This window comes from Salmo trutta, chromosome 21 (assembly GCF_901001165.1).
Source record: "Salmo trutta chromosome 21, fSalTru1.1, whole genome shotgun sequence".
NCBI lineage: Eukaryota > Metazoa > Chordata > Actinopteri > Salmoniformes > Salmonidae > Salmo > Salmo trutta.
In genome coordinates, this window is record NC_042977.1 from 8,797,720 (window position 1) to 8,919,681 (window position 121,962).

Consider the following 121,962-nt stretch of genomic DNA (forward strand, 5'->3'; position numbering starts at 1 on the left):
AAGGCGAAGGGGTAAAGTCCCCTTGGGCAGTGGTGGAAAAAGTACACAATTGTCATAGTTGAGTAAAAATAAAGATACCTTAATAGAAAATTACTCAAGTAAAAGTGAAAGTCACCCAGTAAAATAATTATTGAGTACAAGTCTATAAGCATTTGTTTTTTAATATACTTAAGATACATAAGTAAAAAGTATAAATTGTTTCAAAATTTCTTATACTGTATGAAACAAACCAGATTGTGCCATTTTTTGTTGTTTTTTTTATTTTATTTACTGATAGCGAGGAGCACACTCCAACATAATTTACAAATGAAGCATGTGTTTAGTGAGTCCGCCAGATCAGAAGCAGTAGGGATGACCAGGGATGTTCTCTTGATCAGTGTGTGAATTAAACCATTTTGCAGTACTTTTGGGTGTCAGGGAAAATGTATGGAGTAAAAAGTACATTATTTTCTTTAGGAAAGTAGTGAAGTAAAAGTTGTCAAAAATATAAATAGGAAAGTAAAGTACAGATACCCCGAAAAACTACTTAAGTAGTACTTTCAAGTATTTTTACTTAAGTACTTTACACCACTGTCCACGGGCGTACATAATGACATCACACGGTTTTCGTAGTAACAGGAACTGCAAGAAGTCAGCCATCATGGCGCAGAGATCCGGGTGCTCCGCCTTCAACTCCTCCTGTAACACACACGTCATGTCAGAAACTTGGGGGTTAGGGGTTTGAAAGTTAGGGGCTAGGCCAGGGTGAGAGTAGGGGTTAAAGGAAAGGGTGTAGGGAAAAACAATGTCACCTTTCTGTCCAAGAAATTGGAGTGCATCTGCATGTCCTCCTTCAACACCAGATGCCTCAACTCAAACACTGGTTTATAATCCCTCACCTATGACACACATAATCCTAAACATGGAAATAGGTGAACACTCCTAATAGTGTGTTTACCTTTGTATGTGTGTACCTGTGTGTATTTGGGGTGAGAACATCAAGAGCCTTATGTTGAAGGAGAGCCCACCTGCACTCAGCTGGCCATGTGCCTAAACAGGAACAGGATATGACATCACAAAGGGAGAAGGAGATGGCTGGAGCAGTGGTGACCTGTTTGTAAATATAATATATGAATCGAGCGAATTGTATAAGTAAAAGTGTTGTCCTCTTACCTGTCGGTAGGAAGTAGCAGTGCCAACCCCACCTCTTTAAGGAATACCTGGGATAGGATTAAGTAATCCTTCTAACCCCCCCCCCCCTTATAAGATTTAGATACACTATTGTAAAGTGGTTGTTCCACTGGATATCATAAGGTGAATGCAACAATTTGTAAGTCGCTCTGGATAAGAGCGTCTGCTAAATGACTTAAATGTAAATGTAATGCCAAAACTGCCAAGTGGCTGGGATGTGGGATGCTAGCCACTGCCAAGTGCCTAGCCTTCCCTGTGGCTCAGTTGGTAGAGCATGGTGTTTGCAACGCCAGCATGGTGTGTGCAACGCCATGGTTGTGGGTTTGATTCCCACGGGGGGCCAGTACACACACACAAAAAAAATGAAATGTATGCATTCACTACTGTAAGTCACTCTGGATAAGAGCGTCTGCTAAATGACTAAAATGTAAATGTAATGTCCTCCACTGAGTCCACTGTCCTCTCCATCCCAAACATCTCCAGATTCATAGACAGGTAGGCTGTTTGAAAACTGAAACAGTACACAGACTTAGAACGTCCAACTGTCAGACTCTCCCCCATCTCAAATGTCCTCCTCCACCTGCGCCTCTCGCCTCCCTTCCCCTATCTCATCTCCTTGGTGTTACCAGTGATGGCTCCCTGTACCACATGGAGTGTTGTGATAGGTCCAAGGCTGTGTGATTGCAGCAGTATGCTCCCTGCGGCTGGCCCTCTCCTCTCCACAGTCACCTTGAACTCTCCCAGCTCTCCACTCCCCTTGGACGCTGAAAGTCTTCAAACACACTACAGTGCTACGCCACCGCGGTCCCTACACAGAGCACAAACACTCAATTCAAGTAGCTATCAAGCAAAAACATCAGCTAGTAGCCAAGTAAATAGGCTGTGTATAAATGATTAGCTAGGCATCTTTTTCACAGTGACACACAATAGCAAGTAGCAAGCCCACTGGTACAGTAACATAACAGTAGTGTTAGCTAGCTAGTCAATATGATATGTTAACTATCTTTTCCACAGACACACAAACCCTTACTAACATTAGCTAGATAGCAAGTCTACTGGTGCAGTAACATTAATTAGCTAGCTAGCTAGCTTCAAATGCTAGCTAGAGTATTTTGTTGACTTGTGTTCCCAGCTGCTAGGGTAACGCTAGCTACCATTATCAAGCCACTCAACTAGCTAGTTTGTCTAGCCACAAACAGTTGTGATCATTTGGCCATGAACACAAATTACATTCACTGTGTGAGATGAGATCACTGTGCTATAATAAGAACGAGCAGGTCCCGGACGAGAGTGTGAGTGATTTCCATAGTTTTTCCTTCTGTGTGAGCATGTGACACACTCGTCCATGTAACAACATGAATTTAAATGTTAATAATTTCGGTCGCGTGATGGAGAAAAAAGTAAACTAAGAAAAATGAGGGAAAAAATTTCCTTGAAAGACAATTTATGTAAAATTGAAATGGATATATTTGGCACAAAGGTGATGCGTCTCTTTAGGAATTGTTTTTCTGGGATCGGCATCAATTAAACTACAGTACCTCCAGTCGAAACCCTGGTCCCTTAGTCTATGCTGCGAATCTGCATTGTAGTGGTGCATGGGTCAGCTGTTTATTCACCCGCACCCGCTCACAATTGCTGATAGTAATAACCCATCCTGATGCAGGAAGTACAGGTGCTGGAGGTGCTGCAGCACCCCCTGGTGGTGATGGTAAAACTGCAAGAATTTGTGCTGTTGGAAGAAATAAAAAATACTCAACTATTTTTATGTTGCATTATTGATATGATAATGGGATTGGTAGAGGAGAGAAAAATATATATGGGCCTCATTCTGCATTGAGAGCTCTCAGCTGTGTTTTGTAAGTGGTGTGCTCATGATATGCTCCTATCTATTCAGTTGTGGGGGTTTGGAGTTGGACTGCTGTATGATAGACAGTTTAGTTTGAGTTAAGTCACGTCTCTCTCTCTCCTATGTCCCTCTCCCCTTGTGGTGGATATCAAGTGCTCTGGAGCTTCTCTCGCAATCATTTTACACTATTTTGTTTTGTTTACAATTCTAAACCTGGAGAAAGGGGAGTGGAAACATGGCATTCTCTCGCCCTTGGCTCACAGGTCTGTCCTGCCCTTGTCAAACACTTAGGTGTTATCGCCCACTAGTCTTGCAAGCAACACAGCGCTGAGCGCGGCACAGCAAGTGGTGCTTCCGCCCGCTCGTGCTGGATCGAGGTGTGCGCTTTTGTCCGCGATGGATCGCATAGGAACAATCTAAGTTACAACCCCCTTCCCGTTATCGCTCGCTCTCACACGTTGTAGTTATGCAGTAGACCTACAAAGGAAAGTGCGCTCTGTTCACATCCGTCTATTCCTAGGTGGCGCTAGTTTCAATTTGTGAGTTTAAAGTTTGAGGAAGCTTACAATTTATCCTAACATTTCTACTGATCTGTGTGCCAGTTATGATTTTCATATGCGCATTTCAATAATACCGTCTCAAAATCATTGTCACGTGGTTAATACAAATCGGAATTAAAATGATAACAAATCTCAAAGTTAAAATGCCACTTATGCGAGAGCACCAGATTTTGCTATATGGACACTGATTGGACCGTGATCCATTGGCGGCTAAAGAAATGAGCGCATGGAACTAAGATATAGCCTAGGCCAATGTAGCAGTAGGTCTATAATTTCCATTGTCAACTAAGTCAAAATGCATAAAGCCGACAAATAAAAATCACAAAATATCCTTATAAATACAGGTTCTTTGGTGGTGAGTTAATTAAGACTATCAGACATCCCCTAATGGGCACTTTCCTACATTTGTAGGCAGCAGGCCAAGTACTTCTATGAGTGCTCAGGCGCGCAAGCTCCGTCAACATTAAGACAGAGAAACCTGCCACATGCTCATTGCTCACATGGAGCGCTCTAAACAAAACACAATGAAGAAATAGACAACTCGTAAATAACGGTACGAAATAAACTAAAACTTGTTTCTCACAAGTGTAGCAGATTATGAACTCTGCAAACAGCGTTTCCACGTCGAGAATGGGAACGATAAATGACTCTAGGCCTAATTAATCCATGCATTAACGTAAACAAATGACAAGGATTAACGGTAAATGTACTACTGGTGACATATGTAATGGGGAATTGATACAAACAATCAAAGGGAAAACAATTAATGCGCAAGACTTGGCAGGAGACAGCACATTCTGGAGACACGCCAATATCGCCACCACACACCCCTCCCCCTCTTCTCTCAACATTTCAAATTATCATCACATATATTTTAGATGCATTGCTTTTCACTGACAGCCGCATCTCAATGATCAGCTAGGCCCATTGCCATGGCACGCACAGCCCAAATTGCGGGCCTCCCAACTAGGCTTACACACTTGTGTGTCACTTTCGTCTTATGAAGGAGACCAAGGCGCAGCATGCATATCGTTCCACATCTTTATTTATATGTGAAACTATGCAAGACATACAATAAACTATAAGCAAAACATCAAACCGTGATGGAGAGGTGCAACATGCACTAACTCAAAAATAATCTCCCACAAACAAAAGTGGGAAAAACAACTGCTTAAATATGATCCCCAATTAGAGACAACGATGACCAGCTGCCTCTAATTGGGGATAATCCAAAAACCCCAACATAGAAAAACAGAAACTAGAACCAAACATAGGAAAAAAACTAGATAAACCCCCCCAGTCACGCCCTGACCTACTCTACCATAGAAAATAAGAGCTCTCTATGATCAGGATGTGACAGTACCCCCCCCCCCCTCCCTAAAAGGTGTGGACTCCGACCGCAAAACCTGCAACCAAAAGGGAGGGTTGGGGGGGTGTCTAGTGTTGGTGGCAGTTCTGGTGCAGGACGAAGAAACCTCTCATCCTGCGGATCCGCCAGCATAGGAGGCGGCTCTGGTGCAGGACGACGAACCCTCTCATCCTGCGAACCTGCCAGCATCGGTGGAGGCTCCGGACTGCGGGCCGTCGCCGGAGGCTCCGGACTGCGGGCCGTCGCCGGAGGTTCCGGACTGGGACCTGTCGCCGGAAGCTCCGGACTGGGAACTGTCGCCGGAAGCTCTGGACTGGGAACTGTCGCCGGAAGCTCTGGACTGGGAACTGTCGCCGGAAGCTCTGGACTGGGAACTGTCGCCGGAAGCTCTGGACTGGGAACTGTCGCCGGAAGCTCTGGACTGGGAACTGTCGCCGGAAGCTCTGGACTGGGAACTGTCGCCGGAAGCTCTGGACTGGGAACTGTCGCCGGAAGCTCTGGACTGGGAACTGTCGCCGGAAGCTCTGGACTGGGAACTGTCGCCGGAAGCTCTGGACTGGAAACTGTCGCCGGAAGCTCTGGACTGGAAACTGTCGCCGGAAGCTCTGGACTGGAAACTGTCGCTGGAAGCTCTGGACTGGAAACTGTCGCCGGAAGCGCTGGACTGGAAACTGTCGCCGGAAGCTCTGGAACGGGAAGGCGCACTGGAGGCCTGATGCGTGGGGTTGGCACAGGTGGTGCCAGACTGGTAACACGCACCTCAGGGCGAGTGCGGAGAGCAGGCACAGGACGCACCTGACTGGGCAGGCGCACTGGAGGCCTAGTGCGTGGAGCCGGGACAGGTGGCGCCAGACTGGTGACACGCACTTCAGGGCAAGTGTGAGGAGCAGGCACAGGACGCACTGGACTGAGGACACGCACTTCAGGGAGAGTGCGAGGAGGAGGCACAGGACGTACTGGGCTGTGGAGGTGCACTGGAGACCTGGTGCGTAGAACCGGTGCAGGATATACTGGACCGTGGAGGCGCACTGGAGGTCTGGAGCATTGAGCTGGCACAACCCGTCCTGGCTGAACGCTCACTTTAGCCCGACAAGTGCAGGGCGCTGGCACAGGACGAACTGGGCTGTGAATGCGCACTGGCGACACAGTGCGTAGAGCTGGCGCAGGATATCCTGGACCGAGGAGGCGTACTGGAGACCAGGAGCGCTGAGCCGGCACAACCCGTCCTGGCTGAATGCTCACTTTAGCCCGGCAAATGCGGGGCACAGGCACAGTGCGCACCGGGCTATGAATGCGCACTGGAGATCAACGCATAACACGGTGCCTGACTGGTCACACGCTCCCTACGGTAAGCACGGGGAGTTGGCTCAGGTCTAAACCCTGACTCTGCCAATCTCCCTGTGTGCCCCCCCCCCCCCCCCCATTTTGGGGGGGCACTGCCTCTCGGGCTTCCGTCGTTGCCGTGCTAATTCATCGTATCACCGCCGTTCCTCTCTCGCTGTCTCCGCTTGCTTCCATGGCAGGGTCTTGTCCCCTGCCATTACCTCCTCCCAGGTCTAGGATGTCCTCCACTCCCTTTTCTCCCGGGCCCAGGATCTCTACTCCTCCTGGGCACGCTGCTTGGTCCTTTGGTGGTGGGAGATTCTGTCACGTTCGTCGTATGAAGGAGACCAAGGCGCAGCGTGCGTATCGTTCCACATCTTTATGTGAAACTATGCAAGACATACAATAAACTATAAACAAAACAACAAACCGTGATGAAGAGGTGCAACATGCACTAACTCAAAAATAATCTCCCACAAACAAAGGTGGGAAAAACAACTACTTAAATATGATCCCCAATTAGAGACAACGATGACCAGCTGCCTCTAATTGGGGATCATCCAAAAAACCCAACATAGAAAAACAGAAACTAGAATCAAACAACATAGAAAAAATAAACTAGATAAACCCACCCAGTCACGCCTTGACCTACTCTACCATAGAAAATAACAGCTCTCTATGGTCAGGACGTGACATTGTGGTTTGAAACAATCCACAGCGTTAAAAAAAAGCTCAATGATTTTCTTTCTTTCTTCATAGACAGAACTAATTAGACCTATATAATTTGGCAAATGTATTTTAATTTACTTTAGGCTGCAGTGATACTGTTACCGAATATTGTCCTATGCATAGGCTACTTAGGCTTAGGAATTGTATTGTATGGTTAGCCTGCAAATACTTTATTAGGCTATAAAGGTGACTTTTCAACCCCTGCACTCAGCACCCCCTACTCAAAAAAATCTTCTTGCTGCTATGCAAGATAGGCCTGCCTACCATCTGTTGAGGTGTTATCTAACTGCACATTCAGCATTCTCTCAAGATGCTGAAAGAAATCATTTCTCCACTCCTGTTCCCAAATCAAAATGTTGCCTACATTTGGTGTAATATTAAGTCTACGTGAGAGGTTATAGTCAATAGTCAATATAGTCAATGTCCAGATTTCAGTTTACGTTTAACCCATCTGAACAGTAGGCTACAGTTCCCTTGACGTGCCATAGGCCTATCTGAAGTCCCCGTCTTGTCACTCTCGAATTTGTATAGCGCCTCACAATCATCACGCATAACCTGCACTGCCATCATACTCTTTTACCACCAAATATTTCCCAAACATTACTTTTCTGGCCTTCTCTTCATTTTTCAGCTCTCCATTTCGCAGCTTTTCCCTTTAAAATTAAACTCTGACATTGTCATTTTTGCCTCCGTGGACCTACGTTAATAACTTCCCAAAAACTTTGGGCATGTAGGCTATTTGAGTCAACCCGTGCAACACTACTGCATTGACCTATGATGACCACATAGTAGCCTGTAGCCTACAATGTCATTTTGGAGGCAGACTGCAGACAGCATCATATCACTAGAACCAACAAACTGAAGCAGAATATTTAAAAACAATTATGAAAAGGCTTATATGTTTATGTTGTCAAATGTCAAACTTCTCAAAATACACTTTCTTATAAAATAGTAGCTAATCTTACAGTTCTGGGCCCGGTTTCCCGATAGCAATGAATTTAGGTTTAGGGCTACTAGTGTTTCAATGATGCATCTTTCCTACAACTGCTGAAGATGTAGGCCTGGCCTCCCGAGTGGCGCAGCAGTGTAAACAGGCACTGTTTATCATCACGCACGTTAGGCTATACATGAAATAGCCTATATTGAGAGAAATTACAGACATTAACTTTATAGCCATTTCTACCTCATTGCTACATATTGTACATGTAGTACTTATGTTCTGTCTTCACAGGCTACATTTCTTAACATGTATCACATTTTTCATGTTATTCATCTTATTCGTGTGTAAACTCCTCCACATCCCAAATTAATAATATTATGTGTACATTTTGTAAAGGGAAATACCGCCACACTCACTACTTGCTATCATGTAGGCGGTCTTTGTAAATACGAATTTGATCTTAACTGACTTGTTAAATAAAGGTTAAATAAAATAAATAAATAAAGGACAACACCTTCTGCCGAAGCAAGCGCAGAAATATGGTTCATATCAGGTTTTCCCAACCCTATCCTCAAACTGGCACACCTGATACAATTCATCAAGCCTTTGACTAGTCAGGTGTGCCAGTTTAGGGTTAAAACTAAAATGTGTAACTTCTGCGGGGGCCTGGGGAGAGGCTTGGGTAACACGATACCATCTAGGATAGACGCCCCCCTCTTCACAACCTGGGTTCCTCCACAAATTCTAAATCCGACTGCGGTGAACTATGGTGAAGCTTCGACATATTTTACGAACCTTTTCAAACTTTTGCCGCACGTTTGAGACGTTTATAGGCGTCGAATCACGGTGAAGGTGAGTTCGAGGGTCGTTTGGCGCCTTTGCAGAGGACAATAGATGAGCTGACACCGCAGGTGACCAGCGGCACCGACGTACCTGTTGCTTGCCGCCCACATACCGTAGGTGTCGGCCCTGGTTTATTGTGTGTGGCACGAGGTAGAGGAGCGCGCGAAGTTGATGAATCCGAGAGCAGCGGGAAGATGAGGACAGCATTGCTTTGTTTCGTGTTCCTGGGGATGATGCTGCTGGGAATTGAGGCGAAGGATGTAAGCATCATACCATGTTCATGCTTTTTCACTGAATATTATTGAAAAAGAAAACTGTAAGGCAGTGTTTCCCAACTGGCCAGGCGCAGGTGATTTTTTTTTGGTCCACCCAAATCTTGGTTGGACATAAGACTAAAAACATCTGCAAATCAGCTCCAAGGGATTTTAATTTTAGAAATCTGTTCCAAAGTATTCCCACTCATAGTATACATGATGTGATTATATACACATGTCAGCAACATTTGAAGTGATTGTTTTAGTCAAACATTATATGCTTGGGCTTCTTGCTGTCAATTTGTAGTCTACAAATTAGACTATTTGCAATTATGTTCTGGCTCCCTGACCATCTGCTCAAGAAAAAAATCGTCCAGTGCCCCCACATATTGACTCTGTACCAGTACCCCTTGTATATAGCCTCTCTACTGTTATTTTACTGCTGCTCTTTAATAATTGCTTATTTTTACTGATCTACTTTTTACTTAACAGTTATTTTTCTTAAAACTGCATTGTTTGTTAATGGCTTGTGCCTCAGAGGAATTTGGAACTACAGTAATTGTTTTCCATGCCGAAACCGGATGACATGTCACTAAACAACAGGGACATACTAGACATTCATGGAAAGTAGGGCTGAGCCCCTTTTAGGGGAGTCTGGGCATACTCCCCCAGGATTTTTTTTAAAGCCCCCAAAACGTCTTTTCATCATGTATTTTTAGAGTAACAACGGGTGTAAAATCTATCAAAATAAGGTTATTTTTGATCAAGGATGGCTAAAAGTATACCTGTATCATAGTTTGTGTTAGACACGGATCTAATATGACTTAATTAAATTCTATCCAAATATAATTTTTTAAGTCCACTCTGTCCACATCCATCCAACAAAAGGCACAAAAATGAGAGAGAGAGAGAGAGAGAGAGAGAGAGAGAGAGAGAGAGAGAGAGAGAGAGAGAGAGAGAGAGAGAGAGAGAGAGAGAGAGAGAGGTGAGAAGACATGCAGGTCATATTATACCATTAGAAAAAATCTTTGTTAAGTTTCACCCTTTTGTTAATTGTTGCTCAAAATTAAACAAATAATTCAGACACATGGAACATTTTAATCAGTATCATCCACAATGGGGCAAAACTAAACTCAACTAATGAGCTAAATAAAATAAATGAAATAAAAATCAAATCAAATTTTATTAGTCACATGCGCCGAATACAACAGGTAGACCTTACAGTGAAATGCTTACTTACGAGCCCCTAACCAACAATGCAGATTCAAAAAAATATGGATAAGAATAAGTGATAAAAGAATTAAGAGCAGCAGTAAAATAACAATAGAGAGACTATATATAGGTGGGTACCGATACAGAGTCAATGTGAGGGGGCGCCAGTTAGTTGAGGTAGTATGTACATGTAGGTAGAGTTATTAAAGTGACTATGCATAGATGACAACAGAGAGTAGCCGTGGTGTAAAGAGGGGGTGGGGGGCACTGCATATAGTCTGGGTAGCTATTTGACTAGATGTTCAGGAGTCTTATGGCTTGTGGGTTGAAGCAGTTTAGAAGCCTCTTGGACCTAGACTTGGCACTCCGGTACCGCTTGCCGTAAGGTAGCAGAGAGAACAGTCTATGACTAGGGTGACTAGTGTCTTTGACAATTTTTAGGGCCTTCCTCTGACACCGCCTGGTATAGAGGTCCTGGTTGGCAGGAAGCTTGGCCCCAGTGATGTACTGGGCCGTTCGCACTACCCTCTGTAGTGCCTTGCGGTCAGAGGCCAAGCAGTTGCCATACCAGGCAGTGATGCAACCAGTCAGGATGCTCTCTATGGTGCAGCTGTAGAACCTTTTGAGGATCAGCACAGAAAAAAAATGTATGAAATGAAATGAAATGTATGCATTCACTACTGTAAGTCGCTCAGGATAAGAGCGTCTGCTAAATGACTAAAATGTAAATGTAAAATCTGAGGACCCATGCCAAATCTTTTCAGTCTCCTGAGGGGGAATAGGTTTTGTCGTGCCCTCTTCATGACTGTCTTGGTGTGCTTGGACCATGTTAGTTTGTTGGTGATGTGAACATCAAGGAACTTCAAGCTCTCAACCTGCTCCACTGCAGCCCCATTGATGAGAATGGGGCGTGCTCTGTCCTCTTTTTCCTGTAGTCCACAATCATCTCCTTTGTCTTGATCACGTTTAGAGAGAGAGGTTGTTGTCCAGGCACCACATGGCCAGGTCTCTGACCTCCTCCCTACAGGCTGTCTTGTCATTGTCGGTGATCAGGCCTACCACTGTTGTGTCATCGGCAGATTTAATGATGGTGTTGGAGTTGTATCTGGCCGTGCAGTCATGAGTGAACAGGGAGTACAGGGGGGACTGAGCCCTGAGGGGCCCCTGTGTTGAGGATCACCGAGGGGGATGTGTTGTTACCTACCCTTACCACCTGGAGGTGGCCTGTCAGGAAGTCCAGGATCCAGTTGCAAAGGGAGGTGTTTAGTCCCAGGGTCTTTTAGCTTATTGATGAGCTTTGAGGGCACTATGGTGTTGAATGCTGAGATGTAGTCAATGAATATCATTCTCACATAGGTGTTCCTTTTGTCCAGGTGAGAAAGGGCAGTGTGGAGTGCAACAGAGGTTGTATCATCTGTGGATCTGTTAGGGCGGTATGCAAATTGGAGTGTCTGTGTGTAGGGTGTCTGGGATGATGGTGTTGATGTGAGCCATGACCAGCCTTTCAAAGCACTTCATGGCTACAGACGTGAGTGCTACACGTCAGTAGTCATTTAGGCAGGTTACTTTAGTGTTCTTCGGCACAGGGGCTATGGTGGTCTGCTTAAAACATGTTGGTATTACAGACTCGGACAGGGAGAGGTTGAAAATGTCAGTGAAGACACTTTCCAGTTGGTCAGCGCATGCTCACAGTACACGTCCGTGTAATCCATCTGGCCCTGCGGCCTGGTGAATGTTGACCTGTTTAAAGGTCTTACTCACATCGGCTGCGGAGACCGTAATCACACAGTCTTCCAGAACAGCTGGTGCTCTCATGCATGTTTCAGTATTATTTGCCTCAAAGCGAGCATCAAAGTATTTTAGCTCGTCTGGTAGGCTCGTGTCACTGGGCAATTCTCGGCTGTGCTTCCCTTTGTAGTCCGTAATGGTTTGCAAGCCCTGCCACATCCGACGAGCGTCAGAGTTGGTGTAGTACGACTCGATCTTAGTCCTGTATTGATGCTTTTCCTGTTTTATGGTTCGTCGGAGGGCATAGCAGGATTTCTTGTAAGCTTCCGTTTTAGTGTCCCTCTCCTTGAAAGCAGCAGCTCTAGCCTTTAGCTCAGTGTGGATGCTGCTTGTAATCCATGGCTTCTGGTTGGGGTATGTATGTACGGTCACTGTGGTGACGACGTCATCGATGCACTTATTGATGAAGCCAATGACTGATGTGGTGTACTCCTCAATACCATCGGAGGAATCCCAGAACATATTCCAGTCTGTGCTAGCAAAACAGTCCTGTAGCTTAGCATCTGCTTCCTCTGACCACTTTTTATTGATCTAGTCACTGGTGCTTCCTGCTTTAATTTTTGCTTGTAAGTAGGAATCAGGAGGATAGCATTATGGTCAGATTTGCCAAATGGAGGGTGAGGGAGAGCTTTGTATGCATCTCTGTGTGTGGAGAATAGGTGGTCCAGAGTTCTTTTTCCTCTGGTTGCATATTTAACATTTAACACAAAACACACAAAACACAATCGTCTGGGTGCACATAAAACGTCTGCCTTCTTCTCCAGCGCCATCTTACTAAAACAATTGAAACATTTAATCTGATAAAGTAAGATCCCAAACAAATATTACAACCTATATCACAGAACTGCTCCTCCTGCTTCTCTCTTTTGATGCTTATTTTGTGGGTGGACGCATCAAAGTGTACCTCCTATTTTTAAAGGTGGCAAAGCAGTCAATGACACTATTGTGGCTTAATGGCCCAAGCACTCCACCCTCAATGGACATGGCTGCAAGACTTGCAAGCCTTTTCTGACCCATTGTCTTACGCAACCAGGAATGCAGCCGGCGCTGTGCTCTTCAGAAGGAAAGGAAACACATCATCCAGGAGGTTATGCACAGCAAGCATATTTTTGGGAGGACATCCAGCCTCTCTTTTCCAGGCAAGAACGTTTCTGGCCACCAATATCTCTTTTGTTTTAAAATCAATACTGTGGTGCTTGGCAAACTCAGTTAAGCATGATGTATCTAGGATGTTTTTGGAGTTGGGGCTACATGCCTGTATGCCTTTGAGCAGACCTGCATCTACAGTCGAGAATCACTGTGTCACGATCGTCGTAAGAACATTCAGACCAAAGCGCAGCGTGAAATCGGCAATAAACAATAATAAACAATAAAGAACAAACGAAACGTGACGTTCTGGAGTGCTCACAGGCAACTTCACAAAAACAAAACAAGATCCCACAAAACACAGTGGGGAAATGGCTGCCTAAATATGATCCCCAATCAGAGACAACGATAAACGGCTGTCTCTGATTGGGAACCATACCAGGCCAACATAGAAATAAAACAACCTTGACTACCCACCCTAGTCACACCCTGACCTAACCAACATAGAGAATAAAAGGCTCTCTATGGTCAAGGCGTGACACACTGGTCAAGCTCACAAACCACCTGTCCAAGCAGGGGAGCAACAACTCTGTTCTCATTGTTTGGGAACATGACAATTCTGTGCCTAAACCCAAGGAGGTCTCCACCACAAAATCTCCCGTTTTCCTTTGTTTACGCTTTCTTGCTGCATCTGCCTCTGGAATATTGTGAATTTCACAGAGTGCTTTGGTTCTGTCATAAAGTTCTGTGGCAAATGCATCTGTGCGTTTGCCTATCAGTGTGTCTCATACAGCTTGTTTGTCACGTTGGTATAAAGGGATCGGGAGACAGGCGCAGGAATGCGCAATATGGGTTTTTATTGACTCAAATTACAGTAAATGTAAAGGCACGGGGGACGAAGACCAAACAAACACATACATAAAACATAGGGTTGAATCCCAAACAAAAGAGTGAGGAGTACCTCAAATAAATAACACACGCACACAGGACGAGACCCGTAATCATCTGCGCAATCCACAATGGCACAAAAGCCAAAACACACAGCACAGGTACTCACACGCACCAACGGACATGGGAACAATAATGGAAAGCCCAATCGAAACCAAAGGGCACACTTATACAAGTACTAATCAGTGGAAATAGGGGACAGGTGTGCGTAATGAAAGCTTCTGCCAGGTCTACAGTCTCTTTCTGGAGGAACTTGTGCAGTCCCTCGGTTATAGAAAGAAGGGACTGATACATCAGTAGCAAATACACGGTGGAGAACTGATGAAGCTTTGCTCTCAGACCAACAACCATTGGGGATCCAATGGCAGATAGACAATCAAAAATAGCAGTTAAAGTGTCCAGGACTGCATTTATGGACCGTAGCTGGCATGCCCAGCAAGTGTTTGAGAGCTGTACAAGTTCAGCTGATGCTATTCCAAGTTTGGACTGAGCTTTTTTGAACTTGTGGTGGTTAACTAGGGATGTACTGAAAAACGAATACACGTTCTCCAAGAAACTGAAAAACTCAGCAGCCTCCGGAATAGCCCTGCATGTTTGACACAACACCAAATTAAGCTCATGAGCATAGCAATGTACATAAATTGCCCCCGGATGCAGCACTCTGAAATGTGCTTGTACAGTTCCTTTGGACCCACTCATGACAGCTGCACCATCATTGGTCTGTGCAACGCACTTTAGGCCTGCTACCCCTCTCATTTGGAGCTGCTGTTGCAACTCATTTGCTATCGATTGGGTATCAAATGGCTTGATATCTGTAGGGTGCTAGTAAACGCTCCTTAACTGTCCCCTCTGTCACATACCTAACACACAGAGCCAACTGTTCAGACTGCCCATCCCTCGCCTCATGCGCCATAATGGCATACATTCCAGGCTTTGACATCTCAGAGACTATGGTGTTCGTAATCTCTTGAGCACAGCATTCGATCATATCATTCTGAGATTCTGGAGAGTGATACGTCGCATTTGATGGAGTACTGTACCTTTGCAGGAAAGGGTCAAACTCCTTCAAAAGCTCCATACTTTCAAGAAAGTTCCCTCTATTTGTGCTTTCACTAGATTCACCATTGGCACGGAAAGAGAGTCCCTGTCACCCTAACACTGAGGTGACTGCAACAATTCTCCCCATACTCCTTTCTCTCTGCAATATCACTAGCATGGGCAGATGTTAAAATCTGAGCAATGTTCCCATGATTGTTAGTTGCCTGGTAGCTTTGCCATGCCACAACACTGTCTCTGTGTGTTTGTGCCATCTCATGTTTACCGAAGATAAACAAAGCTTTTTTTCACATTTTTGCAGCCATTACTGACAAAATAATCAAATGTAATGTTTTTGCCAAAAGCTCTACATGGAAAGCAAAAAGCTGTGTTTTTGTGGACAGAGTACTCTACCCAATTGTATTTCTCAAACCAGCAGTGCTAAAATGCCCTTTTCTGTGTACCAAACCTTTCGTATGGGTAACTTTTCAGCTTCACTTGTCTGGGCCCTGTGTCTTTGTCACCTAAACCACTCTCATTTCTGGAAGGAGTTGCTGCAGCGGCTTGATTACTTTCTTTCTCTGGATCTGTTTGTTGTCCCACTCGCTCTGGATCTGTTTCTTGTCCCTCCTTCTCTGGGCATGTTTGCTCTCTCTCCCTTATACAGCTCGCATGTTGATCTTTGCCTTGCACAGAAGCCTCTCTTTCTGCATGACCCTTTAAGATATCACGAACATCATTTATTATTGCCTAACAAAAGTAAGACATGCTGTACACATTTAACTGAAAGCTTAAACATCTACTCGCTTTTTTTATCACTAACCTTCATCAGACATGCTCCCTCAGCCCTGTCAGCCTTAATAGGTGATTAATCAGTTTAGGTTTGAATTTGTTTCTTTGATCTGGTAAAATCTTAATTTCTCAACGAATTGGCCTTCGGCAGAGCTGCTGGCACTGCCTCTCTTGAAGAATTTCTGTATGTCCATCTAACGTTAGTTGTTAGCTAGCCTACAGTTGAGAAATTGAGGATAATACAATGACATTGTGATCAACACTATGTCACCTTTTCTACACATCACCGACTGATAATTGTTTTGTAATGGCCTACTGAATGAAAGCAATTGAGTATGAAAAGATATGTGCATGATGTTATGTCATCTGTCTCATTTATAGCCTGGCACAGATAGCAAAACTACATTAAATACAACATGAATTACATATCATCGCCACATAACTTATGTCGAATTTAAAAGACAACGTTACCGTTAGCTAGCTCGCAACGTCTGTTACACTGTAGCCTACAGGCAGCCTCACATAAAAACGTATTGGTTAACATAGCTTTGATTATGACCAAAGTCTATAGTAGTGAATACTCTCTCTCTGTTCTAACTTACAACAAATTCACATCGTAGGCTATCTACATGAATCCGTCCTGTCAGAGCCTTTTCCTGTCCGTTTACTGTTAGTCTCAAGCCACAGAAGTAACTAACGTTAACCAAAATGTTAGCTACAAGTAGGCCTAACAGTCACTAGCGCATGCAGCAGCCTCCCCCAGGTCCTAGTGCCCACCCGGTAAGAAGTTTAAAATGCGATGGAACAGTTGCCGGGGGAAAAAAAATCACAGAGAAAATATATTGACTCATATATTGATTTATTCGGGGGGGTTAATGAATATTTCAGGGGGCTAGGTCTAGCGACATCCATGATAAGCAAACAACCAAAATATCAATAGCCACTACAATGTCAAAACATTTTTGTCATGAATTCAATACCAATTGCTTGATTTTGCGGACCCGCGACTATGATGTATCAACGTTAGTTAGCCAACATTAGCATGATAGCGATGCTAGTCAGCATAGGTTGCTACATGATAATCAGCTTGCGTTAGCTAGCGAGCTAGCCAGCCTAGCAAGCTCTAGTCCAAGCGAAACAGATGCAACCCTGCTGGCTAACGGCTACTTAAATGACCAGTAGTGACAGTGAGGTCTCTATGAGATTCAAGGCTTTAATAAGTGCCATTGTGCAGAAATGGCAAAGAAAATACTGGTTTATGAGCTAAGTTAGCTAGCAAGATAGCTATGACAGTTACCAGTGTGCATGCACAAATGCATGACTACACATTGCATCAAAGTCAAGAAGGCATGCAGAATGGACTGCCTCTCTGGGACTTGACTGCCCCATCTGGCTAGCTAGTAGAGGGGTACAAAAATGCTGGTGCACAGATGCATAGCTCATGCAATTATCTTCTGTTCTAGTCAATGACATTACATGTTGCTAAGTAAATACTTGCATAAAATCTCTCATTGCATGCTAGCGCATACAATCTCTAGTTGTATTTTTTTGCATAGGAAAAGGGACTCACCCAACAAATCCTTTGAAGGGGGATACACATTAATGATAGCTTGTGACTGAGGATGAAAAACCCGGTGACCACTAGATATCCTCGTATACCCATATTTAGATCAAATGCACTTGATTTTTAAATCAGTACTGTGTGAATGAGAAGACCAAACTATTTTGGGGTATCTATAAGTGTTTTTTATACTCAGCAGGTAGGGGCCTATATGGAAGCCCTAAAGCCCAAGACATAGACTCTTGCAATTATCTAGTTTGAAAGACTTAGTATCTTGTTTGAGCAGCTTTTTTCTAAGTTGTTCAAACAAGATACAATCTGTGCACAAGGCGAGACCCAAATGCAGACACAGGAGGCAGATGGTTGGAGTCTTACAATGTTTATTAATCCAAAGGGATAGGCAAGAGATTGGTCGTAGACAGGCAAAAAGGTCAAAACCAGATCAGAGTCCAGGAGGTACAGAGTGGCAGACAGGCTTGTGGTCAAGGCAGGCAGAATGGTCAGGCAGGCGGGTACAAAGTCCAGGAACAGGCAAGGGTCAAAACCGGGAGGACTAGAAAAAGGAGAATGCAAAAAGCAGGAGACCGGGAAAACCACTGGTGATTTGGAAACATACAAGACTAACTGGCACAGAGAGACAGGAAACACAGAGATAAATACACTGTGGAAAATAAGCGACACCTGGAGGGGGTGGAGACAATCACAAGGACAGGTGAAACAGATCAGGGCGTGACAGATACTTAGTTGTTTGAACAAGTTACCTTGTTCGAACAACTTAATTGTTATTTTGTCTTATTAGGCCTAATTTGTTATGCAGCTTGTTCGAACAACTTAATTGTTATTTTGTCTTATTAGGCCTAATTTGTTATGCAGCTTGTCAGACCTGTAGTGCTGGCTTGCTGCAGCCATTCATTCACTGATTCCATGCATTGACATGATTATTCATTGACAGTTCTTTGATAGCCTAAAGCAGGGCAGCTTTTGAGCATGTACTGTAAGTGGGCAAGTGTGGAGCGAGAAGTACAGCGTAGTTGAGCAGATTTTTAAAAAATGCCGTCTGCGTTGTCTTTTCACTCTGGTACTGCTTAGCCACATGCTCTGGGCATGCTCTGCCTTGCATTTTCCATTTCCTTTACCACTATTCTTTTAATTAGGCCTATTTGGTTGTAATAATTTAGCCTACCACACTCACAGTAGTCTATATCAAGTTTATATTCTACTTTCTAACATTAGGAAATGTTGCTATTTTAGCTTAATTAAATGTATTTATATTATGGTATTTGTATTCCAAATAAAATGTTTACATTTGGAGTCCATCAACAAAGAAACTACCATACTAATGTTAGAAAGTATAATATAAACTAGATATAGGCTACTGTGGGTGGGGTAGGCTAAATAATTACAACCGACCAGGCCTAATTAAAATGATAGTGATAAAGTAAATGAAAAATGCTAGGCAGAGCATGCCCAGAGCTTGTGGCTGAACAGTACCAGAACAAAATTGGAGCGGGAGAGAAGTCTGAGGACATTTTTTAAATATGCTTGAATTTTGCTCTGCTTGCTCCTAGCTCCAAACTTACATTCACATGCTCTGGCATTCAAAAGCAGCCCTGCTTTAGGCTAACGAAAGACTGCCAATGAATAATCATATCAATGGATGGAATCAGTTAATGAATGGCTGAAAAAAAGCCAGCAACCATTACAGGTCTGACAAGCTGCATAACAAATTAGGACTAATTAGACAAAAGAACAATTCAGTTGTTCGAACAACATAATAACTTGTTCAAACGTCTTAGTATCTCGGCGAACGGATGATCTCCACATGTGTGGTTCCCACCGTGAAGCATGGAGGAGGAGGTGTGGGGGTGCTTTGCTGGTGATACTGTCAGTGATTTATTTAGAATTCAATGTACACTTAACCAGCATGGCTACCACAGCATTCTGCAGCGATACACCATCCCATCTGGTTTGCACTTAGTGGGACTATCATTTGGTTTTCAACAGGGCAATGACCCAAAACACACCTCCAGGCTGTGTAAGGGCTATTTGCAGCCCCCACAAATAGGACTGCTATAAGCCCTTGGCAGTCCGCTTTTGGATCTCTGGCATTTAGCCTCCACTCAGAGGACTGCTATAAACCCTAAGCAAGCCATCTAGCCACAAGTTAATTTGAAAGACAATAGCAAGGAATTTATTTTCTCAAATTCAGCCTGCCACCTTCCAGCTAACCACAGGCAGCCAGAGGCTGCAAGCGGTTTTTGTTGTTTCTATAAATACCATACATTTGTTGTGATTTTAATTTGATTTGATTTATATGCCAATTTAAAAACAATACAACCACACATGCGGACATAATTCATTTAAAATCATTGAGGATGACACCAAAAGGGATACACCTAATAATTTACAGTACCTGTTGAGGACAGACGTTCCGCCAGAGGGACCCCTCGCCAACAGCCAATGGAATAGCAGGGCGCGAAATAAAAAACAACAAAAATCTCATAATTCAAATTTCTCAAACAATCAACTATTTTACACCATTTTAAAGATAAACTTCTCGTTAACCTCTCTAGGGTAGGTGGCACCAAATCGTCCCACCTACGTAACAGCCAGTGGAATCCTGTGGCGCGTTATTCAAATACCTTAGAAATGCTATTACTTCAATTTCTCAAACATATGACTATTTTACAGCATTTTAAAGACAAGACTCTCGTTAATCTAACCACACTGTCCGATTTCAAAAAGGCTTTACAACGAAAGCAAAACATTAGATTATGTCAGCAGAGTACCCAGCCAGAAATAATCAGACACCCATTTTTCAAGCTAGCATATAATGTCACAAAAACCCAGAAGACAGCTAAATGCAGCACTAACCTTTGATGATCTTCATCAGATGACACACCTAGGACATTATGTTATACAATACATGCATGTTTTGTTCAATCAAGTTCATATTTATATCAAAAACCAGCTTTTTACATTAGCATGTGACGTTCAGAACTAGCATACCCCCCGCAAACTTCCGGCGAATTTACTAACAATTTACTAAATTACTCACGATAAACGTTCACAAAAAGCATAACAATTATTTTAAGAATTATAGATACAGAACTCCTCTATGCACTCGATATGTCCGATTTTAAAATAGCTTTTTGGTGAAAGCACATTTTCCAATCTTCTAAGTAGATAGCCCGGCATCACAGGGCTAGCTATTTAGACACCCAGCAAGTTTAGCCTTCACCAAACTCCGATTTACTATTAGAAAAGTTTGATTACCTTTGGTGTTCTTCGTCAGAATGCACTCCCAGGACTTCTACTTCAATAACAAATGTTGGTTTGGTCCCAAATAATCCATAGTTATGTTCAAACAGCGGTGTTTTGTTCGTGCGTTCAAGACACTATCCGAATGGTAAATAAGGGTTACGAGCACGGCGCATTTCGTGACAAAAAAATTCTAAATATTCCATTACCGTACTTCGAAGCATGTCAACCGCTGTTTAAAATCAATTTTTATGCCATTTTTCTCGTAAAAAAGCGATAATATTCTGACCGGGAATCTGCGTTTAGGTAAATAGACGAAAGAAAATAAAGCACGGGATCGACTCGTGCACGCGCCTAAGCCCATTATCCTCTTATCGGCCACTTGCCAAAAGCGCAAATGTGTTTCAGCCTGGGGCTGGAATGACATCATTCAGCTTTTTCCCGGGCTCTGAGAGCCTATGGGAGCCGTAGGAAGTGTCACGTTACAGCAAAGATCCTCAGTCTTCAATAAACAGAGACAAGAAGAACAAGATCTTGTCAGAGAGGGCACTTCCTTTAAGGAATCTTCTCAGGTTTTTGCCTGCCATATGAGTTCTGTTATACTCACAGACACCATTCAAACAGTTTTAGAAACTTTAGGGTGTTTGCTATCCGAAGCCAATAATTATATGCATATTCTAGTTACTGGGTAGGAGTAGTAACCAGATTAAATCGGTACGTTTTTTATCCGGCCGTGTAAATACTGCCCCCTAGCCCTAACAGGTTAAAAACCACACAGCCACATTGTCCGATTTTAAAAAGGCTTTACTGCAAAAGCATAGCATTAGATTATGTTAGGACAGCACCAAAACAAGAAAAACCACACAGCCATTTTTCAAGCAAGGAGAGGCGTCACAAAAACCAGAAATACAGCTAAAATGAATCACTAACCTTTGACGATCTTCATCAGATGACACTCCCAGGACTCAATGTTACACAATACATGTATGTTTTGTTCGATAAAGTTCATATTTATATCCAATAAACCCATTTTACATTGGCGCGTGATGTTCAGAAAATGTTTTGCCTCCCAAAACCTCCGGTGAATGAGCACATCAATTTACAAAAATACTCATCATAAATGTTGATAAACTTTACAACAGTTATTGAAAGAATTATAGATACACTTCTCCTTAATGCAACCGCTGTGTCAGATTTCAAAATAGATTTACGGCGAAAGCACATTGTTCAATATTCTGAGTACAGAGCTCAGCCATCAAAGCAAGCTATACAGTTACCCGCCAAGTTCTGGAGTCAACAAAACTCAGAAATAGTATTATAAATCTTCACTTACCTTTGCTGATCTTTGTCGGAATGCACTCCCAGGACTCCCACTTCCACAAGAAATGTTCGTTTTGTTCGATAAAGTCCATAATTTATGTCCAAATACCTCCGTTTTGTTCGCGCGCTCAGAACACTATTCCAAAGGCACGATGCGCGAGCGCAAAACCCTAGACGAAAAGTAAAAAAGTTCCATTACCGTTCGTAGAAATATGTCAAACGATGTTTGCAATCAATCCTTAGGGTCTTTTTATCATAAATCTTCGATAATATTCCAACCGGACAATAGCGTATTCATTACAGAGGAAAAAGAAGGAACGGCGCGCCTGCGTGGGTGCGCCTGCGTGACCGCGTAGTAAACAACTCATTGGCCTCAGCCTAGTCCACTTGTTGAATCTCCTCTTATTCTCTCCCCATTCACAGTAGAAGCATGAAACAAGGTTCTAAAGACTGTTGACATCTAGTGGAAGCCTTAGGAAGTGCAAAATGACTCCACAGACACTGTAGTTTAGATAGGCAATCACTTGAAAAACTACAAACCTCAGATTTCCCGCTTCCTGGTTGGATTTGTCTCAGGTTTTTGCCTGCCATATGAGTTCTGTTATATTCACAGGCATCATTCAAACAGTTTTAGAAACGTCAGAGTGTTTACTATCCAAGTCTACTAATAATATGCAAATATTTGACTCTGGGCCCGAGTAGCAGGCAGTTTACTCTGGGCACGCTTTTCATCCGAGCGTGAAAATACTGCCCCCTGTCCCAAACAGTTTTTAAGTAGATTACTGCTATGTGACTTGTTTCAGGAATCTAGGCGTATGTTGCGCGTCACTAGTTCACAGGAGCTAGATTTGAACATAAACTTTTTTTTTAAATCAATATGCGTTTTTTGGCAGAAATGTCTTCTGGAACATGTGAATTTTCATGTGCCTTAATAACAAACTTGTATGCCATCTGTAAATACGAATACATTTTTTTAATTACGAGCCTAGTTGGTTTAGCTACAGAAAAAGTCAGCAACCTACCCACTAGCCATGATTGGCTGAGATAATGAGTGGTCTGGACATGCTGAGAGATGAGTTCAGATTGGTCTGCCATGTAGCACGCTTCTGTCCATAACATGAGATGGTCAGTATGTGTATGTAATGCTACTTTTTTTGATAGATGTCACATAGTAGAACTGCATAAGTGTTGCTCTACACTCTCTGGAGGACCAAGTTTTGAAATCAGTGGAATTAGAGTATGATAGCTAAGGAGATGGAGAAAACTCTGGTGTTTGATTGCAAATTTGCAGACGGAGTCAAAAAGAGGACACACAGAAGGCTGTTGTAATCCAGAGACAGGTGTTTTATATATCTTCAAACTAAGGGCAACCATGGCATCCGTGACAGAGGAAGAAGCATCCATCCATGTATACGGGTAACATAGTCTAGCTAGCTACATTTTCAGATATTACACGTTTCAAATTTTGTCAAAAAGTCAAAGTGTATTGTTAGCTGGCTGGCTGAGTGGCTGGCTAGCTAGCTAACGTTACGTGTATGATCTGTGTTGTAATATTATTCGTATCTCAGAGCCATTTGCATTGCTAGTTATAGCCTAATGTTAGCTAGCTAACATTGAACCTGCTTGGTTAGCTAACTGCAGATTCATGCAGGGTAGTAACATTATGATTTGGGATTGTGGTTCATTGTTTAGCTAGCTAGCTACATGTATAAATAAAGGACTCCACTATGCAAGTAACTATTTCAATAAAATGTTTATGTCACTGCGACAACTGTCGATAGATGTAGCTGGTAAATTCGCGCAGAATAACTGCCGAATTTACGACCGCTCAACACCTGTTGAATATGGCCGGTGTCAGTAAACGTTGGCAAAAGTGTAATTACATTGTTGGCAGCAGCACAATTGCAGTCACCAACACTCTGAATAACAGAAAAACAGCCTAACCAGCTCTGCTAGGAAGACTAAAATGGTCAGTGAGCTGTTCTTTCATTTGTGTCTGGAAGTAGCTAGCAGGCTAGCCATCGTTAGCCAGTTAGCTTGGGTGCTTGACTGCTGTTAGGCAGAACGCTCGGATCAACCCTACACCTCAGCCAGAGCGTTCAGTGTGCGCTCTGAATGCTCCAAGACCGAAACGCTCTAAATTTACAAACGGACAATCTGACAACGCTCCGAGTGTACGAACGCCCATAGCACACTCTAGTACTCCAGATTAAATTACGAACACACCCGTAGTATAAACCAGCCTTTAGTCTTGAAATCTTTGGTTGTTTAGTACATAGCCTCACGTGAATCCTCAGAGATGGGTGGGTCTAAAGCTTAAGAGGGTGTGAACAATGCTGAATCGGTGTAGACAAAGAAGAGCTCTCCAGTACATACCAAAACATTCAAGGGCCATTTTCCCCAAAATTTGGTTACAAGTTTATCAATTGTCAAAGCAGATTTACTTTCCCATTGTTCCTCAACTGTAGTGTATGATATAGTCTCTACTTGTATCCAATGTAAAAAAACACAATTTCAAATTTTGCTACATAAGATCGAGCCGGTCGGTCACATATATTGATTATGACCAAAAATAGCCTACATTTTGCCATTGATTTAATATACTATATTTTCGAGGCAATACAAATAGTTCCTTTCCAGCAATAAATATCACTCCCTAAACCGCCTGACAAACTTGAAGAAAAGTGTTGATCACTACGTACAGCAGAATCCAAAAAGCCTTCAACAGGAAGTTATCTTTGTGACCATTCTCCATTCTCCAGCTTTCACCAAATCATGCAGAAAAACAGTTAATTATTCAGAGCATTTAACACAATGCACATCAGTGACATCTGCTGGTCATCAATGAAAAGCAGCGGTTGATGTTTATATACGTTTTTTCACACTATTCATCAAATCTCTATGGCGCAGCGGTTATTTACAAGTCTTCTTAGCCTACAATAATTTACCATTGCAGGTTTGCACTTTCCTTAATGCTTCCCTTTTTTTCTGTGAATATTTTTTTTTTTGCTGTGTCACATAAAAATATTTTTAAAATAATATTACCTTCGCCGGGATTCGACCCTGTTGTCTGAGTGTTCTGGTCCCCGAGACCCCGACTCTATCTGCATCTACATGAAACAATCCTAACTACATTGTAAGTACGGTGTCCAGTAGAGGCTGGTGTTTCAAGGCAGCTTGGTATCAAAGAATGCACCGGAACTACAGCGAAATCAGTAGGATCTCGCATTTTGCAACACATGGTTTGAAAATGCAAAGTTTGTTTGCTCAAGTAAGTAACGTTACTGCTTTCCTTAATTTGTGTGTGTAGTTTTACATGTGTAACGTTAACATCAATGAGGACAATAACGCAAGCTACTGTAGCTAGCCAAGCTATTAACATTAATTGGCTAGCTTGCTAACATTAGATGGCTTGGTAACATTAGCTAGCTAGCTAAAAACACGAACTTGGCTGTTGCTTGCTAGCTAGCTAGTTAAATGATGATACTGTAAATGTTAAGTTGGCTAGTTTGCTATCTGATTATGACCTTGCTAGCCGAGTTACTTAGCTAGCTAGCTTGCTGACGTTAGATGGTTTGTTAACGACTAGCTAGCTAACAACATTAATGTTGTATGAACATTAAGAGGAGAAAAAAAGCGCCTTTTTATTAATGTAGCTAATCTGGTGTGTCTTTCAATTAGGGCAATGGCCAGCCCCAGCATTGTATTCACCACAACACCATGTGGATTAAGTCTCAAACTGAAGGTGGCATTCTGCCTTTTCCCTACAGTTCAGCGGTTAGCTTCGCCACAACTGGCTCATGTGAACTACAATCTCAACGCTGTGTTTTAACATTTTAGAAATGTCAATAATCATCGCTTGCGATATGGCTCTTGAAACATATGGCCCTTTTATCAGCGAGAAAGTATCCTTCAAATAAAAAGATAAACTTACTGTAGAAGTTTTGCACAGATCCATACAGCTATGGTTGACCCCATCCGACAAAACTACACTTCCGCTACACTTCCCGAGTTACGCTTACACAGAGGTGTTCAGCGCACGCTAGATAGCTAATTAGCACCGCTGGTTGCCTCTGTCTTCCGTCTGTTTTCCATAAACAAGCGCTGTAACATGGAGATATGGCCGTCTGGAAACACTAACCTTATAAAAGTGTGTATAAATTATTATTTCTTGTTGATATGAAAGATAAGGTCCTTATGCTTCCAAAACCGTACCACAAGCGATGTGTGTTAAATGTTCAGACCAAGCGTCGAGGCTCTTAACAAAACTCCCCCATACATACTGTAAGACGCCTTCATGAAATTGTATTGGTCACATACACATGTTTATTAGATATTATTGCGGGTGTAGCGAAATTCTAATGATTCTCATGTCTAATGGAACTGAGAGTCATGATCCAGGGCTGCATCTGGATGTTATAGCCAAGGAGGTACTGTACTGTCTGTAACGTTACATTCACTTAGCCCAGATTAGACTTTGTTCAATAATGCCCAGATTGGACTCTGTTCATTCTTGCACAGTATATACTTAATTTCAATGTAAATTTGTTTAAAACAGGGCCAGGAGTGGGACATTACAATGGGCCGAGGATGGCAAGTTTTGGCTGTAGACATGAAGATAAGAGCATACCTGCTTAAATGTAAATATTTATTGGAAATATCTGTCTTTACAGACTGAATGTATATATATACTGCTCAAAAAAATAAAGGGAACACTTAAACAACACATCCTAGATCTGAATGAAAGAAATAATCTTATTAAATACTTTTTTCTTTACATAGTTGAATGTGCTGACAACAAAATCACACAAAAAGAATCAATGGAAATCCAATTTATCAACCCATGGAGGTCTGGATTTGGAGTCACACTCAAAATTAAAGTGGAAAACCACACTACAGGCTGATCCAACTTTGATGTAATGTCCTTAAAACAAGTCAAAATGAGGCTCAGTAGTGTGTGTGGCCTCCACGTGCCTGTATGATCTCCCTACAACGCCTGGGCATGCTCCTGATGAGGTGGCGGATGGTCTCCTGAGGGATCTCCTCCCAGACCTGGACTAAAGCATCCGCCAACTCCTGGACAGTCTGTGGTGCAACGTGGCGTTGGTGGATGGAGCAAGACATGATGTCCCAGATGTGCTCAATTGGATTCAGGTCTGGGGAACGGGCGGGCCAGTCCATAGCATCAATGCCTTCCTCTTGCAGGAACTGCTGACACACTCCAGCCACATGAGGTCTAGCATTGTCTTGCATTAGGAGGAACCCAGGGCCAACCGCACCAGCATATGGTCTCACAAGGGGTCTGAGGATCTCATCTCGGTACCTAATGGCAGTCAGGCTACCTCTGGCGAGCACATGGAGGGCTGTGCGGCCCCCCAAAGAAATGCCACCCCACACCATGACTGACCCACCGCCAAACCGGTCATGCTGGAGGATGTGGCAGGCAGCAGAACGTTCTCCACGGCATCTCCAGACTCTGTCATGTCTGTCACGTGCTCAGTGTGAACCTGCTTTCATCTGTGAAGAGCACAAGGCGCCAGTGGCAAATTTGCCAATCTTGGTGTTCTCTGGCAAATGCCAAACGTCCTGCACGGTGTTGGGCTGTAAGCACAACCCCCACCTGTGGACGTTGGGCCCTCATACCACCCTCATGGAGTCTGTTTCTGACCGTTTGAGCAGACACATGCACATTTGTGGCCTGCTGGAGGTCATTTTGCAGGGCTCTGGTAGTGCTTCTCCTGCTCCTCCTTGCACAAAGGCGGAGGTAGCGGTCCTGCTGCTGGGTTGTTGCCCTCCTACGGCCTCCTCCACGTCTCCTGATGTACTGGCCTGTCTCCTGGTAGCGCCTCCATGCTCTGGACACTACGCTGACAGACACAGCAAACCTTCTTGCCACAGCTCGTATTGATGTGCCATCCTGGATGAGCTGCACTTCCTGAGCCACTTGTGTGGGTTGTAGACTCCGTCTCATGCTACCACTAGAGTGAAAGCATTCAAAAGTGACCAAAACATCAGCCAGGAAGCATAGGAACTGAGAAGTGGTCTGTGGTCCCCACCTGCAGAACCACTCCTTTATTGGGGGTGTATTCCTAATTGCCTATAATTTCCACCTGTTGTCTATTCCATTTGCACAACAGCATGTGAAATGTATTGTCAATCAGTGTTGCTTCCTAAGTGGACAGTTTGATTTCACAGAAGTGTGATTGACTTGGAGTTACATTGTGTTGTTTAAGTGTTCCCTTTATTTTTTTGAGCAGTGTATATATATATATATATATATATATATATATATATATATATATGGGGTGGGGGAAGCAAATATGTTATCATAGTGTGTCATTTGTAGTACTTATCTTGTATTTTGTAGCTTAAGTTTTTGGCTGTAAGGCCAAGGACCTGAAGTCGACAGTTTGCTACCTTACATTCTGTCAAACTGTCTTGCCATCACCACAACCTGGACTGGGGCAGGTTATAAGGCCTGTTTCAGGGACTTGTTTCTGAAGACCATTCTTCACAGTAAGTTTTGATATTATTACATGTGTTACACTTGTTTTCTTTAATTTTAGGTACATTCTTAAACTCGTGTAAGACCATGTGTGATTCAAATGTAACATTTTTCGTTGTGTATAGGAGCCATTCGGAAGAACCCTGCAACCCGGGATGCCAAAGTTGAGGGGATCCAGATTCAGGTCACCTATTACCTGAAAGGGGCCTCCGATTTTGAAGGCGGGAGGCGGCAGCGCACAGGGTAGATAGATCCTAATAATCCCCTTAGCCCTCCCCCTCGTTTTCGAGTGTCCCTCTGTGGGGGAGTGGCACTCGAAAACTAGTGCTAAGGTGAGCTCAATTAGGCCTAGGGAATGGGACATCACCACATCACTCACGCACATCAGAAACTACCAATGGATACAATACAATTAATTAACGACGAGCCTTGTGTTTTTCACAATGCCTGTACTGGCGGCAGTAATAGCTTTCCATATATTTGTCATGCAACGAATACGTTGTTGTGGAAATTCTTACACAGGGAAACTCGGAGTCAATCATAAATGAATCATTGTTTATTGTCAGCGTACTGAAGAGGTTCCAACAAACTTGCTGCACCATAGTGAATGTCTGTCAGGAGCTCTAATGGGGCAGTCCCGTTTAGTTCCCTTTATATACTGCAGAAAAGTCATATTTGCATGATTTAGCTTATTCAGAATTAATTAATCATTAACGTTTGCTTCATTCATGTAACCGACCAATACTGGGTCATGGATGTGACAGATCAATACCTCACAAGGCTTGAGCTGAGATCTTGAAATTGAAAGGTTCTGGGCGTACTGCCAAATTGCAGACACTGATAGTGAGGATTTTTTCAATCAGTCACTTGCATGAACACAGAAATTGGTTTATAGAAAAGCACAAACGGAGAACAAAGAAATTTATAAATAGAAAATCACCAACATAACATTTTCCGTCACAACATAATTACCATATGAGGAGGACTAGCTCGCTAAGCTAGCACACAGTGCCTCCTGAACATCTCCCCTTGCCGTTGTTAACAGAACTGCGGGAAAACAGTGGTTGACATGCAGGGGCGAAGGATACTCTACCGGTGTGTACTAGCAACCATTGTCGCTCCAACCTCTTCTGTGGAGTTTTATCAATGGTTGGCATCCAACGTTATGGTGCAATACCTCCATCTACTGTACCATCTAACTCTGCCTCTTGCCCATATACTGGAGTTATAGCTTAAAAAGTATGCAGGAATACCCACATCAAGGAAGACCCCCAATTTGGTGCTGCTAGAAAAGGCACTACCCCTCACTCAAAGTTGAATTGGAACACCACTCCAACTCGATGCGGCTCGCACAAAACAGAGGGAGAGGGCGAAAGGTGTCCATATAAATAGGTTTGGTTTCCTCCCAGCAGAACTTGGCTAGGCGCTGTGAACGTCTGTGCCCACATACTCCATTAAAATAACTTTACTTGAAAAACATGAAAAAAACTATTGAGCCTTCTTGAAATGCTGTGCGCAACAACAGTAACACTTCCTCAAAATAGTCAGAATCAATCTAAGATAATTCAAGAACTCTGTCATTAATTTTTACGTTTTTGCCAAGAAGGTCTTAGTCGCGCAATTTTACATCTAACTAAGATGTTTGGTACAGTATTTCTCAAGTGAAAAAATTATCATTTAAATTAGTTGTCTGTCTTTGAATGACAACACACCCTTCATTGAAAAATCCCTACTGTTGACCAATCACAGACAAAGGGGATTAGACTTTGGCTACCAAATTTCGACTTGCCTCAAGAAAATGTTTTGTGTACTCAAACACCTGGAAAAATACCTGCCGAACGCTGCCGAACACCAAAATAAAGAAAAAACCCCACAAAAGTTTGGTAAACTTTAGGGGGAGGGCTAAGGGGGTATTGGAATTTAACCTAAGTCTGGGACCACCTGTCTCAAAGCCAGTCTTTACCGCCAAGCCACAAGACGGTTTCAACAGCTGAACCATGGGCTGACTTCTGCACCCTAATACACTTAACTTTTATTTATATTCTGTACACACTGAACTTACTTTTCTCTACCAGACCAATGCAATAGTTATGTCACCTCACTGCACTACTAATGTATATACTTTCATATAATTCAATGCTGCTACTGTACTGTACCTTATTCCAATCACTATGCACATGGGCAAACACAGTCCATACTTTATCCCTATAATCTTATTTTCTTTTATCTGCATGCCTCTTGTACTTGATGTAGTTTATTTAGTATTTGTATTAGTATGTTATATTTACAATGTTTTTATTTGTATTAACCTTTATTTATTCGCCCAATTTGAGACTAGTGTCTAATTTTCAATGGTGCCCTGAGGACATTTTTTTTTTGTTCCCCTCACTAGCTCTGACTGCTGGTATCTACTTTATTGAGGAAAATGTTTATATGACTGTGAAAAGTGATTGTCCCACCTAGTTATCTTAGGTTGAATGCACTAACTGGAAGTCGCTCTGGACAAGAGCATCTGCTAAATGACAAAAATGTTAATTAAAGTCAATCAAAACAACTGCACTCCTCGGTGAACTCGATGGAGACCCAAGGAACCTAAGACATTAACCAACCCTGTGAATGGGTTTGGTATCTCATGTTTTTATACTTTAACGACAAAGTTAAGTAAGTCGGAAGCTTGAAAAGTAGAACTTTGTAAACAAAAAGGGACTAATAAAGTGATGTACGGGACTTTAATGAGGACCAGCCAACATTTTGATACGGGATGCAGTGGTGAGTATTAGAACTGTCACCTGTGATAAAGTGAAGGGTGTTATGGTAGACGGCATCCACATATGGAACGCCGTTTGGGTCTTTATGTGTCAAAAAAGATACGTCAAATAACACTATCTGACGTGTCAAATAAGCTTATTGACCAATCAGGACCTGAAAATGACTGCACGTCACATAATTTAACACCTTCATTAATTTTTGACGTTGTTATTACTCATTGATTACACTGTCACTCGTATTTCAAATGTCACAATGATTCACCGATGCGTATGCTATGATGCTGGTAAAGTTTGGTCTGGCGCCCGTGCCGCTGCCGCACGAGCGCAGACACACTTATCCAAGCTCTAGAGTAGACAGTGCTGGTCGTAAGAAAAGCTAGCTAGCTGATAGATTCAAACAATGTTCTTCCCTGACTTTCAAATAGGGACTTTTATTTTAAAGGCGAACCGCAAATTCCACTATTGTGGCTAATCCTTATTGTGGCTAGCTACACAACACATAACCCGGTCCGGTCAAGCCATAGAAGTCAGATGAAGCTAGCTGGCTGCTTATAACGCTAGTTTTGGGCAACAGGGTTAAGTAGCAGGCTAGCTAGTTATTTCATTATGAGAACAACAAGTGGCTAACTAGCTAATACTTACTCACATGGATTCCTAAATCATTGCTAAGAATATTGAAATCGACTGCAGTTTTTACTGTTCATTGTTTTCAGGCTGGTTGCATTGGCGCTAGCTAGGTACAGTGCCTTGCAAAAGTATTCATCCCCCTTGGCGTCTTTCCTATTTTGTTGCATTACAACCTGTAATTTAAATTTATTTTTATTTGGATTACACGTAATGGACATACACAAAATAGTCCAAATTGGTGAAGTAAAATATAAAAAATAACTTGTCTAAAAAATGGAAAAGTAGTACGTGCATATATATTCACCCCCTTTGCTATGAAGCCCCTAAATAAGATCTGGTGCAACCAATTACCTTCAGAAGTCACATAATTAGTTAGATTGCACACAGGTGGACTGTCACATGATCTCAGTATATATACACCTGTTCTGAAAGGCCCCAGAGTCTGCAAGGGGCACCATCAAGCAAGCGGCACCATGAAGACCAAGGCGCTCTCCAAACAGGTCAGGGACAAAGTTCTGGAGAAATACAGATCAGGGTTGGGTTAAAAATAAGCAAACATGTTTGGTGTTTGCCAAAAGGCATGTGGGAGACTCCCCAAACATATGGAAGAAGGTACTCAGATGAGTACTAAAATTGAGCTTTTTGGCCATCAAGGAAAATGCTATGTCTCGGGCAAACCCAACACCTCTCGTCACCCCGAGAATAACATGCCCACGATGTTTTTCATCGGCAGGGACTAGGAAACAGGCCAGAATTGAAGGAATGATGGATGGAACTAAATGCAGGGAAATTCTTGAGGGAAACCTGTTTGTCTTCCAGAGATTTGAGACTGGGACTGAGGTTCACCTTCCAGCAGGACAATGACCCTAAGCATGCTGCTAAAGCAACACTCGAATGGTTTAATGGGAACATTTAAATGTCTTGGAATGGCCTAGTCAAAGCCCAGACCTCAATCCAATTGAAAATCTGTGGTATGACCTAAAGATTGCTGTATACCAGCGGAACCCATCCAAATCGAAGGAGTTGGAGCAGTTTTGCCTTAAAGAATTGGGCAAAAATCCCAGTGGCTAGATGTGCCAAGCTTATAGAGACATACCCCAAGAGACTTGCAGCTGTAATTGCTGCAAAAGTTGGCTCTACAAAGTATTGACTTTGGGGGGGTGAATAGTTATGCACGCTCAAGTTTACTGTTTTTATGTCTTATTTCTTGTTTGTTTCACAATAAAAAATATTTTGCATCTTCAGTGTGGTAGGCATGTTGTATAAATCAAATGACACAAACCCCCCAAAAATCCATTTTAATTACAGATTGTAAGGCAACAAAATAGGAAAAATGTCAAGGGGGTGAATACTTTTGCAAGCCACTGTACCAATCTAAAGATAGCTAGTTACCCCAGAAGTTGCTGATAACATCTGTGTCAAATATATTTGCAAACATGTTTGATCCTGCTCGTTTGATCCAGATCTAATTTCAAATGCTCACACAGACGTTTTCACATTTGGTCGAACAAATAATATCTTATTACCATCGCGGTATTGTACAGCTTTGACAGTGATCGTAATGGTGGCGCCTGGCTTGCAAGTGCAAATTCAGCACACTCAACATTCTATAATGGAATTGTGTTATTTGACATGTCAAATCAAAAGCTTATTTGATGCGTCAAATAGGGTTCTTTGACACACAAACAGCGTTCCATATCCACAAGTTTAAGAGTAGTGGCTGCTGAAATCTGATAAATGGTGTCAAAGAACTGGTAGGAAAGTATTCAGGTGTTTGTCAATCAATTGCTCTCATTCTTATTTATGGATAGTACAACTCCTTCCAACAAAGTCAAATGATTTAGTGATAGATTTGAAATAGTCGTTTTACCATAGCTCTAGAAAAACATTTACAGTATAGAGGCTGGCAATGTTTGGACTGGATGTCTGATGTAACTGACTTTGCTTTACTCAGTAAATGTCCTTTCATGTAAAGTAAGTCTGTCTCACAAACATGCAATCTACTAAAAAGCTATTAAAGATGAACACGCTGTACTTGTCTTAATCTGGCCTACTTAGGGATGTTTGATACACCGGTGGTGGTTCAGTGTTTGCATTGATTTGCAAACAGCATCAATCATGTGGACGGGCCAGTAAACAGACGTGTGCGAGTCCCAATGTGTTTGTTTGTGGTGCCATAAGTGCATTAGGACTTGAGGGTTTACACCTTTCCGTACTAACTCAAGTTTGAGGGGGTCGACAAGTGCATTTTGGGGATGGAGGATGGTATGTGTGCGTGTGTGTTTAGTCTGAGTATAGGGACACTTAGGTTGTCAATTTGAAGGGATCAGGGAAACTCAGGACAGGAAAATAGGAGAGGAAATGAGTGAGGATAGCAAGTATAAGCTTAGTTGATGCACAATGCTGTTACTACCACACTGTAAAAAAAAGAGAAGAATTATCCTGTAATTGTCTTTCTAAATTACTGTATAATCAACAGTCACATACTGTATAAACCTAACACAGTTGATTACCATAAATGACATTGAATTGTGGGAAAAAATTGAACAGTCGGGAAATATTAGATGTATTTTAGACATTACTGTTAAAAGCTATGTAAAACACAGTAGCAGTTCACTTGTTGTATTTGTAAATATTCAAAATGATTGATTGATTAATCTTATGCTACACAAAGATAAATAACATGTTTCTAAACTAATCCAATCAGTTAGTTTGATTATGTTTTTTGTTTTTTTGCACCCAACACTGAAATGGTTGTTCCAGTTTAAATGGCTTAGGGAGTCACCTCACAAAGTGCCTGACCCTGGCAGTCATTCTGACTGCAGGTTGCAGGTGAGAATACATTCCAACTGTTGGATATGACTGGTTTCCAATAGGAATTACACATCACTTTGCAAGCCAGCATAATGTGACTTACAGGTAGGGTTGCAAAAGTGTGGTACCTTTCCCAAAATTCCCATGTTTTCCAGAATTCCAGTTGGAAGATTCCTCCAGGATTTCTGGGAATTTTGAGAAAGTTACCAGAATTTTGCAACCCTAAATCATGATTTTCAGGCCACTGTGTAAGAGTAAAACTAGGACCTCAAAATAAGGCCTTATGAATACATATTGTGTTATAAAATAAAAATGTTATGATAACATATTTGCTTAGGATCTTACTTGTTGAAGGCTACAGGACAGAACATGGATGAATACAACAACATCTCTCTTTCACTAACAAATACAGTCATGGGTGGTACTACTATTTATTCGAAAGGAAAGGCACTCTGGGAAATATGCAAATAAAGCTTTACAGTAAGAGTACAGTGGCTTGCGAAAGTATTCACCCCCTTGACATTTTTCCTATTTTGTTGCCTTACAACCTGTAATTAAAATTGATTTTCTGGGGGTTTGTATCATTTGGGGTGGCAGCGTAGCCTAGTGGTTAGAGTGTTGGACTAGTAACCGAAAGGTTGCAAGTTCAAATCCCCAAACAGACAAGGTACAAATCTGTTGTTCTGCCCCTGAACAAGGCAGTTAACCCTCTGTTCTTAGGCCATCATTGAAAATAAGAATTTGTTCTTAACTGACTTGCCTAGTTAAATAAAGGTAAAATAAAGTTGATATACACAACATGCCCACTTTGAAGATGCAAAATATTTTTTATTGAGAAACAAACAAGAAATAAGAAAAAAAACTGAACTTGAGCGTGCATACCAATTCACCCCCCCCCCCCCCCCCCCTTTTGGCAAACACCAAACATGTTTGCTTATTTTTTTCTTTAAGCAATGGCTTTTTCTGGCCACTCTTCCATAAAGCCCAGCTCTGGGAGTGTACGGCTTAAAGTGGTCCTATGAACAGATACTCCAATCTCCGCTGTGGAGCTTTGCAGCTCCTTCAGGGTTATCTTTGGTCTCTTTGTTGCCTTTCTGATTAATGCACTCCTTGCCTGGTCTGTGAGTTTTGGTGGGCGGCCCTCTCTTGGCGGGTTTGTTGTGGTGCCATATTCTTTCCATTTTCTAATAATGTATTTAATGGCGCTCCTCGGGATGTTCAAAGTTTCTGATCTTATTTTATAACCCAACTCTGATCTGTACTTCTCCACAACGTTGTCCCTGACCTGTTTGTAGAGCTCCTTGGTCTTCATGGTGCCACATGCTTGGTGGTGCTGCAGTCTGCAGGCCTTTCAGAACAGGTGTATATATACTGAAATTTCAGATTGTGTTACGTGAATTAAGTTATCAATGTTCTTAAACCGAACTTCAATTAAACTACTCAGTCTGCCCCCCCCAGAGAGTGTAAGATTCTGGTTGAATGAAGCAGACGGATAGCCAGCCTTCAAGGGTCAAAACGTTTATTTATGAGAGCTCTGAAATCCTTACAATGTACAAAGCCTTTTATATTAACACACACACACACACATAAACTTACATCAGTAGAGAACTCCACCCAGCTTTAGGCGGCTGTATTTTTCCACAGTACACATACATTCCTTATCAAACCTTGCCACCTGTCTTCTAATCTCCTGCCAACTAAGAAGTTCCCAGGTCGTTGTTTCTCTCCCTAACTTAGGGAGGCATCTTCTCCTGTTCCTTTCCCAAGGTTGTCTTATCAACTCTGCCCTGCTCATTTTGAAGTGGTAACAGTGTCTTAGTTTTAAACAGTCTACTCACCCACAGCCATAGCCTTTATAATTTGTAATACATTTCACCAGGTTATATGGTTTCTGAGTGAAATCATTTAGTCAAACTTTTAATCATATAATTTCCATTACAGATTGTACACAGGTGGACTTTATTTAACTAATTATGTGACTTCTGTAGGTAATTGGTTGCACCAGATCTTTTGAAACAAGTTATTTTTTGTATTTCACTTCACCAATTTGGGCTATTTTGTGTATGTCCATTACATGAAATCCAAATAAAAATCAATTTAAATTACAGGTTGTAATGCAACAAAATAGGAAAAACGCCAAGGGGGATGAATACTTTTGCAAGGCACTGTATGTTGCTGTAAAATGTCTACAGCATAATTATTGGTACTGTAAATCAATTTCAGTAGCAACAGTATTGGATAACTTAAAATATGGAATGGTAACATACTGTTCCTTTTTTACAGTAAAAACAAGAGGATTTGTTTTACAGTGTTGTGGTTTGGTTACACACACATACACTAAGCACAATTGTTGCTGTTTAGCAGCTGGGCCATTCCACCTAAAAAAAACAAGAGGATTTTGAGACCTACCATCTCATATTGTTCTGAAATTATTTATGTTAGAAATGGATAAGATTAGCATTCCTTCAACATTATTTTGTTGTTATAATTTGATCTCTGAGAAATAAGCTACTTGACTACACCTAAATTGGCAAATTGTAACTTTATTGATTTATTTTTTTCTCACTTTGATACTATTTTCACAAGTGTATGTCGTGAATTTTCAAAACTTTTAATACAAATCTCCAAGCTGGTAACGCTTGTAACGCAGCCGGTCTTACATTCAAAACCTTTCAGTGTACATTCATTTTGTTTGTAGACCTCTTCCACCATGCAACCATTGATCCAAAATACGTTTTCTGTGAAATGATTACATTGGTTTAATCACCAAAACACCACATAATATCTTCTCAATTTAGTTCTTCAAACAACCAATTCATCCAATGACAAAAAAATTAAGATACATGTTTACATTTTTCCCTTTGAATGTAGTATGCTAAAGGAGGGTGGTACCCTCATGGGGATGGCAATCATACATCTTCCACCTGGATTGTAAATGTGTATTGTATTTTATTGTACTTATGTATTGTAGTGGTCCTGTATGTGGCTCAGTTCAGAAGAGCATGTCACTTGCAACAGCAGAGTTATGGGTCTGAATGGCTGTCACATACCAAAATGTGTGGACTGTTGTCACTTTGGATAAAAGTGTCTGTACGTAAATGGTATACATTACGGTATTGGCCAATGCAATTTTAGTAAAGCAGGGTACCCCCCCCCAAAAAAATCCCCCTCCCCCAAACCAAAGGTTTAAGATATCATCAATTAAGAGCAGTCGGATTAAGTAATAGTAAAATGTCTTAACAAAAGAGAAGAGAATCATATAAAAAATAGTGTGAACTGCCTTTTTGATTATCTGTTTTGAGTTTTGTACTAAGAGTTGTGAAAATCTACCACATACTTGTTTCCCCTGTTCAATTTAGTAACTGAAGCTGTTGGGTTTACGTAGTCCTACATCATGATAGTACCAGGTTCTGACCACTAGATGGTGCTGTTCTTGCTATTAAGTGATTACATTTTTAGGAATCCCACCACCACCACCACCACACATTGTTAAAGGGATAGTTCACCAGTCTAAGCAGTCTATTGACCAGGTATGACAGCAACCCAAATGTAATTTTGTAATTTAGGTGAACTATCCCTTTAACAATGGGGGGGGGGGTATTTAAAAATAAATACAACTTAATAGCAGGTAAGAACCTGGTGATATCAGCATGTAAGATGGGAGGGAAACATCACCAAATTCACTGAGAATACATATTATCAAATTCATTTACTGTTTTCATTCTCAGAGATAATTTGAAGAGCTAACAAACAACTACATTTATGAGAAAAAGTTTTGGTTTATTGAATTCCATTTAAAAGTTTTCTGCTATTTTAAATGAGCACTCCATGTGTTCACGCGTCTGGTTTCTCTGTTCTGTTGCCTCAGCGCGATTAGAAATACGTGGCATGCGTGTGCCACGATTGGGAATCAGTAAGCTTCTATGAGTTGGAAGAACATTTTGTAAAGTGTTCAATTTAAGAACTGTGAATAAATACTGTGATTAGGTCTGCTTTAGATGAATGTAGGCTACCAATGTAGCAATGTACACTGAACACAAATATGAACGCGACATGCATCAATTTCTAAGATTTTACTGAGTTACAGTTCATATAAGGAAATCAGTCAATTGTGTGACAAAACTGCACATTTTAGACTTTTTATTGTCCCCAGCAAAGGTGCAGATGTGTAATGATCATGCTGTTTAATCAGCAACACCTGTCAGTTTGATGGATTATCTTGGTATAGGAAAACATGCTCACTAACAGGGATGTAAACAAATTTGTGCACAATTTGAGAGAAATAAGCTATTTGTGTGAATGGAACATTTCTGGGATCTTTTATTTCAGCTCTTGAAACATGGGACCCAACACTTTACATGTTGCTTATATATTTTTGTTTAGTGTATATGGACATTTACTGATTCAGAAGCTTTTCTTTTAGCTGTTGCCAGTGTATTGTTAGTGTACTACACTTATTTGATATTTGTAATTATATTATGTCTCACCGTTGGATCACCAAGAACTGTAAATATACACATTGAGCACTTCAACCTGCTTAATTTCCGCTGATTTCCAGCCTCTACGACCACTACAAGGCCCCTAGGCTATTTTACGTCAAAACTTGAGATAAACATACCAACCGAATCTTAACTTGACGTTGTAGGCTACACAAACGTGTTACATATACAAGAAATTGAGTACAGTGTTTCTGTGCTGGGCAACAAAATAAAAAGCCAGCTATAATGAGTGTGTGCTGTTTTTGTTCTAGTGTGCATGTACTGGGAAGTCGAGGTGTCACTGTGAAGGAGTCAAAGGCAATAAGGTAAGCAGGCCACCAGCCAAGGCAAGCACCCTTGGGAGTAACTGTTGCAATCTTTTTTCTCATCACACTATTCAATATTCTCTATTTCTGTTTTTATCTCCATCTCTCTCGCTCTCTTTCACTCACACACACAAACGCACACAGGGAGAAAAGGGTTACTCAGGAGAGACTGGTCCACCTGGGTCGGTTGGCTATCCGGGCTCAGAGGGTCACCCTGGAACAGTGGGACCAAAGGTACTTTCCTTACCTGCACTACAGTATGCTCCACATAAGAATTGCCATTAAATGGCAATATTATACATGGCCCGTATTCATAAAGCGTCTAAAATGAGTGCTGATCTAGGATTAGTTTGGCTTTTTATAAACTATTATATGGACAGAGGGAACCTGATCTTAGATTAGCACAGTTAGCTATTTAAACTCTTAAATTAACACATGACTGCCTTTGTAAAATATTGTGATACAGTTAGCAGTGTACTAGCCTTGAGAACCTAAGGTTGCACGTTTTCATACCTGCGAAAAGAAGCATACCTGAATCATGTCTTGATTGTCTTTCCCAGGGGGACGTGGGCCCTCATGGACCTCCAGGACAATATGGCAATCGGGTAACTTTCCACAATACATGTCAGAGTTTTTTTTTGCTGTATATTTTATATAATCCTGCAGTTCCTAAGACTACAATCCTTTTTATTTCTTCAGGGACCTGAGGGTAAAGAAGGATTTGCTGGGACACCAGGTCTACCGGTAAGTGTGTGTGTGTGTGTGTGTGTGTGTGTGTGTGTGTGTGTGTGTGTGTGTGCGTGTGTGTGTGTGTGTGTGTGTGTCTTCATCCAGTGTAATATTTGCCAAACTGTTACTCTAGGGCATCCCAGGCCTTCAAGGACCAATGGGCCAACAAGGTGCCCCAGGATGCAATGGAACAGAGGTGCAGTAACAGTGGCTATTGTCGCCATATTCTCTCTATGTGAACCTCTCTGACAAAAGGTAGCACACCAAGCTAGATATGTATGCTCTCTTTCAATGCAGATGTGGACAGATTCACAATTATAGTCACACACTTAAACTACTGTAGACAGCAGTATTAGTAGTGTGTATCACTACTGTTTATCATCATATAGTATCACAATCATGACATATAATGAGACATCCAAAGTGTGTTTCAAATGGCACCCTATTCCCTAAATAGTGCACTACGTTTAACCAGAGCCTTGAATTTCCTGGTCAGAGGTAGTGCAATAAATAGGGAATAGTGTGCCATTTTGGATGCAGTGCCACAGTCATTTTGCATGGCTACCCAGGCTCCTTCATGTAGTCAAACGCTACGCCACGCCAACGGATGTTATTTTATTCTCCGCAATGAGTCTGGATCTGAATATTGCCCCGACCCTTCACCGAATGCCAACACATTCGGGCCGTCTGATTGGACCAGAAACGAATGGTTTGGGCCAGAGCCAGAAAACACGTTGGTAAACCGGCGGTTTGACAATGTGTCATTAGCTTTGATACTGTAATTGGTTAGATACCATCCAATCGCTGATAGCTTTGTTTTGCACAACACATCTTGTTGCCCCTCGTCACCACAAACCATTTCAATTATGGCTGTCTCAGACTAAAGTATGTAGCGAACGACAGAGCAGCGGAATAATTGAGTGTGAGTCGTCAGGCTAACAGTCCTTCTAACTGGTGCTAACAATGTCTTTACAGGGGAACAGGGGTTCAACTGGTCCACCTGGACTCCACAGCAGTGACGGATTAAGAGTAAGATGGATACATGCACATCTTTACCTGTGTGTTTCACTACTGTCTGTCAAAATACGCTTTTACCGTAATGTTCCTATTCCTCTTTTATTGTACAGGGTTCACCTGGAGCGCCTGGACCAAAGGTAATTCCTCTTCCTCCTCCTCCTGCTCATACCTTCATCATCACCGTTATTATAATAATAATAATCCGCAGAATTAAAATGTCGTGTGTGCATGTGCAGGGTGAATCTCAAACAATTGGAAGTGGCCAACCTGGACCTAGAGGAAGAGACGGTGACCAGGTAACCAGCAGCACCCCATAATATAACATCACTCTCGTTGTTCTCCCTTCTCTCTGTCCCTCCTCAAACTCCAGTTCCATACTCTACTTCTCTTTCACCCTCCCATCTCCTCTCTATATCCTCTATATGTCTTCTTCTTCTGTATATATTCATCCTTTTCCTTCATCCAAAACGGACCCCCACATTCCTGCGCATGAGCCGCATCAAGGGGAAGTGGTATTCGCCAAGCAAGCAGTGTGTCGTCCTTTACATTAGCAATATGGATCCCCTTGCCTACTGATAGGCTAGATGTAATGTTTGCCATGCTTCCACTTATCAAATCCTCTGTCATCCACTAGTGCATATGGGTTATGGGCTTGTGGCATTTGGGACTGGGCATGTCTCTCTCCTCTTTATCAGAGATAGACATTAACCCAACTCTCTGTGGTGTCTTACAGGGTGTCCCTGGGTCACCAGGACCAACGGGACCATCAGGGGAAGCAGGACCTCGTGGGGTTGAGGTAAGTTAATTGTTTTGCCTGGATTGAGCTTGGTTATGCTACACATACCTTATGCTATATAAATGTAGCAAAATACTTGTATTCTTTATTAGGTTTTTCACAGATATGCCATTGGTTTGTATAATATTGAGGTGCAATAGATAATACTTATGTAAGGGTTGTAACATACTGTGTAAAGTTATGTCTTATTGTGCATTATTGTTACTCTCTCTATCAAGGGATTGATAGGCCTACCTGGAGCACCAGGATTAAAGGTAATAGGTTAGTGTGTGTGTGTGTGTGTGTGTGTGTGTGTGTGTGTGTGTGTGTGTGTGTGTGTGTGTGTGTGTGTGTTTGTTAACAGTAGGACATTGGGATATTTGAGGTCAATGGAAGGTGGCTCAGTTGTGCTGTAACTGTTGACCTTTTCTGTAGGGTCAAGAGGGACGCAGCTCTAGTATCCCTGGCCCTCGTGGTCTAAAGGTAAAGACAGTCCTTCATTGTAACTCATTATTTTTGCTTTATTCATCCTATGTATAACTCGCCTAAATCTCCTAGTCCTCAGATCTCTGAATCTCTCAAATGGAATACTTGAAATCATGCTTACGTTTAGTGCTTGATTATATCTCACCTTTGTTTCTCTTATGCTAAAACTCATAACCATAAATATAATTTGTACCTATACAGAATCCAATTACTTCAGTACCTTATAAATGGTTGCATTGAATGCCTTTTAGAGTAGGCTATGTTTTGTAGTTATTAAGACATGGCCTTCTTTGCACTGCCACCGTGTGGCCAGTCTGTGGAGCTGCACTTGAAATATGAAGGCGAGAACTCTGTGTTTTCTTGTTTGTGTGACATGTATACCATAATGTAAATGTGTGTTAATGTTTGTGATTACCGGTATCTGTTATACTAACCCTGCTGTCCTCTTGGACCAGGTTTCTCTCAATGACTAGCTCATCCTAGCATCCTAACATCATAATTTGCATGTATATGTAGCACATATACATGTGCTACATGTATATGTATATGTGTGAAACTACTCCTCAGCCTTAAGTGTCAAGCTTGCTTCGCCTCATTAGCTAGCTTTTGAGGTGGCACGATCAGCTAAGATGCTTTAGGGAGCACGGTCACATGTGTTTGTGAGGCAGAAGTCCAGAGTTCGCGCCAGGTATGGGCCGAATCAGGGGGAGGTGGTACTTGTTAAGCATGCAGTGTGATGTCCTTCACACATACAGGTGGATGAAATATGAATTCCATTCAATGTACAGGATATATGTGTGACTGGTTCCATTTCTCTTCTAGGGACACCAAGGGCCCCCTGGAATCCCGGGACCGAAAGGGATCAAACTATACGCCCACGCTCCCTTCGATATGAAGGTATAGTCAAGCCATGTCAGACCTGGGTTCAAACACTATTTGAAATCTTTAGCCTCTTAGTGACCCCTTAACACGCGAATCGATTTGACAACAGCCAGTGAAATAGCACAGCGCCAAATTCAAAAAACAAAAATCTCATAATTCATATTTCTCACACACAAGTATTATACATCATTTTAAAGATAAGATTCTCGTTAATCTACCCACAGTGGAAGCCTTAGGAAGTGCAACATGACCCCGTAAACACAACAAATTCAATAGAAATCCACTTGAAAAACTACAAGCCTCAGATTTCCCACTTCCTGGTTGGATTTTTATCAGGTTTTTGCCTGCCATATGAGTTCTGTTATACTCACAGACATCATTCAAACAGTTTTAGAAACTTCTGAGTGTTTTCTATTCAAATATAATAATAATAATAATATGCATATCCTACCTTCTGGGTCTGAGTACCAGGCATTTTACTCTGGTCACGTTTTTCATCCGGACGTGAAAATACTGCCCCCTATCCCTAAGAGGTTTAAACTACTTTGAGCATTTGCTTTAGCCTGCCTGGAGTGCGAAGTGGGTGTTTTTTAATTATTTTCTATTGGTTTCATTGCAACAGGCAAGTTCAATAGAGCACAGCTGACGTTTTACCATGATTTCGGTTAACCCAGATCTAAACTATTCCGTAATTGGTCAGATGCTCCATTAAATTCTGGGTCCATACATGTTATTAAGAGAAGAGATAAAACGAGGATCAGAGCTGGAACGAAGAGCTCCACCCTCTCTCTTTGCAAGTTACGGGCAAATCTATGTCTCCTCCCTTTCAGAATATCAAAAAATGCTAACTCCTGCAAAATCGTGATTTGTCCAACCACCGGACAGATCAACAGTACCATTTATGTTTACATAGTCTGTCCACGAGAGATTACCAATACCACAACATGACCTTTTAGTGCCCGCAATTCTGACCTGATAATAATCTTTTTAGTGATTAAGATGATCATTATTGTGATTATTCAAAAAATACTGTGATGTGTGTGGAGTAATATCTATCCTTTAAGAAATCTGTATGACAAATCAGAAAACCTCACTGATTGGTGTGATGGAGGTCAGCTGACCCTCGTCTTTTCTCTCTGCAGGGAGAGATAGGTGAACTGGGTGAGAAGGGCTGTAAGGGTTCACCTGTAAGTCATCTCCTTGTTTCTCACTCCTCATGCATATCTAGCTTTTAATCATCTACAGTATGTTTATGGGCAGAATCCAGTTACATTTTATTTGACAGGGTCATATGGAATACATATGACAGTGTCGTTTCACCATGACATTTTAGTCTACCATATGACACCCCATGACACAGGGAGGTTTCTGGCCACGGGTGTTATGTCAGTACAGTTGTAATGCCTCCCTCTGTCGTGACAATGGTCGCAAATGGACATGTTATAACGCCATCATGTTCATGTCATAGTGATGCTGTCATATAGTGTCTCCTGGAATCCCGGCTTTAGATTCAGAAGTTTAACAGTCAATTAGATGAACTGTCCTGTCTTGACTTGTCTGTTTGTTCAATCAATCTCTCTGTCTGCCCTCAGGGTTATGCTGGCCACATCCATTTTAAAGGAGCAAAAGGGGACCAAGGGGACCTTGGTAGTGAGGTATAACACTGACTCCACATATGGTATAAATGTAATTTGAGCATTATGCCATTATGTTGTATAAGTGACTGACCTACGGAATGACACGCGATACATGATGTTATGACTGATATGGTCATGATGATGAGAGTGATGGGAGGATTTCATGCCTCTGAGCAGTGTGATAGAATGAACATGTGATGCAGTGTAATAATGTGGTGGTGGTTTTGATGATTAGCTGTGAAACAGTACTAAGTGATAAGAGGACTGAAAGATATGCCTTCTCCTTTTGGAGGACTGACTATCATGAATTCCCTTTTAGGGAAGGCCAGGGAAGGATGGGGAACGAGGACTCGCTGGATATAAGGTATCTGTCTTATCAACTGACCAGGAAACCCAGGGGTTGTAGTACTATCCTCGTGGGTACCGGAAGTCCCCACAAGGATAGTAAAACAAGGAAAACTTCCCTTGTGGTGACATTTCCCAGGTCGCCAAAGGCTATTTTAAGTTTAGGGGTTGGGTTTAGAGTTACGATTAGAATTAGGAGATAAGATTTAGGGTTAGGGGTTAAGGTTTAGGTTAGGATTTTGAATGGAAATCAATTTTAAGTACCCACAAGGATAATAAAACGTGTGTGTGTGTGTGTGTGTGTGTGTGTGTGTGTGTGTGTGTGTGTGTGTGTGTGTGTGTGTGTGTGTGTGTGTGTGTGTGTTTTCATGCATGTTGTGTGACTGTACATATAACTATGTTCATTACACTATTTTATTATTTTCATGTATGATTTTTTTCATTTATTGGTCCATCCTCTTCAGAGGACAAAGATAACTTACAGTTTTTGCTGTTACATGTACATTCTACACACATTTTACATACATGGAACTTTTTTTTACACAGTAAAAAGGGAACGTAAAGACCAAGGGGGATACCTAGTCAGTTGCACAACTGATAGCATTCAAACAAAATGTGTCTTCCGCATTTAACCCATCAGTTATTTGACGTACATTACATCTGGATAGATAGTACTTAAACATATCCGGTATACATTTATTTATTTATAACTATATTATAGATAATGAGCTTTTAATCTCACCTCTCAGCCCATCCCACCTATCTCCATAAACCTCCCTCTTGTGATTTCCATGTGCCATACATTTTTCAACTGTGCTGGGATGTCTTAAATCAATTCTGAACCTTTCGAATCGCGTTGTATCTACAGATTGTTAAAGATGAATCTTTTTTAGTAATGACTATACTGTTGATTGATTGACTATGGCTTTCCACATCTCACAACAGAGTTATTTGTAAGGTTAGATTCATTATACCGTCTTGCCCTTCAGGGGAGAAAGGGGAATCACGGTTCAGCAGGTCCTGATGGAATCCCTGGACCATGGGTCAGTCATTACCACAATTATTTTCATGTTTATAATGTGTGTGTGTGTGTGTGTGTGTGTGTGTACACAGTGCATTCAGAAAGTATTCAGACCCCTTCACATTTTCCACATTTTGTTACTTTACAGCCCTATTCTAAAATAGATGTTTTTGTTTAAATCCCCTCATCAATCTATCGTTGTCCTGTTGGAAGGTGAATCTTCGCCCCAGGCTGAGGTCCTGAGTGCTCTGAAGCAGGTTTTCATCAAGGATCTCTCTGTACTTCACTCTGTTCATCTTTCCCTCGATCCTGACTAGTCTCCCAGTCCCTGCTACTGAAAAACATCCCCACAGCATGATGCTGCCACCACCATGCTTCACCATAAGGATGCTGCCAGGTTTCCTCCAGACGCTTGGCATTCAGACCAAAGAGTTCAATCTTGGTTTCATCAGACCAGAGAATCTTGTTTCCCATGGTCAGCGTCCTTTAGGTGCCTTTTGGAAAACTCCAAGCGGGCTGTCATGTGCCTTTTACTGAGGAGTGGCTTCCGTCTTGCCACTCTACCATAAAGACCTGTTTGGTGGAGTGCTGCAGAGATGGTTGTCCTTCTGGAAGGTTCTCCCATCTCCACAGATGAACTCTGGAGCTCTGTCAGAGTGACCATCGGGTTCTTGATCACCTCCCTGACCAAGGCCCTTCTCCCCTGATTGCTCAGTTTGGCCGGGCGGCCAGCTCTAGGAAGAGTCTTGGTGGTTCCAAACTTCTTCCATTTAAGAATGATGGAGGACACTGTGTTCTTGTGGACCTTCAATGCTGCAGAAATGTTTTGTACCCTTCCCCAGATCTGTGCCTCGACACAATCCTGTCTCAGAGCTCTACAGACAATTCCTTCAACCTAATGCCTTGGTTTTTGATCTGACATGCACTGTCAACTGTCTGACCTTATATAAACAGGTGCGTGCCTTTCCAAATCATGTCCAATCAATTGAATTTACCACAGGTGGACTCCAATCAAGTTGTAGAAATTTCTCAAGGATGATCAATGTAAACAGGATGCACCTGAGCTCAATTTCAAGTCTCATAGCAGGGTCTGAATACTTATGTAAATAAGGTAATTCTGTTTTTTAAATGTGCCTACATTTTTAAAAACCTGTTTTCGGTTCGTCATTATGGGGTATTGCGATCAGATTGATGAGGAAAATATTTATTTAATCAGAATAAGGCTGTAACGTAACAAAATGTGGAAAAAGGGAAGTGGTCTGAATACTTTCCGACTGCACTGTACATGTGTGTGCGTGTCTGCCAATGATTGATTTTTTTAATGTGTCTACAGGGACAGAAAGGCGGTCAGGGTCAAGATGGTGACCCCGGGGAGGTGAGTCAATGTGCCTGAGATTTTGCCTGATAATGTCAGTATCAATATAGGTAGAGAAGTATCCCAGAGAGTGCTGATCTAGGATCAGTTTAGCGTTTTAGATCACAGTGATAGGATTAGAATGACTAAGATTACATTAACTCCTACTCTGAGACGCTTTATGAACACATGCCTTGGTCTCTCTGGTCTCCACATAGGTGACCGTGATTGGCGAGGCTGTGTTTGGCTCCGGGGGTGCCAAAGGACAACAAGGGTTGGCTGGCCCTCCGGGTCCCACTGGAGTTACTGGTCCCCCAGGTACTCTACGCACATCTAGCATACACACCCTCATTGATATTCACCCTCCTATCCAATCAGACGTTGAGTAGCACTGTATAATCCCACCTCATTCACCAACTTGACCAATAAGTGTGTCTGTATAGCTAAACATATCAACCTGTTTTCCAGGTAACACCGGTTTCCAGGGGCCTCCTGGACCTCCAGGTAAGTGCTGATCCTCACTCACTCATTCACTCACTCACTCATTCTCCATCATCGCAATCAAGTGTGTACACGGGCTCTATCTCCTCCTTCACAGCTCCTAACTATGGAGATGATCCCTACAATCGCGGAGCGAAGGGCCGCAGTGGACCTAAAGGAGATAAAGGAGACCAAGGACCCATCATCCACGGCGAGCCAGGCAGAGAGGGCTTTCCAGGAACAACTGGGGAAAGTGGAGACCCTGGACCCCCAGGACCATCTGGAGACTCAGGTAGACTTACTCTCCAGAAATAATGTAATGTTCACAGCTCTGATATTCTAGCCTTGTTAAATCAACCTTATCTCACGAGCTCACATTTACCTTTCACATGCGAAATGAAACAAATCAATAAATTACTCCCACAGTCATTTATTGAGATCACTTTTTGATCCCACTGGGATCTTATTTGATTAAAAATAAGGTACTTATTTTTTTCTTGTTGTAGGAAATCTTAAGGGCTTTATAGGACCTCCAGGGGAAAAGGGAGCCAAGGGCTTGACAGGCGAACAAGGGTACAGTGGCCAATATGGTTTAAAAGGTGAGCTCCCTCTGATTCTTCATGGTTTCTGATTCGATGGACATTCTGGGTCATCACTGCTTGTTGATGGGGCTGTCCACAAACCCTTCTGTCTCTCATTGGTGGAATTCCACCGACATTAGCATTGTGGTGTGTCACTTGGTATCAAGTGTGTGTGTCACTTTGTGTCATTGTGTCATTCTTTCTCCACTACAGGTCAGAAAGGAGAGGTCTGTAGGTTGTGTACAGGAAAAGGGTCTGGAGAGCCGGGACCCCCAGGACCCCCCGGTCAGCCTGGATTCCCAGGTAACAACACCTGCAGCATAAAAAAAATGTTCACATAGAAATGTATTGTGTAAGGGTGTCCCGAGTGGCGCAGCGGTCTAAGGCACTGCATCGTGTGCTAGAGGCGTCACAACAGACCCGGCTTGGATCCCGGTCTGTATCACAACCGGCTGTGATCGGGAGTCCCATAGGGCGGCACACAATTGGCCCAGCGTCGTCTGAGTTAGGGGAGGGTTTGACCGGGGGTGCTTTACTTGGCTCATCGCGCTCTAGCGACTCCTTGTGGCAGGCCGGGCGCCTGCAGGCTGACCTCGGTAGTCAGGTGAACGTGTTTCCTCCAACACATTGGTGCGGCTGGCTTCCGGGTTAAGCGGGCGGGTGTGTAGAACAAAACTGATTGTCTGTCACATAGAGCAGGGGATAGTGTCAGCTCTTCATTATATTTCTACCTGTAACAATCAGAGTCCATTTGAATATACCCTCGTCTCACAGGCTTTAATGCAGGACCAGGGCCCAAAGGAGAGCCAGGATTCAAAGGCCCATCAGGACCACCTGGACGACCGGTAAGACTACCTACATCATTACTCCACTATACAGATACTAAATGCTATTTTATTTTACCTTGCGATGTCACTGTGACACTGACTGTGATTTTGCAGTTATATTGTTTCCATAGTGACACCTCTTCCTTTGTAGTGTTGCTTAGATCCGTGGTTCCCAAACTTTTTTGAACTGTTACATTTCCCCATAAATGTATTTATTGACCACCATCTCATCGGATCCATACTGCAAACCATCTATTTTCTGTGACAAACATTTTTAATAGATGAAATAGGGTTTATTTGAAATATAGTTTGCATAGTTCCTTACTTAAGATTATTCATTTTTGTGTACCCCTTTTAAGAGCATCCCGCAATCCTCGCCAGAAAGAAAGAAGCTCCAGTAACATAGGTCTTTAGTTTTGAAAGGTTTGAGCTAGAGACCAGCGGTTTTATGCATTGTAAAGGTGCAACCATGGACACAAAGCCAAATACTCTGTTTGTTTCTATAGCAAATCTGGGCTGTGGTACAACTAAGCCTAGTCAGACTTGCCTGTGGTAATGTTTCTCACAAGCAAAAAAATTATACAAATGACTTTTCTCGTGATGCGCGCCCCTCAAATGATACAAATGTAACAGCCTGAGCGAATTGGACTTGAAACAACGATACAGATGTAGCCATGTGCCATTCAATTTATTATCTGAGCGGCACTGGTGCTTCCAATTCAAAATGCCATGTGCATTCCACAGGTCACTTTTCTAAGTGTTCCAAAAAATGATCAAGATTAGGAAATGTTTTGCAGCACAACTGAGCTCCTCAAGGCACACCAGTGTGTCGCAGCACACCGGTTGAAAACCACTGGTTCAGCTCTTGTATCCATGTTGTTGCTAGGATACCATATCATTGGTGTTGCTTGGGTACTGTCTCCATGGTGCTGCTGGTATACCGTATCCATGGTGTTGCTAGGATACTGTATCTATGGTATTGCTGCAATCATTTATTGAAGGTTTCTGGGTTACCATATCCATGACAACTCCTGTCTGTCTTACAGGGTCCCCACGGCCCCTCAGGTGTTCCAGGGCCCCCGGGGCTGAAGGGAAATCCAGGTTCCCACAACCACCACGGGATAAAGGGAGAGAAAGGATCCCCAGGACTAGCTGGCAGATCAGGGCAGGACGGCAATCAAGGGAACCCTGGCTTCCCTGGACGCAAGGGCCAACAAGGCCCCAAGGGTGATCCGGTGAGGATTTTCAATAGCTACTTTCTTCTGAAATGCAGAGCAATGATTTGAATGCATTTTTAGGTTATCTTTAAACTGAAGTAAATTTGTAATTTTGGTGAACTGTCCCTTTAAAGGGGGGCTGAGCTTACTGATTTGGCCTTGATTTTTTAGCATGCTCATTACGAAATGCTAGTGGACATGACTGAAGCCAAACGTAAGTTATCTTGGGAGTGTGGTTTGGGGGTGTGGTTTCATGTGGGAAAAAAGGGCAATGGAGAGGTAAGCGAAGCTAGCTTTGCTATGGAGAAAAGTTTTGAAGTTGAAGACTTCTCCTGTAGTGGAATATTCTAATCAAGTGAGAGAGACTTTCTCATTTCTTCAAACAATCATCTTTATTTAATATTGATTAATTGTTGCAATGATGATGCTGGTCGACCACACACTCTAAAGTGTGTTTCAGAGAGTTTAACCTCACCGACAATCCTGGTCGATATAAACTCGGCAAAAAAAGAAATGTCCTCTCACTGTCAACTGTGTTAATTTTCAGCAAACTTAACATGTGTGAATATTTTTACGAACATAGCAAGATTTAACAACTGAGACATAAACTGAACAAGTTCCACAGACATGTGACTAACAGAAATGTAATAATGTGTCCTGAACAAAGGGGGGTCAAAATCAAAAGTAACAGTCAGTATCTGGTGTGGCCACCAGCTGCATTAAGTACTGCAGTGCTTCTCCTCCTCATGGACTGCACCAGATTTGCCAGTTCGTGCTGTGAGATGTTACCCCAGTCTTCCACCAAGGCACCTGCAAGTTCCCGGACATTTCTGGGGGGAATGGCCCTAGCCCTCACCCTCCGATCCAACAGGTCCCAGACCTGCTCAATGGGATTGAGATCCGGGCTCTTTGCTGGCCATGGCAGAACACTGACATTCCTGTCTTGCAGGAAATCACGCACAGAACGAGCAGTATGGCTGGTGGCATAGTCATGCTGGAGGGTCATGTCAGAATGATCCTGCAGGAAGGGTAACACATGAGGGAGGAGGATGTCTTCCCTGTAACGCACAGCGTTGAGATTGCCTGTAATGACAACAAGCTCAGTCGGATCATGCTGTGACACACCGCCCCAGACCATGACGGACCCTCCACCTCCAAACCGATCCCGCTCCAGAGTACAGGCCTCGGTGTAACGCTCATTCCTTCGATGATAAACGCGAATCCGACCATCACCCCTGGTGAGACAAAACTTTGATTCGTCAGTGAAGAGCACTTTTTGCCAATCCTGTTTGGTCCAGCGACGGTGGATTTGTGCCCATAGGCGACGTTGTTGCCGGTGATGTCTGGTGAGGACCTGCCTTACAACAGGCCTACAAGCCCTCAGTCCAGCCTCTCTCCGCCTATTGCGGACAGTCTGAGCACTGATGGAGGGATTGTGCATTCCTGGTGTAACTCAGGCAGTTGTTGTTGCCATCCTGTACCTGTCCCGCAGGTGTGATGTTCGGATGTACCAATCCTGTGCAGGTGTTGTTACACGTGGTCTGCCACACCTGGTCTGCCACTGTCCAGATTAGCTGCAGTGAGCTCGAGTGGAGACCATAAAAACACAGCATTAGTAGAACAGAAATTTCTTACTATTTGTTAAGTATTAATTGTTAACTATTAATATCAAACAAATCAGATAAATATGTACTTTTTCTCTCACACTCCCCTCCTGAATCTCCGTCTCTACATGGCCAGCTAATTCAGCCTGCGCTGACCTTGTGTTTAGCCAAGCTAACAGCAGCTAGCGTAGCTTGGTGATAGCTGCAGCTGACTAGCCAATCTAGCTGATATTTCTCTGTGAAAAGTTATGCCAAGATAGCAAGAGCCAGTGACTGGAATGTGTTTAATGAGAAACTTGTTCTACATCACCTTGCTATATAAATTCTCTCTAAATACACTGTCAAAGACAAATAAATTCTGAACTAAAATATAGTTGCATAAGTATTCAAGTTAAGGAGTAAAATTGTGCTTAACAATTTACATAAGTTACAAGGACTTAATAACAGGGGTTGACATGATTTTTGAATGACTAACCCTTCCTCTGTCCCCCATACATACAACATCTGTATGTCAAGTATTGAATTTCAAGCACAGATTCAACTACAAAGACCAGGGAGGTTTTCGAAAGTGTAGAGAGTCATTGTACCATCTAAACCATTGTGAAATATATCTTGTGCATCTAACAGTAACTTGTTTATTTATTTAACTAGGCAAGCCAGTTAAGAACAAATTCTTATTTACAATGAAGGCCTACCCCGGCCAAACCCGGACGACGCTGGGCCAATTGTGTACCGCCCTATGGGACTCCCAATCCCAGCTGGATATGATACAGCCTGGATTCAAACCAGGGACTGTAGTGACACCTCTTGCACTGTTTATGCAGTGCCTTAGACCACTGGGCCACTCGGGAGCCCTATATTGTAGATTAATAATATTACATTGAATTGTATAGCACCCCCTAAATTTGTTCTACAGACCCCTTGGGTTCACATCATTTACTGTAGCAGTGTTCTGCTGATATAACAATGTGCAAATATTACACTTGTCATTCATCTTCTATTGTCATTCACAGTCAATACAGATACTGTACCTATTAGCATTTTGTCCCTTTTAGCATTTTGTCCAGTGGTGCTGGGGCTACCTTGCCAAACACGTCAGTGGTCATCCCTTCCTGTATGGTGTCCCTTATAAGTTCCCTGACATGTTTGAAGAATACACCGTCCCCCCAGTCCCCGCTTGTATAATTGTAATGCTGAATACAAGGTCTTTCCCAATTCAGACCATCTGTATCAACCTGTCAAACCCTGTCTCCTGTCCTCCATCTGTAGAAAAACAAGGTAGTGATGAGTGACGTATTGAAAGGGTGATGTTACTAAACACGTGTGATGATGTGTGGTCTGATTAGAAATCACCTCCTGTTCCTTTAGAGCTTTTTGCCAGAGCCTGATAGGCATGGCAGCGTAGATCAGCTCCAGGTCACAGGGCTGGTCACGAAGGAGCCTGACTTATAGATCCGACCCAGCTCCTATCACAGAGAAAGAGTGAGGCAGAGAGACTGTCACCATACAGTCATGGGAGCCAACAGTAAATACAGAGTAGAACATAGCCAATCATAGATCCTGATTCACAGCTAATTCACAAGGGACATGTGCCAGCATACCAGTGACTGGTTGACATTACTCACTCAGGCCCAGGAGTAGTCCATTGACACAGTGGAAGGGGGCACCTCCTTACAACATACATGCATACAAATACACACAGCACTGATTACATTATCAATGATTGTTAGGCGTATTCCTGTAACGTCCGTCGTTAGGAATGGACCAAGGCGCAGCGGGATTGTGGACACTCATGTTTATTAAATACAAACACGTAAAGCATCCACATGAAAAAACAACAAACAGTACTCACGACAGCAACAGTCTTGCAGGCGCACATACAACGCAGTGCAAGGACAGCTACCCACAACCCCAAAGAAAAACACACACCACTATATAAGACTCCCAATCAAAGGCAACTCAACACACCTGCCTTCAATTGGGAGTCTAATCACCAACACAAACCCCTTACATACAAAAACCTGCCACATCCTGACCCAAAACTGATACCAGACCTCCCTCTGCTGGTCAGGACGTGACAGTACCCCCCCCCCCCCTCAAGGTGCAGACCCCGGAATGCACCTAACAACAGAAAATGCAAAAAAACCAAAATGTAACCCCAACACAACCAATAAACAATAACCCCTAAACAATAAGGGAGGGAAGGGAGGGTGGCTGCCGTCAACGACGGCACTGTGCTACACCCTCCCTCCCCAACCCACCTATCCTGGAGGTGGCTCAGGTGTAGGACGTGGACCTCGCTCCACCTTCGGCGTCGCCCACTTCGGTGGCGCCGATAGCTGCGCCGGGCAGACGGGCCACTCGGGCTGACCCTGGCAGACGGACCACTCGGGCTGGGCCGGAGGACAGGCGGGCCACTCGGGCTGGGCCGGAGGACAGGAGGGCCACTCGGGCTGGGCCGGAGGACCGGCGGGCCACTCGGGCTGGGCCGGAGGACAGGCGGGCCACTCGGGCTGGGCCGGAGGACAGGAGGGCCACTCGGCTGGGCCGGAGGGCAGGAGGGCCACTCGGGCTGGACCGGAGGGCAGGAGGGCCACTCGGGCTGGGCCGGAGGGCAGGAGGGCCACTCGGGCTGGACCGGAGGGCAGGAGGGCCACTCGGGCTGGGCCGGAGGACAGGCAGGGCACCCTGGCAGATCCGAGCAGGCGGGCACCTCTGGCAGATCCAGGCAGTCGGGCCACTCTGGCAGACCCGGAGGACAAGCGGGGCACCCTGGCAGATCCGTGCAGGCGGGCCACTCTGGCAGCTCCGGGCAGTCGGGCCACTCTGGCAGACCCGGAGGACAAGCGGGGCACCCTGGCAGATCCGTGCAGGCGGGCCACCCTGGCAGCTCCGGGCAGTCGGGCCACTCTGGCAGCTCCGGGCAGTCGGGCCACTCTGGCAGCTCCGGGCAGTCGGGCCACTCTGGCAGCTCCGGGCAGTCGGGCCACTCTGGCAGATCCGGGCAGTCGGGCCACTCTGGCATCTCCGGGCTGACGGGCCACTCTGGCATCTCCTGACTAGCGGGCGGCTCTGGCGGCTCCTGACTAGCGGGCGGCTCTGGCGGCTCCTGACTGGCAGGCAGCTCTGGTGACTGACGACTGGCGGGCAGCTCTGGCGACTTACGACTGGCGGGCAGCTCTGGCGACTGTTGACTGGCGGGCAGCTCTGGCGACAGTTGACTGGCGGGCAGCTCTGGCGACTTACGACTGGCGAGCAGCTCTGGTGACTCTTGACTGGCGGGCAGCTCTGGTGACTCTTGACTGGCGGGCAGCTCTGGTGACTCTTGACTGGCGGGCAACTCTGGTGACTCTTGACTGGCGAGACTGGACTGACATACTAGATGCCTGATGCGTGGGGCTGATACTGGACGTGCCAGCCTGGAGACACGCACCTCCATGCTAGTGCGTCTAGCGGGAAACACCGGACCGAAAGGGCGCACTGGCGGTCTTGAGTGCAGGGTTGGCATCACCCCTTCCGGCTCGATGCTCACCTTGCCCTGGCACCTGCGGGGCGCTGGTACCGGGCGGACTGGCCTGTGCGTCCGAATAGGTGAGATGGTGCGTACCTCAGCGTAACATGGCGCCCTCCACCTCATACGCACCTCCTTGTAATCACGGGTAGCTGGCTTACGGCTCTTCCTTGGCCTGGCCAAGCTACCCGTGTGCCCCCCCAAAATGTTTTATTGGGGGTGCCTCTCGGGTTCTACCTGTTCCCATGGGAGGCGACCCCTTCCGGCCAGGATCTCCTCCCAAGTGCAGACTCCCTTGCCGTCCAGGATGTCCTCCCATACTTCCAGCGACCAGGGATCCATCTCCTCCCGAGCGCGCTGCTTCCAACATTCCTCCTTCACTTGCCTCTGTCCTCTTCTCCGCTGCTTGGTCCTTTGGTGGTGGGTAGTTCTGTAACGTCCATCGTTAGGAATGGACCAAGGCGCAGCGGGATTGTGGACACTCATGTTTATTAAATACAAACACGTAAAGCATCCACATGAAAATACAACAAACAGTACTCACGACAGCAACAGTCTTGCAGGCACATACAACGCAGTGCAAGGACAACTACCCACAACCCCAAAGAAAAACACACACCACTATATAAGACTCCCAATCAAAGGCAACTCAACACACCTGCCTTCAATTGGGAGTCTAATCACCAACACAAACCCCTTACATACAAAAACCTGCCACATCCTGACCCAAAACTGATACCAGACCTCCCTCTGCTGGTCAGGACGTGACAATTCCAGAATAGACACGTGATAGTATTTTGACCTGTGACCTTATCAAATGTGACCAACCTGAAGTGGGACTGGTGTCTGGCCACTGCCTCAGCCTTCTACTCCTGATATGATAGGGGGGTTCCCACTACACTGCTGAACAGCAAATCCACCAGGTTTTGTACGTAGCCTGTGAATGAAAAAAAATATCATCACTCAATAAACATATTGTCACGTCCTGATCTGTTTCACCTGTCTTGTGCTTGTCTCCACCGCCTCCAGGTGTCGCCCATCTTCGCCACTTATCCCTTGGGTATTTATACCTGTGTTTTCTGTCTGTCTGTGCCAGTTCGTCTTGTTTATTCAAGCTACCTAGCGTTTTGTCTCAGAGCCTGCTTTTCCCCAGTCTTTCTCTTTTTCCTCCTCCTTGTTTTGACCCTTGCCTGACCTGACCCTGGGCCTGCCTGCCGTCCTGTACCTTGGCCCCACTGCTCTGGATAGTGGGGCCACTGTACCTCGTCCCCTGCCTGCCTTCACCTGTTGTTTGCCTGCTCCTGTTGTTGCAATAAACATTGTTACTTCAACACAGTCTGCACTTGGGTCTTACCTGAAACCTGATAGTATGAACTGGCCATGACTGACCCAGCATACTTGGACCAGCTCCGTAATGCCATCTCCTCCCAAGGAGACCTCGTTGGTAGACACGAGGACATGCTTCGCGGTCTACTGGAAAGGTTCCAGGACATGGCCGAATGTCACGTCCTAGCATTGGACACTTTGTGGGAGCAATTCCGTGGGTTGCCTACTAGGCAGCCTACCACGATGGTAACCTCCCAGCCCCTCAGTAATCCGTCTGGTAGCAGCGCCATCACCCGGTTTCCCGGGAACCCCACTTCCCTCCCCCGGAGCGCTACGATGGAGATTCCAGAACCTTCCGGGCCTTTCTCTCCTAGTGCTCCCTCGTTTTCATGCTGCAGCCTTCTTTGTTCCCCACCGGACCGCTTGAAGATGGTGTACATTATTATGCTGATGTCCAGGAGTGCACGCGCCTGGGCCACGGCGGTGTGGGAGCAACAACCCACCGTCTGCCTCAGTCTGGAGGTATTCGTGGTGGAGGTGAACATTTTTCGAAGGCTAAGGTGTTCGGGAGAGAAGCAGTGTTGCAGACTATGCGGTGGATTTCCACACACTAAGAGCAGAGGGTTCCTGGATTATTATAAATATATATATATATATATATATGCTTTATAAAGAGACTGTAAGTACAGAATAGCTTCAGGAATATGGGTACAAAAACAGAATATGGGTACAAAAACCCGACGCTCACCAGTAAACAAGTGCACAAGCACTTACAACAAACAATCCCACACAAAGACATGGGGGGAACAGAGGGTTAAATACACAACAAATAATGAGGGAAATGGAAACCAGGTGTGTAGGAAAACAAGACAAAACAAATGGAAAATGAAAAGTGGATCGACGATGGCTAGAAGACCGGTGACGCCGACCGCCGAACGCCGCCCGAACAAGGAGAGGAAACGACTTCGGTGGAAGTTGTCATGACTGTCCTGATCAGGTCAGGGTACAGGAGACCACCACCCTACAGATTATCTCCCAAACCCCCAACAGAGGAGGAGAGATCTAGGGGTCTGAAGATGTGGGGGTTTTATGACACCTCACGCCCATAATAAACCTTAGGCCACAGAGAAATTCCTTTGTCCTAACAATGGAGAACTGGCCTCAGAACATTAAACATGCAATAAAGGGACTTTGGAACAATGGTTTCCGTCAGCCACAATGGTGGTCATGACGAGAGGTGGAATATTAAAATGTATGTAACTTTTGTATTGTTTTTAAAGGTTAAGAGATGACGTTATTATGAAAACATTGTACCTTTAAGAGTTTTCCCAGTATATGCCTGATGTTTATACATTGTACGTTGTGTGGAAAATATCCAAATCAAACAGAATGTTTTGGTAAAGATGAAATGTGAAATTAGTGTCTAAAATTGGATTTTAGTCAAATCTAGGCCTTGCCCCTTTACTTGGTCCGCCCAGAGAATTGCCCTAAAGGCGGTTACGCCCACTTCTGACCCGAGGGTATAAGACAGGAGAGTGAAGAATTAACATAGGAGACTAAGTGACCCCAAGCTGCAGCTAAGGTCCAACAAAGTCAACGAACCCAAAACGAAACACAAGGTTGAAGACAAAGAAATCTTTTTCTACACAAGCTACGGACGAGTAGCTGTGTCTAAGCGGGTGAATTCAAGCCGAACCACCCAGCCTCCACTCTCCATTGAATCGTGGTATCTACACCGTTCGAGTCCGACACTGTGAGCTCTGAGCTACAGAGCTGTCTGTCCTCAGAAGACCGCGAGGGATCAGACCACTAAGCCAAGAAGGACACTGACATCGTGAGGACAACCAGAGAGTTGCGCCGGAGAAGTGCGTCATTGAGAAGCCTAAACGACCCATGCGCAGCTTCCCACCTGAGACCTTCAACACGTAATTACATCATTATATTCTGACCCATAAGAGCGGCAGTTCGGGGCAAGGCTAGGTTTAAATAAGCATGGCTGACAAATGAACCCAAATGTATATTTCTCTCGTGTACTTTCTCTTTTTCTCTCTCTTTTAAATCCCCATTTTGGGTAACACGTGCCATAGTGTGTTGGCCCGTTATACTAAGTCCTAATCAATAGCTAGACTGTGTTATGTGTATGTGTATTTTTATCATAATTTTAGCTTGCTAGTAAATAAATAATCAACTAAGATTGGTGTGGTAAACTCATCGGTGAAGCCCGGGTTCGTTCAGATTCCCGGATTATGCGACGTTCAGACATGAGACAAGAGGTTGATTAATTTAGCGACTGTTGTAAAATCGATATTCTGATATCCTTTGAGTTAATTTGGGAAATAGAAACTCAATCAAAATAATGTTCCCATGGTGCCCCAGGTTAATGAGTTAATAATTGCTTGATTCATTGCTTAATTCATTTAATCACGCAATTATAAACCGTTAATCATTCGATGAGCAACAGTCGTCACATTAACTAATACAACGTCACGACAAAGTCGTGACAGATTCGATCCACTTTTCGGTTTCTGGCCCAACGCTCTAATCACTAGGCTACCTGCCGTCCTTTAGATAGCTACAGTATCAGTATCAAATCATTTCTCAAACTAAATATAAATGTTGATATTAGTTAGCAGGTTTCTTTACTTTAACATTATTGTGTTTTAATGGATTTCCAAAACCGTTTAAGACTTTTTCTGGAAGACCCCTTTTCCATCTGTTTGACTTGAAATCAACGCCTTTGCTAATGCCACATTTTTTCGGCGGAATATGGTTGAAAAATGTATCTCTGCCTTAATTTCCCAAAAATATAGTCTCTTAGCTTTCATTTGAAGCCCAATTTGACATTTTCTAATTAACTTTACATGTTGGTGCTAATGGGTCCTTTTACATGGAAATGACATTTTATGAATGTTGAACATTTGTTACTGTGAAGCAGTAATGTTAAGCCAACTAATGTTTTGTGAAGAACTGATGTTTGATGATGGACTGAGGTTATAGTCTGTCCCCTCTGCAGTACTATGGGCCGCCGGGTCTGAAGGGAGATGTTGGTGTCCCAGGCCATCCCGGACCACAGGGATACCAAGGACCAGATGGGTCGCCAGGTCCAGTAGGCATAGGAACTCTAGGCCACCCAGGATCCAAAGGCAATAGCGGGGTACCAGGTCTACCTGGCATAGCTGGCTACCCAGGTAAAGCAAAACACATACTTGCATGCACACACCAGGGCCACCTCTCATTGAAGCCATGAAATACCCCGGCAGACCGGGGTACTGCAAGCTGTTGTTTTTCGAAAGCAGAATCCTCCCCTATAGTCAATGTGAAAACTGCAATCTTCTTGGGTAATATTTCTGTAAATAAACAACAAATTTGAAGACAATCATGGAACCAATAATTACTTATATTACACCAGATGTACAGTTGAAGTCAGAAGTTTACATACACTTAGGTTGGAGTCATTAACTCGTTTTTCAACCACTCCACAAATTTCTTGTTAACAAACTATCGTTTTTGCAAGTTGGTTAGGACATCTACTTTGTGCATGACACAAGTAATTTTTACAAGAAATGTTTACAGACCGATTATTTCACTAATAATTCACTGTATCACTATTCCAGTGGGTCAGAAGTTTACATACATGTCAAAGATATCCTTGATTGCAGGAAAGGGGTCGAGTCAAGTGCAGGAGACTGAGGTCCGTTTGAACAGATGTTTAATAATCACCGATAAATAAAGTCGCCACAAGGCAGGGTGCGCAGATAATAAGACAGGAGGACAGCTCCAAAATCAAAACACACGGGGCGCAGCCCGGCAACCCTAATGCCTAATCCAAAAATTACGTGCCGTAGCTGAAGCAGCACAAAATGCCAACTATCACAAAGAACGTGACATGAAACAATCCCACCAAAAAGACAAACTAAATACCCCCCCACCAATGACTAACAAGGAACAGGTGCGGACCTAGACAGACAAAACCAAAAGACACAGAAACGTAGATCGGTGGCAGCTAGTAGGCCGGCGACGATGACCGCCGAGCACCGCCCGACCGGGGAGGGGCGCCACCTTCTGTGGACGCTGTGACAATACACTAAGTTGACTGTGCCTTTAAACAGCTTGGAAAATTCCAGAAAATTATGGCTTTAGAAGCTTCTAATTGACATCATTTGAGTCAATTAGAGGTGTACCTATGGATGTATTTCAAGGCCTACCTTCAAACTCAGTGCCTCTTTGCTTGACATCATGGGAAAATCAAAAGAAATCAGCCAAGACCTCCACAAGTCTGGTTCATCCTTGGGAGCAATTTCCAAATGCCTGTAGGTACCACGTTCATCTGTACAAACAGTAGTACGCAAGTATAAACACCATGGGACCACGCATACCGCTCAGGAAGGAGACGCGTTCTGTCTCCTAGAGATGAACATACTTTGGGGCGAAAAGTGCAAATCAATCCCAGATCAACAGTAAAGGACCTTGTGAAGATGCTTGTGGAAACAGGTACAAAAGTGTCTATATCCACAATAAAACAAGTCCTATATCGACATAAGCTGAAAGGCCGCTCAGAAGCCACGCTCCAAACCCGCCATAAAAAATCCAGACTACGGTTTGCAACTGCACATGATGACAAAGATCATACTTTTGCAGAAATGTCCTCTGGTCTGATGAAACAAAAATAGAACTGTTGCTTTGCTTTGCTGCAGGAGGGACTGGTGAACTTCACTAAATAGATGGCATCATGAGGAGGGAAATGATGTGGATATATTGAAGCAACAGACATCAGTCAGGAAGTTAAAGCTTGGTTGCAAATGGGTCGTCCAAATGGACAATGACCCCAAGCATACTTCCGACGTTGTGGCAAAATGTCTTAAGGACAACAAAGTCTGGAGTATTGGAGTGGCCATCACACAGCCCTGACCACATTCCCATAGAAAATCTATGGGCAGAACTGAAAAAGCGTGTGCGAGCAAGGAGGCCTACAAACCTGACTCAGTTACACCAGCTCTGTCAGGAGGAATGGGACAAAATTCACCCAACTTATTGTGGGAAGCTTGTGGAAGGCTACCCGAAACGTTTGACCCAAGTTATATAATTTAAAGGCAATGCTACCAAATACTAATTGAGTGTATGTAAACTTCTGACTCACTGGGAATGTGATGAAAGAAATAAAAGCTGAAATAAATCATTCTCTCTACTATTATTCTGACATTTCACATTCTTAAAAATAAAGTGGTGATCCTAACAGACCTAAGACAGGGAATTTTTACTAGGATTATATGTCAGAAATTGTGAAAAACTGAGTTTAAATGTATTTGGCTAAGGTGTATGTAAACTTCCGACTTCAACTGTATGTCCTTCAATAGATTTTTTTAAAATTGCAGGATAATTTAGTGGCTAATAGCAGCAGCTTGCAGTACCCAGGTTGACCAACTTGAGATTCTCAATGAGGGGGCAACAAAGAGCTAGCCTGCAACATCGCTTCCTAGAGTAGCTCAAACTCATGTTATGTCTTGAAAATCTCCCCTATGAGACGTCATCTTAGTCACTAAAATTGACTTACTTGGCTTCAAATGTGCTATTGAGTCTTTACATAGGAATTAATGGTGTCACGTGATCTATGGCTTTGACCATTCATATACAATCCATGGCTCACACACGCACACATACACATGTACCACATTTGAGCCTCCTTTGTGTATATTATACTCTTTAATTGTGTGTGTGTGTCTATGATGACTGTCTTCCTGATAATTGCCCCTATTTATGCTGATGGTCTGACCCAATATTCTCCCCCCCTCTATCCCCACCAGGTCAGAAAGGTGAGCCCAGCAAAAGAGTGGCTTACCAGGGAGTCCCAGGCCCACCAGGACAGATGGGGCTGCCTGGGTTACAGGGCCCCCCAGGTGAGCAACCCAAATGGGGGCCTAACCACAGCATGAGAGGGGTGGCTGGAGGTCTATACTATGCTGAGCTTGGTGGCATTTCCAAACCAATATGTTTTGTTACAGTGGTTAAACGGAGCAAATCATCTTTGGTTCCAGGCTAGAACTGAAATGCCACCAAACTCTGTGTTGTGTGGAGCCACTCCGACCCAAATTGAAGTTTTGCTTTTAGTAGCTTTACTGCCATTAGCAACTGACAAAGACCATTATGGTCAAAACATGATAGGAAATACTCATTGAGTTGAGTTTGTCCACACAGGTCCTCGTGGTAGTGCTGGTTTACAAGGAGTAGATGGTTACCAGGGGGAGAAAGGAGACAGTGGTGGATTCTCCACCCTGGGAGGACGAGGACCCACTGGACCGAAAGGTGAGTCATGCCTACATCTCTTTTAAATATACATTTTACATTGTATTATTTTCAAGCTTTTTCCCATATTTTACATCCAGTTACTTGTGAATGTATGTGTGTGTGCATTTGTTAGTTGGACTAGTTTTGATGTCTGTCTCCTAGGTGACAAAGGGCACCCGGGACCCCCAGGTACCTCTGGTAGCGGCTCTCCTGGACGACCCGGCACATTGGGAATCCCTGGGGAACCAGGGTCAAAGGTCAGTACTGAACACCGAACCTGCCATGTTTGTCTGTCGATCTGTGTCTGTCTATATGTCTGTCATTACCCATCCATCCCCCCACCATTCCATCCTTTCATCCATCTAGCCTTCCAAATTCCCTCAGTCGTTCCATCCATCCCGCTAACCATTATGCATCCTTCCATCTACTTTCAGGGTGATGTTGGGTTTGGGGCCCCAGCTCCAGTCGGCCCTAAAGGTTTCCAAGGTGGTGTTGGGGCCCGGGGACCTCCAGGAGACCCAGGGCTACTGGGACGACCAGGGAATCCAGGACCAATAGGCCTCAATGGGTCACCAGGCCCCAAAGGTACTTAATGTACACACTGATGGACACAGAGATAGGACAGGCAGACAGACTCAGACACGGGATGGGCATGGGACACACACACACAGATACAGAAGTGGGACACACCCACATTTTGCTAACTCCATTTCTATCACACACTTCACTTAAGCTCTCTGAACAAATTAATCCACACTCAACAGCACACACACAGATGCATTTACATACTGGTGCATATACTCTAAAAGCAGTTATGGCCTTGTCTGTTTGTAGGAAGTAAAGGTGGAGTAGGTTCCCAAGGACCACCTGGTTACGCACATACTGACTGTACAGGAGCCACAACCGGAACACCTGGTTCACCAGGCAGACCCGGACCTCCAGGTGAGCCCGTGGAGCCTGCTAATGTCCCCACACCATGTCAGAAAATACATCTATCTTCTAGGCATCTCACTCAGTTTCTTTCATTCTTGATTATTCTTATGTGGCTTCTTCCCTTTGTCTTGTCTCTTCCTTCTCTTTTACCACTGGGCGCACCATGTCATTTCAATATGGATAATTGGGTAATATTTGGTTGAGACATTGATCAATCAGATTACAATCTATATTCACCCACTCAAAAAGACAGCCAAAAGATAGTTGAATTTCCAATGTGTTATCACTATGCTTTCAAACATCTAAAAGCACAACCAAATTCCAATGGGGAAACAATGTCAGATTTTTGGTTAAATTGTCACCCAAATGTCTATCACTGCGATTTCAACCATTTTTAAAGCACAGCAAAGTTCAAATGGGAATACATTGTCAGACACTTTCTTTATTTATATGACAGATTGTGTTATTGCTGTGCTTAATCTAATAGCAGAACCAAATGACTTCGATTACAGTTGAGATTACCTTAAAAGTACATGATGCAAGTGATCAGATTATTACAGCAAGTGTGAAGATCTTGTGCTGAAATGTTTTATGTCTGTGCTTCTCTAATAACTAATGTCTGTGTTCTATTCATGTGCTTTTCTATTAACTGTTTTCTGTGTTCATGCAAGTGACTGACTGTACAAATCCTCACTATCAGTAGCTGCAATTTGGCAGTACGCCAAGAACCTTTGTTTTAAGAACAAAATATATCTCAGTGTCAAGGTCTCACCTTAGAAAGGTATTGGTCTGTCACATGTTATGGACCAGTATTGGTCAGTCACATGAATGAAACAAAACAGTAATGATGAATTAATTATGCTAAATCATGTAAATATAACTTGTCTGTGTATAGCTGTATATAAGACAACTGCTGGGACTGCCCCAGCAGAGCCCCTGATTGGCGTGTACTATGGTGCATTGAGTTGGTTGGAACCTCTCCAGCGTGCTGATAATAAAGGATGATTAATTTAAGATTGACTTCGAGTGTCCCTGGTGGTAATTTCCAAGACATGGTGTTGAATTTCCAAAACAATCTCCACAGACCTGCGATGACCTATGCATGCTATTTTGAACATGCATGCTTTATATGATTACATCAGAAGAAATGTATAGTTAGTGACCTTAAAATGAGTAACACATCCATGGTCACATTTTAAGGTTTAATGTTACATTAGTTTGTTTGTAAGATCGCCTTAACTTTAGCCTGGTCACTATACAATAAAAGTAATATTGAATTGTGTTTGGTTGACAAATGCAACTAAATATAATTATTTAACGGAGATGTATCTACTGCTTGGATAGTTCCACCTGTGCCACTGACTAATTCATTCCAGTGTCTCTACAAGTTAATAATTTATGTTGGATTCACGTTTCCATCTCAACCAAAACTCTGTTAAAAAAATAGGATCAAATCAAACTTTAAATGCACTTTAAAAAGTTTGATTGGATTTAGTCCTATTCTGTAACTTAGATTTTTGGTTGAGAGGGAGACGTATATCCAACATCATTTATTCATTGTAGACAAAAGGGAATTGAAGCCAGACTAAATCAGTGGCACAGATGAAACTATCCAAGCAGAAGAAACATCTCCTTCAAATGTTGATATCTGGTTGTATTGACAACCAAACATAATTCTATCAGGAATCAGAGTAAGACCCAGATGCAGACTGTCGAAGTAACAATATTTATTGTTCCAACGGGGACAAGCAGAAGACAGGTCAAAGCAGGCAGAGGTTGGTAAGCCAGAGGATGGCAGAGGTACAGGTCGCTGGGCAGGCTCAGGTTCGGGGGCAGGCAGAGTGGTCAGGCAGGCGGGCACAGAGTCCAGAAAACAGGCAAGGGTCAAAACCGGGAGGACTAGCAAAGAGAAATAGAAAGCAGGAGCAAGGGAAAACCGCTGGTAGACTTGAAAACATACACGACGAACTGGCCCAGAGAGACAGGAAACACAGGGATAAATACACAGGAGAAAACAAGCGACACCTGGAGGGGGTGGAGACAATAACGAGATAGGTAGAACAGATCAGGGCGCGACAAATTCAACATCACTACATTTTAAATCAACCAGAGCTTGACATCCTAGTCCTATTGTATTGTCTATTTGTAGTTGAATTCTGGGTTGAATTGAAACAATAGCTGTTGATGACTGCAAATGCTATATAGCATCAAATGCTATATAGCTAAATAGCATCATTGATGAAAAGAGTGATCAAGTATGGTTACATTTAATTTGCGCTGTTAAAGCTACCCTTTGGAATGACTTCAATAGCAACAGTAAACCTGTTTAGTTTTTAAGTAGAGATCTCTCAACAATCATTCTCACAATAGAACGTTGGTAATAGTAATAGACAAATATCATCATTTAGCAGGGCTAGACTGGATTAAAACCCTGGATAGGAGACCAAAGGTTGCCCAGACTATACGTTTTTTTTTGATAGTGGATATAACGTTGAAGATCTGACATTGTTTTAAAGGTACAAATCCAACATATTTTATTCAAGGTTTTTCTATGTTTAAATTTGGTTAGCATGATGACAATCCTGTGGTTGAAATTTCACCCTCAAAACAACAGTTTACGTTGATTACTTTAAAAAAAACAATGTCTATTCCATGTAGATTCCACGTTACAATACGTTGACAAATTACATTGTTTGGCTCTCATCCACTAATAGACCACTGTCCCTCCCCTCACCCAGGTTTAAATGGACAGACGGGTGCGCTTGGGGCCCCTGGCGCTCCAGGTTTTGGACGTTCAGGCCCGGCTGGTGACCCTGGGCCCCCTGGGGTCTCCGGACCCGGGGTGCAGGGACTAGATGGACAGAAGGGAGGCAGAGGGAGAGATGGGTTAACAGGCCCACCAGGTACATTAACAGAACGGACACATTCAACACATTGGTAACACTTCAAAGCTAACAGATATAATGTGCTAAGGTATGTTATAAGCACGTATGAGCATTTATATTATACTGTCTTATTATAAGGATTTGCAAAGTTACAGTGGTCTCAAATTAAAGAATGTTCTTGTCTATGTATTGTCTGTCCCTGTTTGTTGTGTGTCTGATGCATCCCCATAGCCCTAATAGGAAATGCACCTAGGGGACAAATGTGACTGGTTACAGGATCCTAGGCTTATTGTAAAACTGTTCTTTACACTTTATAAAAGTACAATCGGAGCTTCAAAATGGTATATCATACACTGCAATTTGAGAAAGTAATGGGAAAGTAATGCTGCTTTAAAAATGTATAAACTTGTTTACCAACTTTTGAGATCAAATGTTTTATAAACTGAACAAAAATATAAACGCAACATGCAACAATTTCAAAGATTTTACTGAGTTACAGTTCATATGAGGAAATCAGTCAATTGAAATAAATTCATTAGGCCCTAATCTATGGATTTCACATGACTGAGAATACAGATATGCATCTGTTGGCTCACAAATGCCTTCTTTTTTTTTTTTTTAAGATAGGGGCGTGGATCAGAAAACCAGTCAGTATCTGGTGTGATCACCATTTGCCTCATACAGCTCGGCACATCTCCTTTGCATTGGGTTGATCAGGCTGTTGATTTGTGGCCTGTGGAATGTTGTCCCAATCCTCTTCAATGGCTGTGTAAAATTGCTGGATGTTGGTGGGAACTGGAACACGCTGTCGTACAGCATCCTAAACATGCTCAATGGGTGACATGTCTGGTGAGGATGCAGGCCAGGGAAGAACTGGGAAATGTTCAGCTTCCAAGAAATGTGTACAGATCCTTGCGACATGGGGCTGTGCATTATCATACTGAAACATGAGGTGATGGCGGCAGATGAACGGCACGACAATGGCCCTCAGGATCTCATCACGTTATCTCTGTGCATTCTAATTGACATCAATAAAATGCAATTGTGTTCATTGTCCGTAGTTTATGCCTGCCCATACCATAACCCCACCACCATGGGGCAATCTGTTCACAACGTTGGCATCAGCTAACCGCTCGCCCACACGATGCCATACACGCTGTCTGCCATCTGCCCGGTACAGTTGAAACCGGGATTCATCCGTGAAGAGCACACTTCTCCAGTGTGCCAGTGGCCATCGAAGGTGAGCATTTGCCCACTGAAAGTCCTGAGGTGGTCCTGAGCTAGCGTGGTTACACGTGTTCTGCGGATGTGAGGCCGGTTTGACGTACTGCCAAATTCTTTAAAACTACATTGGAAGCGGTTTATGGTAGTGAAAGGAACATGACATTTTCTGGTAACAGCTCTGGCGGACATTCCTGCAGTTAGCATGCCAATTGCGTGCTCCCTCAAGACTTGAGAAATCTGTGGCATTGTGTTGTGTGGCAAAACTGCTAGTTTTAGAGTGGCCCTTTATTGTCCCCAGCACAAGGGCTCCTGAGTGGCTTAGTGGTCTAAGGCACTGCATCTCAGTGCTAGAGGTGTAACTACAGACACCCTGGTTTGAATCCAGGCTGTATCACATCTGGCCGTGATTGGGAGTCACATAGGGCGGCGCACAATTGGCCCAGCGTCGTCTGGGTTTGGCTTGTGTTGGCTGTCATTGTAAATAAGAATTTGTTCTTAACTGACTTGCCTAGTTAAAAGGTTAAATTTAGAAAAATCCACACCTGTCAGGTGGATTATCTTGGCAAGGAGAAGTGGTCACTAACAGGGATGTAAACAAAATTGGAGAGAAATAATATTTTGTGCGTATGGAACATTTCTGGGATCTTTATTTCGGCTCATGAAACATGGGACCAACAATGTTGCGTTTAGATTTTTGTTCTGTGTATGAGGCGACAGTAGAGAATGTCACCTTTTCATTTAAGGGTATTTTCATCCGTTTTACCTTTTAGAAATGAAAGCATTTTATGTATCTAGTACCCCTATTTGAAGGTGTGAAATTCACTTATAGTGTATTAAAGCAGTCAAAGGTTTAGTATTTGGTCCCGTATTCCTAGCACGCAATGATTATATCAAGCTTGTGACTCTTCAAACTTGTTGGATTAATTTGTAGTTTGTTTCAGATTATGTTGTGGCAAATAGAAATGAATGGTAAATAATTTATTGTATATAACTTTTATTGTAAATAAGAATAGGATATGTTTCTGAGTGCTTCTACATTAATATGGCTGCTACCATGATTAAGGATAATCATGAATTAATTGTGAATAATGATGAGGGACAAAGTTAGAGGCATAAATATCATACCCCAAAAAAGCATTTAAAAAAAAAAAATCAAACAGCCCTCCTGTGAAATATTATCTAGTGTCAAACGCATAGAATTCTGTTACCAGTCACAAATAAAGTTGAATTAAATGTAATCTGCAAAGACATTGACTGTTCCAGTGTCATTACATTTAGTTAGTCTAATGCCTCACAGGGACCTAGGTAATTCATTTTTTACTACTAAAGTAGCTGATGCAGTATATGTTACCTACCACAGGTCCTCGAGGTGATCCTGGGCTGGATGGAAGATCTGGATCGGGCCCTGACGGATTCCCTGGATCTGGAGGACATCCCGGCCCCAGAGGTCACACATATGTACAGACACGCCTTAAACACATGGGCATGCGCACACATAGATGTGCGCTCATGCACACACGTACACTCACAAGTACAATATATACTGTAAAACACAATGATGATGAAGGTGATGATGATGATGCTGATATACAGTATAAGGATTATTATGCTGTGTGTTTCTGGGCAGGGTCGGATGGCCGTGATGGGGATAAAGGCCATAGAGGTGTACCAGGCCCTGTGGGGGACAATGGAACCCCAGGCCCCTCTGGACCAGCACCTATCACAGACTTATATGGGCTCCCAGGGGACCCTGGAAAGCTTGGTGAGCACCATAGAGACTCTGCGATCAATTCAATCAAACCCACAATGCAGTATTTATGCCGTTTGTGTAAAAAGCTACTACTACTACTACTATGAGGTATACTCAGCTCACCGGTACAGTGGGCAGATGTTTCCAGTTGTCAGAGTGCAAATACATAAGGACACTGTGCAAAAAAATACTATGACAGGTTCCATTTGAATCACGGACCAAAACATGTAATCAAATATTGTGAGTAATATGGTAATTTAATGTGGATTATCTGTTGTACAATAGGTCTGCTTGGTTTTTCTGGTGCAAGAGGAGACCCTGGATATCCTGGACCAAAAGGCATTGATGGGAGGGATGGTGACCCAGGAAAACATGGGCCTAGAGGTGTGTGCACGCGCGCGTGCGTGTGAAAAGGACATGTCCTGCTTTGTGGTGGTGACTGTTTTGATTGGGTTATTTTGCCTAAAAACCATTAGGCCTACCTATACAGTGGGGGGGAAAAGTATTTGATCCCCTGCTGATTTTGTACGTTTGCCCACTTACAAAGAAATGATCAGTCTATAATTTTAATGGTAGGTTTATATGAACAGTGAGAGACAGAATAACAACAACAAAAATCCAGAAAAACGCATGTCAAAAATTTTATAAAATGATTTCCATTTTAATGAGGGAAATAAGTATTTGACCCCTCTGCAAAACATGACTAAGTACTTGGTGGCAAATCCCTTGTTGGCAATCACAGAGGTCAGACGTTTCTTGTAGTTGGCCACCAGGTTTGCACACATCTCAGGAGGGATTTTGTCCCACTCCTCTTTGCTGATCTTCTCCAAGTCATTAAGGTTTTGAGGCTCGAGTTTGGCAACTCGAACCTTCAGCTACGTCCTCAGATTTTCTATGGGATTAAGGTCTGGAGACTGGCTAGGCCACTCCAGGACCTTAATGTGCTTCTTCTTGAGCTACTCCTTTGTTGCCTTGGCCGTGTGTTTTGGGTCATTGTCATGCTGGAATACCCATCCACGACCCATTTTCAATGCCCTGGCTGAGGGAAGGAGGTTCTCACCCAAGATTTGACAGTACATGGCCCCGTCAAATGATGCGGTGAAGTTGTCCTGTCCCCTTAGCAGAAAAACACCCCCAAAGCATAATGTTTCCACCTCCATGTTTGACGGTGGAGATGGTGTTCTTGGGGTCATAGGCAGCATTCCTCCTCCTCCAAACACGGCGAGTTGAGTTGATGCTAAAGAGCTCCATTTTGGTCTCATCTGACCACAACACTTTCACCAGTTGTCCTCTGAATCATTCAGATGTTCATTGGCAAACTTCAGACGGGCCAGTATATGTATTCTTGAGCAGGGGGACCTTGCGGGCGCTGCAGGATTTCAGTCCTTCACGGCGTAGTGTGTTACCAATTGTTTTCTTGATGACTATGGTCCCAGCTGCCTTGAGATCATTGACAAGATCCTCCCGTGTAGTTCTGGGCTGATTCCTTACCGTTCTCATGATCATTGCAACCCCACGAGGTGAGATCTTGCATGGAGCCCCAGGCCGAGGGATATTGACAGTTCTTTTGTGTTTCTTCCATTTGCGAATAATCACACCAAATGTTGTCACCTTCTCACCAAGCTGCTTGGCGATGGTCTTGTAGCCCATTCCAGCCTTGTGTAGGTCTACAATCTTGTCCCTAACATCCTTGGAGAGCTCTTTGGTCTTGGCCATGGTGGAGAGTTTGGAATCTGATTGATTGCTTCTGTGAACATGTGTCTTTTTTACAGGTAACAAGCTGCGGTTAGGAGCACTCCCTTTAAGAGTGTGCTCCTAATCTCAGCTCGTTACCTGTATAAAAGACACCTGGGAGCCAGAAATCTTTCTGATTGAGAGGGGGTCAAATACTTATTTCCCTCATTAAAATGCAAATCAATTTATAGCATTTTTGACATGCGTTTTTTGGATATTTTTGTTGTTATTCTGTCTCTCACTGTTCAAATAAACCTACCATTAAAATTATAGACTGATACTTTCTTTGTCAGTGGGCAAACATACAAAATCAGCAGGGGATCAAATACTTTTTCCCCCCACTGTATATACACTACCGTTCTAAAGATTTAATTGTCCATTAAATAACATCAGATTGATCAGAAATACAGTGTAGACATTGTTAATATGGAATATCTACATAGGCATACAGAGACCCATTATCAGCAACCATCACTCCTGTGTTCCAATGGCACGTTGTGTTAGCTAATCCAAGTTTATCATTTTAAAAGACTAATTGATCATTAGAAAACCTATTTGCAATCATGTTAGCACAAGTGAAAACTGTTGTGCTGATTTAACTTCCCTGGGCTAGGTACCTAGTCAACAGCCAGTGGAATCGCATGGCGCGAAATACAAATACCTCAAAAATGCTATAACCTCAATTTCTCAAACATATGACTGTTTTACACCATTTGAAAGACAAGACCCTCGTTAATCTAACCACATTGTCCGATTTCAAAAAGGCTTTACAGCGAAAGCAAAACATTAGATTATGTCAGGAGAGTACCCAGCCAAAAATAATCACACAGCCATTTTTAAAGCAAGCATATATGTCACAAAAACCAAAACCACAGCTAAATGCAGCACTAACCTTTGATGATCTTCATCAGATGACACTCCTAGGACATTATGTTATACAATACATGCATGTTTTGTTCAATCAAGTTCATATTTATATCAAAAAACAGCTTTTTACATTAGCATGTGATGTTCAGAACTAGCATACCCACCGCAAACTTCCGGTGAATTTACTAAATTACTCACGATTAACGTTCACAAAATACATAACAATTATTTTAAGAATTATAGATACAGAACTCCTTTATGCAATCGCTGTGTCAGATTTTAAAATAGCTTTTCGGCGAAAGCACATTTTGCAATATTCTGAGTAGATAGCCCGGCCATCATGGCTAGCTAATTTGACACCCACCAAGTTTGGCCCTCACCAAACTCAGATTTACTATAAGAAAAATGGGTTTAGCTTTGCTGTTCTTCGTCAGAATGCACTCCCAGGACTTCTACTTCAACAACAAATGTTGTTTTGGTTCCAAATAATCCATAGTTGTATCCAAATAGCTCCGTTTTGTTCGTGCGTTCAAGTCACTATCCGAAGGGTGACGCGCGAGCGCATTTCGTGACAAAAAAATTCAAAATATTCCATTACCGTACTTTAAAGCATGTCAAACTATGTTTAAAATCAATTTTTATGCTATTTTTCTCGTAAAATAGCGATAATATTCCAACCAGGTGACGTTGTATTCATTCAAAGGCTGAAATAAAAAAAAAATGAATTCTCATGAATGTGCATCTCCAGTGTCACTGTTCCCAGCCTGACCACTAACAAATACTCCTGCTGTTCTTCGCCCAGAGACAGGAGACACGTCATTCCACTTTCTGGCGCCTTCCGAGAGCCAATGGAAGCCTTAGAAAATGACACGTTACAGCAGAGATGCTGTATTTTCGATAGAGATGCAACAGAAGGATAACAAATTGTCAGACAGGGCACTTCCTGTATGGAATCTTCTTCTCAGGTTTTGGCCTGCCATATGAGTTCTGTTATACTCAGAGACACCATTCAAACAGTTTTAGAAACTTTGGAGTGTTTTCTATCCAAATCTACTAATTATATGCATATTCTTGTTTCTGGGCAAGAGTAGTAACGAGTTTAAATCGAGTACGTTTTTTATCCGGCCGTGCAAATACTGCCCCCTAGCCCCAACAGGTTAAAGAAGCAATAAAACTGTCCTTCTTTAGACTAGTTGAGTATCTGGAGCATCAGCATTTGTAGGTTCGAATACAGGCTCAAAATGGCCAGAAACAAAAAACTTTCTAATGAAACTCATCAGTCTATTCTTGTTCTGAGAAATGAAGCTATTCCATGCAAGAAATTGCCAAGAAACTGAAGATCTCGTGCAACGCTGTGTACTACTCCCTTCACAGAACAGCACAAACTGGCTCTAACCAGAATAGAAAGAGGAGAGGGAGGCCCCGGTGCACAACTGAGCAAGAGAACAAGTACATTAGTGTGTCTAGTTTGAGAAACAGACGCCTCACAAGTCCTCAACTGGCAGCTTCATTAAATAGTACCCGCAAAACACCAGTCTCAACATCAACAGTGAAGAGGCAACTCTGGGATGCTGGCCTTCTAGGCAGAGTTCCTCTGTCCAGTGTCTGTGTTATTTTGCCCATCTTAATATTTTCTTTTCATTCGCCAGTCTGAGATATGGCTTTTTCTTCTTTCTTTACAACACTGCCTAGGAGGCCAGCATCCCGGAGTCGCCTTTTCACTGTTGACGTTGAGACTGGTGTTTTGTAGGTGCTATTTCATGAAGCTGCCAGTTGTGGACTTGTGAGGCGTCTGTTTCTCAAACTAGACACTCTAATGTACTTGTCCTCTTGCTCAGTTGTGCACCGGGGCCTCCCACTCCTCTTTCTATTGTGGTTAGAGCCAGTTCACACTGTTCTGTGAAGGGAGTAGTACACTACGAGATCTTCAGTTTCTTGGCAATTTCTCGCATGGAATAGCCTTCATTTCTCAGAACAAGAATAGACTGACGAGTTTCAGAAGAAAGTTATTTATTTCTGGTCATTTTGAGCCTGTAATCAAACCCACAAATGCTGATACTCCAGATACTCAACTAGTCTAAAGAAGGCCAGTTGTATTGCTTCTTTAATCAGGACAACAGTTTTCAGCTGTGCTAACATAATTGCAAAAGGCTTTTCTAATGATCAATTAGCCTTTTAAAATGATAAACTTGGATTAGCTAACACAACATGCCATTGGAACACAGGAGTGATGGCTGCTGATAATGGGCCTCTGTACGCCTATGTAGATATTCCATAAAAATCTGCCATTTCCAGCTACAGCAGTCATTTACAACATTAACAATGTCTACACTGTATTTCTGATCAATTTTATATTATTTTAATGGACAAAAAAATGTGCTTTTCTTTCAAAAACAAGGACATTTCTAAGTGACCTCAAACTTTTGAAAGATAGTGTATGTATGTATGTATGAATGTGTGTATGTGTGTGTGTGTGTGTGTGTGTGTGTGTGTGTGTGTGTGTGTGTGTGTGTGTGTGTGTGCGCGCGCGCGTGTGTGTGTGTGTGTGTGTGTGTGTGTGTGTGTGTGTGTGTGTGTGTGTGTGTGTGTGTGTGTGTGTGTGTGTGTGTGTGTGTGTGTGTGTGTGTGTGTGTGTGTGTGTGTGTGTGTGTGCATATGGGTGTTAAGCATCACCAGTGGCTCTGCATGTGAGGAGAGGATATTCTCCACTGCTGGCCGGGAAGCCACAGACTGGCCAAACTCGTGTTTCTGAAAATGCTTTCAAAAAATGAATTCAAAGGCAAGAATAAGTCATTTTTCATTGAATTTGTATTTAATTCTAAAAGTAAGTCACAGCCTATATGCACAATTTATGGACTATAATGATTTAATACAACGAAAATGTTATTTAAATGATGGCCGTTTTATGTCCCAACCAGCCCATTATATCGCCCTCACAAATGCTTCACAATGTATTTTTTTGTAGGCTATAGCCTTGAAATAATTGAAATAATATAGCCTAAATAATAATTTTTGGTTCCTTAGGCTCCGTCTGGTTTCTGACCTATTTAGAGTGTTTATATGCTGTAATATGACATGTAGCCTATTTGAAATTATGTTTGCTTCTTACATTCACTTTTTCATGTATATTCGAATACTTGTCATTCAAATCCATATGGTTTGGTTTCAATACTTAAAAACCAGTTGGTAGGTCCAGGTAGTCACAAAAATAGACAGATGTTGGTTAAATTGTGATTTTAATGAATGGAGCGAATTTGGAGAGGGACTTTTTTTCCCGCCTGTGAGCACGGAGCGGTTTTTAGCAGAGAGTAGGAAAGGACATGGAGCACCAGAGCGGTGAGCAGGATTTCCAACCTCTCAACTCCACTCACATGCTCTGCTCTCAATGATATCACCAGACCTTTACAGTAGAGGTTAATTTATATTGGCTCAACTGAGGAAAAAGGTAATGAGTTATATGTACACTGCACAATCATTCTTCTACTTTTGCATGCCTTTGATCCATATGATAAGCTGTTTGCAGGATGAAGTAAGGAGACACGTGTGGAGCCTGGGCATAGTTTTAGATTTGATTGAATAATTGATCTATTTTATTTTATAATTAAAAGTAGTAGGCTGCTCCAGTCGGAGGCAACATTGCATACATTAAATATTATCGAGGGTAAAAACAGGATAAAGTCTGAAGGCTTATTTCCATTGTGAACAAGATGGCAGGTGGGCAAGATCGAAATTGCACACGCTGTTCACACAATGTAATACATTTTAAAAACGCACTAAATTAAAAATATTTATAACATAATCAATAGTACAGCGGTGCCCAGAGGTAAAGCAAAGTTCAGCATTACAGACACACACTCAACCTCCTGTATGTAGACTCAGCACAAGGAGCGGCACGCTATCAATCAAGGTGGTAGTCACTCTATCGATCAAGGATCAAGTGGGAGTGGTAACTGTCCGGAACCTGATTTTCAGAAGTCAGAACCATCAACAAGAGTTCACACAGAGTTCAGCTATACTACATGCTAATGAACACACCGGAACCATAAAGTACAAGAACCGAGTTTAACCGGATACATTTCAGGGGTACATTTAAAAAATAAAAAAAATAAAAAAAAAATAAAAAAAATTGCTTAATAATCTTAAGAATTACTTAAGATGAATAAATCACACTGCTGATACCAGTGGTTAAACATAGTAGAAGGATGACTGTGCAATGTGCACTTAACTCATTATTACCTTTCTCCTGAAAAATAGAAAAGGACATTTTCTAAATAAAATGTGTGTGCTTGCTTGTCTTGGTATATTTATACTTGTGAAATAAATGTTAGTGGGGTTAAACAACATTTGCTGTGGAAGTGGCAATGACTGCAGTAGTCATTTAATTGGTAGTGACTTCAGTAGTAGTAGTAGTAGTAATAGTAGTAACTGTTTTAGTATGATTTCTAACAAGAGTATGTCAGATTTCTAGAGTTTTTTTTAACTTTTAGCAAGGACACTAATGGCGTATGTACGTTAGGTCCCCCAGGTGATCGTGGAGCCGATGACCTATATTCAGTAGGAGGACCAGGCCCATCTGGACCCAGGGGAGATATTGGGAGCATGGGTTTACCAGGCAACTAACACACACACACGCACAATGACACACACACTCACTCACACACAATCACAACAAAAGGTATTCTTGTACGCTTGGCATACTGCATCGCATACCAGCTTATGATATCATACTGAAAATGGTTCAAATTAATTAAAAACCAATTAATTATTTTCTTACTGCTCTTATTGAGTTGTGTCTATGTGATCTCTTAGGTCCCCATGGAATAAAGGGAGTTCTGGGTTACCATGGAGACCTGGGACAAGATGGTAGACCCGGTCCATACGGGCCTAAAGGAACTAAAGGAGAGCCCAGTTATGCTCAACCAGGCCGCCTAGGACCACCTGGACAAAAGGTGTGTTCAACAAACAGAACCACAGTCTATTACCAGCAATTTAAATCACTGCCACTGTGCAACACAATACTGTACAGATACCATTTAAACACCAAGGTGACTGTTACCTGGCTCTGATAACACCCTTCTCTGTCTCTTTTTCTCTTTCTCTTTCTCTCCCCCTTCCTCCCGCCTTCTCTTTAGGGCGAGCCAGCCTTGTCTAACAGCCATGGTTCCAAGGGAGAGAGAGGCTCTCCTGGTTGCGCAGGTCGTCCAGGCACCCAAGGGCCCACTGGAGCCAATGGAGACCCAGGACATCATGGACATCATGGTTACTACCACTGAAATACTAGTAATGATAGTTATGATAGATGATCATGAGGATGATGTTTTCTTTCTTTCCATCTTTCTTTCTGTGATCCAGGACCCCTAGGTCCTGCAGGGCCACCTGGTACCGATGGTCCTCCAGGCCACCCAGGACCCACTCCGTCATATGGAGCTCCAGGTCAGAACATCACTAAGGTTTATTCAGGAAATACTGTATATCAATGAAAATAAAGTATGTGTATATTTTTATGTCTCTATGACTTGTGTGTATATGTTTTTGGGGTGTCTGACCATATCCTCTTTCATAGGACAACCAGGGTTACCTGGCCCTCCTGGTCCCTGTGGTCCTAAAGGTAACCAGGGGAGCGATGGCATTCCTGGACCTGCTGGTCAGAAGGGAGAGATATGTAAGACAGACACCTTGACTTCTACTTGTGTTGTGTTTATGTCTATACTTCTTGCCCCATGCATATGTAATAATTTGACATTTTGTGGATATAATATATCTTCTGTGCTCTCTTTAGTGATTGTGGGGTTGACTCCTGGCCTACGTGGAGAGAATGGACAGCCAGGTGAGTCTCAGACTGATGACATCATTCCTATACCTTCAGACATGTACCACTGGCTCAACATTGGATTTGTTATCGGCTAAACTCATGTTATTAATTAGAATTGGTTCTGTAATATACTTGATATAAGTTATTATCGGTTCCGTTCATGGCTAAAATTGGTGTAATTGGCTAAAATGGTTTGTTTTCTGTTTCCCTATAGGTCCAAAGGGAGATGTGGGTTTTCCTGGCCCCACCATTTTGGGGCCCCCAGGGTTTACTGGAGACCAAGGCATTGAAGGACCCCAAGGTCCTCGTGGTGAGCCGGGGCTTGGAGCCGTTTGTCTCAAAGGGCTGAAAGGAAACACTGGTCCTCATGGCAGACCTGGAAGCCCTGGTGAGGACGCGCTGTTCTTCGTGGCTTTGAACACTAACTCTGTCACTGATTAGCTCTATACCTGAATCTAATTGAAACTGTGTCAGTTGTGCTGACACAAACTCTCCCCTTGAATCAAATTCAACCTCTATCCTTGACTCTGTAGGCCTATAGTCTATAGGCCGGATTCCCGGACACAGATTAAGCCTACTTCTAGACAGTACAGAGAATGAAGTGCTTCTCAGTCAATGACTAGGTTCAGACTCATTATGAACAACTGTCCCTGATTCACTCACACTATTGGTTAGTTTTAACTCACTCATTCAAACTCTTCAAACTCTTATTCCTCCTGACTAACCAAAACTCAATAGTTATGACTTAGTAAGTCAAACTCTATCTCTGACTCTAACTCAACCTCTCCCTTATTCCCACCGGCCCTGAATGCTGCTCTACCAAAACTTGCCTCTGACTGAAATTATGACACATTTTGGGTCTTTCTGTCTGCAGGGCAACAGGGTCCACGGGGACAGCCAGGGTCTGGAGGTTATGGATATAAAGGGGACAGGGGAGACACAGGCTCTCCAGGGGGCAGAGGCTTCGACGGGCCCAGAGGGGACCCAGGGCTTCCAGGGCCATGGGTGAGTCACTCCATTGAAGAGTTTTGGAATATCCCTTGAACGCTGGAAAATATAGGTGTTACAAGTAATTATATGTATAATTTGAAGTCTTGAATTAGCGCTTGAATTGCTTTCTACCCCCTAGGGACCAAGAGCCATCCCTGGACCTCCAGGACCAATAGGTGACCCAGGTCACCCTGGACCCCCAGGATTCCCCGGTAATCTTATTGCATCGACAACAATCCTCTGCATTGTAATTTTTTATTTACAAAAACAAATGTCATTACACCATAGTATTGAGTGTGGCCAGGAGTTTATCCTGACCATGAAGAACTCTGGGTTCTAGTTCTAGGGCAAAGAGTTTTCCCTAGTAAGGTCACATGCTCTGGAAAAACTCCTGTGCCTCCTGTTAATGTGTGCCATGTGTTGTAGCCATCAAAACGTCATCCCTAGGTTTTTTAGTTATGACATGCTAGATAGTGTGTGATGTGTGTGTAGGAAATGTGTTTGGTTTGTTTCAATTGAGATATTTTGACCACAAGTCTGATACCACTATGATGACACCAAATGTGTTTGATGGATCCTTTTGGCCTTCTTCTAATGCATCTTAAGGGGAAAGTAATCCAACAAGTAATTTGATTAAGTTACTGAGTTTGTGTAATCCAAAAGTTACGTTACTGATTACAATTTTGGACGTGTGTTTGTAACTGTGAAGTATTACATTTCGAAAGTAACCTTACCCAACTGTGTGTGTGGTGCAGTTGGTGATTCAGTATATCTTGATGAACTGTGTTGTTTTAGGTGAGACGGGTGATCCTAGTTATAACCCCGGCACGAAAGGACCAAATGGGGCCAAAGGCTGGCCAGGACCACCAGGTCAATATTTAACACTCAACATTAAACACTAACAACTCAACATTTAACACTAAAATCTGTACATTTAACACTGAAAATTCAACACTGAAAATGTATTGGGTCAATATTGAATTCGTCAACGCATCCTAACTCTAAACGGTATCTTGAGCAGAATTTATTCTCAAGTGGTTAGTCAAAAACGAATCAAAGGTTTTTTTTCATGCACATCTACAGGTCGTCCAGGGCTTGACGTGTCTGGACAAGTGAGATTCCATCAAGGGGATCCAGGCCCACTTGGTCACCCCGGGAACCAAGGATTTCCAGGTCCAAGTGGGCCGCCAGGACGGCCAGGATTTGCAGGTTCAGTATCCTTTTATCATCTACAACTACAAGCCACATGGTCAGGCCAACCATGATTCACTTCAACCAAATGTCATATTCTTTCTTACTAATGAAAACGTCTATGGGGAAGGAGTGAATGCAACCTATGCCATGTCTTAGCCTGTGGTGACTGGCATGCTAACATTAACACAATGGGTCTCAATAGCTCTTACTTTAGCTTTGGCTAACTAAATTGCTTGCCAAAATCAAGTTTTCCCTCTCACTGCCAGGCCCCACAGGCGCTAAGGGTCAGCATGGACACAGCCCTCCAGGCCTGCCTGGGTTCCCTGGACGCAAGGGAGACAAGGGATCACCAGGACGGACAGGTATTTATATAAATGTGTGTGGCAGTGATCTTGTTGAACATGACGCGAACAGTTGGAAAACATGCCTTTTATCTAAGTGTTTTTGCTCTGGCAGGGCCGGTGGGCTACCAGGGGTCTCCGGGTCAGAAGGGTTCTCGTGGCCCGTGGGGCTCCAGCACGGCAGGCCTGGCTGACAGTTTCCTGCTGGCCCGACACAGCCAGACGATCAGAGTGCCTGACTGCCCCAGAGGTACCACCCTCATCTACTCTGGATACTCTCTGCTCTTCATCAATGGCAATGAGAGAGCCCACGGACAAGACCTAGGTAAACAGCATGGAGACACACATTAATACTAATGAGGCACACTGCTCAACACAAAACACTCACCAAACGCAGAGCGGTTGTATTCATAGGTTGCACGGCCGTCACTCGGGCGCGTCATGCCATTGGTCTGAACGTTCTCAAGCTGGCCTCTGCCAGCGGCGCAACAGTGGTGCTCTAAAGTCATGATAAGCCCAGTCATTCTGGGCAGAGTGTCTAAATTACACTATAGTGCCTGGAAATACAATGACATTGCTAAAGTAGTCAAATATTTAGTAGGAAGCAGCATTATCATGTTATCAAATTTACTTTAGACAGATGACAATGTTGTCATTAGCTAGCAAAGTTTGTAAAAAAAATTTTTTTAAAGGCTAGCGATGCTAGGGATGACAAAAGGTTTTCCTACTAATTATTTGCCTCCTTTCGAATGTCATTGTATTTCCAAGCCAAGATTTTGATGAAATCTTCATTAGCGCTCATAGACGATGTATTGAATAGAATGCTCAGTCGGGCATCAGCCAAAAAGTTCAAAACAATATTGTGAAGAAACATGCAACCCATGAATAGGTGTACGTTAACAATATGGTGAAATTCTTACAAAGCATATCAAAAGGCAGTGTGGGGCTAATACCATGTTGGTTAATACCTAACTCATCCAATCATCTCAGATCTAGAGGGCACAGGTCGATTTGGGATTGAGCAAATTAGTTTCTAAAACTGTGATGTTAACTCGGTGCTCTTACTTTTCCTGTTAATTTGACATTGTCTGTCTTTGATGACCTCACCACTGTCCCCCCAGGCTCCATGGGCAGCTGCCTACCACGTTTCTCCACCATGCCCTTCCTGTTCTGTGACACGGACAACACCTGTCGCTACGCCGCCCGCAACGACTACTCCTATTGGCTGTCGACGGAGAAGTCCATGCCGCTCAGCATGGACCTAATCAGAGGAGATGAGATAGGGAGCTACATCAGCAGGTACACAGCCCTGGGAGGAGGGACAGACACACACACACATGCACGCACGCAAGCAGTCACACGTGCACGCTTACACACACACACACACACACACACACACACACACACACACACACACACACATACTTGCAGGCTAATAAAATACAGGGTTTCTACAGTTTGCACTCTTTATTTTGGAACACATTTTAACATGTTGCACAGAAATGACACTACGCTACACTTGGTGGTATGTGATTTAGGTGTTCAGTGTGTGAGGGCAGCTCCAATGCCATCGCCATCCACAGCCAGACCACCCAGACCCCAGACTGTCCTCGTGACTGGGAATCCCTCTGGACTGGATACTCCTTTGTCATGGTAACAACCTGCTCCATATATTATATCGAGATACTGTTTAATATCTGTACCTGCAGTGCCTTCAGAAAGTATCCATGCCTCTTGACTTATTCAACATTTTGTTGTGTTACAGCCTGAATTCAAAACAGATTAAATCATTATTTTTCTCTCACCCATCTACACACAATACCCCATAATGACAAAGTGAAATCACGTTTTTAGAAATGTTTGCACATTTATTGAAAATGAAATACATAAATATACATTTACATAAATATTCACACCCCTGAGTCAATACTTTGTAGAAGCACCTTTGACGGCAATTACAGCTTTCAATCGCCTTGGGTATTGTCTGTATCAGCTTTGCACATCTGGATTTGTGGTTGAATGATATTGATATGAATGATAATGCTGCAAATTAAACATCATAGTAGGAGCATAATGTTGCACACTCCATTGTGACATAATTCAAAACTCAGTGTAACTTACTCTACTTTACCTTCTCTATACTTCTCTCCTCCTCACTTCTTCTGCCCCATCCTGCACTTCACCGTGTCTTCTCTATCCTCTGTCCCTTTCTCTTCATCTCTGCTTGTTTTCTATACTCCTCTCCTCCTTTCCATACCCCATTGCTCCTCCTCTCTCTTCTTCCCAGCAAACGGGTGCGGGTGCTGAGGGGTCGGGGCAGCCTCTAGTCTCCCCAGGCTCGTGCCTGGAACACTTCCGCCAGGTCCCCTTCATCGAGTGCCACGGCCGGGGAACCTGCAACTACTTCCCAGACTCCTACAGCTACTGGCTGGCCTCACTCGACCCGAATCGCATGTTCAGGTTAGAATCATCACATCAGAGATTGATTCAGTGTCTATACAATACGATCAGTGGTGTAGTAAAAAAAAAAATGCATAGAAGATATAGGGAGCGTTACTTTATTCACCGCGAACGGTGATTAGCGTTTAGCCACCATTTTTTCCCCCACTGTATACAATACTATACTGTTCAAATCAAGCTTTATTTTGAGTGCTCTTTTTTAGCTTTGCTTTTCAGTAGATGTTCAGTTTTTATTGTTATTCTTTAGTTTTTTTATCCTCTTATGTTTGTTGTGTAGTAAATATTTCTGTTTTTATTTTCATTGTTCTCGTTCATTTTTTCCTGTGAAGCAGATTGTGTTGCATTCCATGCCTGAAGTATGCTGTATAAATAAAGCTTGATTTGACTTGACTTGGCCACATACGGGGATGTTTTCTTTTCAATGCCTGTACAGCATTGTCTTTTATCAACTAGTTATTTGTGTTTTGTGACAGTGTTAAGTATCATTCTAATACTTTTAGGGTAGTTTAGGTAATTCTGCCTCTATAGATTCTGTCTGGCCTTACCTATACACCATACTAAACTCCTCTTCTTTGATCTCATCCCCTGCAGTAAGCCTGTGCCCCAGACTGTGAAGGGACGTCTTCTAGAGAATGTCATCAGTCGCTGCCGCGTCTGCAGGAAACCCTATTGAACATTGCCAGGGGCCGGAACAAGAGTTGGGTAAATTACCATCGGGAGGAGGGTCTAAGGAGATTGACTGGCCTATGGGGATGTGACAGGTAGTGTAGGTCAGTGGTCAGTAGCACTTTATTTTATGGTACTGTTTCCACTATTATTTAATAGGAGTTTATTTGCTAACAACAGGTACTTTCTGGTATTTTCTTCAAGAATTCCCAACACTTTGTAACTACCTGGTATTGAATGGTGCTTAGTAGTGCTTTTTTTAATGAATCCCAAATAAGTAATGCATATGTTATTGATGTGAAATTACCATAACAATACCTTGTTATTTTCTATACTGTAAAATAAAGTGCTACCCTCACTCCGGATGTGGAGCGGTTTTGATTGTTTTTGTGCGCGATATCCTTGTCCTCAGCCATCAGCCGTTTTTCTAAGGAACTGTGTGGTTAGAGTATGTCTGAAAGAACACCCCATTATAAAGACATTACAATATGATTATTATCCCATTCTTGTTAAAATCCCATCAAAGTAACGGTTCATTTTGCACTGACTGAGGCTGTATGCAGGGTAATACACTACCACCGCAGGTCACCACACATGGTATCCAACAGACCTTGGTTCAAATAGCATTGGTTTTCTTTGAAATGACTTTAGCTGAGAGTGGTAGAGCAAGCCTGGACTGCCAGATGGCAGGGTTTGCACTTTTGGGACTATTCCATCGGTTCGATTTTACCAGACAAGCTCAATTAAGTTTTTTGAAACTGTCTAATACTATTTTAACCCATGTCTGGTACCAAGTCCAACATACATGGCTGACCAGAGAGACTAGTCATTACCTCCATATGGGGGTATTCAGACAGTAGCTTGATTGGTGTGGTTAATGACACAGGAAATATACTTGACTTCATAACACTGTCATTCAGACTGACATAAAATATGTAATTCAGACTGAGATAATTACAGTATGTCGTTAAAGCTAGAATCCTTAATTGAAACCATAAGAAAGCGGTCACCCCAGCTCTGTTTTGGTAAAAAGCTGAGGGATGGGCCTGGATAAATGTAACCACTCTCAAATTAATAGACAGAGCTATGGATGCATCATTGATATCAACATTCTAGTTTTAGCCATATTTTGAAGCTATACACTCATAGAAGTAAAGGTGCCTGGAAGAACCTTTTTGGGGTTCTAAAAATTGCCACACTGTTGGAACCTTTCCAGTTCAAAAAGGTTCCTTGAGGAACCCTTGTGTATATTTTCAAACCGGAACCTTTTTGTGATGGAGGGGATCTATTTTTTCCCCTTTTTAATAACATATTGTAGAGGTGGCAGCCTATCAGAACATTGAAGGCGTGGCTTACTGGAAGTGTGGCTTTCAGGTAGTTCTTTCAGACCATCAGTTGGAGTAAATGTAATTCCTGTTCATGTTAAGTTTGTACACTGCAACAAAAAAGTCCTTGAATATTTATGCATATTACATATTCTAATAATAACATTGCTTATTTAGTATAGTAATAAAGTGGTAACTAACCCGCAGCTTGTGTTTGCATTTGGCGTCTTTTTATTGTTTTCATGTGATGTTTTATCAACTGTACTTGATCATCAGTGTTTAATCATAGCAATTAAGTTGTGGAGCTATGGACTGATCCTAGTACTTTTAAGTATATTTTCAAGCACAAATAGACTCCGCTATGACAACGCTGTAGGCAGGGGTATCCAGTACTATAGTAGACAGTTCCTGCTACTTACAGGGGTGGGTAACTCCAGTCCTCGAGGGCCTGATTTGTGTCACACTTTTTCTCCATCCCTAGCAAACACAGCTGATTAGTCAAATTGCATTCCAAATTGAAGATGACACCAATCAGGCCCTCGGGGACTGGAATTGCCCACCCCTGTAAACTACAATGTAATTCCAAAACGCTGGAAAGCCCATTGGTGGATTTAATTCCAGACTTCCTGAAAGCGAATCACAAGACAACTTTCAAACGCAAACAAGGGAAATGCGGTGGGATGCAGTGGTGATTGAAAGCAATGAGGAATAAACTTCCCTTGCCGACTACTCTGCCAATCAACGCCCAATCCTTGAAGGGGAAAGTGGACGAGCTGACGTCTAACCTGTGCTACCTGCATGAGTACCGGGACACCTACATCCTGGCAATCACTAAGAGCTGGCTGTATGACCGGGTGAATAACAGCGAAGTGGAGCCAGCTGGTTTCACTATGATCAGACAGGAGTGAGACCCTGCTACTAGTGGGAAACATCACGGTGGTGGTGTCTGTTTACGTATCAGGGACCAGACGTTGAACTGCTGTCGGTGTCCCTACAATCCCATTTACCTGCCCTGTGAGTTCCCACAATTGTTTTGCAACTATTGATGTCTGGACTAGGTGTTACGTTCGTCTGAAGGATGAGACCAAGGTGCAGCGTGGCAGGCGAACATTTTATCTTTATTTAAATGAACACCGTCAAAACAACAAAAGACAAAAACGAACGTAAAGTTCTGCAGGCTTCAAAGCAGCTATACAAAAACAAGATCCCACAAAAACCCAGAGGGAAAAGGCTGCCTAAATATGATCCCCAATCAGAGACAATGAAAGACAGCTACCTCTGATTGGGAACCATATCAGGCCAACATAGAAATAAAAAAACATAGATTTACATAATCTAGAATACCCACCTAAATCACACCCTGACCTAACCAAATGCGGACTCCAGCCGCAAAACCTGACTCAATAGGGGAGGGTCCGGGTGGGCATCTAGCCTTGGCTCCGGTGCGGGACGTAGACCCCGCTCTGCTCGTGGATCCGCCATCCTCGGTGGCGACTCTCTTTCGGGGGTCGTCGCCGGAGACTCTGGACCGCAGACCGCCGCTGGAGGCTCTGGACCGCAGACCGCTGCCGGAGACTCTGGACCGCTGCCGGAGACTCTGGACCGCAGACCGCCGCCGGAGACTCTGGACCGCAGACCGCCGCCGGAGACTCTGGACCGCAGAAAGCCTTTTTAGAGAGCATTTTTATTTCTCTATTTGGTTCGGTCAGGGTGTGATTTGTGTGGGCATTCTATTGTATTCATTGTATTTCTATGTTAGCCTGATATGGTTCCCAATGGTTCCCAATCAGAGGCAGCTGTCTTTCGTTGTCTCTGATTGGGGATCATATTTAGGCAGCTTTTTCCCACTGGGTTTTTGTATAGCTACTGAAGCCTGCAGAACTTTACGTTCGTTTCTTTTGTATTTTGTTGTTTTGACGGTGTTCATTTTAATAAAGGAAAAGATTTTCGCCTACCATGCTGCACCTTGGTCTCATCCTTCAGACGAACGTAACACTAGGCCTATATTTTCAGCCCAGTCAAAACTGTTCGCTGCTCTGGCACCCCAATGGTGGAACAAGCTCCCTCACGACGCCAGGACAGCGGAGTCAATCACCACCTTCCGGAGACACCTGAAACCCCACCTCTTTAAGGAATACCTGGGATAGGATAAAGTAATCCTTCTAACCCCCCCCCCCCCCCCCCTTAAAAGATTTAGATGCACTATTGTAAAGTGGTTGTTCCACTGGATATCATAAGGTGAATGCACCAATTTGTAAGTCGCTCTGGATAAGAGCGTCTGCTAAATGACTTAAATGTAAATGTAAATTGAGGGATGAAATGAGTAGCCTATGAATACATCAAAATAACTTTTTTTTATTTAATTCGTAACCTGTTGTAGAAAAGCAATTGTACACTCGAGGTTGTGCTGATCTACGTTACTCTGCTCCTCCTCGTACTATACCTATGACCACTGCACAGACATGCTAAAAAAGTTGTTTAACAAGCCCTCTCGTGTACAATTGTTTTATACCGTACATCCTAAAGCAAACACAGCCAAAGCTTCAAATATAAAGGATGGTTTATTGTACATGGAACTGTTATGCTTGAACGTTAACAAAACACTTTGTTTAGAATATCTACATAAGTACAGCAATTGCACTGAAGTAGATATTCTAAACAAAGTGTTTTGATCTAAAATTATTTTCATTGGTCTATGATATTGGTTGCGTTGAAGACATGGCTCGTTTGTTTTATTGATCTCAGTATGTCAATGTCAGAGTGGCTTGTCATTTGTGTGGTATAAAAAAAAGATTATTGTTTCCAGTCATGTAAAATTACATAGAATTGCAGGAAATTATTTTAGAAAGGCAATTTTTTTCTTCGACCCGAAAAAACCCTCAGCCCCTGGTCTTCAGGACTGGGCCCAAAGTGTTATGAAACTGTATTGTGTGTGTGTGTATATAGCATATTTTGTGTTTGGTTAGTTTAAATTGAAATGTATATGTTTTTCAGGTCTTTTGCCATTTCATCAAGTATGTTTGATAATGTGTCTTAGTTAAGCGCTTCAACAAAGGTGCTCTCACAAAAAACGTGTGATTTTTGCATTTACACAATTTTTTATTACTCTGGTTGCATGATGCCAAATAAACATTCACTTGGAGATAGATTTCTGTACATTTCCTGGATTTAGGTCTTTGGTCTAAATGCAATACAAATATAAGCCCTAACCCATCTCTGCTTACTTGGTGTTGTTGTGTAACGTCTCTCCTTGTAATGTCTTTTTTCTCCTTGTCATGCTGTCAGGGTACAGTAGTATTTATGAGTTGGTCAATAGGTCCCCAAGGTCCACTGAAGCCCATTCACCCCTGTGGAATGACTTTGATCCGAGGCTGCAGGACCATCTTCAATAATCTTTATGGCCAATCACAACAGTTGGCAATAATAATAATTCATTTAATTTGAAAAGCACTTTTCTCACACTCATTTATTTTAATTATAATTATATATGTATATATGTATTTTTTTAAATAATAATTAAAACAATCAAAAACACAGAACATAGAACACAGACAACAAACAAAGTTTATATACAGGCGTCGTCAGATCCGGTGGACTGGAGAACAGAATTAGCAGAGCTAAAGCTTTTCTGAACAGCACGGTCTTGAGGTATGCCTTAAAGGAGAACATAGACTCCGCAGTCCTAATAGTATCTGGAAGTGTGTTCGACAGCCGCAGAGCCGTGCAACTGAAAGCTTTGTCACCCATAGTTTTTAGCCTGCTGTGGTGCTGCTGTAGGGAGACAGACCTAGAGGGGCGAAGGGTGCGGTGCTGGGCAGGAGGGTAGAATGAGGTCAGACAGGTACTTGGGTCCAGAGTTGTGGATAGCTTGGTAGGTGTGAACCTGGATTTTGTAGTTGATGAGTGAGCATATGGGCAGCCAGCGGAGGTTGAACAGCACTGGAGTGATGTGCTCGCGGGGGACGTGTGGGTGAGGTCACATGCAACAGAGTTCTGGACATATTGTAGCCTGTTTAGGCACTTGGCAGATGCGCCACCATAAAGGGTGTTACAATAGTCCAGACGGAATGAAATAAAGGCGTGATTGAGTCGCTCAGCTGCAGTTGTGATGGCATAGGCCGTAACCTGGGAATGTTCCGTAGATGGAAAAATTTGATTTTGGTCACACTCTTGATGTGGGCTACAAACGAGAGCTGAGTTCATCAGACCCTTTCTTTTTGCCATTGCATTGTCCCAGGTTGCGAACCTCAGGGGAGGACCTTGGCACCACCCATATTAAGGCTGTAGCTGTTGACTTAGTTATGGTCAGGATGACCTCTGTCTTTGCAGTTTAACTGCAGAAAACTCAACTGCTTCCACACTTTGATGTCCTGCAGGCAGCTGACCAGGTGTGCAGTAGCATTGGCAGTGTCTGTGTTTGTGAAGACATACAGCTAAGCGTCGTCAGCATAGCTTAGAGAAGGGGGTATACACTAATTTTGCCAAAACTTTTCCAAACAGGCCACCCGGCAAAGGAAAGGCGCCCTTGTGTGAAAAGTTATATCAATCCTATATTGGTCTTTCACATTCAGGCCAACCCAAGATGTACTGTGCAAGTAGGCTAATATTAGGCCTACTATTGAAACAGATAAAACATTTTAACAGAAAAACAACAATTGTTTGAACAATGCAGTTCAAGAAATAGAGTTAAGGGCTTGTAACTAAGCAATTCACAGTAAGATTGTATTCGGGCGCATGTGACAAATACACTTTGATTGGATTTGATTTGATAGGCTAGACAGATGTAGCTATCTAGCTAGCTGATATTTCTCTGTCAAATCACAGTTATGCCAATTTAGCAAGACGTATCAGTGTCTGGAATGTGTTTCATGAGACTCTAGTTCTAAAACACCTTGCAACCAAAGTAGCTTGCAACTCAAAGTTTGATCACGTCATGTAAAGGCATGTTACCGTGGAAACAATATCAACGACTGTGAGTTGAATGCCAGGCCTTCATTCAGCCCAGCTGTCAACACAATTAAGTGAAAATGCCCGAGAAGCCGGTGTTTGGAGAATACATTGGCACGGGTGTTAGGCCCGAGACGAAGTCCCGACACAAATCTAGGGTTGCTACCCAAGCCAGTTGGTCGTTCGTTCTATCAGTTTGTTGCTAGAGATGGGACCCAGTCATTGTCTTTTTGTTCTGTATCTATGGACGTGACCCAGTCGTTCATTCTAAATGTTACATTGCCATACAGGCTGGCAACGTTGTTATCCCTATCTTGCTTGCTAGCTAGCCAACTATGGGTAATTTACAGTCACGTCAAACAGTGCAGGCAGTGTAACAACAGTAGCTGCATTTGCATTTGTTTAAGCTGTTTTCTGGTGACATTCATTTGGACACATCCATAACAATGAGCTCTGCACGATTTTTCCTGGCATAGAACTTGGGAAGGGGAATGAAATGGGCGTAAGGATAGTTGTGTTACCATCTGATGGAGGGAGACCAGTGACGAAGTCCAGGGATATACAGGACCAGGGGCAGTGAGGCAGTGAGGAACAGGGAGTGGTTGAAGGAGGCCAGCTGGAGCTTGCCGCGGGGTCTTATTCTGAGCACACACAGTGCAGTCGGCGACGAACACGGAGATGTCAGGAACCATGGTGGGCCACCAAAAATGTCGTCGTACAAAGGCCAGGGTACGACCGGAGCCAGGATGGCAGGCCAGTCTGGAGGAATGAGCCCATTCCAGGACCGAGGAACGGGCAGAGTCCGGGACAAACATCCGGTTAGCCGGGCCTCACGGACCTGATTCTCTATACCCCAAATTGCGGCCGCTAGACAAGAGATAGGGAGGATGGTCTCGTGGGTCCGACGTGTACCAGCGGGGCTATAGAGGCTTGAGAGGGCATCAGGCTTCCCATTCTTGGACCCTGGGCGGTAGGAGATGGTAAAGTTGAACCGAGTGAATAGCAGGGCTCATCGAGCTTTCCTAGAGTTGAGGCACTTGACGGTGCGGAGATATTCCAGGCTCTTGTGATCAGTCCATATTATGAATGGCTGTTCCGTCCCCTTTAACCAGTGCCTCCACTCCTCCAACGCCATCTTCACTATGAGGAGTTTTAGATTTCCCACATCGTAGTTCCTCTCAGCGGGGTTAAGACGATGGGAAAGAAAAGCGCAGGATGCAGCTTTTGGTCCTGGGCAGAATTCTGGGACAGGATGGCCCCCACTTCGATGTCCAAGGCGTCGACCTCCACCACGAACTGACGGGACGGGTCCGGATGGATTAAGATGGGAGCTGTACTGAACCGATGCTTGAGGTCTGAGAACACCCGGTCAGCTGCTGGAGACCATGTGAACGAAACCTTGGGAGAGGTGAGTGCTGAGAGGGGGAAAGCCAGGGTGCTGTAACCCCGGATGAAGTGGCGGTAGAAATGAGCAAACCCCAGGAAACGTTGCAGCTGCACACTGGATGTGGGTTGAGGCCAATCCATCACCGCTCTCACCTTGTCAGAGTCCTGAATATTTCCAGCAGCAATGACATACCCTAGGAAGGAGATAGTGGAGCAATGGAATTCACACTTTTCTGCTTTAAAACCTCTTATGGACAGGCGTTCCGCTAGAAATATCCAATGGTAGCGCCTGGCGCGAAATACGAAAAACCTTAAAAATGCTATAATTTCAATTTCTCAAACATATGACTATTTTACACCATTTGAAAGATAAGACTCTCCTTTATCTAACCACGTTGTCCGATTTCAAAAAGGCTTTACATCGAAAGCAAAACATTAGATTATGTCAGGAGAGTACCCAGCCAGAAATAATCACACACCCATTTTTCAAGCTAGCATATATGTCACAAAAACCAAAACCACAGCTAAATGCAGCACTAACCTTTGATGATCTTCATCAGATGACACTCCTAGGACATTATGTTATACAATACATGCATGTTTTGTTCAATCAAGTTCATATTTATATCAAAAAACAGCTTTTTACATTAGCATGTTTTGTTCAGAACTAGCATACCCACCGAAAACTTCCGGTGAATTTACTAAATTACTCACGATAAACGTTGACAAAAAACCTAACAATTATTTTAAGAATTATAGATACAGAACTCCTTTATGCAATCGCGGTGTCCGATTTTAAAATAGCTTTTCGGTGAAAGCACATTTTGCAATATTTTGAGTACATAGCCCGGCCATCACAGCAGCTATTTTGACACCCACCAAGTTTGGCACTCACCAAACTCAGATTTACTATAAGAAAAATTGGATTACCTTTGCTGTTCTTCGTAAGAATGCACTCCCAGGACTTCTACTTCAACAACCAATGTCGTTTTGGTTCCAAATAATCCATATTTATATCCAAATAGCTCCGTTTTGTTCGTGCGTTCAAGTCACTATCCGAAGGGTGACGTGCCGGTGCGTTTCGTGACAAAAAATTGCAAAATATTCCATTACCGTACTTCGAAGCATGTCAAACGCTGTTTAAAATCAATTTTTATGCAATTTTTCTCGTAAAATAGCGATAATATTCCAACCGGGAGACGTTGTATCTGTTCAAACACTGAAAGAAAAACATGGAGTCGTCACATGCACGCACGCGCCAGTGCCATTGTCCTCAGAAGGACCACTCTCCAAAACCCCTGCTGTTTTTCGCCCAGAGACTGCAGAGCTATCATTTCACATTCTGGCGCCTTCCTAGAGCCAATGAAAGCCTTAGAAAATGTCACGTTACAGCAGAGATCCTGTATTTTCGATAAAGAGGCTATAGAAGGACAAGAAATGGTCAGACAGGGCACTTCCCATATAGAATCTTCTCAGGTTTTGGCCTGCTATATTCTGTTATACTCACAGACACCATTCAAACAGTTTTAGAAACTTTAGGGTGTTTTCTATGCAAATCTACTAATTATATGCATATTCCAGTTTCTGAATAGGAGTAATAACCAGATTAAATTGGGTACGTTTTTTATCCGGCCGTGAAAATACTGCCCCCTATCCCAAACAGGTTAACAAAAAGCTGGTTCTCCAGAAGACGCTGAAGGATCTGTTATACGTGAATGACATGTTCTTGAGCTGAACGGGGAAAAACGAAGATGTCGTCAAGGTAGACAAACACGAACCGGTTCAACATGTCATGGAGCACATCGTTGACCAAGGCCTGGAACACTGAGGGAGTGTTGGTCAGTCCAAATGGCATAACAAGGTACCAAAACCACGGGTGCATGAGGGGATTCAATGAGCAGGAACTGCTCATTACCTGACACTCTCAGGTTAATGGGAAACATATTGTAGGTGACTCTGCCAATAGAGCTCCCATCCAGCGCTTCGATGTCCATGGGAATGGAGAGGGGTTGTGTGGGGATTCCCAGCTCCGACACCAAGGTAGCGTCCATAAAGCTCTCATCGGCCCCAGAGTCAATGAGCACCCGGAGAGATTTGGACTGGTCACCCCACAACAGGATGGCATGGAGAGGGGTACAAGTAATGGGGGACTCCCAGTACGGCTCACCAGCGTACTCGTACCTACTTGATGAGCCTGGTCTTTTAATTGACAGGTAGTTATGTAATGTCCTGATGTTCCACAATACAGACAGCTCTTGGTGCTCAGTCTGCATAAGTGTTGAGCAGGAGACAATCTGGCCCTGCCCAGTTGCATGGGCCACGGAGGAAGCGAGTTGACAGCCTTCGGTAATTCTTGAGGGAACTCAGGTGACATTGGCTTCTCCCGGGGACTTCCGGAAATCCTCTGAGGCGAGGTGGGCGCCGTGGATGAGCGAGTGTGACCGAGCGCAGACCTCCTTTCCCTCCTACGTTCCTGTAGCCGCTCATCGATCGGAATGGTCAAGGCTATGGGAGAGTTGAGATCCATGGGAAGCTCCCGGGCTGCGAGCTCATCTTTAACCACCTCCGATAATCCATGCAGGAACATGTCAAACAGAGCTCCAGGGTTCCAGGCAAATCTACTCTGTCATACTACGGAAGTCTTGACGCAGTTGCAGTAGCTTACGAGCAGCCTCTCTCCTGGACAAAGGAGAATCGAACACCTTTCTTACCTCCACCACAAACTCCTCCAGACTGAGGCAAACGATGGATTGTTGCTCCCACACCGCTGTAGCCCAGGCGAGAGCCCTCCCAGACATCAGCATTGTCAAGTACGCTATCCTCAAGCGATGCGAGGGAAACGAAGAGGGCTGCAGCTCAAAGATGAGAGAACACTGGGAAAGAAACACCGGCAGGATCCTGGATCTCCAGCGTAGCGCTCCGGAGGAGGTAAGCGGCTTTCTCGGGAAACCAGGTAGCAGGGTAACTGACAGTCTGGGGGGTTACTGTTGTGGCTTGCTGCTCAGTAGATAACTCACGGAATTGCTCCAGCAACGCAGTGAATGCGTGGTCATCGCAATCCTCTAAGGTCTGGAGTCTTTCCATAAGACTCCTTGGACGGAGACAGCGTTGCAGAGCTGGTCCGAGTCTCCTGGGTCAGTCATGGCCAGTTCGTACTATCACGACTCAGGATATGACCCAGATGCAGACCCAGCAGGCGGATGGTTTAATTCTCAGAATCTATTATGACATGGGGGCAAGCAAAGGGCAGGTCGAGGGCAGGCAGAGTTTTGTAACCAGGTCATAATCAGGCAGGTACAGAATGGCATGCAGGTTCAGAGTCAGGGCAAGCAGAAAGGTCAGAACCGGAAAGACTAGAAACAGAAACTAGAGAGCAGGGAAAAACAGGAAATACACTGGGATGACCTGACAAAATAAGACGAATTGGCAACAGGCCAACAGGAAACTAAGGTATAAGTACATGGGAGAAAATGAGAGACACCTGGTGGGGGGTGAAGACAAGCACAAGACAAGTGCAACAGATCAGGGTGTGACAGACATTGATTCTAAGCAATGTTGTGCTGCTCTTTTTATTGACTTGGCAAAAGCTTTTGATACCGTAGACAGACCATTCCATGCTTGTGGGTTGGCTAAGGAGTACTGGTGTCTGAGGGGTGTTTGGCCTGGTTTGCTAACTACCTCTCTCAAAGAGTGCAGTGTATAAAGTCAGAACATCTGCTGTCTCAGCCACTGCTTGTCACCTAGCGTGTACCACATCGCTTGATCCTAGGCCCCATGCTCTTCTCAATTTACATCAATAGCATAGCTCAGGCAGTAGGAAGCTCTTTCATCCATTTATATGCAGATGATACAGTCTTATACTCAGCTGCCCCCTCCCCGGATTTTGTGGTAAATGCTCTACAGCAAAGCTTTCTTCGTATCCAAAAAGCTTTCTCTGCCCTTAACCTTGTTCTGAACATATCCAAAACAAAGGTCATGTGGTTCGGTAAGAAGAACCCCCCCCACCACCACCACCACCACCACCACCATTACTACCTCTGAGGGTTTAGAACTTGAAGTAGTCACATCATACAAGTACTTGGGAGTACGGCTAGACGGTACACTGTCCTTCTCTCAGCACATATCCAAGCTGCAGGCTAAGGTTAAATATAGACTTGGTTTCCTCTATCGTAATCACTCCTCTTTCTCCCCAGCTGCCAAACTAACGCTGCTTCAGATGACCACCCTTGTTAGATTATGGAGACGTAATTTATAGATCGGCAGGTAAGGGTGCTCTTGAGCAACTAGATGTTCTTTACCATTCAGCCATCAGATTTGGCCCAAATGCTCCTTATAGGACATATCACTGCACTCTATACTTCTCTGTAAACTGGCCATCTCTGTTGAAAACTGACCCACTGGTTGATGCTTATTTATAAAACCCTCTTAGGCCTCACTCCCATCTATCTGAGATAACTACTGCAACCCTCATTCTCCACATACAACATCCGTTCTGCCAGTCACATTCTGTTAAAGGTCCCCAAAGCATACACATCCCTGGGTTGTTCCTCTTTTCAGTTCGCTGCAGCTAGCGACTGGAACGAGCTGCAAAAAACACTCAAAGTGGACAGTTTTATCTCCATCTCTACATTCAAAGACTCAATCATGGACACTCTTACTGACACTTTTGGCTGCTTTGCATGATATATTGTTGTCTCTACCTTTTTAGGCCTTCGTGCTCAAAGTAGCTATCAGCAAAGTCAGAGCAAGTAGGAAGGGGGAGTCAAGTGTGAGTGTTAGTTTATGAAAGGCAAGTTTAAAAACAATTTTTGCTTAGATTTTTTTATTACACTTGAGAAGGTTACACATCACTTTGGTTGCAGGGAAACCACCTTTATAGCTTACTATGAGAACAGAAGGGTATCCTACGAAGCAGGTTTGAGGAGTTAGCGAGGTAACTTTGGTCAACTCTAAGTTCAACTTGGGTTAACTGGTCATACGAGAGTGGCTCACCTTTTAGCCAGATACATTTTTATGGAAACGAATCCTTCAGAACTAACCTGCTCCAGGGAAAGCTCTCACGGCTATCTCCACTCACCCTGAATGAAATGACTGAGCCATGAGTTGAGGACCAAGGAAATCTGATTCCCTCCATCTTGCAAAGATTTTGTCATCATCCCCTTTATTTGAGCAAGACAAGTGATAAAATATTTTATTAATGAATCATTTTTTGTGTGAAAAAATTGTAATTGAAAATATATTACATTACACATTTAGTAATGACAGAATGCATTTTAAACTTCGCGCACAGTAAAGTAACACTTTTGTATGACTATTATTTTATCGATAGGAGTGGGGGAAAAGGTGCTTGTGGTTGTACATTGATAAGCACACCAAAGCGCAACAAAATCGGCATTCAAAATAATTAAAAATAAAGACTGCACTTTTAAAACACTATTTCACACCATAGCCCGCTGTATTTGCTAAATATTTTTTTTCGTTTTGATTAAGGCACACATTTAAATGTGGCACTGACTCGCCCATTGATTAATGTTTCTGCATTGTCTCAAAGAAGAGTTTGGCGTTCCGCTAGCCATGTGCAACATGCACGAGCAGTTACAAGCCTGCTAGAGTTAGCGGCAGGTGGACGTGCAATATCCACCGTTGTAGAACAGATGAAGCCTGAGCTGGAATGTGAAGCTAACTGAATAAAATAAAATCTAATTGTATTGGTCACATAGACATATTTAGCAGATGTTATTGTGGGTGAAGCGAAATGCTTGCGTTCCTAGCTCCAACAGTGCAGTAGTATCTAACAATTCACAATATTGCACACAAATCTCAAAGTAAAATAATGGAATTATGAAATATATAAATATTAGGACGAGCACGTCGAAGTGGCATTGACTAGAACCGTATGTAAACATTATTAAAGTGACCAGTGATTCCATGTCTATGTACATAGGGCAGCAGCCTCTAAGGTGCAGGGTTGAGTAACCGGGTGGTAGCCGGCTAGTGACTGTCAAGCTGGTTAGCTTTTAAAAACCTTGAGTAGATCTAGCTTGCTTCGTAGAATACCCCTCAGGAGCAATTTGTAAATAACAAACGATGTTGTGAATTTGTGCAGTCAGTCTGTTGAATGCAGACTGTAGCCGGTATTGGGAAAATACACGTGCTGCTTACGTCTTTCTACAATAACTCCTATATCGTTTTGTTTTTCACACTTAAATTATACTCCACGGTTTTATGGTGCGTAACATACTAAAATGACCACTTATTGTAGACCAAACTGCCAGCATCCTGTTCCTGAAATGTCCTGTTGTGACATTATTGGTTTGTTAAATTCCACAGCCAGAATCCTTATAACAAGAATCCCTTCATTTCCTCATTAACAAGACAAGCAACATACTGTAGCTGTCCAAAGAGCTGAAGGTCAATAGAAAGGTCCGTAAAGGTGCTACAGCAACGACATAGCTGAGCAACTTAAAAAAATTAAATCTGTGTATGTTTGTGTGTGCGCACCTGCCTAGGTGTATGCATGCGCCTGTGTGTGTGAGCGCATATGTCTGTGTGTCTGTATTTATGCTTGTGAATGCCGGCCGGGTAGCTGCACATTTTAAACAGCTAATTCCACAGGCTACCTGAACCAATGGTGCATGGTAGGAGATAATATAATGTTGTATTATGTGCCACTTTTCATTCTATCAACTTCTAGTGTGTTGAACTGTCTGTGATGATTCCATCGTCTCAACAATGCGGAGAAAAAATATAGAAATAATAATCAGCTTCCACACGTGTCCTTACTAGCCTTAATCACCACTGCCATCCTACGGCAGGTATCCTGCCATCCTACGGCAGCTAGCCTAGTGGTTCGAGCGTTGGGCCAGTAACTGAAAGGTTGCTGGATCGAATCCCCGAGCTGACAAGGTAAAAATCTGTCGTTCTGCCCCTGAGCAAGGCAGTTAACCCACTGGTCCCCAGGTGCCGAAGATGTGGATGTGGATGTCGATTATGGCAGCCACCCGCACCTCTCTGATTCAGAGCGGTTGGGTTAAATGTGGCAGACAACATATTAGTTGAATGCATTCAGTTGTACAACTGACTAGGTATCCCCCTTAAACCTGACCATTCCTCCTCTTGTGTTGCATGACAATGTATGTTACTAGCCATATCAAGTTTTGCATCCCACCTTCTATCTAGTATATCTTACGTTCTTCCAAGGATGTCCTTGGGGGATTGCCATCACCACAGCAGCCTAACTACCACGGCCTGATGATGATGTCTGCCTGAGACAAAGTCCACACCCCCAAAATCCATTCATCTGCAGCCCTCTGCTTCATCCGGTCCATTCTCATTCCCCTCCTGAATCCTCATTCTCACATCCATTCCATTTCCTCAATAAATATTGGAAACCCATTTTACTGTCTGGTCCATAAACTCATGAATTGGTCCCACACAAAATTGCATTCTAATGTTGCAGCCTTCTTATTGGTCAACAAAAGACGGACCAGGTCTTGTTGTCAAATTGACTGTGGCCAGCAATTTTTATTTTAATTTGAACCTTTATTTAACTAGGCAAGTCAGATAAGAACAGATTCTTATTTACAATGACGGCCTACCCCGGCCAAACCTTCCCCTAACTCGGACGACGCTGGGCCAATTGTGCGCCGCCCTATGGGAATCCCAATCACAGCTGTGATACAGGGTCTGTAGTGACACCTCTAGCGCTGCGATGCAGTGCCTTAGACCGCTGCGTCACTCGGGGGCAAATATCTTGTTGTCAAGTCAACAACCGACCAGTCAATTTTACAGCAACAGATTTGCTGTCCACAGTCAATTTGACAACAAGTGATTTGTTGGCCCCCGTCAACTTTACAGCAAGAGACGGTTCGGGGTTGAATTGTTACATGTAGTACTTTTAACGTAAGGAAATTACAGACATAAGTGACATACAACTTCAATGGTTAAATGTAACAATTTTTTACATATTCTAATGAGACCCTGTTGCAGAGCATAGGAAGCTCTATGAAGGTAATATACTACCAAAGCCTAGAAAGACACTTTCTCATTTACACCCTAACACTGCTTTGACTGAAGGCACCATAAGAAGTCATACACTCTTAGAAAGAAAGGTGCTTAGTACAACTATATAGGCTTTTTCGGTTTGTACCCTTTTTGGTGCTAGGTAGAAACAGAGCCATATTTATTATAAGATTGTTTTTAACATTTGTTTTAGGACTGATGTCAAGCTGAGCATTCTACTAAATTCAGTCTCAATAGGTGCTGATTAAGATTTAGTCTAGTGCTTTACTTTGGCTTGGAAACCTGGTGACAAAAGAAGGCAAATAAATAGTAGGACAAACTTTTGTCATTATTGTGATGTCGCCAGATTGACATTAGATGCAGTATAACTTTAGCTAGCTAGCTAAGACTGAGGGGAGGGCACCGGAATTTGAGGTAGCTAACTTTAGCATTGTTAGCTATTGCTGATTCACTTTTGAGTATATTGGCAACATTGCCATCTCACTAAAGTTAACTTGACGAAATCATAATGATGGCAAAGTTGTTTTCTACTAATTATTTGTCTACTTTAGCAATGTCATTGTATTTCCAAGCCACTATAGTGTAATGTTGATGAAACAGTCATTAGCCCCCGTTCAGAAAGACTGATTAACCCTCAGTCGGACATCAATATGCTGCGGCATCTGTAGAACGTTGATAACAATGGCAATGACACGACCGAGTGACGGAGGTGCAACCCATGAATAAAGAGTTGGGCCAATGCGGTTTCTGTCTGAATGTTCTGAGTGCCAATTTCTCCTAACTAGCCATTGCTAAGTAATAATTGACACTTCTGCATTGTGTTGTTTATTTTTTTATAGTTTTCTAAACCTATTAAGATGTCCAGTGAAAGCAGATATGCAATTTGTTGACCCCTCAACAGAGTACAGATTTGGATACACATTATCCCGAATGCTAATCAATAAATGGTCGGTAAAATTGAGCTCTGTTTTGTTTTGCCAGCGTTCTAGTATTGTTACATCACCAACATTTTTAGAATAAAGGCGCTAACATGAAAGCCATTTTAAAACCTATCTGAACTCTATATATGACTCTGAGTAGATCCCTTTGCAGAGAGTTCTACCTAGAACCCTCTATGAAGGGTTCTACCAAGAACCCTTTTATATTTGAAGTGTTCCTCCTAGAACCCTCTATAAACGGTTCCACCAGCCATATTAGCCTCATATTAACTATTTATGACAATGCATTACATATATGACAATACATTACATATACCTTTCTTTGAGGGCCTAGTTAAACCCAATTATTTACATGTTCACTAGATGACTAACAGTGGGCGTAGTTTTGAGCCACCGCTCCTCCATCTTGGTAGATGACCACCCCTTATTTTTTGAAAGCTATAGAAATGAAAATATTAATGTATACATTTTTTTTGCCACGTTTATTCTATTCCAGACACCTTCATACATACTTTTAAATATATTATGTGAGCGAAATAATACGTAACATAAAAACATTTTTCTTAAAGTAAATATGTTTTTTCGCTGTCACTGTCCCCAATACTTAAATACATTTCATTTTGGCCTTGAAACATTGAATTGAAATACTGTAGAATTCCATTAATTCCTATGGAGGACTGGTTCTTTTGGGGCATGCCAATATGGCTGACCAGTGGCTTCAAAGCCTCTCATTGGCCAATCCATAGCATGAGCAATCCAGGGTTTTTATACACAATAGGTTATGCCCTAACATAGTGGTGTTAGGAAACTTCTGGTTTACAGGCCATATCAGGCCTGCAAGCCCACAGCATCCTGCAGCAATACACCATCCCATCTGGTTTGCACTTAGTGGGACAATCGTATGTTTTTCAACAGGACAATGACCCAACACACCTCCAGGCTGTGTAAGGGCTATTTGACCAAGAAGGAGTGTGATGGAGTGCTGCATCAGATGACCTAGCCTCCACAATCACCCGAGCTCAACCCAATTGAGACGGTTTGGGATGAGTTGGAACACAAAGTGAAGGAAAAGCAGCCAACAAGTGCTCAGCATATGTGGGAACGCCTTCAAGACTGTTGGAAAGTTCCTCATGAAGCTGGATGAGAGAATGGCTAGAGTGTGCAAAGCTGTCATCAAGGCAAAGAGTGGCTACTTTGAAGAATCTAAAATATATTTGAGTTGTTTAACACTTTTTGCTTACTAAATGATTCCATATGTGTCATTTCATAGTTTTGATGTCTTCACTATTATTCTACAATATAGATAATAATACAAATAAAGAAAAATCCTTGAATGAGTAGGTTGTGTCCACATTTTTGATTGGTATTGTATATTTGAGGATTTTTTTTATTTGGCCTTACTGCTAGTAGCCCATAGAAATGCATTAAGTAACATATTCATACATGGCAAAACAGATTAATCAAAAGGAAGTGTTTTGAAGTGTGTGTCTTATATCTGAGATTTATAAGAAATCTCAGGAAATTATTATATATTTTTTAACCCATATTTAACCACTTTTTTGTCACTAAATTACTTCCATATGTACTTTCATAAAAATGCTTAACTGGTACCGGGCTACCTTCAGATGAGTCTTGTGGGCATCCTAGAGCAAAATGATATATTCGTGAGAGTCTCACCTTTCGATGGTGGAGTCATAATAGTGTGTACACAGTAAAGTCACAACACCTATGGAGTCAAATGTAACAATTTTGGGGGGTTTATATGGTTCCACCCCCATATTGTGTTAAAACTACTCTGGTCATGGTGTTGATATTTTTGGAGTTAAAATGACACGAAATATAGTAAATATCCAACTCTCAAAGAGTCGCTATTTTACTATTTTCAGTGTTGTTTTGAATTAACAATCAACTCCAGCAGAGTACATTTATTTTTCAGTTTACTTCCTTTTAATTATAAGGGTGTAAAGCCTTTTTTGAATATTTCTTCATTTGTCACATTATGTTGGTTTGCAATGTGATATCCAAAAGGGTCTATCAGAGTACCAAATGTGAACGTGTATGCTCAGCAGAGTTCTAGAATATTGGACCGTTGGCTTTCATGTTTTTCGAATTCTTAGGGAAGCTCAAGCAATTTCTCTAACTGTTAACACATTCAAATAGAGGACGCGTACTGGAGATGTGTTGGTTGGGAATTGTGGGGTCGTGCGTGTTCGGGCTGTCCGTCTCCCATGGATGGTGGTCTCAGAGCCACATTGCTATGTCACAGTGGGAACGTCGAACTGTCGCGTCTCAGCGTCTATGGGCTATGATTTATGTTTACAAAAAACCCTTCTCTTCCAAAATGGGTTCTTCAGAAGAAAACGGTTCTTGGTAGAACCCTATCCCTCTGCAAAGACCCCTTTTGGAAACCTTTTTTCTAAGAGTGTGCACGGAACTACTAGCAAACCATTCATGTACTGTAAACTCGCATGATCAGGCGGCTCACGAGGCTACGGCACTACCTCTTCTAATCTTAAAATACCTTCAGTATAAAGACATTTTCTAATTTGTGCCTTATAGTAGTCTTCATTGGACCTTGTCGACACCATGCACGGTGCCATGAACTTGTTAGGGAAGTGCACTACTACCTTCTGTACTAATAGGATTAATCCACTCAGTCGAAGAGGTAGTAGCCTTACTAATGGCAGGGTCGCTACACTAGGCTCCAACAGTATCTAATCATATAAAGTCGTGTGCTATCCCCTTACCGGCCTGCCTCCTTCCCTTTCAAGGTGAACTTCAATAAGAGGAGCCACATTATTTTGTCTTGGGCTCGCCAAGCATGACTTTCTAGGTATAGGAATTCTGAATGCGTTTTAATTAAACATAATCTAAGTGACTGGTCAGCTATGGGCTGTGGGGGGAATTTAGACCCGAGTTATGTGCATGTAAATGGAATTTACCTCACTTTTTATGCACTTTTCTCTCTATGCGTATTCTGACCTTGATTTTAAGCATGGGGAAATGCCAGTGCCAGCCAGGGTGGAGAAAATAGAAATTAAGGTGTGGCAGAGGTGTGTCTACAGATACGTATTATTCTGACCTTGATTTACTGTAATTCCCTCATAATTCCACCACCTTTACGCGTGAGGAAACCATGAATAAGGTTCAGCGAACCTGCTGGTTTCAAGTGGAAAAATGTTTTCTTAATTTTTTCCTGATAGAAATAACAGCATTAACTGCACTGTAATTTATAAATTGACAAGAGCTATTTATACGAGCTATGTAAATGAGTAATTCGTTTTTATAAGGGGAATGTAAATATAGGCAAAATGACAATTGTTTTAGATCTACAGTATTTTGTCTTATGATCGCTGGAGATGAATGTGAAACCAGTCATATGGCAGGAAACTGAGAAGCATATCAAAATGACAGATATTTATGCCCCTTTCCCACAGTGAAAAATTAAATGCTGTGTCGTTATGCAGAATTGTAATTGTATGGCCTTATAAATTTAATTTAAATTTGGAGACCCAAACCAATGGGATGACAATGCAAAGAGTTGCGCCAAGTTGAACCTTTGTGCTGTCTAGAAAGTTTTAATCATATGCCCTGACTTTTCCTGTTTCTTTCCATTTGTAGGCTATACAGTATGTTAAATATTCTTAGCCACTATCAGTAGCAACCATAAGTAATAGCTATGTATAGTCTATTTAACTGCCAATTTACTGTACGTTCCCTTCAGTTGGTAGACCCTACCCTAAATTCGGATCCTTCCATTACATCGTTTGATTTAGCCTAGCTGTATATGTTTCCTCTGTAAATGCTGTCAATTTGTTGTGGTTGTTGCCCAGGGTCAAGTAATAGTGGATACTATTTAATGAAGGCAGAATACAAATTGTAGTAGAAATAAATCAGGACTTGTACCTTCTAATTTGAATTTGACTGTCAGAAGACAACAATGTAGACTATGGAGAATTTTAACTTGGCACTTGTCATCAAACAGTTCCATGATCAGTGCAGGGAGTCAGAGTTGTAATTATTATCTGTGCGCGCACAACGAAGAGGACGTGCATCTGCTAATTTTGCTTTCCTACTGAACATACTTCTTTCCGTATGAAAAATTATAATTTAATTACATTTTAGGGTACCTGAGGATTTAATAGAAACGTATTTTGACTTGTTTTAACAAAGTTTAGCGGTAGCTTTTTGGATTCCTTTCTGTACATGTTGAACGAGTGGATTACTCAAATCGATGACGCCAACTAAACTGACCTTTTGGGATATAAAGTAGGATTTTATCTAACAAAACGACCATGCATGTTGTAGCTGGGACCCTTTGGATTGCAAATCAGAGGAAGATTTTCAAAAAGTAAGGGAATATTTCATCGCTATTTGGGATTTTATGAAGCTGGTTGCAAAATATTTTGATGTGGGGCGCGGGTTCCTCAAACAATCGCATGGCATGCTTTCGTTGTAAAGCCTGTTGTAAATCAGACAATGCAGTTAGATAAACAAGACTTTAAGCGTTTAACCGATATAAGACACTTGCATATACCTAAATGTTTAATATCCATCATTTTTATTATTATTTATTTGAATTGTGCGCCCTCCAGTTTCACCGGAAGTTGTCAAGGTGTCCCGCCTAGCCCTAAGAAGCTTTTAGGCTATATTTATTATATTATACTGTTGTATACTATTCTCCATATTATAATAATATTGTATACTACTTTCAACATTGCCATTGATTCACTGAATGTGACAACTTTCAGAATGAATCAAACCACCCTATTTTTCCATGAAGTAGGATTCATGATGATTCCCTAAACATAAATAATGTGTAAAATCTGTGTTTTTAAATGTACCATGGGTTCTGAAACGGAGACAAATATGTATATGTTTGCATGGCTATCTTTCCATATTCTGAAAGCATTCTCCATAGTCTACAGTGTAGTCTTCTGCCAATCAAATTAAAATTAAAGGTACACAGTATCTAAAGGGTTTGCTTGAGATAAATCAACAGAAAAAGTAATTGAAGAAAAACTCCCTGATCAAATTGGTAGGCCACACAGTGGGTGTGTTTTCTTGGGTTGATTAACACACAATATATTTACTATAAATAACAATAATATTAATATCGATAACAGCAATAATATTGAAGTGGCAGCAGCCTATCAGAAGATTGGAGGCCTGGCTTATTGGAGGCGTGGTTTATTGGAGACGTGGATTTCAGTTACTTTTGGCCAACCGTGAGAGTAAGGGCTTGATTCAATACGTATCGCTAAAGTTCAGCGCTATAGCATGATTGGAATTTAAAGGTCATTTCTGATTGAGCCAACAATGCTACGGATTGAATTGAACCCTTAATGGCATGCCTGTTGTTCTGTTGTGTTTTCATAAAGGTGAGGTGATTTAAGGTAGTCTGGAGATTCTCATGGTGAATATTCAACCATTTAGTATATCACATGCATTTATATAAGCCTTTAACAATGCTTCAGAACTAGCTATGTACAAGTTCAACCTATAATGATAATACAGCAGAACAGATTAACAGGCATGAAATTTACACTCACGGGTGGCCAAAATATATATCTGGAAGCCATGCCTCCAATCTTCTGACCTCCAATCTGGCTGCTGGACCTACAATATATTAATTAAAGGTTAATAATTGAACCTCCCATCACAAAAAGGTTTCTGTTTGAACCTTTACAAAGGGGTTTCTCAAGTAACCTTTTCAGAGTGGTTCCTCGAAGAACCTTTGAACTGAAAAGGTTCCCCCATTATGAATCCAAAAGGTTCTTTGAGGCTCCTTTACTTCTTAGAGTGTAGTCTCTCTCTCTCTGGTAGTCCGTCAGTTTCGATGACGACTCGTGCATGTCACTTCGATTTATTGTGGGTTCTTGAGTGGCTCAGGCGTCCAAGTTTTGAAGCATAGACTGAGGCATGAGGGACAGACGTGCTTCCGCTGGTCTTGTTGGTCCGGTTGTGCGTGAAGGAAGCTTTGCTCTGGCTGCAGTGAGACAGTTTTTCTGACCCTCTTAAAGTTGTCTACTCCTGTGAGGGTTTTGGAGTGCCAGGTGGATCGGGTAGAGACGATGTCTGTGAGTTGGCTGGGCTGGATATAGCGGAACTTGAGGCATGTTTAAGGTTGTCTTTGATGCACTTTTTGGGTCAGCCTGTCTTCCGGTGCCTCTGCTGCAGCTTGCCAAAGAAGATCCGTCGTGGGAGACAGTGTTGGGGAATCTTGATGGTGTGGCCGGTCCATCGAAGCTGATGTTAGCCTCAATGCTAGTGCTGTTAGCTTGCTGCATTATCTCCCAGTTGGAGACCTTGCCTTGCCACCGGATACCCATAATAGATCTCAGAGATCGTCCATGGAATGTCTCCAGCTGTGTAGGTTACAACTGTAATTAGAGAGGTGGGAGAGGTGGGACAACGACGAATGTCAAACAGAGCGTAAATCTCATTAATGGGCTAGGCAAAGGGAACCGGTGTGAACATGCCGCGATGATTATTGACTTCCATGACCTCTGGATTCCCTAATGTGTTCCGGTCGAGTGGACAGCCGTTGCCTCAACTTTATGGAGTGGAAAGCTGGTTAATGAGATCACTGTTGCGCCGTGTTGGTGTCATTAATGTTTTATTTCACGTGGACGCACATGGCACGGCCAGGGCTTAAATTGGGCAGGGTCCTGCGGGGTCCAAGTCCTGGCACCTATGATCCAAATTAGAGCCAGGCAAATGCTAAGACACGGTACCTTTGGTTATTTGAATTTATATCTAATGAAAAATTGTTCTCTCCATACTAGAATAGTTACCCATTCAATTGTTGATAATGGAGTTGCGGGGGCATCCCGAGTTGTGCAGCGGTCTAAGGCACCGCATCGTAGTGTTGAGGCATCACTACAGACCCGGGTTCGATCCCAGGCTGTGTCACAGCCGGCCGTGACCGGGAGACCTATGAGGCAGCGTACAATTGGCCCAGCGTCGTCCGGGTTAGGGGAGGGTTTGGCCGGCAGGGATTTCCTTGTCGCATCGTGTTCTAGGCACTCCTTGTTGACGGGCCGGGCGCCTCCAAGCTGACTTCAGTTGCCAGCTGGACAGTGTTTCGTCCGACACATTGGCGCGGCTGGCTTCTGGGTTAAGCGAGCCTTGTGTCAAGAAGCAGTGTGGCTTGGCAGGGTCGTGTTTCGGGGGTCGCATGGCTCTCGACCTTCGACTCTCCCGAGTCCGTACAGGAGTTGCAGCGATGGGACAAGACTGTAACTATCAAATGGATATTACGAAAAAGGGGTAAAAAAAAAATCATAATAATAATAAAAAATGTAAAACATAATGCAGTTGCGGGAAAACACATTGAAAGAGGTGTTGGTGGCCATTGTTAAAAGAGGAGGATCTTGGAACTTTCTAGTGTTACTGGGCTACACTTATTTGTCAAATAAATTGGTAAAATGCACCATTTTAGAACTGGAGTTTTTAGCATGGTTTATGTGCGTCAGTGCTCGCCAATGGCGTTGAATTCATAGGGAAGACCAGGGCTAAATGTAACATGGGTTAGGTGTAACAGGTAGGTTACAATGATTTGCTCAATGGGGTAAATGCATATGGTGTATTAATCACCATTATGCTCCATCAGGTGCTACATCAGGTGATAATGCTTATTGCTAAATAACACACCTGCCTTATAATATGGACCAATATGTTATTGGGCTCATTTCTGGAGGGGTGAATTATATTTTAGATTTCAGCATAATTTTTTTTTCATTCATTTTAGAGTAGAATGTTCTTTTAAAAAGTTACCAGAACTGTCTTTCTCAGTCATTCTCCCACCAAAAACTGTACGTCCCTCTGCGACCTTTAGTATTCTGTGAATTGTGATGTACTTTTGTTTAGGCTAGTATATTATATGTTTAGGCCACACACAAACACACACACACCCATAAACACACACACACACAGTCTTGTATAACTAACCTTGTGGGGACACACAATTCAGTCCCATTCAAAATCCTATTTTCCCTAACCACTAACCCTAACCCTGGTCCTCACAAGTATAGTTAAACACGTCCACACACACGCACGCACACACACACACACACACACACACATACACATTAATTAAAGACTATAGGCTGCAAATGAAAATTAGCTGTAACCTTTTTAATTATGATCCAACATGTTAACTTCTTGTAGAATATTCAGTATTGCAAATAATATAACAACAAGAGATGCATTTAGCTTCACCCGTTATATTTTGACCCTTAATGACTGTTGTAAATGATCTGTCACATGCTTCAGTGCATCACTAAGGACAAATACAATTTGAGGACTATCTTCATTACCCTCATCTTACGCAATACATTGGTTTAAAAAGACCGGCTACCTAGGTAGCTGAAATTTAGTCACAGTGTCCTTCTGTGTTCAATCTTGGGACATCTCACCTACTAGCTCAAGAGAAATACCAGATGGCCCTCACCGGAGTCTTGTGGGCATTTGCATTTGTATGTATCACGCTGTGTCAGGCAGGGAAGATTGCGATCCGACAAACCTCCAACAGAGTCAATCTCAACCACCAAGATAAACTAACGTGGCTCGAAACATTACAGGAGAAAAGGGTAAGGAGTATGGTGTTCCGTTCCCCTTTTTTAGGGTTTTTGAAAGTTAGGCGATATTAAAGTTTACTTTGTGGAACATGCTGGCATTGAATTAAATGAGTGGATCTGTCAGTGGTGCTGAAATTGCTTGTTGGTAGTAAACACACAAAAGGATAAGCTACTTCACTTTAGATGTTTTCTTTTAGTAGGCTAGCCTACCTAGGCTAGGCTATAGACTATTTTAATTAACTAGTAATGCATTTAACATCTTATATTTAGCCTATATTCTACACATCAAATATTGCTAACACTGTCCACTGTCCATCTATGCAGACTTAACTTACTTTACAGGATTTGACAATAAGCTATAAGAATATATCTTTTTCCTTTCACAGGTAACCACCGACGACAAATACCACCTCGCCTGGCTGCTATACAAGCTTTTAAAGTCACACAGCAACCAGTTCAAATCAAACTTTGTCCCTCCTGGACCAGAGAGTGGCGGGATACAGGAGAGTAGGCGCGAGACTACGCCGCAGAAGGACAAGCGCGTTCGCAAAGCCGGATGCAGAATGTTCTTTTGGAAGTCATGGACTGCATGCTGACGGACTTGTCTACTTTTTACTCTAAAAACAGATTGTTTTCCAATCGAGAGCCTTCATTCCAAATCAGCTTACCAAAGTTTTTCCGCAATTATTAATGTAACTTCTTATTTTTTATGAATGGTAACTTATCAACTTATTGACGTGGTTGTGAGGCTATATATGTCAAGTTGTAATAAAATGTGAGTTATTTATTCATTGTTTGTATCCAGAATCTTTTTTTCCCTCTCTCTCTCGCTCTCATTTCTTAGAATGGTAAGTAGTATTTCTTAGAACAGGATGTGATCATACAGATTGGACTGCAATCTGCAAATGTATATATACTTTTTACAACTTTTATATTAATGATGTATAGGCTTCCCATTGATTCTTGAAGAATACAACTTATAAACGCCCCGCGAGCTTAGTTCAACTGTCGTACCCTATCAGAACCAAAAATATAACCTTGTTTTACTCCATAGTCTGAATACAATGTAACTGTAAACAAACACTGTATAGCCTCAAATCATGGTTTAAACTATAATTGTAATATCATGGATGGTCAACCCTTGTATCCATAGCTCTGTCTATGAATTTCAGAGTGGTTACATTACCCCAGCCCCATCCCTCAGCTGTTTACCGAAACAGTGGTGGTGTTGGAGCCATTTTTGAAAAAGCCTACGTTTATTATTTTGAGAGAAAAATAATATCTATAGGAAAATATTTACCTTTATGTTTGAAGAAAATATTGTTATATGTAGGAAATATCTACTTACCTGAAACGCAAAATAGGCTTTGATATCCCTGTGAAGTAGCCTACCCATTCTATAAGAAGAGTGATGGGGTAGCCTACTTCGTGGGCGGGATTGTTAGTCCGGGGGAAGAGACACAGTTTTGTTTGTTTTCGAATCATGCTTTTCATTTCAGGCTTTTATGATTCATGTTTAATATGAATTCGAACTTTATATGATTTTAGTTTGTATGAGCTATACATCCGCTATCAACCACCTGTTGGACCCGACGCAATCATCACTAAACAGTGAGTAGGCCTAGCCTAAGGTGAATAGAAATTCATCGATTTTCGAATAAGGAACTATTTTCTTTGGAATACACGTGGTTACTCCTGTCCCCGGTCGGACGTGGCTATAGAACTTTTGATATGGATACGAAGTCACTACAGGTGGGGTGGCCGCTTTTTTAGTGTTCGAACTGCAGATTGCCCCTTTATCTTTAATTAAAATCAAGGAGGATTTATTCCTTGTATTATATTTTGATAGCTGGCGTATCATGCGCTATAGCACTTCATCGTCAACAGGGGGGGCTCTTTGCCTGGTGCTTCAATGAATCTACCTGAAATCCATCAAATGTCTGCAGTATCCTAGATTTACTTCAATGATCTATGCACTACAGTAGTCAATATAAACACCCATCGTTCTATATGGATATTCAGTTGCCCGTGCACTATATGACTGGGTTACATTTTTTTTATATATTTTTTTATTTCACCTTTATTAAACCAGGTAGGCCAGTTGAGAACAAGTTCTCATTTACAACTGTGACCTGGCCAAGATAAAGCAAAGCAGTGCGACAAAAAACAACAACACAGAGTTACACATGGGATAAACAAACGTACAGTCAATAACACAATAGAACAATACAGTGAGTGCAAATGAAGTAAGGAGGTAAGGCAATAAATAGGCCAATAGTGGCGAAGTAATTACAATTTAGCAGTTTACACTGGAGTGATATATGTGCAGATGAGGATGTGCAAGTAGAAATACTGGTGTGCAAAAGAGCAGAAAAACTAAACAAATATGGGAATGAGGTAGGTAGTTGGTTGGATGGGCTATTTACAGATGGGCTGGGTAAGCTGCTCTGACAACTTCCTTTGCTGCCTGTGCTGGGTAGTCTGTGTTTCTGAATATACTTGATACATGTATGTGGAGGCTGCCCTGGTGAGGACGGCTCATAATAATGGCTGGAAAAGAGTGAATGGAATGTACTGTATTTTATACCGTTCCACCTATTCTGCTCCAGCCATTACCACGAGCCTGTCCTCCCCAATTAAGGTGCCACCAACCTCCTGTGGTGCGTGAGTGTATTGCGTGTGTGTGCAAACGCCTCTGTGTGTGCATGAGTGAGCGTGCATACATGTATGTACTGTATGTAGGGAGCTATGTACTTTACGTCCAATATGCATGCACTATGCACATAAAACATATGTGTATATTTCAAGAATGCATATACAAGAATTCAGGCCCCCTGATTTTTCCCACATTTTGTTTAGTTACAGCCTCATTCTAAAATTGATTAAATAAAACAAATCCTAATCAGTCTAAACACAATACCCCATAATGAAATACCCCATAATGAAAAAACGGTTTTTAGAAATGTCTGCAAATTTATTACAAATAAAAACAGAAATACCTTATTTACATAAGCATTCAGACCCTTTGCTAAGAGATTCGAAATTGAGCTCAGGTGCATCCTGTTTCCATTGATCATGCTTGAGATGTTTCTACAACTTGACAAGAGTCCACCTGTGGTAAATTCAATTGAATGGACATGATTTGGAAAGGCACACACCTGTCTATGTAAGGTTTCACAGTTGACAGTGCATCAAGCCATGAGGTCGAAGGAATTGTCCGTAGAGCTCTGAGACAGGATTGTGTCGAGGCACAGATCTGGGGAAGTGTACCAAAACAATCTGCAGCATTGAAGTTACCCAAGAACACAGTGGCCTCCATCATTCAGTGGAAGAAGTTTGGAACCACCAACTCTTCCTAGAACTAGCCGCCCGGGCCAAACTAAGCAATCGGGGGAGAAGGGCCTTGGTCAGGGTGGTGACCAAGAACCTGATGGTCATTCTGACAGAGCACTAGAGTTCCTCTGTGGAGATGGGAGAACCTTCCAGAAGGACAACCATCTCTGCAGCACAGGCCTTTATGGTAGAGTGGCCAGACGGAAGACACTCCTCAATAAAAGGCACATGATAGCCCACTTTTAGTTTGCTAAAAGGCACCTAAAGACTCTCAGACCATGATAAACAATATTCTGATGAAACCAAGATTGAACTCTTTGGCCTAAATGCCAAGCGTCACTTCTGGAGGAAACCTGGCACCATCCCTACGATGAAGCATGGTGGGGATGTTTTTCAGTGGCAGGGACTAGGAGATGGGTCAGGATTGAGGGAAGGAGTACAGAGAGATCCTTGATGAAAACCTGCTCCAGAACACCCAGGATCTCAGACAGGGGCGAAGGTTCACTTTCCAACAGGACCAGAACCCTAAGCACACAGCCAAGACAATGCAGGAGTGGCTTCGGGACAAGTCTCTGAACGTCCATGAGTGGCCCAGACAGAACCCGGACTTGAACCCGATCTCTGTAGAGACCTGAAAATAACTGTGCAGCAACGTTTCCCATCCAACCTGACAGAGATTGAGAGGATCTGCAGAAAAGAATGAGAGAAACTCCCCAAATACAGGTGTGCGTCATACCCAAGAAGACTCAAGGCTGTAATCGCTGCCAAAGGTGTTTCAACAAAGTACTGAGTAAAGCGTCTGAATACATGTAAATGTTATATTTCAGTTTTTTATTTTTAATACATTTGCAATTTTTTATAAAAATCTGTTTTTTGCTTTGTCATTATGTGGTATTGTGTGTAGATTGAAGGGAAAAAAACATTTAATCAATTATAGAAAAAGGCTGTCATAAGAAAATGTGGAAAAAGTCAAGGGGTCTGAATACTTTCCGAATGCACTGTATATTATGTATGTAATACTGCATGAGCTTGAGCTCGAGAGAAATAAATGTACATTAATTAATATCAAATTGGGTTGAAAGAGAAAGTAACCAGAAAATCGCAAGAGTGTGAGAATAGACAGATAAGAGACACTGCAAGAGAAAGAGAGCGAGAGAGATGGAGAGAGAAAAGAGGAGAGGGGGAGAGAGGCAAGAAATGTAGAAAGAACCATTTTTGTGAATAGAGGAGTGAAAGAGCGAGAGAGAGAAGGAAGGAGTAAGATGGAGAGATTGTGTGAATCATTAAAGCAGCAGTGTAGCAGAGCTTACGCCAGAGCTTGGCTTAGTGTCTGTTCTGTCCCTGGGCTACTGGGATTGAGCAGAACAGCGTCACAATGTAACAGGAAACAGCAGAATTACATGATCATACTGCAGAGTTTGTTGTGTGTGTGTGTGTATGTGTGTACATGCATATGTGTGTTGGAGTGTACACACACCTTCGAAAACACAAGCCTGACTGACGTAATCCTCAACTATGTGGTACCGCCGTGTGTGAACATGCGTGTCTCTGTTGAAGTGTACGTATATCAGAATATATTTGTGTTTATGCGGCGTGTGTATGTGCCTGTATCACATCCGGCCGTGATTGGGAGTCCCATAGGGCGACACACATTTGGCCCAGTGTCATCCGGGTTTGGCTGGGGTAGGCCGTCATTGTAAATAAGAATTTGTTCTTAACAGACTTGCCTAGTTAAATAATGGTATATAAAATAAAAGTGTGTTTTTTGGATTACATATATCAGTATTTGTGTGGGTGCTTCATGAGTCTGTGTTGCTATACACGCGTGTGTGTGTGTGTCTTTGGGTGAATACTACAACATGCAACGGAGAAAATGTTTCATAGCATATAAAGGAAGAAATTCTGTTTTCTCTGTGGTAACATCTGTCTTTTCTGACTTACACAAAACTTCCAAGACTTCTGTGCAGTCTCTTCCAGTTGTATAACTCCTTTCATTTACAGCCAACTTGCTTTCCTCCCTTGCTCCAGGAAATAGAAGAATTAAAGCCTATTATCCAATACTTTCTTAACTTCTGAACAGTAGATTTGGATGAAAAGTCATGAGACACACCTGCTAGCTCATTTAGATCAAAGGCAGACCGCTGAAGTCTTAATTGAATGGAGACCAATTATTTTTAATGAGGACGTTTGTTCTACTTCAGAGCTAGGAATTCCCCTTTCTGTCTGGAGAGGGAGGAGAAGAAAACAAGGAGGGTTCCCAAGGCTCCAACCCATATCTAAACAACAAGGAGGATGTGTCTCAAATTGCACCCTATTTCCTTTATAGTGCACATAGGGCTCTGGTCAAAAATAGTGCCCTATATAAAGAATAGGGTGCCCTATATAGGGAATAGAGAGAAAAAGAAAAGAAAGATAATGAGGCAAACAAAGAGAGACATATGTAGAAATTTGATCTTTATTAGGGTTTGATGATTTTCTGATGATGACTCACTCTGGTATCAACTCAAATTGGGTGTCATAATTCATTAAATGTATTCAGAAAATCAACGGAGGACGGAAACTTGCTGTTGATCGAGTGTTTCCTCCTGCTCACGCAGTAGAGACGAGGTGCGAGGCAGGGCTGCAGTCTGATAACTTGCATTGTTCCATGTTTACATGTCGGAGGGTGCAGAGTTGGGCAGAGTGCAGCCCTTGACCTCACTCACCTCGGGTGCCAAGGGAGTCTAAACAGCTGACCCTGTTTTCTACTCACAGAGGAAAGGTTTTCTGTGAGCTGTTTTCTTCCTATTAAAAAAGTTTATCAGTAGGCAAGCTGAAAAGGGCAACATGGATTCCTATAAGGCCATAGAGATCTTCTATTTCTGTGAATCATAATATTAAAAGGCACAATTCACTTAACAATGTTTGTCAGTTACTTTCAGACAACTTTCTCAAGAGTGGTCAAACGTCGAGATAGGTCCCACGATATTATGCTATATGCCTCAATCCCAAATAAACTTGAGCCTTTATATCAACTAGAGGTCGATTATGATTTTTCAACACCGATACGGATTATTTGGGGGGCCAAAAAAAGCCGATACCAATTAATCGGCCGATTAATTTTTGTATTTATTTATTTTTTGTAATAATGACAATTTCAACAATACTGAATAAACACTTTAATTTTAACTTAATATAATATATCAATAAAATCAATTTAGCTCAAATAAATAATGTAACCTGTTCAATTTGGTTTAAATAAGGCAAAAACAAAGTGTTGGAGAAGAAAGTAAAAGTGCAATAAGTGCAATATGTTCCCAGGTAAGATGTTTTAGGTTGTAGTTATTATAGGACTGTTTCTCTCTATACCATTTGTATTTCATATACCTTTGACTATTGGATGTTCTTATAGGCACTATAGTATTGCCAGTGTAACAGTATAGCTTCCGTCCCTCTCCTCGCCCCTACCTGGGCTCGAACCAGGGACACATCGACAACAGCCACCCTCGAAGCATCGTTACCCATTGCTCCACAAAAGCCGCGACCCTTGCAGAGCAAGGGGAACAACTACTTCAAGCTCTCAGAGCGAGTGATGTCACCGATTGAAACGCTATTAGCACGCACCCCGCTAACTAGCTAGCCATTTCACATCGGTTACACCCGCCTAATCTCGGGAGTTGATAGGCTTGAAGTCATAAACAGCGCAATGCTTGAAGCACAGCGAAGAGCTGCTGGCAAATGCACGAAAGCGCTGTTTGAATGAATGCTTACGAGCCTGCTGCTGCCTACCATCGCTCAGTCAGACTGCTCTATCAAATATCAAATCATAGACTTAATTATAATATAATAACACACAGAAATACGAGTCTAAGGTCATTAATATGGTCAAATCAAATGATCTATCACTATCATTTCAAAAACAAAACGTTTATTCTTTCAGTGAAATACGGAACCGATCCGTATTTTATCTAACGGGTGGCATCCCTAAGTCTAAATACCGCTGTTACATTGCACAACCTTCAATGTTGTCATAATTATGTACAATTCTGGCAAATTCATTACGGTCTTTGTTAGGAAGAAATGGTCTTCACACAGTTTGCAACGAGCCAGGCGGCCCAAACTGCTGCATATACCCTGACTCTGCTTGCACAGAACGCAAGAGAAGTGACAATTTCCCTAGTTAAAAGAAATTCATGTTAGCAGGCAATATTAACTAAATATGCAGGTTAAAAATATATACTTTTGTACTGATTTTAAAGAAAGGGATTGATGTTTATGGTCAGGTACACATTGGTGCAACGACAGTGCTTTTTTTGCGAATGCGCTTGTTAAATCATCACCTGTTTGGCGAAGTAGGCTGTGATTCAATGATAAATTAACAGGCACCACATCGATTATATGCAATGCAGGACAAGCTAGATATATAACTAGTAATATCATCAACCATGTGTAGTTAACTAGTAATTATGTTAAGATTGATTGTTTTTTAAAAGATACGTTTAATGCTAGCTAGCACCTTACCTTGGCTCCTTGCTGCACTCGCATAACAGGTAGTCAGCCTGCCACGCAGTCTCCTCGTGGAGTGCAATGTAATCGGCCACAATCGGTGTCCAAAAATGTCGATTACGGATTGTTATGAAAACTTGAAATCGGCCCTAATTAACCGGCCATTCCGATTAATCGGTCAACCTCTAATATCAACTGTCCCCAAACTAGGCACCGCCATCCAATATGGGGAAACCAGGCCTGGTATTCATAGCTGACTTTGAAAAGGCTTTTGATAAAGTATGACTGGAATTTATATATAAATGCCTGGAATATTTCAATTTTGGAGAATCTCTTATACGATGGGTTAAAGTTATGTATAGTAACCCTAGGTGTAAAATAGTAAATAATGGCTACTTCTCAGAAAGTATTAAACTGTCAAGAGGAGTGAAACAAGGTTGTCCACTATCGGCATATCTATTTGTTATGGCCATCGAAATGTTAGCTATTAAAATCAGATCCAACAATAATGTCAAGGGCCTAGAAATCCAGGGTTTACAAACAAAGGTGACATTGTACGCTGATAATTCATTCTTTTAAATCCACAATTTGGATCCCTCCACAGCCTCATAGTGGATCTAAATCATTTTACAACCAAATTATGATATTACGTATTGGATAACTAAAAAACACAACTTTTACATTACCGTGTAGTTTACCAATAAAATGGTCTGACCGTTAAGTGGACATACTCGGTATTCATATCCCGAAAGAAAGAAATTCTCATTACAATATATTTTTGGAAAGTTAGCAAACATAGATAAGATCTTGCTACCATGGAAAGGAAAATACCTGTCTATTTGTGGAAAAATCACCCTAATTAACTCTTTAGTCATATCCCAGTTTACCTATTTCTGTATGGCCTTGCCTACAGCTAGCGACCAGTTTTTTTAAATTATATGAGCAAAAATGATTACATTTTATTTGGAACGGCAACCCAGACAAAATTATACAGGCCTATTTATATAATTAATATGAATTTGGAGGGAAGAAATTATGAAATATTAAAGCATTAGTCAAACAAAAGTTATACTTCAATCCGAACTGGTTCTCTAGCAGATTAGTAAGAATGTCTCACCCCATGTTCAAGAATGGCCTTTTTCCCTTTATTCAGATTACAACATCTCACTTTCGGTTATTTGAAAATGAAATAATCTCCAAACTATCGCTATTTTTAAAACAAACCATAGAAAGTTGGTTGCAATGTCTGTTTAACCACCAGAAAAGTCAGAATGTTTAAAACGTTTAAAAATATAAAGTATAAACTTTGTAAATTATATCATGAATATGACTGGTGGAGTTATGCCACACATGCAGATACAATAACAAATATATATGGAAATGTCGGCTTTACTCAAAATTACAACCATTACCTCAAAAATGTGTTAAGTCAAGTGGAAGGGGGAAAAAGTAAGGAACTTGTCTGTTGGCCCTGCATTAAAGAACAAAATTGGTTAAAGAACATTGTGATAAATAAAAAAGTATACCAGTTTCATTTGAGGACCAAAAAATTGACAGCTGTGCCATATACATTGCAAAATAGTTGGGAAGAGACTTTTGATGTACCAATTCCATGGCACATGGTTTATGAACTGATACACAAAATGATGCTGGATTCAAGAGTTTTCCCATTTTATATTATTATACAAAATTCTTGCAACGTTATATATATGGGGGATAAAACCATCCCAGCTCTGCAGATTTTGCTGCGAAGAGACAGAATCATCAGATCATTTGTTTTGGTACTGTTTCATAAGTAGCTTGTTTTTGGTCGCAGATTCAGGAATGGCTAAAGAATTGCAACATTTACCTGGAGCTAACTCTGCAAATAGCACTGCTGGGTGATTTACAAAGTCATAGTCAATCAATAGATGATATAATACATTTTATCTCTCTTTATTTACAATCTGGAGAACCTATGAGAATAGAAATGTTCAGAACTTTTGTGAAACAGCACAGTTGAAAAATATAATGCAAATAGAAATCAAAACTGGATGGTGTTCAGCGATAGATGGGAGGGGTTGAGGTAGCTAAAGGATGGGACTAAAAACAAGCAAAAAATTATTATTGTAAAATATACGGTGTCTGTCAAATGTACAGTATATAGTGTGTATAAGCTGGAAGTAGAAGCCTAAATGTTGTCCATTAGTTACAATGCTTGGAAGAGCACTTTGGGACCTACATTCCAATCCGTTTGACTGTGATCTTGGCTCAGTTGACATGCCGGGAGGTGAAATCAAACAGCTGATCGACCTGTCTTGTAACCGAATGCTGCAAACAATGCATTCATAGGTTACTACGGAGGAGTTTTGGTTCCTGACTATAATATCCAGGGAATAGTATCCTGTCGTCTCCCTCTGAGCATTAAGGCCACGTTCAAAACAACTGGGAACTCAGAAATCTCATACTTCCGACAAAAGTGCGTTCAAGACAACTGGGAACTCGGAAAGAAAAAAGCTCAGACTGGGAAAAATAGTTTTGAAAGGTCATCCAACTCGGAATTCCAACTTGGGAACTCAGGCCTCTTTCTAAAGCTCCGAGTTCCCAGTTACCTTAAAAGTACCACAAAACTCATGGTAGGCTACCCTTCGCCAGCTCATGTGTGGAGCTGGATTCAGTATTCTCGTCTGCATTTAAAACCTAAATATCGATCCAGGTTGGATGAGACAGCAAAGATGAGGTGTGCACTGTCGAACACGCCCCCCTGACTTTGAGAAACTCAGACGCGACATGCATCGAGCACACCCATCTCATTAGTGGTGGTGAGATAAGACACATTATGTCAGATGAATTTGCAATTGACTGTCATAGCCCCACATTAAAAGTGTGTGATGTCTGAGTTGAGAAGACATTCGGAAATTCTGTTTTTCAATTGACTGCCATAGCCCCAAATAAAGTCAAAATTGTCTGTTAATTACATAATGTTTTTCACCTGGTTGTGGTGGCGAGTATGTTCAGATATCAAAATGGGCTCTTTGAACCCCTGCTTGAGATATATATTTCCCATTCATTTGTGATTGACACATATTACACAGTAATAACAAAAGCTGGATCCAAACAACAGATAGCATGGAACAAATGGCTTGTTCACCTACTTTCCCTTTACGTGACAAAACATGCATTATATAATGTAGACAGAAATTGCTGTGAAATATCTTTTCAATAACCTCAAATATTGTATTTTTAGCTGTTTGAAACTGGTGTACAAAACCAAAAGTAAAAAGACGCAAAAACAAAACTTAAGAAGGGAAGCCGAAATAGCACGCATTGAAAGGCTCTACCGCTTATCAGACTTGCTTTCAATAAGAATGACAGATCTACAGTATAACTCACATTTCTATGTGTATTTGGATGGGTCGAGCACAAAGCTACATACAGGACCTATAAAGGTTCATACATTTTTTTTATGAACTATCGCTTAAACATAGTAATAACTGATGAATTTGTTCCAGTACCCATGTCCGAGTTGGACAATTCATTCAATGAAAATACCTTCAAAAGCACAAATCTATTCAGCTCTATAGATTGAAACATCTTGGCGCAATACTCCTCCATTCTAACATAGAAATTAGCACAGCTTGAAAATGATTTCATCAGGGAGAGCCAGGGATAAAAGAGCTTTCTTTGAAGTCAAAAGAAAAAAAAACCATTTCAAATCTAATGAATGAGTTAGACAGTGTGTGTGACAGAGAGAGAGATAGAGAGAGACTGTATATAGACATATGCCATTTGAAATGTCTTTATTCTTTTGGAACTTGTGTAAGTGTAATATTTACTGTTCACTTTTTATTGTTTATTTCACTTTTGTTTATCCATTTCACTTGCTTTGGCAATATAAACATATGTTTCTCATGCCAATAAAGCCCCTTGAATTGAATTGAGGGAGAGAGAGAGAGAGAGAGAGGGGTGCAAGGCTTTTGTGAGAGGTGTGCATGTGTGTGAGCGTTTTGTGAGTGAATTGTGTGCCTGTGTATATGGGAGCGAGAGAGATTAGAGCGATAATTGGGTCTATCTAACCCTCTCTCTCTCTGTGAGTATGTGGGTGTACACTCATCCCTTGTTGAAGTGCTGCATTTCTTTCAGGTGCTAACCTAAAACAAGGAAGAAAATCCAAATATAAAAAAAGAAAACTCGAACCCAAAAAAAGAAACCGTTCTCTGTGTAGCAGTCATGGCTGAGGAGAAGACAGCCCTGAAAGTCATGGGGCCTTCATCCTCCTCATTCTCCTTGCAGACAGTAGGGAATGTCTGTTTCCATGACAACAGTAGAATTAAGGGGCGCAGGAGCGCAATCCCAAAATGACACATTGGACTAGAGCCTAAATGATATGATAAATCACCTTCACTGATTTCATACTGGGCGCTCTCTCGCACATAAAGGATACTACCTGAAATCTGGGAGAGAGGGTAGAAAAAGTTCT

At 42.6% G+C, this 121,962-nt stretch overlaps 1 protein-coding gene across 1 annotated transcript; it reads left to right on the top strand.

Moving 5' to 3' along the window:
* Positions 1-8,620: 8,620 nt before the first annotated feature.
* Positions 8,621-84,846, top strand: LOC115156614 (collagen alpha-3(IV) chain). Its single transcript, XM_029704113.1, has 52 exons — positions 8,621-9,040; positions 39,502-39,555; positions 39,700-39,789; positions 40,116-40,160; positions 40,255-40,299; positions 40,418-40,480; positions 41,260-41,313; positions 41,412-41,438; positions 41,538-41,597; positions 42,035-42,097; positions 42,316-42,351; positions 42,512-42,559; positions 43,385-43,459; positions 44,587-44,631; positions 45,037-45,099; positions 45,401-45,445; positions 46,416-46,469; positions 47,781-47,822; positions 48,020-48,119; positions 48,270-48,305; positions 48,400-48,573; positions 48,788-48,880; positions 49,076-49,165; positions 49,637-49,707; positions 50,736-50,924; positions 60,361-60,535; positions 63,149-63,241; positions 63,540-63,647; positions 63,792-63,886; positions 64,064-64,214; positions 64,464-64,571; positions 67,301-67,465; positions 70,032-70,118; positions 70,299-70,433; positions 70,707-70,805; positions 77,539-77,634; positions 77,832-77,971; positions 78,155-78,281; positions 78,375-78,455; positions 78,586-78,684; positions 78,802-78,849; positions 79,049-79,222; positions 79,709-79,839; positions 79,964-80,036; positions 80,620-80,694; positions 80,908-81,033; positions 81,285-81,380; positions 81,475-81,684; positions 82,481-82,658; positions 82,898-83,012; positions 83,647-83,819; positions 84,411-84,846. Exons 1-52 carry the CDS (start codon positions 8,975-8,977, stop codon positions 84,490-84,492), a joined length of 4,968 nt encoding a protein of 1,655 aa, XP_029559973.1. The 5' UTR covers positions 8,621-8,974; the 3' UTR covers positions 84,493-84,846.
* The last annotated feature ends 37,116 nt before the right edge of the window (positions 84,847-121,962 follow it).

What these genes read in the sequence shown, in the direction of transcription:
- LOC115156614 (XM_029704113.1), top strand. Translation starts at nt 8,975, where the DNA reads ATGAGGACAGCATTGCTTTGTTTCGTGTTCCTGGGGATGATGCTGCTG. An exon ending in TGGGAATTGAGGCGAAGGAT is followed by an intron (nt 9,041 to 39,501) that starts GTAAGCATCATA and finishes TTTTTGTTCTAG; the next exon opens with TGTGCATGTACTGGGAAGTC. An exon ending in AGGAAAACATGGGCCTAGAG is followed by an intron (nt 70,806 to 77,538) that starts GTGTGTGCACGC and finishes TATGTACGTTAG; the next exon opens with GTCCCCCAGGTGATCGTGGA.